Source organism: Aythya fuligula, chromosome 5 (genome assembly GCF_009819795.1).
Source record: "Aythya fuligula isolate bAytFul2 chromosome 5, bAytFul2.pri, whole genome shotgun sequence".
NCBI lineage: Eukaryota > Metazoa > Chordata > Aves > Anseriformes > Anatidae > Aythya > Aythya fuligula.
Genome location: NC_045563.1, coordinates 8,472,159 through 8,616,337, shown reverse-complemented (window position 1 = coordinate 8,616,337; position 144,179 = coordinate 8,472,159). Strand labels below are relative to the sequence as shown.

Sequence of the window (144,179 nt, the reverse complement as noted above, 5' to 3'; positions counted from 1 at the left end):
GTAGGGTCCAGGATGACTATCCCTGCCCGTGCTAGCCAAATTCTGCACATGTTCCCCAGTAAAATTCCCAAACGAGGTCAAGGCATTTAACTCATTATCATCACAGAGTTCCCCCCAGACCACAGGGTGTCCAGACAGATGACAAACACTATATCTAAGTAATATGGATCACCAAGATCCACTGCTGCAACACAGCTGCTTTGGATGGGAACATGGCACTTTTCCCAAGCCAGGGGTTACACAACCACTGCTTAGAAAGGAGGAAATCCACAGAACGTCTCCATGTGAAATCACAGCAGAAAATGAAGTACATTAAAACTGGGCTTAGGCAATGACACTCAGACTCCAGCATCTGGGATCATGGTGGCTGAAGCGACCACAGGCCACAGATTAAAATAGCTTTCTCTATGGGAGACTGGATGCTGGCAGCACCGTGGCCCCTAGCAGCACCAAATTAGTCCTGGGCTGACCCAGGCTGACAGCACTTCCTGCAACTTCTGGATTGTCTTTGGACGCCTCTGCCAAGTTGCAGCTTGTTCCAAGCCTGCTGAGTTCATGCGACCTGAAAACATGCAGCTGGCTAAAAGCTGGCAGCATCAAAGGCAGGAGCCCGGCTGTCCTTTTGCCAGCAAGCACGTGGGCAGCTACACAGGCCAGGCGTCGGGGATGGTGCAACCTTCACTCGGGTGAGCAGTCCCCATGCTTGTGGCAATGGCAGGGTCACACGGGGACAGAGGGGTGCTGTCCCCATCCCAGACAGCCCTGTGCAGGGTGGCTGTGAGTGCGGAGCAGCTTGCCTTGGAGCAAGCTCCAGCAGCAGCAGCTGGCAGGGGGGATTTGCCCTCTGTTGCTCAAGCTGCTGCTGTGTGGGGCTGAGTCACAGCACCCAGCACCATGGCTGGGCAAACCAGGCTCCCACAGGAGAGATGAGCTTGTGCCTCTTGGAAAAAGCACTGCCTGCCCTTCCCTGCTGCCCTTGGCCAAGCGTGTCCACGGGCACTGACCCCAGCTGGATACTCCCCGTCCCTTGTGCAAGCTCCCCCCAAGTTGGATGCAGATTCACTTAAAAATTGAAATGCCCTCTGCAACAAATGACAGATGCAGTTTGCAGATCAGGGAGGCCCTACAGGCACTGTATCCTGCCGTAGCACAGGATACATAAGGACACGAGCAAGTGCTGTGGTCCCCGATGGGACTCGCGAGGCAGCGGGTCATGGTGCTGGTGGAGCCAGCCAGCTGCCCGTGCCGGCAGTGCAGCACGCTTTACAGGTGTTTCCTCAGCAGCACGGCTGCTGGGCTGAGCTGGAGTTTTGAAGAAGAAAGCAAAGCCCTGGTGGAGTGTTTTTGTGCACGTGGAGGGTGTGCCGCGGAGCCAGAGTGTCTGGGACAGCTGCGGTCAGAGGAAGCCGCTGCGGCCGCTCGCGGAGGAGGAAGTCGGCGTCCCAAGGCTGGAGGCAGGGCGAGCGCTGATTTTTTCCCCCGGAGGTGGCGGGGGGGAGCTGGAGAAGGGAGCCCAGCCTAAGAAAAGTGCACGGAAGGAAGAGGCTCAGAGAGCGAGCTGCTGGTGCGACTGCAGCAGAGAGGGCTGGAGAGGAGCTTGTCCCCACGGCTTGTCCCAGCAGGGAGGAGGATGCAGGTTTTGCGGGATGTGGGAGAAAGGGCTGAGGTTTGGAGCTGGGGGGAGTGGAAGGAGCAAGGAAGATATGGCCGGGGGAGGTGGAGAAGTGCTTCCAAGTGGAAAAGGAGCCAGGAAACAGGGACTGGAACCAGAGGGTGAAAAGCGAGTGGAGGAGGAGAGAGGGAAGATGCCACCAGGGACCAAGTGTCATCGTGCAGTGCTGCCGCAAAGGCCCAGGCTGAGATGCGTGTGAGCTGGGAGGCATCCTGGAGCAGCCAAGGTGAATGAAAAACAAAATTTTGCCTTCGGGTATCTGCAGGAAACATGCAATCAGTCATACTTTGTATACCCATGGCTTCATTTCGCCATCATTTTTGTTTTGCTCAGTTAAAACCCTTAAGCTTTACCTGGCACCATACAGAACCAACAAAGGGGAGCCCAAAAGCAGGCAAGGGGCATTTATTTATTTTTTTTCTGGAAAATCCCCACGTGTCTGTACACAAGCAGAGAGCAGACTGAAGTCACGCAGCCAGCAGCAGGCCAGAAACCTCCAGCAGTACATGAGGCAGGTCACCTGCATGTGCTGTAGGCATGGTCTTGCTGCATGGAGAAGCTGTGCCAGAAAACATTGGGGTACGTGGTCCCCAGGGCAACAGCACCTAGCCAAGAAGCAAGGCCAGGGCAGGATTTCTAGGGCAGGAGGAGAGGTCTGATGTATTGCAGTCAGACAGTAAGGCTCCCCAAAGGGGTCGGAGTGGTGCTTGCTAGCTATGGGTTTTACTAGTCAGTTCTGCCAAACTAGACCCCAGTGCTTCCTGCCCAGCCCTGGACTGAAAATTGTGTCTGTTGTTGGGTCCTAATGCCTATATCTCTTTGAATGTACCCTAGAGATGTCCTAATCAACAGGAGATTGAATAAACTCCTTACCCAACGGCAGAGCAGCATTTAGGAACAGCCCACAGGGGAGCTGGCAGCATCCAGGGGCTTTGTTCTCCAGCATGTGACATCCCCTTGGTTTACTCTGGTTTGTCGTTGGCACTCATTGACACCAAGAGCCCTGCAAAAAGAATCTGATGCCCAGTAGGAGATGGCTGATGCTAAGGCTTGGTAGCATCAGGACAGATCTGCAGAGGCTTTGCATTTGGCTCAAAGTGAAGAGATTTCAGCGAAGAAATGTGTAAGAGAAGAATCCAGCCTTGTTGATGTGGTTCATAAATTGAGAGCTGCGGGCTGAGTTTCTCATGTTGGCATCTGATGTGTGCCCAGAGGTTTGAAAACAAGCAGAAAGACAGAGCCGAGCTGCCCAGGGCTTCATGTCTTGTGACAGAAGACTCCTGTGCCTAATAAATCATGAGATGTGGATATGGCTGGGTCATTTGAACATCTCCTGTAGACAGTCTTTATGCCGGCTGTGGTTCGGGTCATTTTGCAGTTTTCCCCTGCAAGCTAAGGAGGTTTCTCTCTTCTTAGTGTGGACACAAGTATTCACAAAGTTTTTCTGAGTTTAGGGTAACTGAGAGCCCTCCCGTTCTGCCAACTGTTCATTGAATATGGCCAAAATGATCAAAAGTTGATCTAGAGGGAAAAAAGGACAATATGAACACTCACAAATCCTGAACAGGAAAACTGCATGAAATAAAGCTACAGAATTGTAACTTTTTTTTTTTAATTAGATAGAGTTTTACTAGAGAGTGGTGTATATTGTGGCAATCACATACAGAATTTGTATGTATTACATACTTTTAAAATTATGTGGCAGTCTGTTGTGTGTTATTTTATGCCTGTCTGGGGTTTTTACCTTCAACAGCCCTGACAATTATGTCTGTATTACACTTGCTAAACCATCCTGCACCATCAGAACTGTGGCCTGTACAAAGAGAAAAGCTGAGATCTGCAAAGAACAGCTTGTCACGTGAGAAAACATGCACCTGCATTGCCCCAGCATATAGGAGAACAGATACTGATTTTTCACCCCAGCATTTTTCCTAAGAGCGTCTGTAATATCTGCTCTGAATACTGGCAGTCTGTGAGGGCAGACTCCCAGTGATATGGAGACACACCTTTGCACTGGGGTAGTTTGGAGTTGGTCATGCAAAGTGTCCAAAAGTGGCTTCCTGCGAATGAGGTCTTAATTCATCATTTCTGCTCCCCATGAGCTACAACTTAGGCATTTCTGGGTATCTGCTTGATTTTTAGATGTGACTTGGAGTATGTTAATATCAATTATGAGTACCAAGAGCTTTGCAGGTTCTGTTGATTTGGATGGAAAAACAAAGTAGATCCTTTTTCATCTCATGATTCAGACCCATAATTGGTGGTTTCAGTTCTGATGGCAAAATCACCATGGTAAAAGAGATTCAGGAATAGTAACTCTCTGTTCAGATTCCCAGCATGATCTTTATTGTTTGAGTTGTAGACCTGAAACTATTACAAAAGAGAGAGAGAGAGAGAGAGAGAGAGAGAGAGAGAGAGAGAGAGAGAGAGAGAGAGAGAGAGAGAGAGAGAGAAAGAAAGAAAGAAAGAAAGAAAGAAAGAAAGAAAGAAAGAAAGAAAGAAAGAAAGAAAGAAAGAAAGAAAGAAAGAAAGGAAGGAAGGAAGGAAGGAAGGAAGGAAGGAAGGAAGGAAGGAAGGAAGGAAGGAAGGAAGGAAGGAAGGAAGGAAGGAAGGAAGGAAGGAAGGAAGGAAGGAAGGAAGGAAGGAAGGAAGGAAGGAAGAAAAGATCTGTATCTTTTTTCTTAGCAGACAGGAAATTTCTAGAGCATGACACACAATTACCCTACAACATGTATTCCTTTCTATAGGTAAAGAATTTCACTAGAACTTTCCATTCCAGGATGAAATATTTTTCACATAACAAAATCTTGGCAAATATATATGTATATATACACATGCATGTATATATATATATAAAAATATATAAATACACATGCACACATATATACTTACATACAAAGACACATACATATTTTCATGAGTTGGCCATTTCTCACTGCCAGAGCCTTCTGTTAGTGCTGGGTGCAGGTGTTTGCCTGCTAAAAATAGTATATGCATGATGTTCAGGCAACAGTTCTTATCAGCCCTGCCTGCCCGTGGCTGCTTCCCCCCAAGAATTACCGAGCTTTTACAGCCTACCTGAGCAGCTGAAAATAAAGACACAATTATGAAAACTCAAGCTGGCCAGCTTGGTTTTAGGAACATTTCTCCCTGCTTTCAGTCTGAAATCAGCATTCCGTGAAGCAGGGAATTAAAATCTTACTGAGAATCTGGTAAAGGAAGAGGAATGCACTCAATACAGAGATCCAAAGGGAAATAAAGGTGTGTCTTGTGTTTCATCTCTTAGCATGAGATAAGAGCGTGGCCATGAAATACTTCAAATAGAGACACTATCAAAACCTGAACCATGTTTTCTCTTTCTGCAGCCTTTGTTCAGGGAATTTGCAAGGTCTGGAAATCAGAGTGATGCTGAATATATAGCAGGAGGGACTATCTGTATCTGAAGAGTCAATGCATGGGACCAGCAGTGCATACCTACATGTGCTGGAGACCTACAAATTTAAAAAATATTGACAGATTTTGTAAAGGTGCAATAGAGAACAGCAGAAACAAACAGTGAGCTACCCAAAGAGATTGGACTCAAGGGACTGAGGTGCAGGGCAGTGCAATGCCAGCAGCATTCTGGTGGCTTGAACCCACTGCAGCAAGCTCGGTTTGACCCTCACCCACCCTTACCAGTTGCACCTTGCCAGTGAGAGTGCTTACAAACTGGAACAAAGTGGGATGGGAGCTGGCAGCATTTGCCTCTTTGGTCTGGCTGGAAGCTTTGCTGCAGCCTCAACGCAAGTTACAGGGCTCAGCTCTGGGGTCACTGGATGAAATACCATGACCTGTAACAGGCAGGAGGTCAGCCTAGGTGACCTAACTGCCCCTTTTGGCCTTAGGCTCTATGAATACTCCCGCAAGACCAACTGCCTTAATCCCTTACCAAAGAGATGCGGGGATACTTATCTTCTCTCGTAAGACTTTCCATCTCCATTACGGTGCACACTCTTAAGCAGCTCACGTTCACCCATATGGTCAAGCACATACTTTGCATTTGTCTTCTGCTCCAGTGTTAATGATCCTACCAGATGCACTCACATATGACTGCAGGAAATTCACCCAGCATGTGCAGTCATTTCGGAATAGTGCATCATGTAAGAGATACCGGCTTTTGGGGGGTTAGCGAGGGAGCTCGTATTGACTCATTCCAGCAAATTTCAGAGAACACAAGACAAAAAGGTGAATTCTCCTCTTTCTGGCAAAGTTTTCTGCCACCTACAAAAATGTCTATTCAAACAAAGGATTTTCCCCCTCCTCAGATATCCTCAGACACTGAATTTGTACTATCTGATAACACACATTGCCATAGCAACAAACAGTGATGACCCAAACACAGGATTATGTGACTTCACTCAGAGTCGAGCAGAATATTAACAAGGATACTGATAGCTAATACTTTCCACTTCTGTGGCACCTCCCTGCAGAGGATTTCAGAGAGCTTTACGCACAGCATCCCCAATTTGCAGTTGGAGAAGTGAAGAAAAGAAGAAAGACCTATTCTGAGATCAAGGCAAGAGGCTGGGCTCAGAAGGGAGGAAGGAGAGTGACCAAGACCAGGTCTTCCGGACTGCAAGCAGCACGTGGAGCTGTTAAGGTCCTGATTTCCCCCATCCAAGAGAGCTGGTCTTTTTGGGATAACATGTCCACCTGGATGGTTCCTATCCCCTCACTATGTTCTCTCATTCTGGACAAATACAGAGGGTCTTCCGGGGTCAAAAATAGCATTTTTAGGTCCAAATGCCTTCTGTTAGCATGCAATAGGCCTGCGTAACCCCTCCCTATCTACCCACAGGCTGCTGAACCCATTGTGACCGGGCCCAAAGGCACGGAGGTTTCATTCATTCAAAGTGATTTATGTTAGCTGATGTGAAGGCAGAGCTGGTTTACAAATACGAGGTGCCTGGCCTCAGACCTGAAATACATGAAATGCAAATCCTGGAGATTAAACTTCAGTGAAGAGATGGTAAGCAAGAAACTGCATGAACAAGCACCATGCAATGCCCCGCTGGAGCTGAGGGAGAGGGGAGAAATCCCAGTGTCTGAACTTATATCTCACTGACGGCAAGTTGAAAAGACTGTTGCATCTTCAGAAAGTCAAGGAGTCTTTTAATTTCAAAAGAAATTTAATGAAAACGATAAAAGGAAACACATCCCTATCTCTCCTCGCTCAGATAATTGGGTGTAAATACCAGCTTCTTTTCATGCATCAAACCTTTTATCTGTAATTAGAATTGGCTTCACCCAGAGTCACTGGTATCCCATGCAAAGAGAGTTCTGATGGTGTAATAAAATGCCATGTGATTATTTATTTATTGCTACAATACATGTCAGAACACCTTCCAGAGATTTGTCTGGGTTTTGAGATGAAGCTCTGGAAGGCTGCTCTAAACTGAAGCCCAAGAACAGGTCCTTTGGCATGTCTCTGCAACACTGTGCTATCGTGGTTGTCTGCTCCCCGCGTTTGAAGAATGAGGGAATTTATTCAGCGGAGTATTTGGGCATGTGCTTACCTCCAAGAAGTGTAGAAAGTACCTTTAGAAACCAGAAAAAGTTAACCAAACACTCAAAGCATGCTGAAATGACTTTAGTTTCTGGTCTGCTGGGAGTTTCAGAAAACCAGTAAAGGTTTGAAAAAGCAGATCAAATAAAACAGTTCTTGCAGCTCTAATAACCCATTTCATGTGGGACTACTTGAAGACTTCTTTCACAGGAAAGCAAAAAAATAATTCTGGGGAAAAGGGGCCAGTGTCAAAGAGGTCTTTGGCAGTGCTCGTGGGCCAAGGAAACAGGGACAAGATGATGCCTTTGGCATAGCCCAGTCTGCACCTTCTCACCAGAAATAAACCTCCCATTGCCTTTTCTATTTTCTCCCTCGCATTTGATTTTTTTTTTTTTCTCTTTATATCTTAGGTTACTCTCCCAGTCTTTTAGAGGGAACTAATAATATTCTGTGACAAAAGACCTAGCTGGGGATAGGGAGGAATTTCTGAGCAGCAGACCTCACTGGGGATTTGAGGCAATCCCATATCCAGTTGCCATCCCCATTCAGGAAATGCTGTCTATGTGTAACAAAAAAAGGTGCAGTGCAAACCAGCTGAGCGTTAGAGTTCTAAGCAAGGTCATAAATTAACATCCACTATGAAAGAAAATACATGAACGCTGCTGTGGATGGTTATTGCACATCTCTACTGGAGAACAGCTGCAAAATCCCTGAACAGCTACTGGAGCCACAGTCTCCACTACCTAACTCAAAGACATTTTAGCTATGGCTTACATACCCTTTTGAGAATCAAGCTGAGCTTTGGGGAAAATAAATAAATAAATAATCAACAAAAGGAAACCAGATAAATAACCTTGCCCTGGAATTTGTGCTTGTGACTTAAGCAATCAGACTGTCAAAAGAGAATTTTTTAGTGGCTCACAATAAGAAGATATATTTGTAATTCTCAGAAGATGCAGCATCTTGATAGAATTTGCAGAACGTTTTATTGGTGATGGACAGCAAATTTCTTTTGTTATTCCTATGGCTGGAATGAAGCGGACACATTGCAGTGGACAATACATATCAGATCATATTTGTACCTGGGTACTGAGATGTATACAAATCTTTAAGTAAATTAAGGGACAAAAACATACTGTGCATCAATTTTTCTATTGCCTGCCACCCTCTTCCTATTAATGTTACCTTGAAAAAAAAAACAACAAACAAACAAACAAAAAAAAAAACAAAACACAAAACAGAAAATGTGTGGTGATTTTTTATCAGTTAATGAACTACCTAGGAAGAGTGGAGCAAAACTGGAGGGACAAAGAGCATCATGCAAATCAATTAAACCCAGTGGTTAGATGTGACTTGGAAGCCAAAGTCGGAGAGGTGGAAACCAAAAGCAAGCATCAGTGCATCCTGCTGAACTCTGGAGGAATCATCATAGCCTAAGCTGATGGTAATGGCCTTGCAAACTTCCCCTGCTATTAGTGGCCCTGCTATAAGTAAGAGGCCTGTCTGGAAGCCCACGTGTATCTCTGTGTCCGAAGAAGCCCTCTTGATTCCTGAAGTGACTTTGGCCACATCCTCTTGGCCCTCATTCAGAGCTGGTGGTGGTTACCCCACCGCATTAGGACCCTGCTGGCAGACCTGTCGCTCATTGTTTTCTTCAAATAAAAAGCAGGATGTGACGGGCTACACTTCGCCCCGAATTCTGTGGATAGGATGACTCAGAGACTGGGATAGTTCAAGGGGGGGAAATGAAACCAGGCCATTTGCTTGCCGGGAGAAGGAAGGTCTCTGCAATAAGGAAGCTGATGCAATTAGCCCTTGCAGTTTGGGGAGCCTGGGTAACCCACGCTGGGCATGGTGGTGGCAGCCAGGCACTTCTCCTCGCTGCGTCACCACTGACGTTCCTCGGTTAAGTCAAAGAAACACTGCTGGGGAAGTGAGTTTGATGCTTCCTGCAGGCAAGTATATATAGACCAGCCAGTGCCTCGTGCTGTGTCTAGGTCCCTCGCTGCACATGCATCAGCACGTCGGGGTGGAAGTTACACACAAGCACACGGGAGCTGTAATACAATGGACCTGTGTGACCCAGGGAGAGACCAGACCCTCAGATGTGTCCTTCCTCACCCTGTTGTGGTAGTGTCATGTGCATGTATTGCTTCTTCCCCCTCCTACAGAGCACGGCCACTTCCAAATCCAGGCACCTTCCAACCTCAAGGGCTCAGCTCCAGGCTGACCACCACGCATCAGGCTTCATTGCCATCACTTACATGATATGGTGTATCCCTTTTCCTGCGCCTTTGTGAGATGGAAGATAAAGCAACTTTGGAAACCTTAGACCATTTGGACCTAATGAAAAGGAAGTGATTTCTTTGCAAGTTACCTAAACCTTTAAGAAAAATTTGTAAGGAGGGAACTATGGGAAGAGGACGAGATTGGAAAAAAAAATATAATAATAAAAAAATATATATAAATTTCTAAAGAAAATTTTAAAAGGAGGAGGATAATCTCAAAATTCAGATTTTTTAAAATATTTTCATCATCTTCCTCAAACACTTGCATCCCCACTCCCCAGCCCACACCTCTACAAAGCACCTGTTTGTGTTTGGCTTAGCCAAAATTTTGGCAAATTCCACCTATCTTCACAAATAGCATCTGCCTCCCCAAAACTCCACGTCTGAATGAACTGGTCTGCACAGGAACACCATCCAGCTCCAGTACAAGTCAGCAGAAGGCTACATGCATTTCTCTTTCCTAAAGCGATTAATAAACCCTTATTTCTATCAAATCCTGCTGGGAATAGGGCCTAAGGGAAGGCTCAGATATGGGCCGGGCTGTAACATCGCTATTGCTCAGCAGGGAGGCTCGTCCCCAAGGTAACTCGCACTGGATGTTTGTTTGCCATAAAGGTAAACACTGCTATAGTAACCTGCCCTGTGCAGAACGGCCCATGCCAGCACATCTAATCATTTACTATACTCACAGAAGTAACTGCAGGGCAGATGTACCCAAACTGCCTAGAAATGACTCACTTTGGAGCAGCACATTGCTCAGCGCACGCTATTTTTCAAAACTCATCCCACTCCGTCTCCACCTCCTTCTCTGTACTCAGGCCCAGACAGCCCCAGCTGCTCTCCAGCTCCTCATCTGGATGGTTTCTCTTTTCCTTGTCTTTCCCATTATTTTCTGATCTAGCCCACAATTACTCCCAGTTTCATTCTTCTTGGTGTCTTCTGGTGAAGCAACCACCTTCTCCTCAGCCTCTAGAAAAGGCATCTGTGCCCACCCAGGACAAATATCCTCCAGCCCCTTTTCCCAAGGTCTCCCTGCCTCTATGCCAGCACAACGTCTGTCCCCTCCTCACAGCTCCTGGAAATCCTTGCCACAGGGTTCTGGAGAGGTCAGATGTTTTCATGGAGACAACACGAGACCACAGCAGGAGAAATTATGGAGGGCTACAGAGCTACAGGTCCCAGCCCAGAAATTAAGTGTGCCATACAGTCCTAGAGGCTAGCAGCACTTCATCAACCTGCACAACTGCCATACAGAAGCGCTACAACCAGTAGGTCATGGCCAAGAAAGAGGTTTCTAGGCAAGATGGATCTGATGACTGGAATGGTACAACCCTCAAGTTTTGAAGATCTTCTCCTTCGCATCTCCCCTCCTCCCCTTGCAGAGCCAGCTCTCAGCCCCAGAACTCAAGATGGGTGACCCCTCCTTCATGCCACCCATACCCAACCAACAAGGGAGAGAAAAAATGCTGAAGGAGAGGAATTCTCACAGCCACTTGGGATGGTTTGTCCTGCCATAGGTCTGGACCCAGTTTGCCCAGAGCTATCCTTTGTGGGCATGCTCTGCTGTCCCAAGCTCTGCCGTGAGCACTGGGCTGTCCTGTCCATGCTGCTGTTCCTGTACTCATGCTCCCTTAATTTAGGAAGTTGATGACATTTCCTCTCCCACTGACCTTTACTTCTGCTGAAAATTCTTGTTGTAACAGGTCAGGAAGACTGAGATCTTTCAGATTTTTTTTTCTTTTTTTTTTTTTTTTCAGGACCACTTTTGCTTTCATTCAGGCATCTCTCAAGAACAGTTAAGCACTCGGGAAAGCTGTAGGGTCTGTGAATGTACCCAGCAGTAGGCACTTGCCTTTGCTTTTACTGATCATCTGACACAGCCAAAGTCTGTATAGCTCTCAAGTCAGCTTTTAAGTCATTTATCCACACACATCTATAAACCCAGTCCTCAGCCATTCAAATTAGGAGTGCAGAAGAGGCATCCAATTCCCTCCCTCCCTCGTGCAGACAAAAAGTATCACTGCACCTCATAAATAAAATACATGTTCGAAGTTTTCCTTGCATCAGGCACAGTAAACAAACGTATTCAGCCCTGTTTGTGCGAGGAGACTTATGTACCAATCAGTGCCGCAGGAAATCATGTTTATACCTGCACAGAAGTTGCTCAAGAACAGAACGTCCTTGTGAAACTATTCCCTCTGTCCCCTCCTTCTCTCCCCCAACCTGATGACGGCCAAGGCCTGGGAGAGCTGAAGTTATTTGGCCATGGGGTTGGAACTATACAAGTGCCGCATGCCTGGATGCCACGGATCTGTTTGTTTAGTGGCTCTTTGCCCTCTTCTCATTCCTATTCCTTCCCGATTGTTCTTCTCCTCCCCTCACATTTTCTTAGTCCAAGATTGCAATGAGACACGTGTGTACCATCCTCTGGGAGGCCCCGAGGAGCAAAAAATGTCCTTTTTGGTGAGGACAGGGAGCAGCACAGAGGGACAAGGAAGGGGTGGAGGGGCTGGGCTCCTCTCCCACCCACCACCCACTTGGCAGGGCAGCTGAGCTGGTGGCAGCTGACAATTTGCTGCTGGCACAGGTCTCTAATAAATGCTGACAGAATCACAGAATTGCAGAATGGCTGAGGATGGAAGGGAGCTCTGGAGGTCATCTGGTCCCAATCCTGCTCAAGCAGGGCCACCTAGCACACGCTGTCCACGTGTACTTTCAGAAGGCTTTTGAATATCTCCGAGGAAGGATACTCCACAGCCTCTCTGGGCAACCTCTGTGCCAGTGCTCAAGGTAGAAGGAGAGAAACAGTAAAGGTAAAAGGAGACAGTAGCAAGGAGGGAAGCATGAGACTACTGGAGCCACAGCTGCTTCCCTTGGTGAGGACCAGCTGCAGGCAGTGGCCCTGGGCTCTGCTGGCATGGTGCAAGAGAAGGAGCCAGGGCTAGGGCTCTGCCTGCAGTGGAGGTTTAAGGGCAGCTCACACCTCCTTGTGTCAGAACCCATCCTTTCCCGACCTCTTAAATTCTCCTCTTCCAAAGTGCACATTACTGAAGGGCATTGTTGCACCTGGGTCGTGACATATTGTGTTTGGAAAGAGCCCAAAGGCAGGGATGGACATGACAGTGGGGCAGGCAAATACAAGACAAATGCTTTAGCCCTGCACCCCAAGGTGTGTCTCTGTACATCCTTAGTACAAAAATGGGAAGGAAACTGATTTGGGGGAAGTCTGTTATTTTGGGGAATAAGTGTAAACTATTGTCTCCTGTCTTCAGTTCCTGCCTTGCTTTTCTGCTTGGCTGCTGTGATCAGACATCTTGTAGGAGTGTGTAGAAAGGGTTGGAGAAAACACCAAGTGCAGCAATTGGCCCCTTAATGAAGTATCAGCATGAAAATCCTGGCCAAGCCATGTGTGTTTTTGTATACTGAACTCCAGCAGCCTGAAGGAGGACCACAGCTGGGGCCAGCTTACAAACTCAGAATGTCACTGACCACTAACAATGGCTGGAAAGAGCTGAAGACAGATGTGGCTGGCTAAAATTAGGGAAATATGACTTCTCTCTCTCATTCTCTTTACTAGGAAAGACAGCAGCCTCACTTTTTGGGTTTGCTCGTGATCTGAATTCTGGGGATCCGTGGTGGATCAAGGGGGAGAGCAGCAACATTTCTCCTCTGTGTCAGAGGGGTTGTTGGGCAACTGCTTTGCAACAAATCTTTTCAGAGCAAAGATGTCACAAGTCAGGACCTCTTCATAGCAAGGGTGACTTGTCTGTGGGTACAGAAGAGCTGGAGCCGAGCTGAGCTCTCAGCATGGCCAGCAGACCCCATGATGTGCCCCTGGCAAGAGGACACTTCACTCGAGAGGGGCAGGTGATCAAACACTGAAGAGTCCATGAAAATGAAGGGGATTCTTTCATTATTATTTACAAGAGACCAGCGATTATAATTGCTTCCTCTGTTCGCTTCATGACAGAGACCAAACATAGGGCACCAATTTATCACTTGCACAGAAACTGCAGTGTGAAGTGGGAGGACATCACCTTCCCCAGTGGGAACAGCATGAGCTGTCATGCTCTTTTATAAGCTGAAGCCACTTCATATCACAGCTGCTGAACCCTTCCTGTGGTTAGTGGCCAAGCTTGCAAAACTCAGAGTTATCACACCTTGAGTTATTAATTTGATCTTATATAAATGTATAAAAATAACACACCTGCGTAAATAAATAAATATATATTTATACACACGGCATGCAGGCAGGCTGTGCTGTATCTGTTATAGAGACTTCTTCTGAACCATAAGGCAGTTTGTCAGATAGGCTAATGGGTGCAACAAATCATTGCACATGTCTTTTACCAAATTCAGAACAGAATTAGAAAATCTTTGCTTGAGATGGGGCAAGAAAGGCCTTTTCTACCATTTACACAAGTTATGGAATTTCACTTCACCATTCCTGCACTGCCCTCATAATTTCTTGTTGATGCAAGGCATGCTTTTCAAATATTATCTGATCTGGGTTTACAGAATGCTGAATACAAGTGTTAGGGAGTCTGTTGCATCTCTTGGAAAGCTCCTGCAATGGTATGTTGCCTTCTGCAATTAAGAGAGAAGTTGCACCTACCTTACAAGCAGAACGTGTCTCCATGGAGCTGCTGGCCATCAGGTATGTCTTTTACTCTGTAAATATTTAATGTTTAAAAATTGGGCCAGGCAGATAAATGCCAATGCAAAGTGAGACTAATTGGTTCTATTAAAATCTGGAAGACCTGGGAAATCCAGCAGAAAGGTTACAGGTAAATTTTGAAAGAATCTACTCCACTTTTTGGAGAGTGAAGCAATTTGCTTTTTTCAGCATAGAACAGCTTTTCATTTTGATACTGTTATATCGTGTATCATATTGTAAGAAAATCTTCATGTAATACACTGGAAAATGGAAACATTGTAAAATATAAAATAATCAGATCAATAGACTGAATTAAAATAAAGCAAGCATAGGTCATCTTTGTTTGTTTGTTTTCTAAAGTTTTCCCTCGCAATAATTTGAAATTTGGGGTTTCCAGCCCCAGTCAGAACAAAGACAAACCCTGGAAATCTTCCTGAGAGATAACATCAGCATTAGGCAGGTACTTTCAAGATTCATTTTGCTGACACAGCTTGTGTGTGACACAGGACCAGATATGGAGGTCCTGTTGTTAGTGTATACAAATCCACACCTGGGGGCCCTGCCGATGCAGCCCTTCCACCAGAGCCTCTGCAGGAGGAACTCGTCCTGTCACTGCTTATCCATCCTGCTCTGGGTTAGCTTCATATCTCTGCAGTGGCTCCAAAATGTGCATTTATCTAAAATTAAATGTGAGCTTTGGAGTTTACTTGGCTTGTGAAATTAGGTCTTACCCATTTTCTTTTTTGTTTGTTTGTTTGTTTTTATATATCTATACACACGCATATCTATATAGATGTACATTCACCCATACACAGATACATATAATTTCACAGGCTGAACACAGACCTTTTCCAACATTTTCCAGGTGGCTTTCAGGCCCAACATCTGAGGTGTTTTTCTCTGTCTAAAGTACTAAGCCAATAAATATTGCCATTTCAAAAATAAACTTCCTCAAAATTGTCCCTTCTGCTCTGAAAGATCATCTTGTTCTTTAGGTGATTTATGAAATCAACCTGTAACTACACGTGCATTGTTCAGAGTGTTCAGCAAACAAGAGGTGAGTGTTTGGAATATTTCAGGACAGGAAGACACACAAAACATTAAAACAGTCTCCCGGTTCCAGAACAGACACTTGAAATCCAATGTCTTCTTTCCCGTTAATGCATCTTGTGTCATCATTAACTCTTCATATTGGCATAAATGAGCACTGGCATACCAGCTAGCAGAAGGGGTTTGTGGTGCAGAGACCACAAGTAATTCAAGCTGGGTACATCCTCCACTTTTATAAGCGGTGGGCCAAGCTCATTACATGCTTTTTGTTTGTTTGTTTGTGTTTGTTTGTTCTTTGTTTGTTTTTGCTTGAATGTTTACTTAATGCCCAGCCAAAATATCAGATCTTTCTAGACTTCCCATAGTAGGGCTGGTAATATAGGTAAAAATCCAGGTAAAAGCATGGTTAATATTAGGAAATTGGTGCACCATGACTGTGGAAATCACCTTTTGGTGGCAGGGTTGAGCTGGCTCCAGTTTAACCCCAGGGGTTCCCATGGATCTGCCACCCAAGGAAGGCATCCTGGCAGTACTTCTGTTTCAAGGAGCTGGGGCTGGAAACTCTCCAAAGAGAAGAGCAAAGAAATTGGCCTTAAAAGTCATGAGGCTTGAGTTATTATGGGAGTCCTGAAGGCCACCACCTGAGCGGACTGGGCCACATGCACTGCCTGAGCGAGGCTGGGCAAGAGCGTAAAGCAAGCACATCCTGCTGCAAGACCAGCCATGCAGGGAGAAAGTGAGCCAGATGTGGAGGAAAGAGTGAGAGGTAAAAGGAAGAACAGGTAATCAGGAGAGGAAATGCCATACAAGACTGAATCTGGATCATAGAGTATTAGGGTTGAAGCTAGGCAGGAAAAGGAATGTGCAGGAGTGCACCCATAACCTCAGGTGGGTTGAGACCACAGCAACCCAGGGGCATGGGCATGTTGTAGACCAGCAAGGTGTTCCCCTGGTCACCTTGCAAATAGGGAACTGCGAATGGATGGGCTGGGGGTCTCAGAAAAATGTCTTACTGTTGCTGGCTGCAGGCATGTGGTAATAACAGAGAAATCAGAAGTACGTGGGACAGGCAGAAAGCAATGAAGTGAAAAGAAAAAAACCCACAGCCCTTCTCCTGAATGAGGTGGAGTCGCTGGGAAGGACAGTGCATGGCCTGCAGCCATCTGCTGAGAAGGACAAAGAGGTTTTGGGACTGTGGCCCCATACTGGCTGTGCACAATGCTGCCGTGCCTACAGCATGAGACACCTACAAGCAGCAGGAAGCACTTTGGGAGCAAGTTGCAGCAGCAGCAGTGTTTGCTGCGAGCTGGTGCCAGCATCCTGCTGTGTGTGCGTGCCTCGTGCATGCCCCGTGCACTCCTGCTCCCTCCCATGCCTGATAACACAATTCCCACCACTGTGCCATCCTGCTGGGCATCACCAAGGTCTGGGGAGGCAAAGGGAGCCCCCTCTCCTGGGTAGAGGCTCATTAGTGGAGACCTTCGTCCTCCCCACCAAGCCAGTGCCCTCTGCTTCCTGCGCTGACCTACGGAGCTTTTGCACAACCAGGTATTGGTGTTCCTGCTGCCTTCGGTGGGCTTTTTTTGGCACACAGCCTGACCCTTTCTGCAGGGTGCTCCCCTTGTGTTCCCCCTGCATCCATAGGTAGAGAATCAAGGGATAATTTAGGTTTGGAGACCACTCCGTCCAACTCAAAGTGGGTCTGTTCAGATCAGCTTGCTTAGGGACTTTTCCAGTCCATTCTTGTACACTTCCAAGGACTGGAAATCCCTGAGCTTCTCCGGGCAACTTGCTCTGTATGGCCACCCTCATTGTAAACATACTTTGCTTTATATCGAACTGGAATTTTCCATGTTCCAACTTGAGACATTAGAGGTCACATACCTGCTTGCTCCATTTGTTTATGAGTTTGTCTAATCCCCTTGGCCCTGCAGACACTCTCTGCCTCCACATCCTCCTAAAGCAACAACCTCCCAAGCCCACTACCAGCTGTGCAAGGCAGGTCCTGGCTCACAGGCTAATCCTGGTGGTCTAGGACAAGAACAGCCCCAGGGTGGTGGCGTCAGGGAGATAGACAACAGATATTCTCTCTTCATACACCTTCACGCTCCGTTAAGACTCAGTTTTCCATAATAACGTCTTTTCCAGGTCGGGGCTCCAGGACTAACAGCTCCAGAAGCATTTGATTTGCCTGAAGAATATTGTAAAGCTTATTAATTTTGCTAGTGACTGATTTGCATAAATTTGTTCAGCCAGCACTACAATAGCTCTTTCTGGCCAAGACTGAATGAGTTACACATCCAGTATTATATATCTCACAAGTATTATATATGTATTATCTGCATGCACATAAATGCACACATACATTCATCACCGTGATACATCCTTTCGTGTCAGGTATGTGAATTATTTTGTTTATAAGAAACAGAGTTCCTTCCCCGTGCCAGGACTGAGAAGACCTGCGTTCCTTTCCTGGCTCTCCCTGGGATCCCATGTGATCCGGCCAAGTCATTTCATGTCTCCATGCCTCTACCTCCAGTCTGGAAAGCAGGAGCAGCCCTTCAGAGGTGGCAGCAGAGCATGGTTTGCTTTCATCGGGGCTGCAAAGTGCCCCAATATGCCAAGGGGGAAGCATGGGGATGTGTCACTGTTAGCAGAACAATGACAGATCTGACACCTGTAATACCATGGCGATGTGAGTATCCAGCAGAGCGGGGCTTTGTTAGAGATCCTGATTAATCAGTGATTAATATCACTGTCATTTCCTGCAAGCTTAGAATAACCTGTGCTCTGTTCTTATCTAAAGAAAAGGGAAAGACAGAGGGGAAAAAAATCACACTTGAACGTACTGGTAGATGCACTTTAGTCATGTCCAGAAACAAAGACAGGAGGCTCGTTTTTGAAAAAACAGCGGTTCCCAAACAGGCTTTATTCCTGTGACATTTACACTGCTCAGGTTCATGTACTTCACACTCAGCTCCAGTAACCCTCCCTGTTTCTCAAGTGGTGCTGGTGTAAAGTGTTAAACCCACTGAGCTCAGGGATGATAATTACACACTGCAGCTATTTTCATCTTTCTCTTGTGAACTTGCTGTTCGCCTCGGCCAACCCAGCCTGGCAAAATTCTCCTCTGGGCCACAGAGCACATGGGAAACCTCTGTTATGCCTTGTCCTAGTATCTGACACTGATTAAGCTGTTTCAACAAAAACACCTTTTTAACGGACATACATCCTTTAGAGGAAAATAAAATTATTAAATATGATAGGAATGTTTCTATTCCACTGGAACATCTGAAGCTAGCTTCACCATCAAAACCAACACATCACATAATTACACCCAAGACGCTGGCCAAGGTACATTTTCAGCACCTCATTTGCCCCCATTTTGTGTGACCCAGACAGAAGAATTTTGCCCTCAAATTCCTCTTACACACAAGTATAAAACGTATTTTCTTATTTAACAAAGCCTGGTTGTATATCATTGCTCTACAATGAATTTGATCTCTAGGATTTAACCACAAAGGCCCATTTAGAAACTATAAATGCAACATAGGGACAAAATCTCCCCTTTTACTAAAGTAAAACATAGAAACTATTCAATTATAACAAAATATAGGAGAGGGTGCTAGCAACATTTCTTCAGAAGAGGTGCAGATTTGACAGATAGATGCATCCACTTCAATCAAGGAGCTAAGAAAAGAATCCAGCCCAGTATCCGCAATAACCAAATGGAAGAAAGAGCTGGGGGCAAATTTCACTTATACCTAAGGCCTGTGAATTAAGTTGCATATGAAGATGTGTGTTCCTAAGAGGACACTTAAGCAAAGATAAGCAGTTGAGTACTCACAGCTTTGCTTGTGTCAATGTTATCAGTAGACATTCTTTTTCCATAACACTTCGAGTGATTTTTTAACATATAGATAATACATTCCTTAAACATAGCCTATATACATGCACTGTCAATGGCTATACCACTAATAATGAAATGTTGTGCACTTAAACAAAAAGATTACCCTTTGCTGGATTTGACTTTTATAATTATCTTTGATGAAGTCTCTTTAAACACGCTAAATCAAGTATTTCAGCAGTGGCTTCCTCCACCACTGCTGCAGTAGTCTGGCCTGGCTGCTGAGAAAGGTGATGTCTGAGTTTTGGTGGCAGGGAGGCGAGTTTCCTGCCAGAACACTTGCAGTTCTTAAAAAGGGCAGGGATGTGTGCTACAGGGGAAGAAACATTCAGTTTTAAAGAGGTTCAAGCTTTGTGTGCCCGTTAAAGCAGCCAGATCCTTATGGGTTCTCCAGCCAGGGAGGTCCCTGAGGAGGGAAATTCTCATGTCCTGCTTGCTCACATGGTTTTCTTCATGAGGACTCACTGTCAGCAATGGCCAAAGTTAAACTCTGTTTTCACTCCCAGTCCACTCTTTTTCCATCTTTCTCTTTGGCAAAATCTCCATCTCCCTCATCCTTGGAGCTCCACTGACAAAGTTTCCTTCCTCTTTTCACTTAAGATCCCATCTCTGCTGCTTTCTGTTCTGTGAATTCATCCTTCAAGCCCATCCCTGCTCCAGGTTTCCCCAAATCACATTAATTTCCCCCAGCGAATGTGAAAAATGCTGCCAGAGCCACCTCATCCCTGCAGCCCTCCTGGCCACCTTGTTTCAAAGGGTGACTGCGGGTGGGCTGGACAGGGAAGAGGGAGGTGGGGGGAAAGGGGGGGGACAACGGGAACATTACCCATGGGATTTGATGGCAGCGGGGACAATGACGGGAACATTGACTGCGGGACAGGGCGTGCTGAGCTACAAGGGGCTCCAACGGGCTACTGCCAGGGAGTGGGGAACGGCACGTTTCTGGACCCCAGACACAGCACCAGACATGTCAGTCTGCTGCTGGATCAGGGCACACAGCTCGTAACAGAGACGTGGTCTGACAGTCCTCTTCTTTAGCAAGGGGCTGCTGTTCCAAGTATTAAATCTCACTTGAATGTGATTTGAGCGTATTGCTCCTCTTCCCCCAGCTCAGCTGCATCTCCTACCTGCATCCAAGCACTGGTTCATATCGCTGGCTCTTTTCAGTGCCAGCTGAACAGCTCTTGCAAACAAGAGCTAAACACATATATATAACATGCTCAAATGATCTCAGATATCATTGTGACAAAACCTACAGCAGATTTGTTTATATTTTTATTTATACTTTTAATTTAATCATATTCTTTCTAGCATCTTAAAATTTAACCGAGAACTGCAGCAAGCCTTAGATGCATATTTAGAGGGATATTTCCTAGTCCAAGGAATTTAGGGAGAAAGTGTAGAAGAAAGGAAACACAAGCTGTAATGATAGAAATTTGAGAAATGGGAGAAATGCAGGCACTTATCGGGGTACCACAGGAAGTTATTCTGCATCGACTGCAAAAATGCATAGGCACCAGCCTGGGCCCCGACCATGCAAATATCCAACTTTCTTAAATATGCATGGAGTAAAGACAGGCTTGTGCAATGGTCAACAAATAAGGCAGAAGAAATGGAAATTCATTGCCCTATGGTAGCATGTCAGACTGCAGAAACTGACTTTGGGGGGTTATTACCTCAGGGCAGAAATGTGTAGATATTGCCAAATACTAATTTTAAAATTGCTTTACAGTGCTTAGAAAAAGTAAGAAATCTTATTCTCAGCCTTAAGCATTGCAGCAAATTCAGTCCAATGGAGTTAAACTGGCAATGTTTGCAATCCAGGATTTATATGTCAGTGCTTTATCAGATTTCCAGAGACGTATAATGTCTCTTTCTGCTGCCAATAAAACCAGATGCAGAAGTATCTCTGTGTGTTTATTTAGCACAAGGCTGTTAATGCCTGGGAGTAGCATACACTGGGGTGTGGCTTCCATGTCTTGCACACAGAAACCAGCGCTCGGAGGCCAGAATTAAAACAGATCCAAGCAGAAGTGCAACAGACTGACCTTGGAGCCAGCAGGGTGGGAAAAAAGCTTGTGAAAACCTAGACGCAGCAGCTAATTTTTACCCCTTGGAATTCAGAGGTGCTTGATATGTAGTATTAATATCAGCACAGAATCAGAGAATCACAGAATGGTTTGGGTTGGCAGGGACCTTAAAGCCAATCCAACTCCAACGCGCTGCCATGGGCAGGGATACCTCCCACTAAACCCAGTTACTCAAAGCCCCATCCAACCTAGGGGCTTGTTCTCTGCTTCCCATTTCCTTAAGGAAATGCATTCTCAGGCTGCAGGCAGTCCTTTTTGATCTCAGCTTTGCAGATGAGAAAGAAAATCCTGGGTTGGGCTTTTAGTGAAGAACTTTTTTTGCATAACTTCATCAAGACAAGATGCCTTTACGCATTAAAGTAAGAACTACATCTAAGGAGGAGATTGAATAAACTTCTACACAGTCCCTGCTTCAGGCATGAGCCCTGATTTTCTGGCAGGTTGGAGACACAGTCTTCTCCACTGGATCTTCATGGCTCAGCTTGCAGTGCAGCACTGTTTGTAAACCTGTCTGGCACCTGCAGCATTAACCTTGGTGCTGAGCCTTTGGTGGGAAATGTTCATATCAGTTGTGCCACCTCATCTCCCACCCTTGCAAAGGTCTTCATCAACAAAAGGCTATGTACCTTAGCTGTGTCATGCCACACAACCCTGGGAGCATGAAGGACCACAACAGAAGGGTTGTCACATTATCTAGCCCATTTAACCTGCTTGCGTTTTGCTCTGCTCCGGTGTTAGGAAGGCAGCTATGTGCTCAGGTAAGTCTTTGGCTGGGAGAAAAGTGTGATTGTCCCTGACCACAGCTGAAAAGCAGTTCCAGCCTTGATGAAGACTGAAACAGGTTAAAGACAGCATAAATCATTGCAAAGGTGAGAGTGAGAGGGCCTGGTCCAGAGTAGGGTGAAGGCAGAAGAGCAGCTGGCCAAGGGCAGTTCTAGGGAAAAAAAAAATAAAAATGTAAAAAACAGAAGTTTCTTTGCACAGAAAATGACTGTGTTCAATGAAGTCATCATAGTTTACTAAACCTGAAGTCATGTTTAAAACAAAAAAAAAAAAATCACTCTGCCTCTGAAGAAGCAACAGCAACCTCTGATAAGTGGGAAGGGAGGGAGAGTGTGTTACTTTCTCATGGCTCCTTGGCAAGCTCCAGCAGTGTTTGATTAACCGGGAGCAAGATTTATGTGCTATAAAGTGCTCTGGGGAGGTTGCTGATGCCAAAGCTCTGCACCTGGGTTTTGAAAGCATCTCTAAAGTGATGAGAATATCTGTATATTCTCATTTAAGAAAAGAACCCCCCTGAAAACCAGAAATGACTACTGCTTTTTGGCAGGAGAATAGGAGAGTGCGATTTCACCTAGGAGGGAGATTTGTAAAGATACCAATAACCACTAAATGTCCCAGCCCGACAGAAAATGGATGTGAGCTAGCATTTCATGGCCATCTACCCCTGGGGAGGAGTGTCCCGTTACCCCTGATTAGTTTGGATTCTTCCATACAAGGAAGATTAAAGAAATATCCCACTAAATAATTTCAGGATTGTTATTGTTTTTTGTTTGTTTGTTTTATTTTTAAATTACTGTGCTGAGTATAATCCCATGGAAGCTTGCTTCAGAAGACAAAGGAGCTTAATGTCTCTTAATGGTTAGCGGAGTCACATTCTTGTGCGACATCTGCCTCTAATATGATTACTTGAAAATGAGTACACCAGCGGGACTAGCAATGTAACCAGGAATGTTATCAGCCTCTCAGCAGACTTGGAAATTAATTTTCATCACGTATTGTTTGAAATTGTATTGTGCTGAGCGTCGAAATTGGCCTGTGTTGCAAATAATTATGCTGCACTGACGCTGTTTTCAACCCTTTCTAGAAGCCATCAACAATCTTCAGTATCTGGGCGTTGCGCAGCCTTTGTCTGGAAATCACATCCAGTCTGCACAACTTTTGCAGGCTCTAACCAAGAGGAAGCTTTTCAAGGGGACACATCAGCACCAATTCCTACCAAGAGAGATTTCTTTCAGAAATGTGCTGCTGCCTCCCACTAATTAATGCCACTCTTGGTTGAAGTCCTCATCCAATATGATTCCTGTTTCATGACTGAGTGCAATGGTCTGTGCTCTGCAAGGGCTGTGGTGACTTCAGACCACAGCTGAATGGGATAGCAAAGGAGAAGAGGTATCTGGACTTCAACAAATGGGAGAGAAACTGCAAAATGAAAGTTTTGATGGGGGGAAGCTGAGACAAACTGGATACTCTGGCTCATCTTGTCTTTCCCATCACTAAGGCCAAGACTTGGACAGCTTTTGGAAGCTGGTAGTCTTGCAAAGAAAAAGGAAAGGGGGGTGATGATACTTTTGACAGAAAAAAGGCAGAATGTCTTCTTCTCATGATTGGGTCTGTCTCTTGTGGGTAATGAGAGGGTTCAGATACATCATTGCTCTACTGCTCCTTGCAAAGGAACTGCAACAAACAGTAAAGCCCAGAAAGTGTCAGACAATGCATCTGAAGGTCCATGGGATTTCTTTGCCCTCCCAGGCACCTCTCTGCTCTCATGCCTCCATGCCTAGGGTTCAGTGGTGTGACCGTATGATGGGATGGGGCACAGCCACGTGCTCGCAGGGAAGGCAGGGCTCACGGCACAGTCCTCATGTGCTCTGGGAGTGAGGATGGCACCACGGAGGTGGCAGCTGAATGGCAGTGTACTAGTGGGGCAGGAAGAGGGTTTGGGTGTGAAAAGATACTTAGGAAGGAGTTGAGAGTGTTTGTGCTAGAAAACAAAATTTCCTTTTCAAAATCATTTGGGGTCTCACTTCTGACCTACACTGGGGGCCCTGAAATGCCCAAGGCAACTCCTACACCATGACAACAAGTCCTGAACAGCAACTAGCACAGTGTTTGTCTTCTAGCCATTTTGTGCTGCCATTGCTGTTGATCCCCTGGGCAGAGACAGACTTTCCCTCTGAGCAGTGCCTTCTGCACTTGCCACTGCTGTAATCATGCCAAGCCTTTCACCACACAAGGTACAAGCACAAAGTGTGCATTCAGTCTTTGAAACAAACCCAGTAGCTCAGGGGCTCCGTATGAACCAGACCATAGACCCCTGCAGTGGGACAGGAGCTCCCTGAAACAATACAAAGAAAAAAGCACTGTTTTGTCTGGCTTTGTATGAAGTCAAGAGCTATTTAGCTAACTCCCGCTTCACCCCTCCAATTACTCAACCTGGTTTGAATGTAGAGAGGACCTGAGGAAAAGAGAAGCTAAGATTCTGCATGCAAGCTGAAAAGACCCTCAATTCAAACCGACTAGTATCTGACTGACAAAATCAGAGTGGTGATATGGCTGGACTGTGAACCCCCACAGTGCTTGTCCTGTTTCTGGGTGTCCAGGCTCCCTGGGAGCCTGTTCATGTGAACAATGAGTACACAAATTCTTCAAATGCCAGGCACTTCCTGGCACTTAAATGTACTGGATGTCTTGTACTCACTGCTCCCTGCACAAAGATCACTGCTTGGTGATGCTTATGCCTTTGGTAATGTTGGCAGCCATCTCCAGATTTGATCTGAAGTACTCGTGGTCACCTCGCCTGTCGTCTGCAAGGTTCCCCAGAGAGATGTGTCACCAGAGTTCACAGGTAGGATGGAGGAGAAAGGCAAATCAGGTTTTCCTTCAATAGCTACAGACCTTTGCAAGTTCTTCTCATAGGGTCAAAGTTAAACTGACAGCAGTATAAGTGCAGGTAGGCCCCATGAAAACACTTTACAAAGGGGTTCTCCAGAAAAGAGCTTGCTCAGAAGTCTTCAGAAGCATCACCTGTCCTCTTTTGAAGGCTGAAGAAAGGCTGATTTCTGAATCTCGTCTTGCTGTAGGTAAACTCTGGACCATTCTGACAGATAGATGGTCCATCTCATTTTGAATGCAAAATAGTTCAATGTACATATAGAAAGACTTTTCTATGTTTGTATCTTATTAGCTACTAAGTGGGAATGATCCAATCCAATGCTGTCCCATAACCATGAAGTGTGATGGGTTAAAAGTACTTTAAGAGGAGATGGCTGATCTGGAGAAGAGACATTTCTGATGGTGAGTTGGTGGAGCCAAAGAGTTTGCCAGTAATGCAGTCTGGGCTTATGGTACTCCTCTTCTGTCTACATACTAGCCATAAAATTGCATCTACATCCATACTTACAGATATATACATAAATTAATCTCCTAATTGGCCTGTAAGTGGGGTGTTGCATCTCTCTAAAGATGAGTCACAGTGCTACTGAGGAATGCATGGATTTTATCTGGAAGCTTATTTGTAAAATGCTGACATTTGAGTTAAATTCATTTCTTACTTTTTCATCAGGTGGATCCTCAGCTGGGGGCAGATTGTAGTGGCACTGCTGATACCACTGGAGCTCCAACAGCACAGATCAGCTGAGTACCCAACTCACGAGGAATATGAACATCAATTTCTCTCTGTTTTCTTGTTTCTGTGTGAATACTGGTGTGATTCCTCTGATGAAGTGGCAAAGCCATCTTCCTGGATACCAGCTGGCGTGGTATAAGTAAGGCTGTACTGTGTGCTCCGTTGATGGTAATTTATGAAACTTTCACAAGAGTGGGTTTAAGTTGTGCTGGAGATCTTGATTTCTTGAAACTCAAATCAAATCTTTATGCATGCAGAGTAGGGAGGGTATAAATAATTCCCGTAGTGTTTTATAAACTATTCTAAGTAGCAAATATCATCTGTTAACTTTATTGGGATTGGTACATGCAGCTAAGGGAAACAAATGAACTGCTGCTGAATTAATTTGCAGCTCATCCAGAAACTTTTTTGCACTTTGTCTGGAAAGCTTCCAGGCAATGGAGCAGCTGGCATGCAAAAAGTGGGTGGCTTCATAGGAAAGGGGGTTGGTCTTTTTTTCTTTTTCTTTTTCTTTTTTTCTTTTTTTTCATTTTTATTTTGTTTTCCTTTTTTTCTCTTTCCTTCATAATTTGTTTACAAAAATATCCACCTATGGTCAGATTGAGCTCTTCCAACCCACCTGAAGTAACCCATTTTAAAGGGAACATGTTGAGTCAGACTGGTCTTTTTCTACCACTGGTGGAGCAAGCCAGGAGCCTCCAAAAAGAAGCAGAACTTTCTTTTCAATATCCTCCTCAGGATGTGATGCCCTCCTGGAGGAGTCCACCTCTCCTCTTTGCCACAGACAGAATCTAAGCAACTCCCTTATCTAAGCACTTTATTTTTTCCATGGTCCCTGGGAGAGCAGGAAGATTGCATGGCACTTTGCAGGGGGGGTGTTGGTGGCTGAAGGTCAAGTTGGAGTCAGTGCATCCCTCTCCCATGGGCTATTGGGCAGAGCTTTGCCAGGCTTCAAGCACACTCTGTTTAGGGGAAAGTTTTATAAATAAACTTCCCTCTTTTCTAAGAACCCAGTTAATTCCTTGTGCCACCTGATTCACTGTGTTTGGTCTTATTTCTGAGATAAATGGGCAGAATTTGCCTAGTGAAAGTGAGAAGACAGGCAGAGCACGTGAAGGCAACAGAGAGAAAAAAGAAAGGGGTTTTCTAAAACACTCCTCAAAAACACTTCTTCAAAAAATGCAGCTACCAAAATGGTTCCTTCATCTTTTCTATATAAGTTTGTTTACTTTTGCTGGCCCAGGTCAGGCCCCCCACTGTGCATGCTGCAGGATGTGGCCCTGCTTCCTTGGCCCTGAGCTGACGCTTGTTCCAGTGTTAATAACAACACTGCTAATAAGGATAATGACTGTAGCACTGTAAGAATATATCTGATGTTTTCACAAGTGATGTAACTTGTCTTGATATGGAGATACCACTCAAAACCCTTCAGCTATGTTTTTTATTACACTTCATTTTCTTTTATCCTTTTTTTTTTCTTCTTCTTTAAATACACTTCTGATTCTTGTATAAAACAGCTGACAGATATGGACAGGTTTGTACAAGCAATTATAATTTGGGGTGCAGAGACCGGTGTTCTATAAATGACATTTATTTTGAGGAAGGGAGGAAACACAATGGGAAAGAAATTGTTCTAACTTTTCAAACAACAACAGGTTTGAAGTCATTTCCTAGAAGAGAAAACAATTAAAAGCCAAATCATGCCGCTAAGTACAAAATAAATCCTTCATCAGCAATAAAAAATCAAACAAAGTATCTAGAAAACCCTGGGAGGTTAAACAGAGCAGTGCGGGGATGAACATGACACATGAGGGAAGAAGGCACACTTCCCATGCGTCATCTCCTCACGGTGCCAAGGTACACTGCAGCACTGCTGCTGAGAGTGCTCAGAAACGTGCTAGGTAAAACTGCGATCTCAGCTGCCGTGGCACAGAGCTGGAGCAGCTCAACTAACTTCATCCAGAGATGCTTCTCCAAATTTTCTTGTGCATGGGGATGGAGAGAGTTTGGTCTGTTATTTCTGCGTGTCTCTCCCCTTTCTTGCAGGAGCATGTGCTGCACTGCTGTAACAAATCACCTGCTGCCTCTAGGGAAGCAAGGGAAAAAACTGCACATGTGGATAATGCCTGTGCAGTTTTCTACCCGTTCATCACTTTTTGTGACTGCACGGATGCAAAGTTTAGTCAGGCTACTATATCTGAAATGTTTCTTCTGAGATCTTTTGCTTTCAAAAAGTGAAACAAAGCAAAATCCTTCCTCTTTCAGCTACAGAGAGGCATGCTCCTGAGGAGCTGCTGGAAGTGTAACACAGAGCCGGATCCCTTCCCACTTGAACCCTGGGCTGGTGCTGAAGTGGTGACTCTGGCACTAATGGGATGACTTCATGTTGTCTTGGAAGGAAGGAGAGCCTGCCCAAGACACAGCTGGTGCCTGCAGGAAGCACTCCAGAAAGCATGGGCACACCAAGAGGACAGGCATGGCCCCTATGGAGGGGGCTGGGGAGGCAAACCAGGCCTGGACACGTTGCCTCCATGCTAGGCAGGGCCTCACCAGGACCACGGGGGCTGGAGAGGGAACCCTACAGGCAACACAACAACTTCCCACCATGCCTGAGCAAAACAACCCCACGTTCAGCCCCCACATTCCTATGGAGAGGGGCATTTAACAGCTTTGCACGGCGCTGTGCCAGTTCACAAGGCCTAATTTTTCACCCGTTTCTCCACCAGCAGGAATCAGGCCCAGGGAACATTGGCAGAGCTGGTGGGCACGCGCCAGGGCCCCGCCAGCGCCACAGTGCCCCTCCCCGGCACCCGGAGAGCCCGTCCCTGCCAGAGCCAAGAGCGAATACCAGAAGCATGAATCCTGCCCTAACAGCTCCACATTTGCAGAGCTTAATTAAAATGATAAAACAGCTGCAAGGCCAGGCAGGCCCACTGGCACGCGGCCGGTAGCAGCGAAGGGGTGATGGGCTCAGATGGCTTCTCACCATCCGGGGGGGGTCCTGCGTGAGGCAGAGCGGGGTTCACCTGGTGCACAGGTCCCACACATGACCCAAGATCAGCTGAACAACTGCAGGGTTTTTTCCCCCGTGTCTGTAAATGTGTCTTTGCTGGGACACCCCCACGGCTCTTCCGGAGATCCACAGGGGTCGGCACCAAGGGACACTGCTGACGTTTTGATGTGGAGTGGCAGGGTCCCTCCCTGTCCAGCCCTCAGGGAAAGAGGACATTAATCAGTACAAGCAGAGGGATTTTGAAGACTGAGATTCAAGCCTTTTATTTCCGCATTGTTTTCCCTCTGTCTCACAACAGAGAGCCTTCTCCAACCACCTTGCACCCCTCTGGCTTCTGTTGACTGCTGCCCTTTCAACCTCACCTCTGCAGTCATTGCTTAACTCCATTCCTTGAGAGATTCAACCCACCTTCCCTTGGTTTAGAACATCAAGATCCACCTCCTCCTTTCCACTGAGCCCACCTGCTGACCATTCAGAGGTCCTACCATGACACACTGTGCCTCCCATCCTCAGGAGAGACCTCTTTCCTATCCATGGCCTCCACAGCAAGGAACAGCTCCTCTGGAGTTTGGTGTATCTCCTAAATTCCCATCTGGCTGCATGCATAAATACATGTATCCACATCAAAATAGCCCCAAGGACAAGAAACCTTTCACAGATCTGGTTCCACATCACCACCAGGCCAATGTGCTCCTCTTCCACCTTTCCCACAAGAGCTCCCCTCCCCTTTGTCCATCCACACTTTTGTGGGTTTAGGAGATTAGGAGACAAGGCTGTAGGAAGTACGTTCACTGGGCCAGAATATCTGCATGAGCCATCAGTGCCTCCTCTCCTTGCTTCCTGTCTATAGGAATAAAATTCAGGTGGTTTCCAAAGAGCTTAAATTCTTACCTACTTTGTGTCTGGATCCTTTGGTGTTCCTAGAACTTGGATATCTTAACAATATCTAGACAGTCATTTGAATGTCACAGGGACCACTAAAGCTTAAGACACAAAAATTTTTGTTTCCTGGAGCTGACTGGCTCTTACAGTGCCCTCCAATATTCTCAGTACTCTTCTTCCTCAGGAGCATAGCAGAGCTGTCCAAGGACAAATATTCTAATTATAGACAAAACAGAGAGCTCTTGGAGGCAGGTGTTGAATTCTAGCTTACAGCTCCAGTGTTTCCAGTGCCTCTTTCAAGGTTTCTAGGCAGCAGATGTAATCCCCTCTGCTTCCACCCTCTGTCCGCAGTCTCACGGTGCCCTGAGAGCATGTGGTGTGGTTGTCTCCTGATAAAATGGGAAACATTAGAATAGCACCTCTGCAACATGAGAGTGGGAATGGAGACACAGCAGGCATGCAGAGCACCCCAGGTTCACAGGACGGCATGGGTGCATGCCCCAGAATCAGCCCCTGACTGAACTAAGAATATTATTGCACAGCTTGGGCTGGGGAGAGCAAACAGGGGGTTGTTCTTTGCCCCTTCTGCTGTTAGAGGACATCCCTGAGGCACTGACCTCACTTTGCCACAGAAGAGGGGAAAGGCTGTGAATGTGTCCATGTGTATCCACGGACTGAGCATCTCAACATCCTCAAAAACTCCCTCCCATCACGTGAAGGTCAGCAGCATGTATATTAAGTTACACCCAGCACACTAAAACTGATCTTTTTTACTAGGTTGCTTAGCACCCAGCAGAGAAGTTCTCAACTAAACACAGAAAACATGCCTGAAGGAGAGTATGTTGAAATGCAAAGGGTAGGACACTTTCTTGAAAGATCATCCCCAAACCAAGAGCATGCACAGCAATGCTAACGTGTAGTACCTCTAGCAACAGCATCTGTTTAAATTATCTCGGTTTATACTGCATTTAGGCTGACTTTTGATGCTCAGTTGTCATCTAACTTTCAAATCCATCATGCCAACACAACAGGATCTACCTAGAGCACTGCTGCAAACAATCTCCCATCTTGTGCAGGTAAACTACCATTTCTTTGTGGCAGAAGAGAGAAAATAAAAAATGGGATCAAAGACAACCAACCTGTTTTCATGGAGCAGAGGACTATGGGAACTGTTGTCTCTGAAATAACTGTTCCTGTAAATAGGCACCAAGTGCAAGTCCCTATCATTTGTTGGTGACACTCTTTTGCCCTGTATTTCACTTAACCTTTTTCCATGGACAGGAATAATAGAACACCAGAACTGAGTGGCCAAAGGATCAGACAGGGAATGGGGCATCAGGACAGTCAGTCCCAGTTTTAATGCAAATCACGTCTCTGCCCCTCTGTTTATCCCTCCACACCCTCTGTCTGCCTTGTCTGTCCAGACTCCAAGTGCTTTGGGACAGACACCTTCTCTCAAAATGTGTTTGCAATAATTCCCCTTGGAGTGCACTGGAGAACATAATAATTGCTTAGTATACCATAAAAATATTTAGTAAATAACAGGCAATTGTGAGTCACTGCCCTGTAACTCCATGTCTGGTTCTTGGTATGTATTTTTATACACAGCTAAGGGATACAAGTACCTACACCCCATCTTCAAAAGAAGGAACCTAAGGGTCTTGACTCATGTGGAGTTAAAAATGCAACGGCTGAGGCAGGCAGACATCTGTTCAGCCTCCTCTGCTGTTGAGGTGGCTTGCCAGGATGGGGAACATGAAGAGAGCAGCTGGGAGCAGTCTCTGACTTTGTCTCATTTTATAGTGGCAGCCACAAGTCCCTTTGCTTGCATTGTCTCAAGGCTTTGTGTGACTTCTGAAGACTGCTTCATTTCTTGGCACTGAAGAATTTAATCGTCTCTTGGCATTAAAATGTTGTGTTTGTTTTGCCTCTGCTCTTCACTGGTCTCTGAGCAGGACTTTGTCTTGCTTCATGATTTAGAAAGGCCTGCTGAAGAACAGCTGTGAATCAGGTTTGGATTGCAATGCACTTGAGAAGGACCCAGGATGAGGGCAGCTTCATTTGTGAAAGCCTTGTAAGGGATGTGCTCCATTGCACTTTTCTTTCTATGCCTGCTGCTCAACTTTTCTTCATTCATTCAACTGCCTGCTTTATTTTATTTATTTATTTACAGGATCATCTAGCTCTGCAGTACCAAAGAGCTCACACAGTGACACCAGGTTTGTTGTTTCTGCCCAAACTATTACTGCCAAGGATGTCACTCCACAGCTCCCAGCCCTTCCACCTCTGCACTCCTCTGGCTGCTGATCAACCCTTCTGATAGCCCAGTGAAAATCCTCGTACAACCCTGACAAATGAACATCACAAGAAGTTGGATGAAGTGGGGGGATGTTGGAAAGATTGTGCATGTACAACTCAGCTGTGAGTTTGATGTTCCCAAGTGTTGTTTTCATACCTGATAATGTTGACCAGTCTCTTCCACTGGCTGGTTTGGTGGTGTAAGTAGAGTTGCTGTCAGGTGAGATGGCAGGAGGTGATGTAAAGACGTGAGTTTGGTTTCCTTTGGTGAACACAAAGGTCTGATGAGATAACCACAGTGGCCATATCAGCCAGATTTCTAACCACGTTAAGGCAATCAGGGGATCCTTTGAGTAGAAGAGATGAGGCACCAGCATGCTCTTTCTCTCATCAAAAAGCTCCTCATGTAGCCTCACAGCTAAGGTGGCAATTTAAATTATTTCCCAGCAATACTTTTGCCTGAGCAATTAAGGCAGCCCTCAGCTTTCTGTGTCCTCCACTAGGGGCTGCGTTGAAAGGAGGATGTCCATGCAGCTGTGCTGGTGGGAGGGGAGAAGTCACTCCCCCTGCTTAGAAATGCACAGAAACATATGATGCAGCTGGGTCCAGAAGAAGGCAAGCACTTCCCAGCTCAGACCTGTTCCTTGCCCTCTGAATATCCATGCCATGAAGCCTTTGAGCCAGGCCAACCTGAAAAGGCAAATTTGAAAGGGAGGAAAAGGCTCCTAGAAGTTAGCACCCACAACCTGGTTGTGACAGGGCTCTGCTTCTCTGTCACCCCCCCTTGCAAAAACCCTTTGCAGACAACACCAGAGCTGCAGGGCCAGCAGGTAGGTTTTATTCTAGCAGAAATGACCGGGCTGTTCATCCTGGCTCCCCATGCATCCCTGCTCCCACTTCTCCTTTAAAGGCATCACCCACGTGGCCCGGTCACAAACACGAATGAACAGCCCTGTGCTCACCCTCACATAGCAACTGCTGAGTAGTGACAGATTTTAAGGGAATTGGTGGTTATCTGATACATAGCTGAGCAGCCATGTTCAAGGCTATAACTGATCCTTGCTCTTTCTTTTCTTTGCCACAAGCCCACCTGCTGACTGTGGCTCTTTCCATCAGGTTGTCCTCTAAAAAGAAAAAGGAAAAAAAAAAAAAAAAAGAGGATTAATTTGACAGTGAAGTTCAAATTACATAGGAGTTATTTGACAGAGAGTAATATCTGTGGGCTGAGCTAAAGAACCAGCCTGGGAGTAAAAATCACACAGGGCTGCTTTCTTCGTGTTTAAATACTAGAGGCCAGACTCAGTGTAACAGATGATACAGAGGGCAGATTTGTATTTTTTATTTTCATTTTCAAGGGGTTCTGTCCTGCTGTGCCATGAGCTCCACACTAATACAACCTTACCTTAAACTGCTCCCTTTGGGTGAATTTAGGAGCTAGCAACTTACATGTTTATTCCAGCTGCAGGCAGATTTTGTTGCACTGTGCTTTTTATCTGAAAACTAAAATCACATTGCTACAAATAAATGACATTGGCATCACTGATGTTGCAGATTACTTGCAGCTTGAGAGGTACGTAAGGTTGAAAGCATACATCATTTATGAGCAGTTCGATGTGGTGGTAAAGACCTGGAAGAGAGTCATCAGACATGTCCTGAAGCTATGCTTGGTAATGTTGCTTAAATTATTCTTTCTACACAGATAAATCATTGCTTTCTTTTCTCCATTTCTTGCTTTTATGACTTTAGCATATGTTCATATTTTGCACTTTTATAATATCCCTCTTGTGTTTACAAAGGCACTTTGAGACAGAAAACAGCTTAGAAGTGAGGAAACCACCTTGATTTACCCATGCAGAGGTGAGGAAAAAGACCTAGGGTTGGCAGTGGGGAGGGAAAAGGTTGTCAGAGGCAGTGGAGAATACCAAGAAAATCCTCAAGGGTCCAACCCAGCACGCTTTGCTGAATTGCCACATGTATCTGCTGGTCACCTGCAAGCAATCCTCAGCTCCAGCATCAGCACGAAGGGAAATACTTTGCAGGAGAAGGATCATGAAAGCATGTCCTGGGAGCAATAATTACTGTTTTACTGCCAGTTCTGACAATTTCTGATGTCAGGGCAACTCAACCAAGAGAAAATCCTTGCTGGCAGACTTTGGCTTTTGTCACAGTCTTTGGCTTGGTCCTCACACTGCCACTCCGTGCCTCGGTTTCCCATCTGCAGAACTTCAATAAAGGAGTTCCTCTTTTTCCAGACTAGGTCTGAGCATCTCAGTTAATGCTCACAGGGGGCAATGAGCCTGGAATAATTGTATCCCTGGTGCATCACAAGGCTAGTGCTTTTAGAAGACAAAAATGCTTCCATTCCATGGCCTTTCTGACAAAATCACTGGCAAAAGATGTGTTTCGTGGGCAGCAGCTTGGAAACAGTAAGCCTGACCTCAGTCATGATTACACTGGTGCAGCTCCTATCACTGCAGATCACAGCAATCAGGAAGTAAATTAAACCCCTGTGTGCAGAAGGGGCTGCACATTCATGTCCCTAGAAGCTGGGGATATACTGATTTTCCAGCCTGGGTAATTTCCAGCTGAATAAATTACTAGTAAAATGAGAAGAAAGGAGGTTGCTCTTACTTGGTGCAATTACACAATAACACCGGGGCTCAGCTGGCAAACCAGTGTGAGAGAGGTGGTGTTACATAGAACACCACTCTGGGGGACTGGTCTCCAAATTTTGAGGATTATTGCAGGTCAGAGCTCCTTGGGAGACGGCAGAAAAGGGCTTGGCCTGAAAAACCCTGAAAAACACCCTGGGACTTCAAACCACCTACAGCCACATCTCACACCCACCGCAGCATCCCACGGCAGGATGTGCTGAGCTCAGCCGGGTTGTCACCTCCCTGCAACTGCATTTGCAAATATCTGTGCAAAGCTGTGTTGCCCCTGGAAAGGACAGAGTGACTGGGCAGGGTGTAGGGAGTGGAGCATCCCTGTGGCATCAAAATGCGCCCAGCATTAATAGTAATCATTCATTAGCCAGCATTTGCAAATTATTATTTTTTTTTTTCTAACCTTCCCTTGTTCTTCCTTTTTCTTCCCCCCAGTTTTATTAAAAAATGTGTGTATGTGTGGAGAAGGATATTTAACAGGATGTTGGAAAACAGAAGTAGAAATTTCAGGAAGGAAAAACAGCTGGAAGATTACAATTGATCTTTTAACTGAGGCAAAGAGGGAGAAATGAAGAGATGCTAAGTGATATTTTGGGACAGACAGGGAAGTGAAGATAGAAGCACTTGAAAAAATCACATGGTGAATTATACATATCTGATTTTATTTGAAAATAGTGGAACTTTCTTCAAGTTTTGGATAGTTTTATGTTAAATTTAGTACCTGAACTGGCTTGGTTTATCTTTTTTTTTTTTTTTGTTTCTAAATAAAATATGTTTCCGATCCATATGTCATGTTCCTCTGCTGTCACTGCAGCCATCTCAGCCTGCGTCAGAGTTGCCTTGCTATACAGCACACCTGCTCCGTGGCTTATGGCTCTTAATTGAATTTAATTCAGAGGTTTTGCTCTAACTTAGAGGTTGTTCTTGCTACAAATATTTCATAAAATATCCAACCACATCTTGAGGTGTTTTCAATAAATAATGTCTATAATTGTTCTAAATCTGATTTTTATTTTCTGCTTAGAATGCCCTTTTTCTCCTAAACTCTGTATTTCTAGGAAGTTTTGAGTATTTCTAAGTTTAATATTTCTTCAAAACAAACAAACAAACAAAAACTTCTTTCTCTGGCAGAAATTTGGTTTCACTTTGTTTTTCTTTGAGATCATTTTGTATTATTATATTTTATTCTTCCCTTTCAAGTCCCATAACAAGCTGCTATCCAGAAGTCACAGATGACAGCACTTGTCACCCTCTTTCTTCACTGTCTTAGCATTAAATGTCCAGTGAAAACTAAGCTCTGTCTTTTGCCTCTTCCTAGAGAGCAGAGGATAAATCGCCAGCTGGATCTCTCACTGCCCACTGTAAATTTAGTGCAGAAGATTGGCTAGAGTAAGTAGATGTAACCCTCAGATGGCTAAAATTGTATCAGATGATTTGTGACCTGAAGAGAAACAAGACAGGCAAACAGAGGATTGTAAGAAAAGTGAAGAGAAAATGCAGCCTCAGCTATCAGAAAATCTATGTGACATTGAGTGACAAGTTAGGAACAAAGGGACATGGAATGACAAGTAAAAGGGGAAAAATATGGAAGAAAACTATAATTCAAGCATTTTGATATTGATATCAATATTTTTAATGACTTTTTTCCAATACAAATTTCAGTCTTTCTCATGCATCTATCTTCTTCATATAGGGACTAATTTGTAATATCTGACATCTGACTATTATTGCCAAATAAATGCAACCCCTGTATCCAGCATAACAGTTCCAGTTAGCATGGATTCCTCTGCTTCTCTGTTCCAGTTTCAGCTGTTGCTGCCTGCCTTCACACATGCTGTATGCTTGCTGCTTTTCCTTGTCCGGATGGCTGCAGAGAAGACAGTCTGCCACCACAGAGTGGGCACGGCAGGGCTTCCCCATCTGTCTATAGAAGGACAACCAGTTTTTGCCTTGCTGCTGTTGCTCAGACTGCTGCATGACGGGAAACTCGACGTTGAAGATCCACTGATCCTTGCATGACCTTGGACAGCTGGCAGATCTGGATAGTGGTTGTACCTGGATGTAGGTGCCATGATAGATGGGGATGGAGCAGCCCTGGAAAGGTTTCCCTGCAACACGCAGCACAAACCTTAGCGAGGTGTCCATATCACGGGTACCCCACGGTCCATCTGGGCCTCAGCTGCTTAACTCTGGCTCTTTATTTTAGAGTCATCCCTCAGGACAGCCAAGGCATGCACTATCGTGTCAGTAAGCATGTCTGATGGAGCCCGTCAAGTGAACAAATAGCCTTTCAAGGCAAACCTCTCTTCTCCAAGGCAACTGTTACGGGTTTCCCACTGTTCCATTAATTCCCACTGCTGGGTTTCCCTAAGGTTGCTGTAGATTACCAGGAAGGTACATTATTTGAAAGGGTCACTGGTCTCAACATATACATCTATACACAAAATGGAAGACTAAGTAGAAACTAGACTTCTAGGTCCATAACGAAAACGTAAGCAAGGCAGATGTGACTTAATATTGTGCCAACAAAAAGGAAAATTCCCCATCAGCATTATGACTTGCCATCCTTCATAATACAATGAATTTGGAAGCTGAAAGAAAAATAGGGAGCTTTGGAAGTCTTTGATAGGTGTTACTGGAAGTGGTATAGCTGCAGTCAAACAAAAGATCCAGCATTATAGTGTATTTTGTCATTTTCCTGAAAGAGCCAAGACAAAGCTGTGATTTATTTTCATTTTTTGATTTTCCTTTGTTGTTGTTTTTTTTTTTTTTTTTTTTTTTTTTCTACTAGTTCTAGTGATATCTGAAGAAGATTGGGCACGTTGGGGTGTAAATGAATAAGCATAAGTTGAAAAGCAATCCTACTGCCAAACTGGCAGCCCCACTGCCTCAGGGAGACTAAAGGTGGGCAGGGATTAAGAAGAAAAGCATCCAGACTGGAGTCAGGCAGTATAAAGAGATGAAAATAAAATCCAGGTCTAAATGCACAGTCCCTCTGGCATACTTGATCAAATTGCCTGTTCTCTTACATTTGTAAGTGCTATAAGCCTGCCTGCCAGGAGGATCTTTATCTACCTCTTCTTCTCTTTGAAACTGATATAAAACCAAATACTGATGGCTTGGTAGCTTCTTCTGACATACCAACTGATCTGATCTGATTTGGTGCTAGCACTCGGTGTTGCCATGACTCTTCATTTTGCAAACCCTTTTCTTCTTTTCCCAAAGTCAAATATGGAAAAGCTGTGACAGCAGCATGGGCAAAAGGATATTGGAAATAATCCTCTTCATTCAGCCTGCATGCAAGATTTAGTGGTGCAGTAGCATTGCAAGGATGATTTCCATGCATCTGATAACACTGTGACACCCTATAATAAAACATATACCTTCTGTTTCATTTTATCCATTTAAGCCCTTTGAGCAACCAGCAGTTGTTGAGTTCCCCGCTCCTACTATTAATAGCCGGGGCAGACCACGTCTGCCTACTTAGATTTATTACATTTTAACTAATCTTGATTGAAGTCTTCGTATGTATAGGCTCCAGAGCAGTCAGTCACCAGGGTTACACACAACACACACACAGACACACACACACACGTACATGCAGAGATTTCCCTGAAATTAGCTCAGTAGATCTGAAGTGAAAGTCATTTAATGTGAGGAAAAAAAAAAAAAAAAGAACTAAATGAAAGTATCACCTCTTTCTCTTTCACCGTGATGGATGAATCCTGTACTTTTACCCATGTGAAAGTCCCACTGAAGTCTGTGGGGAAGTTCCCTTGAATAGGGAAACTTGTGCAAACCCACGTCTTGCCTCTGCCACCCATAATACTGGCAGAGAATTTCTCCCTGATACTGGTGTATTTTAGTTGAATAGTTTCAATAATAGGCTTTGTGTTAAGGGACTTGTCAGCGATGTAAAAATCCACTCAGGGGAAAATTCATGACACAGTTTCTCAGTGTGGTCTCTCACAAGTCCTGTGTATGCACCACACAGGGACAGACAATGTAAGGGGCATTGCTGTCCCCATGGCTGAGAGAAGTGGGTTTGGGGTCTGCCATGTCCTTGTGTCCCTGCTTCCTCCCACAGGACTGCACCGAAGAAGGGGGCCCAGCTAAAAAGGCACAGAGCACTTTGCTTTGAATGCAACATTGAAATGCCTGCAAGCCAAAATATTTCATTTAATTTAGGATCGTTGAATTTAGGAAACACTCCTAGTCTGGAGAAGAGGAGGCTCAGGGGAGATCTCAGTGCTCTCTACAATTGCCTGAAAGGAATGGCAGTTGAAAGGAAGGTGTGGGGAGCTGGGGGGTCGGCCTCTTCTCACAGGTAACTAGCGATAGGACTGGAGGGAATGGCCTCAAGTTGTGCCAGGGGAGGTTCAGGTCGGAAATGAGGAGACATTTCTGCTCAGAAAGAGCAGTCAGACATTGGGACAGGTTGTTCAGGGAGGTGGTGGAGTCACAATCCCTGGGGGTGTTCAAGGAAAGGTTGGACGTGGTGCTTAGGGACATGGGTTAGTGAGTGACATTGGTAGTAGGTGATCTCGGAGGGCTTTTCCAACCTTAATGATTCTATGATTCTACTGCAAGAACAAGATAAATCTCCTGGGGTTTTAAAGGTTCACATCAGAGGTCTTTTGGCTGGGGCTACTCAAAGCCTGCAGCTCCAGCAGGGCAGTGGGTTTGCCCTGGCTGAGGACACGCGGCAGTGGGCGTGACATGGTGTGCACCACAGGCAGGGCACAGCCGTGGTGTTGGCTGCACCAGGAGCCAGCACCGTGCAGGAGCTCTGAGGCCTCCAACACACGCTGAGCTTCCTGACCAGGTGTAGATCTCCTGCACCGTGTGTGCATGGCAGCTCCCAGGCATCCACAGCACGCTGAACACATTCAGCACGCACTGCACATGCAGCTTGATGGTGACTGAAGCCAGCCTGTAGGATTTGGAGATGTCGTCAGCAGGCTGCACATCCCTCTGTGAGAGTGCACGTGAGCTGCAGAGCCCTCATTTCTGGAGACCTTGGGAAGAAAGCTGGCCATCTCCATAACCCTGCATTCAAGGAGGGGCAGAGAGAGACTGATAAGAAACTGCTTTCTTGATAATCCTGCCAATATCCCAGGGGGAATGACAGCTACGGAGGGGCAGTCTGAGGCTAATGGGATATGGCTCAGCAGGGACATTTCCACCTATTAAAACCCCTCCAACTGTCTGTGCCCAGGACAGAGGTGAGAATTGTTTCCTTCTTTTCTCTTAAGAATGGAATAAAAGGGAGGTGATGAAGTCAGTGCTAGGTGTTGAAAGCTGATGTGGATACTGCTCAGACACTTGCAGGGATGTTTTCGAGAGTGACTGGGGTGATTCAGCGGTTTTGGTCAGGAATAAGAGTGGTGTGATTGGCTTGTGACAATGGCATACACCACACGTGGCTAAAGGGACATCGCGAACCCAACTGAATCATAAACACATCAGCTGTGGGGGATTTGTATCTAATGTCTTTCTTGGCACAAACAGGACCCCTCGTCCCCAGCTACTCAACCAGCGGTTCCCTGTCTGCTTTTGCCGTAAGATGTAATGCAGGATGATCAACAAACCTCCATCAAGGAAATCTAAAAACTTCTGTAAGCAATTTAATGAGAAGATGCTCTCTGAGCCCACACGTGGCAGAAGCTGAAACAAGAGATAAAACACGGGAGAGTGATGAACCCATCCATCACCAGCAATGTAATTGGGAAATTTCAGGTCTTCTGCCTCACACACCAATTGCAAAACTCTCTATCTTATCAGTTCTTCCAAACAGTGTCCAGATTTTCTCCGTAAATCATTTTTAATTTGCAGCCATCACTCTGTAGCTGTTAACGACGTTATTCACAAGGTACTGTTATAGTTACCGGCAGTTTGATATAAATGTATATACACCAGTGAAAAAATAATTGTGAGGCAGACCAAAGCACAGAGATTAAAATGCAGTTTTAAGAGTACTGAGGCACAAAGTGGTCAGAAAGGAGAAAGCCTTGCTGGGAGAAAAAAACCTCAGTGGTTGCTTCAGAGCATGCCACAGCTGTATTCCTTGCTGGAGATGCCGGTCTGGGAAGAGGCTGTGCTGGTTTTGGCCACCCAGAAAACCTTCCCCATTTCCCCAGGTGTGGATTTTCCTGAAATGAGCTTTCATGCCTACAGTGTGTCCCCAAAGCATCCCCTAGGAGGCTGCAGGGAAGGTGCAAGCCCAGGAGCGGTGGTGGCCAGGTCACAACGGGCTGCCTGGGCTCGGCACCCCCAGTCCCAGCCTGTTGGGACTCGCCGTCAGCTCTGAGCCCTCTGGTGAGGGCAAAAAGCCTCCCTGGAGGCACATTCCCAGGCTGACCCCGGTGCGGAGGCTGGGCCAGATTCTGCAAATGCTGTTGCAATCTGGGAGGAAGCCAGTCAACACCTAGCAGCAGGGTTTGCTCGAGCCACGAGCTTCTTTTTCGCTGCAGCGGCCAAAAAAAAAGTCTAATTGAAAATAAATCTAATCCCATTTCAAAGAAAATAAGGGGTTTAGCAGAGCATATCAATTTGGTAATAACAGCGCTCGTAAAGCTCGCCGCTCTCTGCTGGCCTCCAAAGCCTCGTGTAGTTACGAGCGATTATTTAGTGCATTTTGCTTTCCCCTGCAGGAAGCCAACTGGGAGCTGCTCCTTGGAAGAAGCTGATCTGAATCAAATAGAAACCCTCTCACTAAAATCTCTGCTGTGAGCCATCCCAGGAGAAAAGGGAGCACCTCAATCACCCACCCCGCTTCTCCTCCTGGGAACCATTTTGGAGGAAGCCTGCATCACGAAGCCACAGCACACCACCAGCCTGGGCCCTCTCCTTTTAAACGTCACCCTTTTCCCCAGGCTCTGCAGAGGGGCCGGGTGGGCTCAGCTGAGCCTGACACGACAGGAATTTCTTTAAAAAATGATCTGCATGCCTGCCTTGAGCTCCTTGTGCTCGTGCTCCCCCCACCCCAGAGGGGCAGGAGGGCTTTGCGAAGCTGCCGTGGTCCAGGCGGACAAGAAGCAGCTCCACAGGCGTGATTGATGGGTGCTCTGGTGGTGGGAGCGCCGAAAATAATCCCAACAAATGTTTCCCAGTAGCACCTGGCAGCCAACCAGAAGAGAGCACTAGCATTTCCTAAATACTGAAAAAATGACTGTCACCGCAGATGCCTCGCTAAATATAACCCCCGTGAGGTGGCAGCCTGTGAGAGGCTGAAAAGGGGCAGCTAGCCACGACGTATGCACCGTGCTGGTCCCATCTGAGCCCTGGGCTGTCATCCCCGGGCTGCAAGATCCCCAAGACTTTACTGCACAGGCTTCGAAGCCTCAGACGTGATGGAGAAGTCTCTCGAGGAGTAGGTGCCAATGAAATACTGCAAATTGAAAACAGGGAGATATCTGAGCAGAGCAGATTCTTTCTGTCTATAGGCAGGAAGCATGATTTTGGGTGTTATTCCATCTCTGGGGCTCACTGGGAGGGGCTTTACCCACACACCTGGGGCTATGGGGTGCATGGTCCTCTGGGGTGCCTTCTTAGTGGCTCTGCAGAGGGAGCCAGGCAAGTATCTTTGAGTGCTACCCAGCAGCCCCAAGAGCTGGGGCAACTTGGAATCACAGGGTTGTTTGGGCTGGAAGGCACCTTAAAGATCATCTAATCCCACCCCCGTGCTGAGGGAAGGGACGCCTCCCACCAGACCAGGTTGCCCAAAGCCCCATCCAACCTGCCCCTGGACACTTCCAGGGATGGGGCACCTACAACTTGCACACCTAAAATGTCACAGCTTTCACGGGTGGTTCACACAGCAAAGTGCAACCCAGCGGCAGGGCAGTGCAACACAGCATTCAATTTTTCATGGAGATGGGGGTTGTTCCTTGTAGCCCTCTCCCCTTTGGCCCCAGGTAATTCCCTCCAGAATTACTTTGCCAGCAGACTCCAGTGGTTCCTCGGGCGATGGCACTGGGAAGCATCAATCCTAAGAGCATTTGCTTTAGCAGCTTGCTGGGTCACTGTATGCATCCAGACGTGATTTTGATGCTTACACATGAGTATCATTTCCCTGAGGTGGCTTTTATAGGGCAGTAGGGCTGAAGGGAAGTCTTGTGTCACTCTTGAATCTGGCTGGTCTCCATGGTGCAGTCCATGGGCATCTGTCTGCTGGCCAAAGATGTTACACCAGCATTAGATCCCACTGCTGGAGCATTTGCTGGTGCAGCAATCTTTCATTGCCTTTATAAAGCCTGCCAAAATTTGAACTTCATAATGGACACCAACTTAATTTCAGCAATGCAGAAGGAGGAGCATCTGAGTGGGAGATTTATTTTCCTGCATTTGGCCTTGCCCTTCGATTCTGAGTTGCAAAAAGCTGCAAGCAACCTTTCCCCAGCTCTTATCCATGAACAGCCAACAAAATATAAAATAAAAAGCCCAGCCTGTGATATTACTGTAAACTCTGGGCTGTCTCCTGTCTATATGTTTGCATAGTGCCTGCTACAGCAAGCCCAGGGGTCCCAGAGGCTTATCATCAGACAGGTAGCTAACAAAGGAAAGCAGCTGTATGCTTCCATTTCAAATCCATCACACAACGTGCTGGCAGGCAGGGGAATTTCGGAAATCATTATCCAAAGCTGCCATCTTCGTCAGGAAGCCCCCCATATGCTCTCTGGAAGCTCTTGCTTGTGCATTTTTTTTAAAACAATTCAGGCTTTAGCCCATCAAGATGAATGATTAACTTCCGAACCAAGGAGTGCGGGGTTTCAGCCTTGCAGGTCCTCTCTCTAGCAGGAGGTGTCGTAGGAACGGTTCCTACAGCAGAGTAGGTAAACAAACGGATATAGAACAGAGTCCTCCATAGGACAGCTGGTGAGAAAAGCTGTAAGGGCAGTAGTGTCATTTAAACAAAAATATCTAATTTGGGATCTCCTGTACAGGACGCAGGCCCTTATGCATGGCCAGTGTTTGTCCACACCAGAATCTGTGGTTATAGGTGATCCATTTTTGCCTCCAGCCTTATCTGTACCATACATGGAGCATGTGAACATTTTCATGCAAAGCTTCAAAAGAAATGGGCAAAACCAATCCCAGCAAAAGGGATGGGCAGTTCCATCAGCACTGCGTGCATTTCTTGGTTTCCTTTTTTTTCCACGTGCTTCCCTCCAGCCTGGCTGTCTGTGTCCACCTGTTGCCCCTGCTCTTATGTTTCAATTGCAAGCACCGTGGGATAGGAAGCGTTATCCTCACTTGTGCAGGGCCTGAGCTGCTGGCCTTAATGCTCTGACGTGATTCCAATGGTCTCCTACAGCGCTGGTTATCTGGCAGCTGGAGAAGTATTCTTCAAACAGGTCTGCCTCCTTCTACCACCTGTGTTTGACTCTGAGACTTCATTGCAACAAATTTCACAACCCTCAGGTTTACCTGGGAGCCCACTCACACCAGCACACTTGAGGATGCTCTCAGGTGGTTTTGGAAGAGGAACCCAGCAGCAGGATGATGGCTTCTGAGAGGCATTAGAGGGCATGAAGGAAAGTCAGTTTACCAGAGGCTCCCTAATTCCTCCTACTCATCTCCTCCAGGAAGGCCCATTGCATATCTCCCATGCCATTCAGGTATCAGCAGAACTAACAGGCACCTTAGGAGCCATTAGGATTTTAATATTCATACCGCTTCCTAATTGTTCACTTCCCAGAGCCTTCTCTTCTTGCCAGGAGATGATAATGTTCCTTGCCCAGAGCCAGATTCCTCCAGCTCCCTGACTAATTTTCCTACAAATTTTGCAGCAAAAGCAGTTGGCTGGTAAACCTGCTCCACACTTAGATGGCACCTAGGGTGAAATTCATCTCCCTAGCTCCAGACACCTCCACTTAGCTGGTTACCATTTTGTCTGCTGTTGTCTCTTTAGAATCAATGGCTTCAAACAGGATTCATCTCATCCTGAAATTAATTACTACAATCAATTAGATGCATCCTTCTCTAAAATGGGTTACATGACTGTGAGGGAGCTTTGGTAAGACAGCAGCCGTGTGAAGGTCTAAAGCATCTACTCTTGTGCCCAGAACATTGTCCTCCAGTATTTAAAACTGGTTTAAAAAAGTGTGGAATTATGACAAATCTGCAGTGAAATAGTCATCAAAAACCCTGATTACTTTCTAACTGCTCCAAATGAACAGTTCCTATTACTTCTTAACCCCAACCATCCACTTGAACCACCAAATCCTAATGACAGACTCCAAGAAATTTATATGAAGCTTCGGTATCACCCTTCTGGATGTATGTGCACAGTTTGTTATCTTATATGCAATGAAGTGTACTTTTTTGCAACTGAATGGCAGGTTCAGGCACTGGAAACATCGTCTTTCCCATCCTGTAGCTGTGACATCCCTGTGCATGCCCTCTGCACACCGAGACAAACACAGCCAAAGAGAGCCCTAAAAGTTCTCCTGAGCCTCCGGGTGGGGAGGACAGAAAGGCCTTGGTCTTGAATCTTGCATTTTCAGTGTTCTCCCTGCCTGTAAAACCTTCATTTCTCTGCTTGGCCTTTCATTTAGCTGGACTTTGGCACATGTCAAGAGGCAGCCACCTAGTGAACTTCCTGGCTGAACAAGGGGATGCTAAACACCACCACTGCCTTTTGAAGGGAGCATTGCCACTCATTTTAGGTCTCTGAGCAGAAGTTACACCCCTGCCATGTGGTTGTTCAATGAACTTGAGGCTGTGAGCCTGCAGATACACACACGGGCATGCAGCTGGTTTGCAAACTATCAATTACTGCAGCAAATAAATAAATAAATAAATTTATATCTCTGAGACACCCAGCTGAAGAGGAAAAAAAGAGTAATAACAGCACAGAACTGGCAAGACAACTGTCCAGAGGTAATAAGTGAAGTTTTTAAGCTCGGTTTGAAGACTAGCTGCAACTTGCCGCACAGGAAAAAACAGAAGACAAAAGCACTATTATGCTTTCTTAAAAATGTAAGAGTACAGCACACACATTCCCTGACAAGGTCATTAAACACCGGTTCAGAGACCCATGGCAGCAGATGCCCGGGCCCTGGTACAATGGGTGTTTACTCTTCGATTCAGCCAGGTGCTGGTATGCACAGGGGTTGCTGTCGCCTGCAGAGCACCGCTTTTGGCCCGGCGTGGATCGCAACCGCTCGGTATTGTTGGTGCACAGAAATGCGGCTAAACCCACCCCTTCAGATATCTAATTTGTTTGGAATGACAGGCATGTCCTGACCTAAAATTAATTCTGCCAGGTGATATAACTTGTTTGAATTTGCAGGAATTTGCCATTTGGAGAAAGGAAAAAAGAGAAACTTTTAATTAGAGAAGGAGCTAAAGCAGCTAATTTGATCTTTCATTGGGGAAAAGAATTACAGGTTAAAAATGAAGATTATACACTGCGGGTGAAGAATGCTCCCTCCTTTCAGGTATGCTTTGATGAGGCTTCTTCCCCTGCAAAGAAATGCAGTGCACATTTCTCTCAAACCCCCTGTTCGTTGTCCTTTGGGCTCTGCCCATGGTGACCCCGTCATGGTGGGGATGTGTCAGGGGACCTCTGCTCCTCTGGTCGGCTCTCTGTTGTCCATCAGGTGGGAATACAAAGGTGGCCACTGTGGCCAAGGCACAGAGAGCAACCCCAACTCTCCAGGGCTTTGTGCCCCATGCCTTGCCCCTCTCCTTGCCAGGAAGGAAAGCAAAGACCCCCTGTCCTCTTCCCTGGGGCTGAGCAATCCCGCTCACCGTTGGTGTGCTATCTCACTAGGACCACATGGCACAACCCCGACAATGGTGCAGGAGGGAACTGTGTGAGCATGGTGCCACCATGCTCCGGGCTGCCCCCAGCATGGCCATGAGCACTGCCCCGGGGCATCCCTGGAAGAACATCAAGCTTTGCCATGTCCCCAGAGCCACCATGACCCCTGCAGAAACCCAGGAACAATTCCCACCACCTCCAGCACTGCAGGTCTTCAGCAGCACCGGGGCTGTGTCCTGGCAGTGAAGGCTTCCAGGCTTCCTCCTCCTGGGGGAGGCTGGGGTCTTCATCCTTCCCCAAACCTCCCTGGGGACATGCAGGATGCTGTCTGGGAGAGGTGCAGCCCTGACATCGGAGTATTTCAAACTCAGACAGGTTCAGACTTCCCCTTCCCAAAGCTGTGAGCAGAAGGTCTCAGTGCTTTCTAGAAGCAGGCTCCTCGGACAGAGCCACTTCCTGACGGAGCTCTTTGTCTTTTATCAGCAGGAGTGTAATCTGAAAAAGGCTAATTATTTACTGGAGGGTTATTATTATTATAAATTTTTTTAAATCTTTTCTCTTTTCTTATTAGTGTCCTTCCAGTTTATTACTCATTTGTGGCTTTTTTTTTTTCTCCAAGTTGTCTTTCAGGTGAGGCGCAGTGAAGTGGTGTTACATTCCATGCATGTAGGGGCTTAGCTGCAGTTTCATTGTGTATTCAACCCTATAATTAAGACTCAGATGGAAGACTTTATGCCTTTAAAGCAAAGAAATTCTAGGTTTCTTGGCAAAACATTTGGCTGAGTACATAGAGAGCACCTTAAGTACTTAAATGGTCTCTACGTGAGGAAACCTGATGCCAGAAATGATGTACCTTAAAGGCAGGCTGTTGGGAAAAAGCAAACAAACCAAAGCTAAAACGCTTGATGTCTCAAGGTGCATTCTTCCTGCGCATTATTTTTTTTCTTGGAAGATGCTCTGTGAGAGGGATTGTATTCTCAAAAATGTCTCGTTGCTGGCACTCGATTGCTGTTAATGTGAGCTGCATAAGGAGTGGGAGTCAGCAAAAACGACCCAGCTGGTTTTCAATAAATGATGAGGGGCTCGGCCGTTGCCTTTAAGCAAATCAATACAGCGCTGCTGCAGCCAGGGGAGTGCAATGGGAGGGAGCCAGCGTCTTTCTGAAGGAAAACCTCTGCAGGGAGGAGGAGCAGAGCGACGGCTGTGCCCCTGCCCAGGGAGGGTCAGGGCAGCCCAGGGAGGGTTGGGGCAGGAGGAGATGCTCTGCCCCTGCCAGTAGTGCTTTTCCATCCTCTCCTCTCCTCTCCTCTCCTCTCCTCTCCTCTCCTCTCCTCTCCTCTCCTCTCCTCTCCTCTCCTCTCCTCTCCTCTCCTCTCCTCTCCTCTCCTCTCCTCTCCTCTCCTCTCCTCTCCTCTCCTCTCCTCTCCTCTCCTCTCCTCTCCTCTCCTCTCCTCTCCTCTCCTCTCCTCTCCTCTCCTCTCCTCTCCTCTCCTCTCCTCTCCTCTCCTCTCCTCTTCTTCTGGAAATGGCAGGGAAGGAGGACAGACACAGTTGTTGGGCTCAGGACAAGCAACACAAGTCACAGCTCCCCACTTTTACAGGAGGACGCATTTGTGTTCAAATACCTGCGTGGCACAACATGGACCAGCAATCTCAATGACCACCACATCAGTCATAGAAGGCAAAAAGAGTATTAATGCTCACAATATTGATATATCGTTCAGGCAGCAGTCTTTCCAACAGCCAATCTCAAAATACCCCAAAGAGGGATCAATAACATTTTTTTTGTAGATGAAGAAACCACGTCACAGAGCCGTGACCTTGTCACCATCATACAGCTGGCTGGCGGCGGAGCCAGCAGCAGAATTAAATTCACAACCCGTGTTTTAATCAGCCTAAAACAAACTCAGCTTTGCCATTTTGGCTCTTCATAATGCCATTCTAAAGTCTGGCAGAGAAAGGCGCATGTATCCTTCACTCACCTCCCCTGGGTTTGGGGCCTATCGAGTGTAAATGCAACGGCAGAGCGAGAGCAATAAAGATTTCTATCAATGGGGGACCTCCCACTGCACAAGGAATGTATTTAGTTTGACCTTCAAAAGTAAGCAATTTGCCAAATGTCAGCCCGAGCCTTTTAGGGGTATCTGTGCTTCTTTCAAGGAGATGGTCTGCATATGAGAGCCAGAATCTTTTGGGATGTGAAAATTACAACAGTCTCTTGTTCTTTTTTTTTTTTTTTTTTTTTTTTTTGTTATTAGGCATCAGAGTAAATAAGCATAAGCCCTACATGGAGCATCTTGTTGGGGCATACACTGTATATGCTCCAGGGCGCAAATATTTTACACACCCTCCCCTTTGATTTTTTTTTAATGGAATATGCAAATCGTGCATGTTTCAGCTGGGATCGTCTGCCTTTGATCTGACTGCTTTCCATCCTGGAATTTCTTGCAGCGGGGAGACCGAACCCAGGCATGCAGTGAAAGGGAATTTCACCCCGCACTTTCCCTAAACCCGTCAGGGGCCCGGCAACCTCCCTGTGAGGACTTTGGCTGATGGCAGCACTTCTGGAATACAGTCCCTAGGAAGGAAGAGCTGGAGAGCGCCTGCCTGGGGCGTGCGAAGGATAGGCAGAACAGGTTGGGTGCCTCCCTGTGAGGATTCGCCCCTGAAGGGGATGGTTAGGTGAGAGAAAGTCAAAATCTCCTTTGAACCACGGTGCCCATCCTCAGCGTGAGAGGGTGGAGGCACCGATAGCCGTGATGGATGCATTGCATGCAGCAGCATCCCTGGCAGCACCTCCTGCCTCACCCAGCACCCCTTGGCCATGCAAGGACTCAAAAATAACCCTGAATGCAAACTGGGAGCACCTTTTGTGGGCACCTCAGATGTCCCGTTAAGGCCAGGAGATGCTCCATCCCCAAGGAAGTCACAGGAAAATGGCTTTAAAGAAATGCAGCAGGGGGGAAGTGGCAACGAGAGCCACCTGCAGCCAGCGAGGCTGGGGCAGGCACGGAGGAAGAGGTCAGCTGAAACAACAAGCGGTGCCTAGGCTACGCTGCCAAAACAGCTCACGCCGGGGCTTGAATTACCTCCGCCTTTGTGCAAACAGCCCGCATGGCTGCCGTGATCCGCTCCCTGTCTGCGATGAAGCAGATAGGGACGGGAGGAAAGCCGGGGGGGAGAGAAGGCAGCATATGGTGACACGCTTGGGTTCGTGGCATGAAACGGGCTCCTGCTCCCGCTGGAGCCTCTGGCTCCAGGGACAGCAAAAGACAAATTTGGGGGACCTGAGGAGTTTTTTTTTTTTTTTTTTTTTTGGCACATGGGGAAATGAGCTGTCTATCAGGCATGTATTGATGGGCAGGAACACAGCCTGTGTGCCAGGCTGTGCTGCAGCAAACCAAGCACGAGGGGAGTTTGCATATTCAGAGAGAACAATTTGAGCTGCCTGGAGAAAATCGTACCAACGCTAGGGAAAAGAGGCAGGCAGGGAGGGTGTCCTGGCAGAATCTGGAAAGTATTCCTGTTTATTTCTGCTCGCCTCTGGGGGAGAGGGCAGCACAATGAATCATTGCAGCCGCACAAAGAGCAGAACTCGGAGTTTACCTGAGTGAGAGGAAAGCTTCTCCAAGGCTCATAAATGCCTACTGACTTGTCCTCTTCCATTTGTGCACCTCTGCTTTTCCAGGAGCACAAGCAGAAAGAAAGCAACCCTGAAAGAAGACCATCAGCAGGGCCTTTGTTTTCTACCTGTTTTCTACTCTGTTTTTTCCTACAGGCCCCTTGCCCAGTGATGGAGCTGCTTGCCTCCAGCCATGGACTTGGTCCATCCACCACTGATGGAAGCCGGTGTACGTGGAGCCCCGGCAGACCCCGCTGTGCTCCTCGGTGCCTCTCCCCTGCACATTGCCCTTTGGGGCGAGCCCAGGACACTGCCAGGGGTCAGCTGGGGGGGAGCCAAGAGTTTGGCCGGCAGAGTTGTGGGGCTTATCAATGGGCTCTTGTTCGGCTCAGGATTCCTGAGCTCCTGAGTCACGTCTTTGCAGGTAACTATAAATCACGCTGCAGAGCCTTCTGCACAGCCCGGGGTTTTGCAACACTTGGCCCTCTGCAATTTTGCCTCCTCTGCAAATAGCAGGAGTGGCCATTTCTGCTCTGCCCGAGCCAGGCTGTCTGGTTACGGGCTCTGGGTTCACAGGGGGTTTGTTGGTCCCACTGGGCTAGTTCTGCCAAAAATATTGTATTTCATTAAATAGAAATATAGAAATACATTAAATGGTAGAAATGCTAGAAATACATTAAGATCCTCTGTGTTCCTGTTTCTCCTTATAAGGAATTGTTGCTACTGGGCTGAGAAAGTTGGCCAAAACATCCATAAAAACATCTGCAAACAGGCTCAGGAAAAGCATAGGGGTTGAATGCCTGGTCAGGTTGGCAGCTCCAGCCCAGGATCCCACTGCTGGGTGGCATTTCCCCACAGGTGAGCTCAGGGCCATTTCCCAGTGTTGCTGTGGCAGTCAGCAGCTGGGCAGAGGCAGGAGACATCAGATCATAGAATGGCTTGGGTTGGAAGGGACCCTAAAATCATCTAGTTCCACACCCCTGCCATCGACACATCTGGTGTCCACCTTCCTTCCCCACCCCAAATCTCATTCACCTCCACGGGTGACGGAGTCCCAGAGGACAGACCCTGCACCCACTTCATCCACTGCTGAAGAATTTCACTCCTTGCAGTTTCACGATGCAGCAGATTGTCTGGGTGCAGGATGCACCTGCATGGCCAGATGTGGGGCACGGGTTGGCTTGAGCTGATGGCTTAGGCACGCTGTGCCCATGGTGGCTCATTCCACAGGCTCCTTCCCTTTCTAGAAAATAGCTAAAATATTGGTGTGAAAAAAAAATGCAAAAAAAGCACATTATTGCATCAAGCCGTCAGCATGGCTGTCACGCCGTTGTCTCAAGTCCAGTCAGCTCTGCCCATGAAAGCAGCTGCTGAGGCTGTTCAGGGTTGGATTTTTGACTTTTCCACTTTTCGGGCTCACTCACCCTCTCGCTGGTGCCTTTCCCTCTCTTGGCGCTCACTTAATAATGCATGACCAGGAGCACGGTAGGGCAGCGCGTCTCCCCGGCCGGGCTCGGGTTACTGCCGCCCGGGAATTCGACAGATGGGAGCGCTGGGATTCTTTCCATGGCCCCCGGCCTCCCCGGGCTCTCAGGATAGCAGAAGATTATCAGGGGCACATCCCAGCACAGTCGCCAGCCCGGGAGAGGAGAACCTGCAGTGAGAGCTGGGGGGGTGGTAGGAGTCATTATTTTAATGAAACTATTGATGATGAGATGATAGGAAGGCAGGGCATTCATAATCGTGTGGCTAAGAGGATTGGTTTGGCTTCTTTAAACTGATTTCACTTTCATCATCATGGCCCAACTAATTACAGAGAAATGGAGTGGCTTCTCGTGAAGTGTATTCTATTTTCTGCAGTGCTACTGAGGGAAATGCAGCAAGAACTGCTAGGAACGTGGTCCCCTCGCCCCCATGTGATGCTTGTGTGTTCTCTCTCATATTTTTTCTGCTCCAAGGGAGTCAGAAGAAGATGTCAAAACAGGTGCTTCCTCTGACCCACCGCTGGGTCCAGCCAATGTACAAATACACTGGACCATTTTGCACAGCCTGAATGATGCTCAAACAAAGAAGCTGGGGCAGATTATGGTGCTCAGGGTCCTGAGCACCACAAAGGACAGCTCATTTGAACAGGTCTGTGTTCAGTGGCTGTTTTCTTCTTCTTAGGGCTCTGTATATTCTCTACACTGAGAAATGTGGATGAGAGCAACAGGGTCAGGAGACTCAGGGATTTCAGGCTCAGGTGTCAGCCCTCCTGGTGTGCATATAGGTGAAGCAGTCCCAAACAGTGGGCTGGGAGCCACGCTCACAGCTTCTTGTTCCAGCAAGGGCTGCCTGTGCTGTAGCAAAAGCGTTTGTTCATTTTGGGGTGTGAAATCTTGCCAAAGTCGAAGCTGGCTATACCTAACAGGTATGGCAGAGCAAGGTGGAGGAGTCTCACAGAAAATGGCATTGTTGTCAGAAATGATCGCCTAGAATATGAAAACATTGGTCTGGCCAAAATTGTGGAGTTTTGGGGACCACTTTCATGCCTCTACAGCTGCTTTGCATGGAGAATACATCAAATAGGAACCTAATAGCTAATGCCAGCTAACATCATCGTGCACACAGAAACCCACAGCAGTGCCCTGCACATCTGCCCCCAGAGATGGGGCGGCTCAGAAAGGGAGGTGGCTACATCATGGAGCATCAGGCAGGTGTCTTCATCCCTCGGTGAGGCCGCTCTGCAGGCTCTGTCAATCCCGGGTGACAAGATGCCTAGATGGAAGCCAGCATTTGCTGCCTGTCTCAGTTTGCCTGCTCCAGCAATGCATGGAAGCTTAAAGCACCATGAGACAGCTCCCGCACCAAAGTATGTCCCCACTTGGCTGACGCAATCCAGGCCAGAGACAAGGGGACTTAAGACAGCTCATGAAAAAAATGCCATTAGGCTCACCTTTAAACCTTGCCTTCAGGCTCTCAGGCTTAAAAATAACACCCACCGTTGGCCATGTATGTTTAGCTCACTGGGGGCTTTCTTTCCTGTAGGAATGCAAGGATTAGATGGTCTTCTCCGTTTGTGCGGTGACTCCACCAGCGCCCTGCAAAGCGATCATGTTCTCCTCTCCTAAAGCCTGGGCTGGATTGGCAGCAGCGGTGCAACAGCAGATGCATGAATGAGATTCCAGTGTGTGCGTCCTGTCCAGGCGGGAAGAAGGGGACAGCTCCGCAGGACAGGCTCCCTATGAGCAGGAGCAGGACCTTTGAGCTGTGGGGACCCCCCAAAAAAACAACCACCAAGTTCCTTGGCTGCTGTTAGCTCCTCCTGGTCTCTCTGGTGTACACCTCTGGGCCTGGAGAGATGTTGTTACCCAGGACTTTGAAAAGAAAGAAAGGATGTTTCCTGATCTCACTGGTACTTTTTTTTTTTTTTTTTTTTAAGAATTAAGCAGCTTTTTGGCCAAGCAAGAATTCGAGGGCAGTGGGTACAATAGGAACAAAAAAGAACTTTACTAAATCAAACCTAGGAACAAAAAAGAACTTTACTAAATCAAACCTAGAATTAGTATCTGCAGTCAATAAACCTGAAATGTAGGCTTTGCATCACTGCAGAAGACAGGCAGAAAGCCTCATGTCTCCACCCCTCAGGGGAAGGATGAGGGATGGAGCAGTCCTCCAGAGCAAGCCTGCTATACCCAGAGACTCTCTTACAGATAAAGGGAGACAAACCTTGTTCAGAAGGAATTTCCTTAGCAGGATCAGTGATGTTGGACTGGGTATTGCTGAGCGTTTGCTCTGCATTACAAGTCCTCTGCCCTGCTGCAGGAGCAGCCAGGCTGGCCCGACAGAGGGATGCAGCAGCAGACAGCACTGGGCTCCGGTCTGTGTGCCTCAGGATATGATTCACAGAGGCGCTGGGCTTCCCCAGAGGTGGGGAAGTGGTTTCAGCCCAGATAATGCAACACCTCCTCATCCGTCACAGCACCTCGGGACGTCTGAGAGCTGTGGTGCCTGCCAGAGGCTGTGGGGATTGCCATGACTTTCCCCTTCAGACAGCCTCCAGCTTTCCTGGTGCCTCCTCCTCTAGTCACTTCACCTGTTTCAGGGTGCATTGAGATAGGGGATCTTCCTCCAAAGCTGCTTCGGCTTTTTATGATCTTTACAGAGCAATTTGTTAAGTGTAGGACGTAGTACAGGACATCGGGGGCAGTGGTCCTTAAAATATTCCTATTAGAGAAGGAGCATTTGCAAAGGTGAACTTAAAGTAAGATGAACGTTTAGCTCAGATGCTAAATGTCATACTGAAAAAGTGTTTGGTGATGAAATAAAAGTGGGCAAACGCTCTTGTGATGGCTGGTTTAAGAAAGGGAATATTGCCTTTGGTCTAGCTGTAAAAATGTGGAGCAGCCAGAGACACATTGTGCTGCTGGGAGAGAAAAGCGGTGGGTGATCATTCACATCAATCTAGTAATCCTGGAAATAATTTGAACCAAAGTAGCAGAGGAAAACAGAGTCCAAAAAATAAAGGTAGCAATGAGCCTGTAGATATCTCTGATATTTATTGTCCCATATGAGCAGAAATACTGCAGTGATGGGGATCAGGAGATGAGAGAGCAGATTCCTTAGGGAAACAGAAATCAGTACCAATGTCTGAGTGTATCGCTAATGGGTTTTATTTCCATGCACCTCTCATCTCCTGGGTCTGAGCTGGCCAAATGACACATCATTTTCTTGCCTGCTGCTCTGCAGCACTGATGTCCAACCACCACAGCTCAGGTGCAAATGCCCGAGATGCTCACCAGAGCAGTTTCTCTCCGGGTGAGGCACTCTCTCTGCCTTGTGGGTTAGAAACTAGCCTGAAGAAATTATAGCAAAGCCTCCTGGTGATCCCGTTTGATTTAAGCAAATGAACTCTTAATTGGAGAAAAAAAAAGAAGTGCTTTTTTTTTTTTTTCTGATGAACTCTGATTTGCACTAGAGTTCTAGCCAGTGGTACGTATTGAAATGTCTCTGGGGAGATGCTGGGGTGGCACTGAGAAGCTGTTGGAGAACAAACTGGCTCTCTCAATGCAAATGAACCCTCAGAGATAGCTGGGAAGTCCTTTCTTGTGGCTTTTGCTAAACACCGTGGTGGAACAGGCCTTTATTTGCCCCTTTGTGCTGACTGTACACACTGCATGCATGCCCCAGGGTGGTGCTATGCCCTTTGTCCAGGCTGCAGGTTAGGCACTACAATTAAATGAACATAGAAGCAGTGAGCTTGCAAAAACAAGAGGTTCGGCTGCTGGCCAGGGATATCAGGCAAGGGGGCTGCAGGAACCCCTCCTGCTGTGGTGTCCCTGGGCATCCATGGTGGAGCTGGGACAAGCTGGTGGAGCAGAGGACATCCCCCTTGCTGGGAGCCTCCGCTCCCCTGTAGCATCCAACTGCAAATTGCAGCTGGGCAAAGAGACGCTGTTCCTCTGTACCCTTTTTGTCATATTTCCAGCACTGGTTCACATCCCGTTCCCTTTTCACTCCACCTTTGCACTCCCCCCTGCCCACCCCTCCAAGCCTGATGCAGTCAGGGTTCTCTGCCCCACCAGGGCAGATTTCCTGAGGAAATCTCTCAGCTCGAGCCCCTGAGCCAGCCCCTGGCAGGGAACAAGGTTGCACAGGGATGTTTATTTCCCCAGGGCAGCAGCGCTTGCGGCGCTGTTTTGCTCCTGCTTGTCCGTGCATTCCCGCCAGGGATAACAGTATTGTCTCAAGGAGCGGCAGGCGTAGGTACGGGATCAGGAAACTTGTTTGGTCATGCCAGGATCGCAGCAGGAGCTCTCTTATCTGCCCTTATCGCACAGTGCTGCAGCACAGCTCCCCTACCACGGCCCTACACAAGACCCCAAAAGCATGGGGTCAGAGGCTCAGGTGCAGCTGCGCTACACTGGCCACTCTCCCTGCAGTGCCGCCAGCCACACAAGGCTTCCTCAGGGACCCCAAAAAAGTGTGGAGGGAGGGGAGAGAGTGCGAAGGAAAACCTGCCCATCGGTGCATTTGTTCTGACTTTCTCCCTGGTTGACCCTGGCTGGGGCCAGCTTCTCCCTCTCAAGCAGCATTAGTGCAGCCAGCCACGTCGCAAACCCCAATAAAAAGGATTTTGGCTACCCATAAGCCTGTAAAGAGAGCATAGATGGCAGTCTGTTTTAGTCAATGGCATCTAGGAGAAAATAATTAGCCTAGACTTATTAGCCTAGACTTATTTGAATGAATTGCTGTGCAAGACAGAAGCACGCTGGGCTGGTTAATGCACACCCTGCTCAGCAGTTGCTCATCTCCTGGTGCTCCTGAATGGCCGGGGCTCGGATGCATCCCCTGCTCCAGAGGGGTTTCTTCAATACCAGGGAGATGTGAAAATGTATGCACTGCGACGTGCCCTGAGCCAGCCTGCTGCCCAAGTCTGTTAAATGTTAAAAAAATCTGGAGAGCCCAAAAATACAGACCTTGGAAAGCTTTGGGACAGGTCCCATTCTGGGCATACGGACCCTGGGCTGTTGCTGCCATAGCACCAGTGCTCTCTTCCTCACTTCAGTGCCCTGGGGGCTGCTCTGGCCAAGAGTATTTTTACCAATTCCCCCAAATCCAAGAACAAACAGAGCTTTTCCCTCAAACACTGCTGTGATTTATTGCAGAATAACGTACTGACAGGGGTGGAGGAATGGGACAGTGTGGGGGTCACTGTGTGCTGGGACAAGAGGCATCAGTGCAGAGCCAGGGCATTGACATGGCACAGATGCAAGGTGTAAGCTTCAGCACTGCAGGCTGCTGACTTTAGGGAATTATTTGGGCTGTAGGATTTAACCCAGTGCAATCAAAATATTGCAGAGAAAGGGGCAAAGACAATCATGGAAAAGCAAGCACTGCTTGCTTGGTTTTCCTCAGTGCAGGGTGAGGAGCTTGATTAGCCAAGCAGCATCTCACAGGCGTCACCCGCATGCAGGGCAGCACCGGCACCTACAGAGACTTCTTGTATATGATTTCATAATAAATCACAACAGATCTCACCCCGATGGAAACACTCTGTTTGTTTTTGGATTTAGGGGGAGGCATGCCGGGGGCTGGAGGGGCCGGGACTGAATGTGTTTGCACATTCCCTGCCCGTGTGGGATTGAACCCCTGTCAGCCTGGTGATGGATGCACTGCTGAGCCAGTGTATCTGATCACCACAATCATTAACCAAATTGTTCGAGGGTCAGGGGTCGGGGGGCCAAACACCGCTTCTGCTCCCGGTTTTACAACGTCCCTTTGTCGCATTGTGCATGAGCGTAAGCCCAGTGCCCACAGAGCTTGGCCAGCACGACCACGCCACTGGGGGACGCGGTGAGCAAATGACAAGAACAAGGATGGGGAAAGAAAAGGAAAAAAAAGCACAGACATGGACTTTTTTTCCCATGCAGATGTCTAAAAGTGTTAAAAAAAATAATCAGTTGCATGTTGGGATGCTCCTGTTCATCTTGAAAGGCAAACCACAGCAGAAAGGAAAGGATGTGTCCAACCCCTGGCTCTCACCGAGGGTCTTCTGCTTGCCATGCTGTTGAACCATGTTTGATGCATCACTGATGCATCTAAGAGGGGATTTAGGGACTTAAAAATTTGCCTGGGGGCATCAACACATGTTTTGTGGACTGCGATCCCTGAGGAGGTATCAGGCTGTCAAAAAGAAGGAAGGAGGAATCAGCTCATGTTGGGGCAGAGGGGAGGGAACAGGCTGCAACTGCAGCAGGAGGTTTGGATGGGGAGCAAAAGCTCTGGGATGAAATTCCCAAGCAGAGACGTGTACTGCCCAGCAGCTTTGGGAAAGGCACCGGAGGAAGCACAGGGAGAAAACGTGTGATACGAAGTATGTTCGCTTCAGTGACTGAAAATACTTCTGCTCATTCTTCAGTGTCACAAGAAGACATTTTTGACATAGCTTATTTAGACAGCTGCTTGCAAATATTCAGGTTGAGTCCTTTCCTGTCAGAAGAAGAACGTGAAAAAGAAAAAGAAAGTGCTGTTGTTTCAAAAAATCGAAACTTTCTGTGGGAACATATAGCTTTCAGCCAAAAGTCACTTTGCAAGAGGCTACACTGGCACTCTCCTGCCAAGGGCAAGATATTCTCTTGGCCTTTTCTAAGAGCCTGTATGACTTTTTTTTTTTTTTTTTTCTTTCCCAAAACAACTTGTCATTAATTTTTAATGCATATTCTATTACAAAGAGCACTGTGGTTTCAAAGGCACTGAGACTAGAATGAGGAACATTGATTTTACTGATGAAGAATGTTCTTCTGACTTCCAATATCCCCCTTGATCCTTTGGAAGGAGATTTCAAACTTTTTTTTTTTCTTCTTATTTATTTATTTACTTATTTATTTTCTATTTGGAACCAATATCTCAAACTCAGAGAAGTTTTGAAATCACATAAATCCCCCCTCAAAGGAAATCCTCATCCCATGCAGCTTTACTCATTTCCCCTGCAGACCTGAGTAATAAACGAAGGAGGAGGCTCTCTGCAGAGGGGACAGCAGCCCAGGAGCTGTGCAGGCCCTGCACGCAGTGCAGTTCAGATTAGAGGGGACCCAAATTCCTGGGCTGTTGAGCACTTCCTGAACACGTTCTTTCAACCTGCACAACCAAAATTTGAGGGCTGTGGACACAGTGGTCTCTCCCCATGGCTGTCTACAGCCCCAAATGTGAGCCCAGACTTTAGGAGCAAGCCTGGGGGCACCCAAGCAGGTGCTCTCAGAAGGTCTCAATGACTCTCCAGCAGGTATCTCGGCTGGACACAGACAGAAGGAAGAAGATGCACTAAAGAATGGCCTCATGCAGTAGATGCAGTAGATTTTTTTGGTAAATTTTCCTTCTTCTTGGATGAGATCCTGTGCGAAGAACCCTTTGAGTTGGTTTACTCGATGGAAGATTTACAGCTGGATGGTGTCCCAGTCCCGTTGCAGATGTGTGGACTCCAGACACTCTGCACCTGACTCCCCATTTGGGAAAACACCTTGAGGTCACTTGGGAAATTTGGCTTCTCAATGTTTCCAAATGGTGGCTGACTCAGGGGTGCACAGAAGCTGCTGCCATAAACTTGGTTTGCACACATCAACTCCGACACAAGAGCTGATTAATGCCTTCTAGGCCATTGCTGGAGTGTTTGCTGAATCACTGCGCTCCTCTGCCTTAAATGGTTCTCTTTTATTATTAATCAGTCATAAGGAAGACAAGTGTCTTGTGTTTGCAAGCCATGGGCTGCACTGAGGTATTCAATTAGCATTGCAAGAGGAGGCTGCATCACTTGGTCTCCTGCCCAGATCAAAAGCAACAAGTACCAAATATTCCTTCTCCTGAGGACTGAATGATTTACAGCAGGGTAGCAGGAAGGTGGGAGTAGTCCTGGGGTATGTGAGGACTTCACGTTTTGAAGGGGAATTTTGTTGATAACTAAACAGACCCCATGTTGGGGCTCCTTTTAGTGATATTATTGTGTAGATAGGTGGATGAAATGGCAAATTGCTCATCTCTGGAGTCAGCCAGCTGTAGGCAAATGATTCTTAAATTGTCATCTGAGATGCAACACTGCACAGAGGGCAAGAAAATGCTTACTTCCAGCCGAGCTAATAATTCCCAGCAAGGAATTTTTGTCTGGTGAACTTGAGCGAGGTCTTTGTGAGTGGTTTGTGAATTCCTTGGAATTATTGATGGCTTGGGGGTTTCTCTGCAGGCTGTGGGTGGGGTGTTTTTTGGGGGGTGGATTTTGCTCATGGTAGGAATTTCAGGTGATTTTTGATGGGAAATGCAAAGAAGTGGCATTTGTTTCTGCCAATGTGAGATTCTGTTCCTGCTTTGCCCTGGGAGGGAAGAAGAATGGTGACCATCTGTGTTGCAGGCTTCATGGAGAGGGAAGGTTGCACAGGAGGCTTTCTTTGGATGCTGAGCTAAAGAAAGTGCTGTGAAAAGGAAATCGCTTTCTCCAGTGAGCTGCTCTGGCGAAGTCCTACCTCCTGAGCTTCTTTACTCCAGACTTAGCCCTTGGAGACAGCTCCAGAGCAGTTGTTTTGCTGTGGTTTAAGCCCTACTAGTCAGCAAAGCACTGCAAAAAGCTTCTTTTCAGCCATAGCTCTCCCCTGTGCTCACAGCTGGGCATGGACTCAAGGTCACTGCTGAGTGAGGGTGGGCTGAGCACTTCCCCACATACTTTGGAGCCTAAAAAATAAGCCTGTCATGAATTGTCCAGATTTCAGATGTTGCCCCATTTTTTCCATGTGGGCTTTGTGGGTGTTTTTCTCCTTTTCCTTTTTAAGGGCGTCTAAAAAGCCACTGTGCTAAAGACGGGAGCCTGCATTTGAGTCAGTGTGCTCCTCCAGCACATGGCACACCTCGTGTCCCTGACTGCTCCTGGTAGTGCTACCACCAGAAGTGTCCCAGCTGGCCAGGGATGCAGGTCAGGAGGAATGCCAGCCCCCATCCCCATGGTGGACCAGGCCCTGAGCTCTTTCTCTGCCCCCATGCTGTGTTTTCATCACCTTTATCAAGACGTGCCATCTCTGAACACCATTTGGATATTTTTTTCAGGCTTCACGTCAATAGGAGGTTGTTTTTTCCATCTTCCTAATGTTTTCTGATGTTGAGTACCAGGGATATACTCTACCCAGCATGGATGTAAGAAGCACAGCAGTAATACAAGGAGGAGGAGGAAGGGTCACCTCAGAGGCAGTTTGTTAAGAAGCTGAGCCTCTCTTTAATTTCAATAAGGACTGAGAGATAACTTGATTATGCCATACACATTAGTGCTAATAGGATCTTTAACATTAGCAAAGGCATAAGTGGTCCGAGACCACTTAAGGGTCAAGCCTATTTGAACCAGAAGGAAAGAACAAACCTGAACAATGATGGCAACCAGTTATCATCGCAAAGAGGAGCAGGTACTCCATCTCCTCGTCTGCCAAACAATTTGATCCCTAGTGAAACAACCTCTGGAACTCAAATTATTGAGCTGAGTGATCGAATATCTGGGCTAATCCAGATTTAGCAATTCCTTCTGGCCATTAAAGTTATGACCCTCCTGGTTCTCACAGTCTGCCGGTGGGAAAGGGCTGAATTTGGTAAACTCAGACAAGAATGCGGTGTGCTATATTTATACAAATCAGCACAGCATTTGCCTTGTACGGAGCAGCCCTGTCCTGTGGGGCAGCAGTCACTCATCGAAGGGCAGCAGCAGGTCTGGGTTGGGCTGGAAGCCATCCACAGCCATCCCAGGGCAGCACCCACATTGCTGTGAGCAGCTCTGATGATGGTCTGCTTCATCCTACATTAATGTAGAAGTGGCTTTCTGAACATCCAGGGACCTGTGAGCTTTATCAGCCAACCGCCATAACAACAACAACAAAAAAATAATAAAATAATAAAAACAAACAAGCAAACAAATAAAAGAGGTTAAAATGCTACGAGAAATGTAAGCTTTGTAACTCCCCAGACTTTCCTTCCAGGGTTTGGATAGTGCAAGCCAGAGCACAATTTCCAGCTTTTGCCTTGGAGACAGTTTCACAGAACCCCCGGCCACCACCACTCTGTTCCCTCCTGCAGCGCTGTCAGGGAAGCAGAACCCCAAAGCTGACTTGGGCACTTGTTTCTTGCAGGGCTTGTGGTCTTAACCAGGGCTGCTATGAAAGGATTTTGAGCACGGACCCTTAGGTGGGGAGCAGCATGAAGCCCATCAGGAACAGCCAGAGCAGCAGCATCACTATGGCAATGGAGATAAGGAGCAGCCCTCACACCACAGCTGATGAGTGAAATGTTTTCTGGCCCTTTCAATACCTTGAAGTGTTTTCCTTCTTGACTCAAATTAGAAGTAGCACAACTTAAAAACAATTAATGTCCCCTTGGAAAAAAAATAAAAATAAAAAGTGATTTTTCCTTCTATTTTTAAGCCTCGCTTCACCACAATGGCTCCAATATTTCACTCCTGACTCAAAGGCGAAGGCAGAGTGAGCAGGATATGCTGTAGGGTATCTCTCTTGCCACACCATTCGTGTTATTCCTCAGTTCCTCTCCGCCGGGTTGATCTTGGCAGCAGATCACACGCCAGTGCAGCACAATGTAAACTGCAGCCATTGTTGCTCCGTCCCGCGCTCCTCATCGCTGCGACAACATTTCCCCAAACGCCTCCCGGTGAATTGTTGCCGTGCCCCGTCCTATTTCCCACCCCCCCAAGCCCATTAGGCTGTCACAGCTCAGCTATTCATCGAGCCCCCCTCGGAGGCACCGCAATACGGCAGTTTCCCTTTGTGGGCCGACATTAGCAGGGCTTTGACAAATGGCCTCAGTGCCAGCAGTTGCTGCAGGGCCACCCGAATGCTTCATGTCTTGTGTGGGCAGAAAAGGCTGGTGGGGAAGCGACCAAAATGGCTTCAAGCTGCCTTGTGCCCTCCTGTCACATGGTGAGGGCCTGGCGGCAGGCCCGGCCGAGGCCCCTGGGGAGGTGATCTCTATACATATAATGTATTGAATGTGTGTGTGGGCTCACTCCTTCGACAACACAGAGCCAAAGGATGTGCCAGCCATGCTGAACCTGAGCTAATCCACCTGGCTTCCTGTGGGTGGCTGCCACCATGGATAAGCAGAAGGATGCCCCAGCACATGCCAGCCTGGGCCAGAACACAGGCAGAGCCATCCCTGTCCCCACAGAAGTCCCCTGGCCATGCTCAGCCAGGCCGGGTCCTGGTGGTGGCGGAGGACGCTGCCCAAGATGGGCTGGGAGCGGTGATAAAAGTGACATCCGTGGGAGTTCGCCGCTGGCTTCAGTGAAAGGGGATCAAGCCTTCTGTCACTTGGCAACCCGCTTTATCGACATGAACTTGTATCTCTCTCTGGTGCTGTTTTTCCAAGGGCTATTCATGGTTCAAAGCCGTAGACAATGCCGCTCCTTTCTTCACTCACCGCCACCTAGTTATCTCTGGCAGAGTGTGACTCTGGAGAGAGGCAATTTGAGAGAGGAAATACACTGGTGATGGAAATAGTACGGAAGATACAACAAGGACTTGGCTTTCTTGTTTATATCTTACTCGAGATTATGTTTCCTGACTGCATCCCCAAATTCATTTGAATTGTTCTAAAATTCTTCTGAAAGGCACAACAACAAAAAATTACACACATTGCAGAAAATCATGAATGATTCTGGTGATTTCCAAGGTGTGAAAGCAGGAAAGGGGGTCAGCGCTTGGCCCTTGGCTAAAGTATGAAATGCAGGGAAAGTCCAGGAGTATGGGAGAAAGAGACACCTACGTGGGAAAACTTTTATCAGCATTCCAGCTCATAGCCATTGGAAAAAACATTTTGATCTCTGCAAACTCTGAATGTCATAAAAATGCAGTGTATGGACAGACAAATATTACTATGGGAAATACTACAGATAAGATTGTGGTAGGATGCACTTAGTAAGGAGAAGTGCAGGTGTGGGTGTGCTCCTCCTCCCTGGAAGTCCGCTGGGTCAGTTCACCTTTATGGCAAGGAAGTTTGGTCATCCTGGGCTTACCTGGTGTTTTCTAAGTAAATCTGATTGTCCAATTGACCCAATTTTCTGAAAAGTGTGCACATAGAGATCAAGTACTATACTTGTAATGAAAAAGAAAAAAAAGAGTATCAAAGAACAACAACAACAACAACAAAAAGAATAGAAATAAAACAACCGGAAAGTTACAAAAACAATAAACTTAGGAAACAAACAAATGAAACAAATAAGATTTTTCCCCAGTTGGCTGACCTGCAACTGTTCAGGACACTGACCACAAAGTGGCACTGGGATGCCAGCTTCTCCCCTCTGCAGGTCTGGGGCTGCACGGTAGAGATAGCACCTCTGAAGAGTGCTATCTCAGTTTGGGTATTCCACTGCTGGAATACCCAAACTGAAACTTTCTATCAACTTCGATACACCCCAGCTTGATCACAAAACATTTTCCTGTGTGATTTATGAGAAATAAACAGCTGCAGCTTAAATAAACGCTTGCAGGCCTCTGGCTATACTAACAGGAAAAAAAAAAAAAACAAAAAAACAACAACAACAAAAAAAACTGACAGCAAATATTAGCAACAGATTTTTAACAGGTGGGGGGAATTATCATATGTATCTCAGAAAAAACAAAGCAGGCACTCCTAAATCACCAGCGCTGACTTAAACACAAAATTTAAAATACATACAGTATGTGAGCAGCAAATGGTTTCTAATTGATGAAAGTTTGTAAACAAGCAGCAGCTTTCATCTGCAGCATCATGCACAATACGCGCTCTGTGCTGGGGGCTGGATCCTGCTGCTAAAGCCCAGGCCTGGGAATGGAGACATCTCCTTAACAAATCTCAAGGCAAAAGCATCCTGGAGCAAGGAAGAAAAGCAAACACGGACCCACACTTTGGAGGGTCTGAATGAGATATGAGAGCAGTGCCAAGCCAAGGAGCCAGGCACATGGGGATCCTGGGGTTTCCCACCAAGAGAACTAGAGCCATGTAGTCCAGAGGCAGCTTTGGAGCAGTTAACCTGCAGGGAGAGAGTGGCTTTGTAAAACCATCTTCAAGAGATGTCATTTGCCCTGAAGCAAGAAAGTTGATGGCCCTTTCCAGCTCCTGCGTGTGGGCATCTCATCATCCTTGTCTCTCTTCATCTCCTGCTTTGGGAGAAGACTTGCCTCAACATCCAGCCTCTATCAAGCACCGTGAAGAAGTATCTGAGGAGCAATCTGGGCAAGTGGGAGTAGCAGAAAGGAGGGAATGTGGCTGGAAACAAGCCTCTGAAAGATAGGCAGGGGCATGGTCAGGACAGAAAGGTCTGTTGCAGCAAAGCTTGCAAAGTTACTGCTCAACTTGTGATGCAAGAGCAGAGGAGATAGAGCATGTCCGGAAATGTCTCAGTAGTGCAGATACAATCAGGGCTGAAACACACAGACCATGCCAAGGAAGTAACCTTGAATGTCTGCTGGTATTTTTCTCTGGAAAGCAACAACAGGATATTACAAAGGGACCAAATTTTGGACATGCTTCTCAGTGCTTACCTAGGTTCACAAATTACTTGCCCTGGAATGGAGCACAAGAGGCAGAAATATGCCCTGTTCCAGATAAGGGATCCTTACGAGGTGGTGTCCTGTGGGGCTGTCACAGCTGCCTGGGCACCTGGACAATGGGATGGTGGCTCTCAGAGCACATTCTCAGCGTTTGCACTGCTCCCCTTGCACCCAGGTCTGTGGTGGCTGAGCGTGAAGAGCATCTCCCTGCTTGAGAGAGTGGCTGCGGTGGCAGAGCTGTGCACACATCGAGCACCTGCCACTTGCGAAAAGTAGCCTGTCCTCATTCAGTTTTTATTTCCAGAAGTTTTCATTGCTCTCTGCTCCAATACATAATTAATCACTCAGATAAGCTGAACCAAAAGCCAGGAAATCAAAGCAGCCCAAGTTTTGAAAACACTTTGCCCACAAACCCCAGTTTAGCACCATACCCTACAGCAGGAGAAACACAAACCCCAGCAGAATATAGCACCCCGCAGCTCCCAACCCAAGTACCCAAATTTAGGCATGTAGATGGAGCAGCTTAGCTCTGAGGATTGCTGGGACCCATATAGACCACCAGAGAGTCAATGGGAGCAGCAGGTGCTTGGAAACACTGCAAATCAAAGCGCTCATTTAGGGGACTAAATATAGAGGAAAATTTAAACACCCGGGCTGGAAAATGTTGGCCATGTCATCCCTCTGCTGCATTTCACCGCGGGACCCGCGCACGCAGGCTGCTCCCACGCGATGCCCCTAGAAGGTGCTGGGTCTCCATTCCCACTGCGGGGCTGCTCATTAGCAGGTTTTTATCCACGGTGACACAGTGCAAAGTAGGTTCTCCTCCTGGCTTTTCTAGAGGATATGGCTGCACTTGAGATAACCTCGCGGGTTTATCGGTACTGAAAGCAATGTCAGCGGGCTGTCAGAGCACCTCCCAGCCAAGCGTCCCTGGCGCCTCGGGGCTGCATGCAAACACTGTCCCTGTGCCACCACGTTTGCAGCCAGGAACCCTGCAGCTGCCCTCCGGGGTGCAGGAAGACCAGGCCCTCACCGTTCAATTCACCCAAACATTTCCAGCAAGGTCTTATTCCGCCTCCCATCAAAATGCTACTGCACCTCTCCGTTTGCCTTTTGGGGAGTGGGGGTTTGATGGTGCTGCAGCGGTTGAGCTCTTGGTGTCGTACAAAGAGGTCAGCCCTGCCCAGGGGTCTTTCAGCCAGGACATCACCTCGGCCAGAGCAAAGGCTGGCCGGCACATCTCCTGTGTAGTCTGGCTTAGTGTTTCTGCACGAAATGGCCCTTTCTCATGCCCCCTTATACCGCTTCATAAGTAATGCATGGAGGATTTGGGACTGTAGCCCAGCCACGTAGACATACATCAGCAAAGGGACCACCAAAGAGAGAAGAGCTAGATAAACCACATGGCAAAAGGAGAAATGGATGCAAACTGTCCCACGATTTTCTAATCCATGGCGAGGTCAGTTCTGGGACTGCTTCTAATGTGGGTACAAAAGGATGGATGATCCCCCCTCTCTCCAACAGCTATCACATACTACTTAAAAAGATTTATAGCATCGTGTTTCTGCCCAGGGTGGGGCATGTGGCAACAGCCACCCACCCCTTCTTCCTTCTCACTGAGATCATGCATTTCGCCTCTCCTAGAACAGCAAACCACAAAGGCAGTTGGTACAGCACGGTGCCATGTGAATGGGGACACTTTGGGCATGTGGTGGTAAATGTGGGGCTGTAGACACCCCACTTTTCAGGAGTGCTTTATTGGCTGTTTAAATGTTGAATGAATAAACCAATGCCATGCTCTGCCTTTCCAGTATGGAGATTTTCCTCTACTTCCACTGTCTCATTTCTGTGCTAATTCTGCCAGTGCAAAGGACTGTAGTGACTGGCCTCACGCAAATACTGCATCTTTGTTCAGCTGCTGGGAGCCTTTTTTGCTTTCCCACTCCATCACATGCGAGGAAGCTGGGGAAAGCTGTGCAGATGCAAGAAGCAGAGTGGAGACAAGAAAATGCAGATTGCTAGTAAGGGAAATCAACAAATTGCTGAGCTCTGAAAACATCATCTGCGTTGTCAGGGGAGGCCAAAAAGTAAATACCTGTGATTTTTAAGAAAAGTTTTGAATAACGTGGGGAACAGCACTGATCTGCTATGGCTGTTGCTGTTCAGTTTGGTCATCCCAACTCAAGTGGCAGAGCACAACTAAGAACAGAGCTTTCAGAGGACAGGAGGTTGGAGATGTGGAACAGCATCTCTGCATGTGGAGACCAAAAAGGCTGGGACTCTGAATCCCAAGACGTAGGAAGATAAGGGTGTCTGCATTGTAAACCCCAAATGTTGCGGAGACTGCGGGGAAGGGATCAACTGCTTGCTAGATTCACAGCACCTTAAAGGGGAACAAGTCCACAATAAGCAGAATTTGCTCCGAATTCACACTGCCACTGTGGAACACATTGCTGCCACAGGATGTTGTGGAGGCCTAGAGCATAGAAGGGATGAGATGATGCCATGGAGAAGAAATGACTATTAAACACCTCTGCCCCAGGAAGCCTCTAAATCACCGATTGCCAGAAACTGGTTGGGTATGAGAAAGACTCACATTGTATTTGCTGATTTTTTGTGCTTTCCCTAAGCATCTTCTGCTGGCCACTGCAGGAAACAGGACACTAGACTAGATGGACCTTTGATCTGAGCCTGTACAGCTGTTCATTGACTCTACTTCCACCCACACATAGTGTTCTGTTAATTAGTAGGTGGGGTTACACCCATCGTTATGCTTCCAGCCAGGTGGCCTAGCCTTCAAAGGGTCTTACACATGCCGCTGCCACAGCAGTTTCCAAACCTGCTCCACAGCTCCCTGCTCAGCCTTCTTTAATACACAGCCTATCGGCACAGCAAATCTGCCGCAGGGAGAAGTCCCCTCCAACCCGAGACTCCTTCAGATGGGTGGGAGAACAGATAGGGTAGCAGCTGAGACAGATCTACAAGTTAACAAGTCTCTCCCCACCCAACAGAGCAAATGGATTTGCATTGGGTTGGGTTTGTGGGTTTAGTTTTTTGGACAGAACGTTTGAAAGCAATATTCTCTCCAGAAAGCAGAGCACGACTCCCTGGCTCTGGTCTTGCATCCTTACAGGATTGTCACATTTATACCAGTCACCCTCCTGCCTTGTCCAGCACAGAGGGAAAGCTTAGTTTGGATTTCAGAAACACCGATATTCTTTGTATCTATTTGTGGTCATAAAGAACAATATAAATGGAATATCATTAATATGAACAAAAATATAAAGCCTCCTAGACACTATTTAAGGTTTCCATGACTTTTTTTTCCCCCACACAGGAACTTTTACAACAGTTTTTGTTTTGTTGTTCAGATCACACTAGGGAAGAAACAAGTTCCTCACTTGAATTTCTAGAGACCTGATAATTTTTCCTTCTGACTAGCTGACACGCATACTCCTTTCATGAAGATATTGCAAAGTATCTGTTGAGAAGGATGTGATACACTCCCCATAGTTATAGGACCAGGTTGTTCGTATGAACCATGGGTCGTTTGTTACTAGCTACAGGAGACATCAAACAGCATTGTTCAGTCTTTGGGAAATTACACACTCTGTGCAAACCGTGCTGATTCTCTGCAAACAACTGAGTCCTTCCCTCTTACCCCCAGATTTTACTGAGCACTGCAAGTGAAAAACTTACCCATTAGATCATGAAGTTAGCAATGCTTGTAGAAACAGATACCCTAGATAAGGATATTACTTACGTTATTTATGAGCATTTGATTGTAGGCAGATGTTTACAATCAAGTGTTTGAAGAGATTTTTTGCACTTAGTTTAAGTCCCTGTCGTGATGAAAACAATCACTTGTAAACAGACATCTGCATAGAGATGCTGTGTGTAAGCATGGGCGCTAGAAAAGGCATGAGCATAGAAAGTGTTTAGTCTTAACTCATTCTGAAGAGGACCTTTCGTTCCTTTACTGTTTTACATGTCTGTTCTTTATTCAAAGGCACGATAAATTAAATAACAAGAGGCTATATAGGAAGAGAGTGCTGTAAAGCACCAAACAGAATGAGTGCAAGATTCACAGAATTTTTCCAAACCAATATTCCTACTAGGAGTGATCCCAATGTCAACTTTACCACTGGCTTTGCTATTTTTCCTTTCTCAACCACCATCCTCCTCCCACACAGTAAATCCCACAAAGGTCACAGCTAGCATCCCCACATCAGGCAGTCCAGCTACCCAGGAGGGTTCACAGGTTGCTGCCATGCTACTGCACGTCTGAGAACTCTTCTACAGGCTCATCCTATCTCTGTTGCATCCCAAGGACAATAGTCCATTAGCACCCAAAACCAATGAGACAGACTGCACCTGTAACCTCATTGAATCAAACTCAATGCCCACACAAGTTAAGTCCACGCTGCCCCTAGCCCCTTATCCAGCACTACAACTAACACTCTCTGCAGCTTTCAAGGAAGCAACTAAAATGCCTTTCAGCTTCTAGGTTGTTCCTGAAAAGCATATGGGGGAAGCGCTGAGTTATTTTGCTATACAAGTTAACTTTCCATCCAAGCACAGTTTGATCCCAAGAGGACTAATTACACGGTCCAGCAAAGAAGAAAAAAAAACAGCCAAAAGGATCAAACTCACCAAGTGTTTCAGATTAGCATCAGAGAGCATTGAAAAAGCAAAGTTAGCCTGGAACTACTCGTAAGTTTAGAAAAAAAATCTCAAATGTGCCTATTTCTAAGTTGTTCTCATTACTTAGTTCTTGCAACACCCCTTTCAGGAGTAATGCAATGCTTAGCACACCTGAGAAGACCTGCACCAGCAAGAAGTTGAGATGCACAAGTTTAACACTTCATGTAAAAAGTCAAAAAGAAACAAAGTTACAGAGTAAGCGTGTATAAGGCATGGGGAGAAGGCATGCAATTAAAATTGCATGCATAGAAATAAAATCTGTAAAAAATCTTGGTAAACTCTACAAATCAGTTTACTTTTTGTTCATCCTCTTCATCATCTTATTTTATTCACCCCATGCTACATAGCTTGTGCTGGTCACCATATGAGGGTAGCATGAAATAACTCTTGGTTTCGGCAGGTAAACAAGTAATACTGATATTCATGCTAGTTTCACAAAGCCATGTGAGAGCAAGGGTCAGGATCTGGAATCTTCGTGAGGGCTGATACCAACCATCAGGGACACTCGGAGCCTTTGGTTAGAATGGTTGATGAGCCAACTGCAGGTCTGACATCAAACTGTCACCCAGTTACTTTATTTACCAATTCAATAATATATTAAAAAACAGAGCTAACATCTTCAGGATCAGTGAGCCAGCTCACTCCTGCACAACAGCCTTACTATACATATTTTGATCCATTATTTCTCCATTTCCATACAGCAGTAACACCCACCACATTTATCCACATTCACGTAAAGACCTCCCGACAAGAAGCATTCTCTCTATCTTCAGTACATGGCATCAAAGACTCCTCTCTGCAGGAGGTACTCACAAATACTGCAGCCTCAGCTAATCTTATAGAACAATGAATTTCATCGCTCCCACTATTGCTAGGGAGCTAATGACAATCACTAGTTTTTTTCCCCAAATCGATTTTAGAAAGTAATAGCTGAGAAAATGTTGGTTCCTTGCCTCATCTTTGGATTTCCACAGCCCCATGAGCCCTTCTTCAACAACAGGAGACGTGTTTGAATATTTGAAGCTTGGAAATCAAAAGGTAGTTCAAAAAGTAATGAAAGAATTTGATTTTGAGAACTGACTTTGTAGCCAGGAACTTAAAAACAGCTCTCAGAGCTTAGAGACAGTTCTCACTCATCAAGATAAAGACAAGCCAATGCCCTAAGGAAAAACCCTAGTGAAAATAATGAAATAGCTATGGTGACTGGAATTCTAGTCTCTAGGATGCTGTTTCTGAGGTTGGTAGCTGATAGAAAGAAAAAAAAAAAATCAGTATTTATATTCCATATCTCCTTGTACAAAAGTTCAGCTTTCATATAGGTTTTTGTCATAAAAGTCATTTAAGTCACCATAAGAAACAGACATAGACCTACTTAATTAAAATTGGAGCATGAGAAGACTAGAGCTTGAACAGTTACAGAACATAGAAAGGAGTTAGTTAAAAAAAATCCAAATCACTTTGGCAAGAGTGTTCCAAGCTGTTTCATGCTTGACAGCCCTCTTATCACCCAAGGAAGCAAACTGATACCACTAGACAAGCCTCTGCTCAGCAGCTGGGAGAGAGAGCCATTTCTAGAAAAGGCACATGGGCAATAGCTGCCAGCAAAACCAGCCGCTGTACTCTGCAAGGGGCAGCACAGAGAATCCCAGTTTAAGTAGTAGGAGGTATCTGTGCCTCTAGACCACCTCCTGCACAAAGGGCTACTTGTGTAGTAGTGGGCAAAGGACAACGCTGCCAAGTTGACTCAGGAAATACCAACACAAACAAAGGCCATAAGCGAAGGTTAGAGGAAGTACCAGGTATTAAATCAGGACTTTCACTCCTCATTCATTTTGCCTCATCAGATCAGAGCTTCAAGTAACCAAAGCAAACACAATGTGAAGTATCTTACACACAATGAGGGAATCATTTTATTAGATTATGGAAGACAGCAGCATTACAGTACAAAAAGTTACAAGAGTAGCAGAAAAAAAGTGTTTTTGGTTTAAATACTCAGGATTATACTGGGGAACATGAGAAGGATAGTACCCTTTTCTAAACTAACTCCTAAACCAGGTTATCAAAATAAGTTTTGAATATTCAGCACAAGTAAAAAAGTTACAACAAACATCATTATAAAATGCTTTAATAAATAGTTTCTTTTCTGAAAGTTTTTTTTTTTTTTTTAAGAACATGTCAAACAAAAATGTACTAAAACAGAAGATCCTGCAAAGCAAATCGTGTGTTCCTGTATAAAATAACTGATTTCAAAACATTCATGTTTACATTGTTCATGGGCCAGAGTTTACACTCAAACATCCGCTCCTCTCACTGGTAGGGTAACTAGGTGTATGTAGTGTTATGCTTCTTCAGTAATTAAAATAAATGTACAGTTTGCCCAGTAATAGCAATAATAAAGCCTAAAAAAAATGCACAAGTCTTCCATTACAAATAACCATTTCTAACGAGGTACTCCCATCTTCTGAGCTTGCCAGCCTTTTTTTTTTTTTTCTTTAGAGCAAAAGATGAATAAAGCACAACAGAAACAAGATTGAGGAAAATATTGTTCCCTTCATTAGGCCTGTATTTAAACGCAAAAAAGTAATACCACATGTAATTAACATATTCACAAAAGAAAAAACAATGCCTCACTATGTTGGTACTGTACAGTAGATGCACCCGTTAGTGTTCTTGAGATGGGCTGAACATGGGGATAAACAAACATTTCTGGATCTATTTACATGTAAGTGGTTATGTTCCTATGTAAATACAAATGACCAACAGATTCCTAACATTGATTGTATTAACATCATTTTCTAATCTGGACATAATACCAAAAAAAGTCTTATAAACTGCCATAAAACCTCCTTTTCTGTAACATAAATTAAAAGGAATGACATGTAAAAAAAAGACCAAAATATTTAAGTTATTAAATCAAATATACAGAGTGATTCATTTAATATGTACATATTTACAAAAAAAGCACTTTCACTATTAGAAAATAAACTGTGTCAGTTGGGGAACCTAGAGTTCTCACAATTTTACTATATTGATATGGCAGTCTTTGACAGTTGCTATAGAAAAAGTTTAATCTCAAGGCACTTGTCACATGCTTCAATACTGCAATTCTAAAGGAATTCAACAGAAATAAAAAGGCCACTTTTAAACCACAGTTGAAAGATCTCTATAATTTTTTTGTTCCTATTACAAAGTGTGTAAGGCAAATTTGGAAAAAATCTTACAGAAGCTACTAACGTAACAAGTGCAGTGAGCTGCCATTAATAGAGATTCAAAGTCAAGAAAGCAGTTTAAAGTTCACAATTTCCTCAACCAGGAGGTTTTAAAGCCACCATTAAATTAGAGCAAGTAATAAAAAGAAATACATTCTGTAAACAGTGTACAGTCTTTTGTAATAAACTTTACACATATTGAAAATACAACCTCTCCTCTGCCACACAGCGAGTGTATTATAAGTAAACTTTACAAAAATAGCAACTATCAAAGATTACTCATTTTTTCATCTGACAGTCATTGAATAATTTATACAAGGCTAAAGAAACAAAATAAATTTTATTTATTATTATTTTTATTTATTTTTTTTACGCAAAATAAAGAAACTATGAACATTTGACTCCAGATATTTTTAGTCCTTGATGCAAAGTGGAGATGTCAATTTTTCCCCTCCCCGGTAAGCGTAGGCGCAGTCTGCCTACATTCCAAATACAGATTAGTCTCTACTGCCTTCAAAGTTTGATGCATTCACATTTTTTACAGATCTGTTGTCCATTTTGCCTATTTGATGGGATTTCTTTACTGGACTGCTCTCTGATGTATCAGATGCCTTTGTTGGCAAAGGCTTTGCAAGTTTGTGAGAGAGGAATTTGTCCATTTCCTCATCTCTTTCCTCCTCTTCATCCTCCTCTTCCTCATACTCTACATACTCCTCTACTGCATCACAAGTTCTTTTTTGAGGAGATATGAAGTTTTTGCATTCATAACGAATGTCTTTGTTACTGTAAGATCTGTCTATAGGATTTCTTATGGGATTCAAAGGCGCCCACTGGTTATTGGCACCCTCTTCTCGGGGAGAACGACTTCTTTCTCTCTCTTTTCTTCTCTTCCGAGTCCACCACACACAGATGATTATACAGGTCAGCCATACAATGCTAAATACCGCACAAAGAATTGGAACCAAATAATCTAGAGGGCAAATAAAAAAAAGCAAAGTCTTGAGTTAATGGAACTAGTTATACAGCACTGAGCAACTGCAAGAGAAATATCCATACAAAGCTCTAGATTAGTCCTAGAAAGATTTTTTAGTAACTCTGTTAGGTCCTAGAAAGATTTTGAAGAAAGGAGGATGTCATTGCTGCACAACAGCATATATCTGAATACATTAGATTGTCAAGAAAGACTCTTTACAAAAATAGTGAAGTTAGACTTTGCCCTGCTTAATGATGGGGGAACACCTGAGATGTTTTTCCCCTCGAAAGGACAAGCTTCCTATATAAACAGCATCTTCATTCAAGTACCCAAGCCAAGTTGGCCCAGAAAACCTCAGTAATGACTCTGAAAAGAAACAAACTGTTTTTGTAGGAAGGAAGCAGAATGAAGAATATCATCCCTCTAATTTGCCCCTGAAACAGCATATTTCTGATGCAAATGCCAGTGCTAGGTATCCTATCAGTAGATTTCCTTACCATCAAGTCCTCCTGTATTCATGTGCTACCTAGCTCTTACCTGAATGTTTTTGTTTGTTTTTGTGTTTTTTTTTTTTTGTTTGTTTTTTTAAAATATTTAACCAAATCAGTCAGGCAGTCTTTAGGATGGTCCACCAGTTTTACTTCCCTGTAAAATTCTTACTTCAATTTCTCCTACAAATATGGTATATATCATAATGTTGTCACTAGATACGAGAACATTCACTGCTCAATGAGTAAGCAAAAGGAGTTGATGCAACTGCTTTTCCCCCAGTTCCCCTATCACAAATCCCATTAGTGTTGTCCAAGCCACACAGATGGATTATTCTTCTGGGAAACAATTTCTGAAGATCTGACAGTTATTTGTCTGTCTTTTTCAAGGGCTTTATTACTAGAACAGAATATCTTTTCTGCTAAGCAAGAATTCATGCATTGTAAGTAGTAAGAGACATCAGGTGCTTTACTTTTATAAAGACAGGATGGCTCAACAGCTCTGCAGACACACACAGTCCGAACTACAATTTTGGCCTCTAATCTAAATACAAGTTTTCTGCAGTTTTGAGACAGTTACTTACAGAATAACCTGCAAGTTGCTGTACAGGGGACTGCTTCAATGCCATGGTCATTCATTCCAACTTTAAAATGTCTTCTGAACATATTCTAGTGTGAAAGATGATGGTATGCATGATCTGACATGCTCAAACATTTCCTTCTTGTACAGGAAGATGAATAACCAGGAAAGGGGTTTGCCTCATGAGATTTAAAGTCATAGTTTAGCATGCTAGTGAAAGACTGTGCTCTTAACAATAACTGTTATTCTCTCTCCATTTTCCATAAGCAGTCTAAACCATGAATGTGGTGGTGGGAATAACTTAAGAAAAGGAGCTCTTCATACCAGCTTCAAGTAAAAAAAAAAAAAAGATTCTTATGCAAAGAATAGTCTCCATAAGATCCAAATGAAGATTTAAATATTTTTTTTTAAGCCAGAGGAAATTGATGAAGTATTTAAATAATCATCTCCATCTGGACACTTGAGCATCCCACAGAAATCAGTCTTAAAGATATAGGGCTTTGCACCAATGTTTTGTGGTAGGTTTACACCTGCCACACCTAATTAAAGGTGTCTAATTAGAGGGTAAAAATAAAACAAACCAAAGACCATGAGACCAGGCTATAGTTTACTTCTTCATGAGTCCAGCTAAAGAACTGGGGTCCGCTGGTCAATATAGAGCATCCACAGTGAAATGAGTCTAGAAACATCTTACAGCTAGTGCTTGAGAATAAAGTCAAAGACTTCGCACTTTCTCAGAGAATCTTTGGATTTCATTGATGCAGAAGTAAAACAATCCCAACTCTTTCCCCAGAATTTAATGCACAATCAGAACAGAGAAGCTGAAGTATTTCAGAATCACAGCTCAGTTATCATCTATGACATTTCTATTCATGACAAACAAAGCTAGTAGCCTCCCAGCCTCCCTCAGAAGAGCTAAGGAAATACTACATTTGCCAAGGCTTTAACAGATGAAAGGCATTCCCCTAAAGGGAAAACATAAAGGAAATGGAACCAGGCAATTTACTCATTGTTTTGACTATGGTTGGAAGATCTTCCAGAAGATTATCTGGGGAGGTCTAAGAAAGTTGGGAGGGTCTCCAACATTTGTAAGATTTCCACTCTGAAGCTCTTTAATCAAACTGCAGCCCACCAGGGGTCCTTCAGAAAACCTTCTCCTGCCTCCCCCAGACAGGAAAAGGACAAGGAACACAGGCACGCAAAACTTCAACTGTTCATTTTGGCACATCTCTTGGACAGACAATACTGAGAGATGAAGGTATCTCCAATCACACCATACCCTTGTTAAGGGGAAGGTATGTTACAGTTTAAACCAGCTGTGCACTACTGATAAACATGAAGGAGAACAAAGTTTTGTATTACCGTTGTCAAGTACTGAAAGATCCTAGACATCTAACTCCTGCTAAGGTAATACATAAGCACTTCAGAAGAGACTTGGTATCACACTATATCCACCCCTGTTCCCATGTTTTCAGTACCTCACATCTTCAGTTTCTATAGTGCAGCAGCACCGAGGTCTGAGGTTTGGTTAAGGTTAATGTAGGAAAATCAGAAAAGATATGAAAACAAGAACTCCTGATCTGGTGGAAGGTATGCTTAGGATAGAAAATGGGGTTAGAAATAGTGGCAATAGCAGGTAGGGACATAATCCATAACATGGTATCAAGTTTAACCTAGCACACAAGCACAGACTCTTGATCTTAAAGCCACTTTCCTCTTCAGTTAGCAATAGCAATTGAAGAAACAACCTGGTCTACCATTTTCCCACACAGAGACAAGACACTGACAGCAAGGAATAGAAAACACTTGAACACACACAGGATGAGTGCATTGGGAACCTTACCTGATGATGAATTCCCAACAACTATGGTCTCTACTTTAACTTCAGTTACTGCCAACATAACAGTGCTGTTCTGCCGTTTGGTGATGGCATTTACTATTGTATTAGCAGCATTCTGTATGAGACTATTGTCTTGTTCATCTCGATGTGGGACAAAAGACTAAAAGGCAGGGAAGGTGAAAAAACAATTACTGCAGTCACCTAGGCAAAACATTGCAATTTTTAAATTTAACTCTATCTTATTTGAGTTCTGTGGCTTGAGTTTACCTGACAGAAGTTAGAAACCTTTAAATATTCTGTAGCAATATCATGGATGCCTTTATTTGAACTGCAGATGCAGTGTCAGGCTTGGTTGGTAACATGCCTACTTGCTAATCCAGCATATCTCAAAATGCAGCTGACTTCCATGTCACTTACACCACTGAGCTAAACTTAGTTATACTTTGAAGCACTTCAAGACGTGTGGATTATCTAGATAGAAGCCTGGACTAATAACAGTCTGCTCTATTTATACCATACCGTTTACTTCTTGCATCATGGCTCAGCATGTTCTTTACAATACTGGCAGAGACAGTCCAGCTTCTGCCTTGACAAACACTTTAATATGAAAATTAATTCTTTATTTGGAAACTACTCAATAGAGAAGCATTGAGTGACTGAGCTATAAATGCCTCTAAAGCACATCTTTAGCTCAGTATGGCAACAATCACTCGCACCTACTTAACTTGCATCTTCTTCAACTTAACACTTATGCTTAGTGAACATCCTGAAGCAGTCATACTAGATGGCAAGTACCAACTTCTTTACACTGCAAAGATCAAATCCAACCACCTGCAACTATCTCCCCACTGAGAAGGTCAAAAGCCCAAGATTTGATAGAGCAGGTAGGCACCTGTTCACTAATTTAGGCTGAATTAGTCCTCAGAATGACTTTATCAGCAGATTGTGGTCACCTTCTGTCATTAATGAAGCTTGTAATCCAGATATCTAGCAGTATAGGAAATTCCATGAGATCACAAAATCACAGTACAGTCAGCCTAGGCCACAGATTGCAACATCTGTATTGAAGTGAAACAAGCTTAAACAACCTCTTCCCCTGCTCAAACTAATGACAACACATATACACACACACATCTCATACTTACAATAGCAACTTCCACCGCATTTTCTGTGGAGTATGACAGATCACATAATATTATCAAAGTTCTGTCCCTAGAAACAGTCCTAGTAGCTGGTAAATATCGAATTTCAGAACAGATATTTTCAGTTGTAGTGCCCTGTTAGAAGCAATGGAGATCACATGACTTTAGTTCAAGTCAAAATTAGCACAAAATAAACACCTCCACAGTTTCTGCGGTTACTGAGACCTGATGAAGGGGACAAATAAGGCAGGCAAGAAATGGCAGAAAAGTGAGGAACAGTTTTTGAATGAAGGGAAGAAGCTGAGCTTATATGACTATCCTAGTACAGTCTAAACCCAGCTTGTACTGTAAGAAGTAATTTATTTCTTTGAAATTAAAATATATATATATATTCAGTAAAAACCCTAACTTTACCTTGCCCTTTAGGCAAAGCAAAATTTATAACTGAAGTCTAAGAATAAAATTTGCAAGTTGATGACAGCAAGTTGTGTTATAAATATTTATCTTCTATTCCCCAACACAGAAGATATATTAAATATAGAAATGTATAAAACATATTCCCATACTTGATTAATAATTATTCTCACCTGGGGGACTTTGTTTCCATTAAAAATTAAAGTAATCCTAGCACAGTCATTGTCCAAGTATCCTGAATTAGGTAGACACTTGATATTGGCAGGCAGAGGTTCAGAGGCACTGCATTCTCCCCAGTCAGTACACGGTGGCTGAAAACATTTCATATACTTCTCCTGGCATTCTTGACCCATGGGACACTGGGTATTTGAATTATCCCAGTGTTTGTGTAACAGACAAGGTTTTTTCCCACACCACACCTAGAAATTCAGAACAAAAAAAGTACTGTTACAGTTAATTGGTCTTATGCATCAAAATCAAATAAGCTATTCACTAAGATGGTCATGATCTACTACTAATTGCAAAGTACTTATTTTGATATTGCTATAGTCTTAGTAGAAGATGGAGTTGCTCTTCCAGAAAGAGTGGATGTTTTGTATTGACTAAAGAGTAAACTGAGCAAAGATTACCCAAGATACTGGTGACACCGAGGGGCTTCCAGATTAATCCCACATAATTTCAAACCATATGGAAGTTCAGACTTTTTTTTTAAGCTAGTCATCTAGGCTTTTTATTTCTAGAATATAAAAACCTCACTAAGGTTTCATTTCCCTTCAATTTTTATACTAAGATCCTTGCTACAGAATGCTGAAGACATTAAGGAATGACAGATCAGTAATAACCACTGACATTTCGACCACTCTTCCAAGAAAATAGTATGCCAGCACCCCCAACTTACTGAGGGATAGCAAGCTTCCAAACACCACTCCACTTTATAATGCACCTTTGTGAAGCATATAAAATGCTATACAGCTATTCATTTATTAATGTATGGATTTCTTAAAGCACCATTAACAGCAAGAGAACATTCATTTCACTACACATGAAAGAACCAAACAATATGAGTAACTTGTAATCACTGCACCATTTATTTGCCTCAAAGCTGTGTGCTGCCACCCTATACGCATCCTTAAGTCTCCTTCCACAACAGGAAGCATATTTCTGCAGTTGTAGTTGCCATCACGTACTGTTCCCCTTTGAAGGCATCTCAAACTTCAAACTCACAACACCATAAAGACTAAAAATAGTATTTTTAAATTATTACATGCAAGATACAGTTATTTCCTAGCCTACAGGGCATACCTACCTAATAAAAAACCATGAAGGCTGAACAGATCAGCAAGATCCAGGCTTTTAAACTGGTGCTTCCAATGAAACACCTGGGAGACTGCCAGGTGAGGCAGTGTCATAAGTACTGTTAGTGCTCATCTCAAACCACCCACCTAGTCTTACAACTTGTAAGCAGCACCGATCTTGTTTTTCTCCAACTGTTATGTAAAGCTGCACAGGCACCACAAATCCACTGAGATATCACAGCATGGCTGAAAGGTCTGCAGCACATACACTAACGTGTTCTATCTGAATTTAGGCTAGTCATATGGCTTCTAAGTCACAACCACAAACATATAGTCCATAATAAATATACAAAGATTACAATTAGTCAATTCATAAGTCTACTGAAGGACAACACAAAGGCAAAGATTGCCCACTGAAGAAACTGTTTTTCTTCCTCCACATCCTTTACCTTGGAATTAAGGTTTCTTGGAATTAAGTCTAATACCATGTTTGCAAAGCTTTGGCAGAGATTATTTTTTTTCTAAAATCATTTCAAGGATCATTATTCCATTCCCATTAATATTTACTTTTCTGAAAAAAAAAAAAGTGCTTGTCTGCTTCTAGAGAGCTTGTTCTAGCAGGTAGAGGGTAGGACAATAGCTTATCATTGTAAAGCCAATCTCATTGGTGTTTTTACGGGAAGTCCTTGCAGACAGAAAAGGACATTCTGTGGGTGTGCTATGCAAGAGTCTTGATGGAAAAGAGAGACTAATTTGTGCATGAAGAAATACTAACTTGTACATGAAGTATGTTTCAGCCAGAAGGATTTAAGAAAGCAGGTCAAAATAACTACCTTGGTGCAGTCAATACGGCCATCCAAGCAGTGACAGTTGTTGCATTCTTGATCCCACCTGCTGCCATGAGGAAACGTCATTCCTTTAAGCCAGCAAGGCTTTCCAATTCCAATCACTACAGAAAGAAACAGGCACTTAACTCAGTCACTGAAACTATAAATATTTAAATAATAAAAAAAACTTGCTGCTTATTCAGACCATTGCATATAAACTCTATACTAACTACAGTTGTAAATTGTACCCAATTGTTTTTTGGGGGCAGAGGTTGATACGTAGATATAGAAATACCTTCTTGGCACCTAGGACCAACTCTTCCAGGGGGACAAGTGCATCGGTATCCATTGATTTCATCTATACAAGTGGCACCATATCCACAAGGGGAAGACTGGCATTCATCAATATCTAGAGAGAAAATAGGAAAACTCAACAGCAAGAACATAAAGCATTGTAATCAAACATTTACTGGGATGTAATCTGACAATACCTGCTTTTCTAACACGCAAGAGTTTGGCTTTAGAATTAATCATCTTAATTGGAATTATTCTTATAATTCCATCCTAATTGAAACTTTGGTAATCAAAGCAGCAATCTTATGCTGACTCATCTTACAGAGCAGAGGTGTTGGACAGCTGTAGGTGCTAATGTCTTCTCCACACACAGCTAATGTCAGAACAGGATGTGGGACTGTAGTCCTAGTGTCTGCCATTTAGACTTAGAAAATCACATGCTTTCAGGAGGTTATCATAGTGCAAGAAACAAACAATAAATTGGCTCAACAGTGTCCCCCCAAAAAATTACAAAGGAGTTTCTTACAGCAATACAATCTACCATGAAGAAGAAAAATATAGTTTGTTACAGACATTTGATACAACTTCCCAATAACTATGAAATAGCAAGTAGATTCATTTAGTACACAGATACTTAGCACAACAGCATCTCAAACAGCCTTCAAGGATTCACAGACTTACAGAAATCTAATGAAAAAAGGCAGAATCATAGAATTATGCAGGTTGGAAAAGAGCTTTAAGATCATCTAACCCAACTTTTAATCTAGTACTAAAGTCCACTACTCAATCATGCTGCTAAGTCCTAAGCCTACACATTTCCTGAAGATCTCCAGGGATGGTGACTCAACCATTTCCTTGGGCAGCATGTTCCAACACTGCACAACCCTTTCAGTAAAGGAATTTCTCTTCTCCTAATATCCAAACCTAACTTCCCCCGACACAATTTGAGGCCACTTCCCTTAATCTCATCACTTGATGCTTGGGAGAAGAGCCCGACCCCCACCTTACTATTGCCTCCTTTAAGTAACTGCATAGCACAATTTGCACCCACCCCCAACTCCTTTTCTCTAGGAGAAATAACCTCAGATCCCTCAGCCACTTCTCCTAGGACTTGTGAAGCAAGAAGCATTGCCCGTTCAGATGCACAAAGTATTTGTCATCCTGGATAAGTGAATAACACTAATTTATGCAAAAGTCTACCAATAGAAGTAAAAAAACCAACCTGCCAATTTGCAAGCTACAGCCAGCTGCTTCAGTTTTGACCTTAACTGTTCTCTCCCAAGACACATATCAAAAGTTTAATAGATTCATTTAGGCTGGAAAACACCCAACCATCAACTAACACTACAAGTCCACCACCAAACCACATCTCTAAGCACCATGCCCACGTGTCTCAAGTATCTCCATGGAAGGTGACTTCACTGCTTCCCTGGACAGCTAGTTCCAATGCCTAACCCCCTCTTGAAATCCCACAGAAAAATTATTTAAACACTAATTCTTAGCTGATACAGGCTATCAGCTCATCTTCTGTGTTTACAGGACTAGAGTTAGTCTCATTACCACCACAATTGCTTTCTGTTACCTGTATAGACAACAGAAACAACAACACATAAATGAACATGAGCCAAAGAGCTTTTGGTTCTATTCTAGCTCCCTTCAGAACCACTCCATGACAAAGTACCAGCAAAATTCAGAAGCATCTAAACTACAGCGTTTGATTACTCCTTCCTCCTCTATTCAAGCTATGTTAAAGACTATCTAAATGGCTGTTAATTCTTACTGTTATCAGCATCCCATAATAGGTATTTGTTAGAGCTACTTCCTTTGTTTACAACTTTCTAAACAAGGAAAAAGCAGTCAGCAACCCCATTACAAATACACAGCATTTGTCTTTGACTACAAGTAGTCCTCTCTGCATTTCACATCTGGAAAAAGGACAGTTCAACATCCCTGAGTGTCTGCATGTAATTATACATACATAATTATCTGCCCTCTCTGGTTCTACATCCAGAGATCGCTAACTACAGTAGATGTAATAGCCTCAAAGTCCAATCTACCCAAAGTAAAATTATATAAAAATAGAGTAAATATATTTAAATCAAAATAGTAGTATTCAGAAGTATTTAATTAAAAACACAAAAAGACATACACACATCCACAACATTTAAATGTAGTCTTCAAGTCCTTTGTTTCCTCCTGTTTTTCAGCCTCTAGTGAAAATTGCCATGTAACAGGTTAGTTTTATAGCTTTGAAAGAGCCTTTATCGTATTTCTTGCAAAATGCTGTGCTCCACTACCTGTATTCATGTGCTCCTCATATTTTGTTTTCATTTGAGATATCCAAGTGGATTTTAGTTTCTAATTTTTTAGTTTCTAATGTTAAATGGTACACTTAATGCGTTATCTTTAATGATGAATTGCTTATCAAGAAAAATACTAGATCATAATAAACTCCTATAAAACCAACACTCCAGACCCTTCAGAAATGCCTGACAAAAAGCAGCGACAAAGTACAATTTAAGCCAAGTCACTTTGGTTGCATTTAATGAAATAAAGAAAGGAACAGGAACTGCCATTGTTTGCAAGGCGAGTACCAGTGCCTGACTGACCCAGTTGACTTCTTTATTTGGAATTCAGCTGACCTAATGCAAAGAGGATTTAAGGGTTCTTTCTGATTTGTGTGCTGGAATGGTGCAACCTTTCAGGTCATTATTCATATAGGTACTTTACTTACTAATTCTGCAGTCAGGACCAGCAAATCCAGGTGCGCATTCGCATCGAAACCAATTCACACCATCAACACAGATACCTCCGTTGTAACTGTAAAAAAAAAAAACACATAACTACACCAGTTGTTCTCAGGCTACATTCACAAGTCTAAAGATGAACGAAAAACATAGGTTCCTCACACTGCCTGTTCAAATGCAAATTTCTATCGTCTTTATTCATGGGACTTTCTCACTATTCAAAGAATTACAAAGTCCCTAATTCATAATACTAGTCTAGACTCAAGCTATTGTTTCAGTGGTCTCTAATTAAAGCTTTAATTAAACCTGCTGCTGCTGTTCAGGGGAACAACTTATTTCATCATTTGAAAAAGCATACTGTTAGATAAAACTGCTTTGTAAGTTACCTGTTGAACCAACAACATCTACAAAAGCATGCATGGGGAAGAACATCAACAGATCTCAAGGAGATAAAGCAGCCCTAAAAAGCTAATACAGAGCCAGAACTTCTGGAATTTATTTGAAATGCAATAACCCCTACTGAATGCATCAGAGGTTGACAACAGGGAAAGATAAGGTAGATAGTTTGCTTAATCCACGTGTCAGTATTTTTCCTCTTAAGCCATAAACAAACTTCTATGTTTAACACTCCTAATATATCTCCCCCCCCAAAATTACTATTTTAAAAACTCATTTATACAGAGTATTTGATCTAACTGTAAGTTTTTTTTATATTTGTCTAAAACTATTTGCTGCAGATTAACAAGTTTTGATTATTTTTCAATTCTTATTCTAAAACTCAGTTGTAGATACTTGAGATGTTATCAAGTCTGATTCATTTCACACTATAGTAAGTCACCAGTCAGTTCTGGCATGAAAACTACACTGAAATACTTTGTTCATATATGAATCAGCTCAAGATCATTCTGTGGTCTTTGCTGTTGTGAAGAAATAGATAAGGCACAACTAAGAACTGTTTTAAGACTTACAAAGGCTGGCTTCAATTATTTTAGGGCAGAATTTGTTCTAATCTAGAATAGAAATCCATATTACTGTGCTGTCTTATTTTCACAATAGGTATAGAATTGTAATTCTCACACTTACCATGGATGAGGGTTGCAGTCATTGGTATCTATAAAAAAGAAAATAGACTAACATCAGACTAACATAACTGACATTTTCTAGCATACAATATTATAATTTAAAAGACAATGAAAGCAAAAAGTTCAAAAAGATTCCTTCTACACACACGCTTGCAAAAAAAGTTCAATTAGACCTAAGAGACTTAAGAAATACCTTACATTTTCATTTTAGTCATAAAGTCTTACAATTTCTGCATATTCAACACCATGGACTGGTAAGTAGAATGATGGCAACGTAACAGGAATAAAACACATTATTGCAGTAGTAGTTCCTAGCTCAAACAGCCTCTAAAAGCTTTTTAAAGGATTCTTATTACTTTAGCAATTCATACATATGTATGCAACAGTCAGATTTCTTAAGCAAATCTTTCACATTATAAATAATTCCGAATTATTTGTTAGCAGTTACACTGGTACTGTAACCTTTAAAACAGCTCATTAGGGCATACATCAGTACAACAGCAATTTCAGGGTAAACTTAAAGTGAAAACAGATCTCAGATGTAGACTTCTTCTGTTATGCCTTGAAACAAAAAAGAAGAGCTGCAAGCTTTGTTCCACCTAACTAATTCATTGTGTTGACAAGTCAAAGCAATTAATAACTATCCTCAAAGAAAGTAGCTGTATATGATGGAATATGCACCACCACCTTACTTTCCAGATACTTTTCATTATTAAATATACAGAGCAAAACAATCCCAGAGATAGTTGATCCCGAAGATTATTTTTCTCTAAGAGGCTGGATGTCATATTTTGGCAGAGAATAGTGGCAAAAAGAAACACGGCAAATTCTTCATTCATTAGTCAAGCATCATATTTACTGTGAGTGATTCAGATATTTTGGCAGCTAAACATAATAAACTTGCTTTGTTTCAGTTAACAACTCTGCTAGACACTCTGAGTATCACAGAGCAAAGAAGAAAAAGCCTTACTCTGTGTGCATGTACGTCCTTCCCATCCTTCTTTGCAGATGCAAGAAAAGGAGTCTCCGCTGCCAACACATGTTCCACCATTCATACAAGGGTTTGGAATACAACTGCTGTTTTTAGCTTTGAAAACAGAAAAGGTATCTACTTAGCACAACAAATATATCCGTCATCTGGATATATCGAGATCACTAACCTGAATAGCACTTATGTCAGCACTGCAAGACTTACAAGAAGGTGAAAAGATTCTAAGAAGAGCCACATGCACAGTCATCTCTTACCTACCTTCACAATCACAAATCAAATGCTTAATTGAATCAAGATAAATTATCTATTTTTCCCCCATGTAAGGTAAGCATTCCTCAAACACTGCTAAATTCCTACTCTGGTAGTATCCCACATCAGCTGGGATACACAGCCTGCACAGGATGTGAACACTGGTTGGTGCTTATGACTAGAAATTTTTCTAGAAAAGGGAATAAACTACCCTGAACTCAGTCATGATCCAACTGGAAAGGCATTGACAGTCAACTAGAATACAGCTTTCCCCATTTACGAAATGATTAAGTATTATTTAAGTTGTTCTCTGCTTCTGCCTTTGTCCATTGACAATTTAGAGCTTACCAATGTTGCAAGTGCTTCCAATCCATTCTGGAGGACACGAACAGCGGAATGTATCTCCATCGTCATAGCACGTTCCACCATTGCTACAAGTATTTGCATCACATTGGTACTCACCTACATGTTTACAATAAAAACAATTAAAAATAATCAAGTCCAGGCTAATGGAAATTAGAAGGCCAGGTATTTTTTACTCACAAGTTTACTTTTTTTTTTTTTAGAGAGACTTTACATTTAAATGCAACGGTACTAGAAATGCATAGTTCTACTTGCTGTATTAGAGTAAGCAAGCCAAAAATAGTGGAATCTAAGGGCCTCTCTTAAGACTATTCCACTACAGTTTGTGAAAGAATAGGTTCTTTAAAGATTCCATTTTGTTGCTGGGAAACTGGAAGAGGTAATGAAAATACGACTATTATTTCACTGAGATTGTTTTAAGTTTCAGGAACTCTAGTCTCATGCAAAGAAAGAAAACTAAAGATCAAAGAAAAGAACACTTACGTGAATGGCAAGTTTTGCCTTTCCAGTCATTCTTACATTCACAATAGAAGTCATTTACCAAATCAATGCATCGGCCACCATTATGACATGGGTTAGGAGAACAGTCATTGAAATCTAGAAAGAGTTATTCAAATTAGCTGATCTAGCCTAGCCAGGGCCATGACAAAGAACACAAAATGTTTCTTTATAAAGGAAATAATCTGCATAGCATTTATGAAAACAGCATTCCTAATTGTTAAGCAGTTATCTTTATATAAGCAAGGAAAATCTATTTTTAATAAACACGAATTACAAAACACTTTGACAACTTAAGACAAAAGTATCTTTTAGAAATCAGCAGTATGACTAAGTAGAGAGCCACCATAGTTTCTTTTTCCAGCAAATGTCTGCATTTTGAACTTCAGAACTTTCTACTATGCAACTTAAGAGTAGAAACCACAATATCCTGAAAAGAAGCCCTAACTCAGGCCATCCACAAGACAAGGCTCGCTTCTCCATGTGTACATGTATATACACACAAATATACAGAAGTTCTAGAGAGAATGCTTTCTACTCAAGACAAGTTTCAATACTTAAAACAATTATTCCAAAACAACCTTCAACTAAACCACACAAATTCTTGAAAGTGATAGCTATCAAAAGCTTCTCAGCCTTTATTTCACATCTGAATTGACAGACATCCTGTAGTAAGTCTCAACAAATCCTTGTCCTCGTGTTTTAGGAAGGAACTTCATTCAGAGTAGATATCACATTTAATAAAGAATCAGCTGCAGTTTCCTCTGAGTTAACAACCATAAACTTGATCTAGTACACTTCATTAGCCAAAGCCCAAGAAGTCTCAGCCAAGGTAACAAGAGTAAAGGCCTGCTCCCACTGAGCCCAGAATACAAAGCACTTAAGTTGCAATATTCATCGAGTAAAACTTCAGACTTCAGCAGTTCTTTTCTTACCAAAGGACTAGAATGTTAGATTTGTGATTCCTTCAGTAAGGTGGAAGCACGTTATAACTTACACAGGTTTAAAGCTAAAAAGCTTTCCAAGTTTGGAAACTGATGCATATTAATTGATTTGATAAAGGACAGACTTATGTACATTAAGTACACTAAGAGGCAAATATGCTTATAGCAATAAGAGGAATGAGTCTTTTTTAGCATGCTCTCTATTCACTTTTGCTTCTCCTCAGAAGAACTTTTTTTCTCCTGAGGTACGTCCCATGCTATAACCAAAGCATCAGATTATAGTTACATCAAAAGAACAGAATCTTTTAGAGCTGCTGCTATAAAATCTTGAAAATGCTTCACCAAACAACACTGAGTAGGCTGTTACCATAGAACAGAGAAACTACTGCAGGATTAGCTATATCCTAAATGTCACTAATTGTTACAACATAACTGTAGTATTTAGCAGGGGAATGCATAGCAATACTCACTTGTGTCACACAACTCTCCTTCCCAGCCACTTGAGCAGAAACACCTAAATGAATCAACTTCATCGATGCACGTCCCACCATTCTTGCAAGGTTTCCCAAGACAATCATTGATGTCTATGACAAAGAGTCAACAATTATTGCTCAAGACTTTCTTCATACACAAAAACAAACTAGGTTGAATGATTTCTAGGCATTTTCTAAGAAAAAAACGCTATTCTCCATTTTGACATGCACAAGAACAGCTCATAGCATCTGTTTTCAAGCCTGGTAAAAATTCTAGATGTGTTCTCTCTCTCACGTATCAAGACAAACCAGAGCATTAAGTTCCCCTGGAAAAAAAACGTTCAAAAATACCTAAGTAGTAGGTACAGACACATTCGCATTAAGACCAGTTTTCATTCACAGAGGAAAGCACAAACCACTACAAAAGACAGTTTTTTACCAGAAGAGATTGGACTTGAAGCAATACACTGGAAACAACACTCTGCAACTCTTAAAATCCTCACGTTTTACTTTATGTTGTAGAGCTTCAAAGCAAAAACAAACTTTAAGGAGGTTTAGATCAAAAACATATATTTTAAAAGAAACTCCCACTTACTTTCATGACAGTATATTCCAGTAAAACCTCTTTCACAGGCACAGGTAAAATTCCCTCCTGGCTGACTAATACACCGTCCATGAGGCCCACAAACATTAGATGAAATGAAACGGATTCCTTCTTGGGTAGTATTAGTGAAGACTTCTATTGTGCAGCTGTCTATTACTAAGAAAGAGAAGTACACCATCAGACCATAAGAATCCATATCACTTTAAGTTATCCAAAAATTAAGACCTTAAGACCAGTTAACTTTTAAAAACAATTATGTTACTTCTCTACCGCTTTATAACCGAGCACTGCTACAAGCACTTTCTTCTCACTATTTCACCAGGTCCATGTACAATAAAATAATTCTGCATTATGCTATTCTCAGAAATACTACTTTTCTATGTACCACCATTAAGACAAATTTCTGGACAGGAGCAGGTACCTTTACAAGAATTGTTCTTGCAGTGGTCCTTGAGATGAGAACAATTCTTTCCATCATAGTCATCAGGGCAGGCACAATAATAATCTCCTCCCAGATCATAGCATTTAGCCCCATTCTGGCAAGGGTTAGGTTCACAGAAGTCAATATCCATCTGTAAGAGAGACCAGTTAGCAGCAGCAGCTGCATTTCCCAGAAATAAACAGCTTTAAGTATGTTGCTGGAGACAGATGAAGTTGATTTACAGAGAACCTCAAGTTTATGGATTTTCTACACTGCATATACAGAAGGAAACTTCAGTTGTTTTTTTTTTTTTTTTTTCCAACTTTAATGAAGGGCTTTTACAAAGGGCTTCTGATTCTCCAATTAAAGATATCCCTTTGCATGAGGCTGAATAAGCATATTCACAATAACTTAGCAAAGAATGTGTCATTAAGAGATCGCAGTGTGACTACTCTAGATCATTATCCATCATTTCTCTGCCCTTCACACCCACATGCTATGTGCTGTAACTCAAGTTAGATAGCAGCTCACTTAACTTGCCTCTACAAGAGGCTTAAAATGCACAGCACCTTCCAAAAATGTATTCTCTAGAGCAATTCAGTTTCCCTCCCACCTTAACTAACACATAATTTGTTATTGAACCACACAACTTTGAAGAAACCTCTGGAGATAGCTACTCCCACCTCCTGTGCAAAAAGCCTCTTGTTAGACTAAGTTGGCCAGGGCCTTATCCTTACAAATATCTAGCATGCTGATTTGCACACAGAAATGCAAGGTGCATTTTGAACACTTCTTAGAATTTGCTTTTTGAACTTAACACTAAACCCAGTGTTCATAACATAACCTTTAACAGACTCATCCTTTTAGAAAAACAATTCTGCTTCTACATCTTAGACTGCCACAGAAGACCACCACTGGTCACACCCCAAACTAGCTTTTGAGGCTGCATTGATGACTGAGACTATATTGTTATATCAGTTTCTTTCCCCCAAACTGTTCTTACAGACTGCACTCCTGCCCTCGAGTCAGTCTTTTCCTCTTCACATCTTGTGAGAAAGGAAAACTCAATCTTACAGAAGTCTGATCAAGTCCCATAGCGTATTTGGCCACTCTCTTTCTTTTCAACTGCAGAGTTTTTTTTTTAAAAATTCAAACCTAAATAAAACAGAAGGAACCCCAGATGTCTAAGCATTAATTCAGCACAGCATGTACAATTCCAGCTGCCATTGAGAGATTTTCAGCCAGCTATTTAGCAGACTCATATAAAACATTTAAAGCAGACTATAAAAATAGGAGATCTGAGAATCTTTCTCAGACCTAACTATCATACATTTCCATTTGTTTCCTTCCATTAGTATAAATTTCCCCTTCCCAATGCAAGTCAGTAGCTGGTACTTTAGCATCTGGAATCAATGGTAGATATTTCCTGCAGCACACACGGCAAGAAGCCAACTCTTCCTCTATTATTTGAACAGATCTACTAAAACTTTAATTACATATTATGGTATGAACCAGCAAGAAGTAGAGCACCCAAGATACAATCCTTACGTAGAAAAGGCATGAGTTATTAGGTACTACACCAGTTTTATTAAACTGGTCAGTATCTGTAACCCTTTTTAATTTTGAATAAAAGGAAGACAGTACAGATACATTACAATAAACATTCTTCAGCATGTAGCAGAAATCACTCCAATGTCCTCCATTAAAAATTCTGGAAGAAATCCAACAAGCTTCTAATACAATGCTTTCAGTAGATTCTGTCTTCCAACTACGCTTATTTGTTTTTTTAGGAAAGCCAGAAAGTACATACTTGGGCAATATAATTTCATATTGAGAAAAAAAACTAGCATCCTCCCTAGGAAGAAGTAGATCTTCATTATCATTAAGTATTTTCATTAGGAGTTATCAACAGCATTCAGTATTTAAGATCTGAGTACTTAACGTGTAATAGCACTGCACATTCCCACAGCGATGTAGAACTGGAAGATCTGAGAGCCAATACTTATGTATCTACCTGCCTGTGGTTACTCCTGCCAACAGTAATAGGATCACTTGAAAAGTACATCAGCTTTATACTTCAGAGTTAGTAGGACAAAGGTCTAAACCATTTAATGTAACAAGAGGACACAGCTCCTGAAGATTTGAAAGTTTCTAAAAGCATTTCAAGCTTAAGGAATACTTACAGCTTTAAAACAAAGGAATACTTACAGTTTTAAAACATTTAGGAGATTCAACACCTATATGCACCAATTTAGTTTATCAAGCTGCACCTTCAAGTTTCATAAGCACTGTGACAGCACTGAACAAGTTTGCTTATTGAGAGTGTCAAGTATCACCTATATCACACAGTAACACCTTAGGCCTTGCATTACTCTTATTTAAACCTGGAGTTACGTTTCTTTCAATTCAATCCATGGAGACTACTGCAGTAGTGTCACCACTGGCCTCACCTCACAGAAGACTCCCGAGAAGCCCTGTGCACACAGGCAAGTGAACCCATTCACTAGGTCTTTGCAGCGGCCTCCGTTTTGGCATGGATTGCTTTCACACTCATTTGTTTCTGTCTCACAGTTTTTTCCTGTGAAACCACGAGGGCATAAGCAATGGTAACCATTCACTTCATCCTACAAGGAGGAGAAATGAACAAGAAGTGGGAAGACTTGTTTATTGATAAAACTTACACAGAAGAATTCAAGTTGTTTCCACATTCTGAATTTGTGAACAGCATTAACACCACAAAAATCATTTTGTTAAAATTTTGTGGACAGAGTCTGCAAGCTTTCAACGTATCTTACCTTGCAGCCTCATTTAGCCCATCTACAGTTGGAACTACAGAATAACTAGTCAGAACAAAATTTATTTTCAACATGGTATGTAATCAAAAGTTACCTTACAAGTCCCTCCATGTTGACATTGTCCATGACAGTCATTAATATCTATGGATAAAATAAGCAAGGTATTAGAATTTATAAGACTAAGCCCTAAAATAGAAGTCTAGAATAAAAAAGCAGAACAAATTATTTTCAAAAAATGTTTAAATGTAAAGCAAGGACGCTCGACATCTTAAGATAGTCTTATTTTAAAGAATTTAGAATTCTGTAATAGAAGTTAAATCAACCGGTATCAGCTAATCTCATATCTAAAGTTTCAGCTAAAAAGTATTCTAAAGTGAACATGATATTCAGAATCAGGGGTGAGTAGTCTTGCTCTAGGAAGACAATTAGAGTTACATAAATTTAGATTTGTTTAGAAAACACCTGTTACATTTCTAGATCTAATGGTACTTTCAATTTACTTCATTAGAAGTTAAGAAAATCCAGACAACGATTATTTTCCCCTTGTGTAAGTATCTATTCTATTATTATTAGGCCTCATTTAAAAAGAGAATGAAACATCCTATATACAACATAAATACTAAAGAAATACTAACTGATATGACAATTTACTCCTGTCCATCCTGGAATGCAGTCACAGTAATATCCACCAATGAGATTTTTGCAAGAGTAAGCATTAACACAGGGTTTTCCCTCACACTCATTAGCATCTGTGAAAGAAGATAAAAGAAAGAAGAGAATAAAGAACAAACCCAGAAACAGATTACCGCAGCACCAAGCAGTTTCCATGCAATCCAAGCATCAGCAGCTCATCTTAAATACGCTGATAGGGCACTAAAGCTATTTACATACCCTAGGTTTTTAATGCACGCTCATCTATAATAGCACATGCATGTTATCTTACTTTTCCCTTTGCCTAAACTCAAAAAAGTAACATGTTAGTCAGGGCAAATTCCATCCTTGCCTCCATAAGCTGGCATAAGCACTTTCTGCCACCATTAAGTAGGAGCTACCATCACCAATGCTGTATTTGGAGACAGAGAAGTTATTGGGCATTCTAGAACTATTATAAACAAGCTTAATCTGGGATTTTTATAGTTACAGGTTCACTTGAAACTTTTTTGTTGTTGTTGTTTGTTTTTAAAGACCTAAAGAAGATCTAAGATATCAATAACAGCACACATCTTCGGTGCTTATTTCAATAACAATCATATCAGAAACAGAGCTGCTCATTATTTAATACTCTTCAGTGGCCTTCAGTATAGAAGGTAGTTACTTACCTAGTTGACACGTCGCTCCAATCCACTGTTGTGGACATATACACTCAAATGCATTAATACCATCAATACAGGTCCCTCCTTGAGCACAAGGGTTAGATGCGCATTCATCAATATCTGTGAAGTCAGAGCATGCCTTCCATTACTTGGTTTAAAATTCGGCTTAACTTGGGTTTAAGTTATTTTGCAAGGGGAGTGGGGATGGTGTACAAAAGCTTGGGAAGAGACTAACAGCTCCGACCTAATTTTTTACTTGAACTTATCTTACTTTAAGAAGATGAGAATCTTTCATGTCCATGTTTATATATCATAAAATGAATCCATTTTATTTTGCTTTAGTCTAGCTAAACAATTAGAAGTTGTCCTAGAACCTTTGGCAACACAGCATTTCTCCACATACATCTAAAAAAATCTACAAGTCCGTAATATGATCTAGCAATGCTTTTGCTAACTTGCACTTCTAAACTGCAACAAATACATATTGATTTTAATAGTGCAGGCCACACAGTACTTTTAATCTTTACTGAGTCTCCCAATGCACAGCTGTTAAAAGCCAGGTGAGGCAAAAGGCTACCACCAAATTCCATACCTGCAGAGCACAATTACTAAGCAAGCTTCATCAGCCCTTCCAACCCAAGGGGTCAGCCACCAGTAAATGCATACCCACCAATAGCACATGTTGGTCCACTCCACCCCGATGGGCAGTGACACTTGAAGCCTGATGAAATTTCATGACAAATTCCACCATTAGCACAGGGATTAGATACACAAGCATGCTCCGCTGGGAAGAAAGGGAAAAAAAATATTGCTAAATACTCTTCCAATATCAAACAGGGAACTTACATGTTTCAAAAGTAAAGTTTGGAGCCTTCGTCTCCCACATACAGAAAGACTGACAGATTTACAGAATGAGACTTGAACATGATTTTACTGAGGGTACATCGTATTTTAAGACTTAGAAAGCCTAAGGGTAGACAGGTCACCCATACCTCTATATCAAGCAGCTGGAGAATTCCCCATTAATCTACTGCTTCCAGCCACATACTTCTTTCTTTCTCCAGAGTGCTTCAGCACCTTCTTTTTTTTTTTTTTTTTAAAAAGCTTCAGTGAGGCAAAACAGATATGTTGCATGCAAGTCTGAACAGTAGTTTAAGTATCAAAAGGTCTGTTTAGCTTCATTCTAATATCTTTCATTGGAAACTGCAAAGAAGAGAGCTACTTGCTCTCTGTAGGCCATGCTGCCTGCTGTTACTTCACGTAGGGCTGCCTAACACTTGCAGAAGCTGCAGCAAGTATCAATCGAGTTGAGAAAAGACAAGTATGCTATCACCTGATACTAATTCCTCTCAGAAGCCAAAGAAAAGCTTTTGGAAAGTAGAAAGTAATCCTTTTTTAGGTGAGACTTTCTTATTTTGATAGTAGTTATGTTTTAAGAAGGCCTTTTTTTTGGTGTATTATCTAACTCAAAATGAATTCATTTTGTCTTGGCTGTTACATACTAGTGCCTAAAACAACTCATAATCCAATCTACTGCTAATAATTAGTATAGAACTTGTGAAATGTATCCCCACTTTATCACCACCCCCTCATCCAGAGAGCCAAGTTTCTTCTCTACAGCTTTCAGGGCAAGCTAAGACAGTATTTCATCTATCTTAGCCAAAAATTTGCAGTGTGTTCCACCAGCTGAATCAAAATTCACATCTTGATAGCATCACAAATATCACATAGCAGTTTGAAGAAGTTCAAATAAGATCTATATCCTGAGAAATGTGAAAGCCTTCTGTGAATTTAGTGAATTTAAAACCCAAACAGGTTAAGTGGAAGAAAAATTGTGTTCTTCCCATCTACACTAGTAATTAACAATAAAATTCACATGAGAAAACTAATACCGCATTTTAAAAATAAAAAATAAAGGATTTAACAATCCATTGCAGCAAGAAAAATGTCACTGTAGAACATCCAACTGAATACTGCGAGTGGACAAAAAGACCACCCAAGATTTTTCATTCTTCTCCAAACATGAAACCTTTGAGTAAAATTAGAAATATAAAGTTACAGTATTGCACACTTGTCCCTTTATCCAATCAAATACAGAGAAATCAAAGAAAAGTCTCCAAATATCAGAACAGTCTACAGCACATAAAAATGTTGGGTTTTGCATGGAACACACACACAGGTGTGCATGAAAAAAGACAATGAGCTATCTTTGTAGCATCATGAGACAGGATGCAGTTTCACATTGGCAAAGTATCTGTTGGATTGTAGTCAAGAAGGCAGGCTTCATCAGAAGTACAGTTGAAATGTTTAAATTTGTTCTCCCACTTTGGCAGTGGATACAGGGAAGACACTTATCCATTCGTTTAGACTATGCTCAAGGTGACTCTACAGAAGGGCTCAAGCATATTTCCACAGTGGTTAACAACTGCATTGCTAATCCAAGTGTCAGAATTCTTTTAACATGGGACATGTAATATGAAGTTTCAGTTAATCAAAAATCACAGTCAACACATTCAGATAACTAAAAATTTGGCCAAAAACCCCACCAGACCATCGTTAAAACTGAAATGCCTATGACTACTACTTCCCTCAGTCTGCAACTTGTATAAGATGCAGGTTTGCAAGCAAGTCAAAAGACAAGAAAAATGTAGCAAGAAGGCAAGTGACAGAAAAAAAAAATACACGTCTAACCCATGTTCAGAAGACCACAGATCAATTTCATGTTTGGATTAAGTGAAGAAGCCAAGGGGAAGGAAACATTCTGGGTCTTTTTTAAATCCAACAGACACCATGGCAGAATTTGTCATTTCCAGCGGGCTTTTTTATTTTTGAATAGCCAGACAAAGACAAGATAGAGTTGGCATACAAGTTGCATGCCCTCATATTCCACATATCCCCCTTTGGAAATAAAGCTAATTTTTGGAAGAGACCTCAGTCTCTCCACTCCACAAAAAGCACAACAATGAACATAAAAGAATACCATCAGGCTGACTAGAGCATAGCTCTGAATAAAAACTGTTTCAGAACACGTGCAATATCCAGAATTACCAATTTCGCAGTTCTTTCCAGAGTAACCATCTGGGCAAGCACAGCGATATTCATCTGGTTCAGTATTCATGCAGGTTCCACCGTTCAGGCAGGGATGGTGATTTCCACAATAATTCAGATCTGGACAGAGAAAAGCATCAATTAATAGGGTGACATAGATCTCAATATTATCATTTTAGTCCCTAGTCAGGTGTACGGATGCCCTTCTAGCTTGAATATCATTCACCCATATCAGCCCCATATTCCATTAGCTAGGCTGTCAGTTCATCACTAACAGGGAAGGATGAGCAGAAGAGAACTGCATAAGTTAGAGGAGTCCAGATCATTCCAAGACTTTTGTCTTGAGCTTCCTATACTTACAACGCTTAGGTAACATCTGCCATAAAAGAATTAGGGACAGAAACACTCAGGTTGTGGCACACTAGCAGGAAAGAAATGGTTAATGAGTTATCAGTTAATCATGCAACTTTACTTTTTTTTTTTTTTTTTGTAAATTAATGTTAAGTACCTTTGTTACAGAGCAGGCCACCCCAGTTGGTTTCACAATTACACTGCCATGGTTCATTACAGCTCCCATGAGCACAGCCTGGGTAGCGGACACACTCATCACAGAACTGTCCTTGCCAACCATAATGACACCTAAGATGTAAGTTCACATGTTAAAAGTTAGCAACATGATGCTTAATTATCAGCATTACAGGTATTTAGAACGCTACACTTACCATCCTCAAAAACAAGATCAGCTGTTGAATGCACAACAGATCATTTAATTTCTGCCATTTAGAAGGTACGTACTAGTCCTGTTGAAAACCTTTACTGGAACTCATCTTGCTCAACCACATTACACACCATGGCAACAAACCACAGCAGGCACTATGCGTGCTGAGAGCTACACATAGATCTGTATGTCCTTTCACAGGAATCCCATGTTCTGCGTCATCTCACACTGGGATAGAACCAGTGATCAGCGTATAAAGAAGGATACAACTACTTCTCAAAAAGCAGACTGCAGGCTTACTGAACCGCATTAGATTATGTTGTCTGTAGCAGTGCCCAGAATTATGCTAACAAAGCAACTGTTTATACTACAGGGTAAGTATTAAAAGCCTAGGTCTTTTAAAAAAAATCAGGCTTTTTTTTTCCCCCCAAGTATGTTTCACACACATTCTAACCAAACAGAAATAGTAAGTTCACTCTGTTGGGTTAAAAGAAATATTTCTGCCTGTTCATAAAAAAGTATTTCTTATAAACAGTTCAAGAGCTATATTAGCAACAAAAAGATGCATAAAAACACTTTGAATGGGAGCTGGGCACACGCATGCCAGTGGAGATATGCCTGTCAGGGGAAAAGCATTAGAAACCTTTTTTCTTAAAAATAGCTCACCTATTACCACCATGCCTTGAGAACCATAAAAAGCAGACAAGTTCTTACGTCTTTTGGGAATAAGGAAGGAAAAGAGGAATAACTAAGTCTTGCTTCCTTGTGAATCATTCCACCATTTCAGTAAGCAGTATCAATCCCCAGAGGGATAGACCAGACTCTGCTGACAGCAGATTAAATTTCTGCTATTTACATAGGCAGAAGGAATCCCACTGCAGATCTTTGCAAGACAATTATTTTATTGCATAAACCTCTAGAACTACTTTGAATTCTCACTCCTGACATCTCCTCCTCATTCACAACCCCAGAGTTGCAGGATCCATACAGGACAGCCTCAATCATCCATGCAGTCCAGAGGCAGCTGATTGCCTCTTTACATTAAGCTGTCAGGAGAACATGCCTGGAAAACACACATACTTTAGAAGCGGTTTTCTTCTGTTGTATTAGCAGTAAGAGGAAACAAATACTGCTCCTGCTAAATTTGATCTCTTCCTTCCTTCTCAGGGACAGAAACGTCTTTTCAGGGGCTGGTAATAAACAATAAAAAAAAGCACTAACTCACTTTACTGGCCCCAGCCCAAATCTGCATCCATGCCAAACCTGGCACTACTGCCAGTGATTCACCATGACTATCCCAGCCTGAGCCAACTCCCCACCCACATGTAACAAGCATTTTCAAGGGCTGAAAGTCTGCATCACACAGCAGATAATCATAATAACTCCATTTGTTTTCTATACCCAATAGATAACATTTCTTTGTTTAACACTGCACTGAAGATTAGGAGCACAAAGAAAAATAGAGCCACCTTCTTCAAACTTGAGAGCATTTTAAACACCTCCTTGAATTTGCAGGTATGTTTGACTCAACATTAGAATTGGTTCATCAGGAAAGGATTGCTGCTTTTTCATGATATTCAACATGAAGAATATGAAGTTTGCTGTTGAAGTTACCACCGAGCCCGAGGGAAATCATTTCTACAGGCTGAAGGCAGTCCAATCAAAGGAACACAATGTTTACAAGTCAAAAGGTTACTATGTGGTAAGCTGATCAGCCTTCGGTTTACAAGGAAGAATAAATTAGGATTTCCTCTTGAACAGGAAGTCTGGTCGCATCCTACATTAGCAGGTGCTAGAACAGCTTTAATTTCACTTCCTTCTAATAAGATAACGTTTAATAAACCTCATCTCACTCAAAGCAAGATGGGATCAATAAAACAAAACCAATACAGAAGTGGGCACACTGCAATATGAGATAAAGATCAAAGTCAAAACACAGCAGAGAAATAGAAGCACAAAAGGTACAGATGTAAAAGTAACAATATCTATCAAAAAACAGAATTCCTTGTCAAGTAATGACCACTTGTATTAAAAAAAAAAAAAAAAAAAGGAAACTACTAGCACAGCTAATGGCAGGCTGAAGTTACCTCTTCCGCAGCCATCCACCGGTCCCTCTCCCATCCCCTACCCCTGTTGAGAGTAACTTGTTGTAAGCTTATGCAATCCTATATTTTACACGTCTGAATAGATAATAAAGCCAAATTTAGAGAACTTAAAGATCCCCATTGTACAACGGACAAAGAAAATCCTTACTGGAATCAAGATTCTACTTCCTTCGTCCTTCCCCTCTGCTGACTTCATCTGCTCCAACTCCTCTCCACAACCAAACACAAAACAAAATCAGAGACTGCTTACTTAATCTTAGCCTTTGCTGGCCATTAGCAGTACAAAAGCAGCTACCATAAATAGACTGCTACAGTTTAGTTACTTCCTGATGGAAGGCTGAAGCACAGGCATCTGCTCCCAGACCAAAGCCTTCCTTCAGGTCAGGATTAGCACGGAGTGCAACAGGAATAAGAGAAGAGTTGCTAGTCATCTTGAAACTGAGAACTTGCAGAAAAGATCCTGATAATTCTACAAATGTGCTTCATGGCTTCCATTTTCCTTAAATGAATGTCTGGTGGCAACAGAAAACAAGAATTTAAGTACAAGGCTGGGGACAGGGAGGTGGCAGAAGCTAACATTAGCAAGGCTTTGAGATAACATTTCAGTCTTCAGATTAGACGAACTGCAACTGCACAGGAAAAAGCAGTTTTTCTTGACAATTAGATAAAGCCACAGTAATTCAACTCATAGTATATGCTTAGTTAAAAATAAGCAAGTGGGGCTTCAAATAGCTAAATTCCAGGATGAAGAAGGATCTTCTACAGTGCTTGTAAAGCAGTAAAAATTTATTATCAAGAAATCCCACAAAAACACCTGTCACTATGCACAGTTCAATGATGTGTACTCATAGGCTAAGAAAAATATATATTTTTTTTCCCTGGGGCTGTTAAGAAGCGAAACTGGTAAAATAGTAATCCCATAAAATAGGAATTGTCCTTACAGAAATACGCTTGTTCTATGTTCTTCTAAAACACTTATAATTAAGGAAAGAACTGATACTGGTCCTTCTCTGAAGACATCTGTGTTAATTATACAGTGAGAGCTAGAGCATTGAAATTGAGCATTTCTGAATCAGATGCCACAAGGTGTTCAAAAGATTCCATATTGCTGTATGCAAGCCAGCATTAACAGTATTTATGAGCAACCTGGTCTAATCAGACCTACTTTGGGCAGAAGGTGGGATTAGAGGACTCCAGAGGTTCTTTCTGCTCTCCACAGTTCCATGATAATCCTCCAAGGGCAGTTACAGAAGTGATATGGAAAGGTGAAGCGATGTACCCAGACCTTGCAAGTCCAAAAAACAGTCCCTCAGCACCTTGTATGATTCAACTCTTTATCCAAAAAGAAGTCTGTTAAGTACCAAGAAGCCACAGTGCTCTCAACAGCCAACTTTATTTGTTCAGCTGTTTTACACCACCTTGGTGCATGGCCTGTTCTCCTAGTTCAATCATTTCTATTATTTGAGAGTCTTGAACTTCCTGCATGATGTTCACTTGAAAAATTGCATATCCAAGGTTTCATTCAATCACTAACCTACTCCAGTTAACCTTTTAAAAAAAGCTTGTGATACTTAAGAGGATACCTAAATAAATTCTGTTCTACATCTAGCTACGGGGAGCTTAGTTGGCAACTGATGTGTAAGTAGACCTACACCACCAACAGCACAAAAAGAAATCAAAACTACTTCTGAAGTCTAGGTCAAAGTACATAGCCCAAAAATAATAATAAATCCTCGGGAGGATATCCACAAAGTGGTACAAGCCTTTAATTACCATCTTACCGGTATCTTGCATATCCTATAAACATAGGAGGAAAAATCATTGTGACGTGATTTACACGTGTTATTTTTTTTTTAAAGCAGGCTTTTTGCAGGGAGCTTCTCCCACACAGATTTTAGAATCTGTGGCCAAAAACTGAACACAGGAAAATGAAGCAAAACAGTGACATTAAGAACAGAAGCAAAACGCATCATTTGGGGTGGGGGAAAAATAACCCTCTTAAATGGAAAACCACTGAATTTTCTGATGACGTGAACAGGATGGTGTTGCATAGGCCAGAACAATAGCTTTATATTAGTTATTTACTTAAAATAACTATAAGAAAGTCTGTTTAATGCTTCAAGAGACCGTTGCATAGCATGGAGCAATATGGTCTGTTAGATGATCCTACAACTATGAGCATCCAGATTCGGTATTATAGCTAGTACGGTACTCACTAGGATTTGGTAACATCACAGAAATGCATTCTCCCCCTTTCCTACTTTTGAAATAGACATGATAGCAGTTCTGTGACTCAGAAAAGATGCTCATTAGTATACTCAAATCCTTCAGTTACCCAAAAGCTCGACTACTTTTACTCTCATTCCCAGAGCTCTTATTGGATGAAAAATGCAAACCTTACAAACTTGTTTCTCCTATAATAAAACCACTGAAAGCTAACATTCTTGCTCCAATACCTTACTTAGTTTTGTGAAGATGATGGAGAGGATGGTTCAACATTGTTTACCCGGAACACATGGGGAAGGCTGCTCAGTCAACTTGCAGTAAGTGGATCTAAGGGTGTGTCTACATTTGTGCTAGTTCCTATCACGAACATACTTTTCAGTGAACTGCCTGATCATTCCTGTTGATGGTGTGTTGGTTCACATCAGAGCTGTTTTGGAACAAAGGAACTGGATTCCTTTCAGGTTAAGCTAAGGTAACGTAAGACAGAGTATGCCAGGAGCACACCTCATGTCTTCCAGCTGCAAACATGCATTCAGTCCACTGGAACAGAGTAGAGTTAGCCTAAAAGCAAAACTGATGTGGTTTTAGCATGGATATCAGGTTCTCAACAATAAAGCTTTTAATCTACTGTTCTAATTTGTCTGCACCACCTACTACCAGATAGGTTAAGATTGTACATGTTCATATTCCCTGCTCTCACTTGCGTTCTACTGGCAAGTAGTACCCAGAATATATTCTGTGCCTTTCTATCCACTACCCATTTAATGCACAGTGCAGAATGTGCCTCAGTTCCTTGACCAATTAAGACAAAAATTAATTCCATACTTTGTTTCTAACTTAATATGCCTTTTTTTTTTTTTTTTTTTTTTTAAATATTTGCCAGCACCCCCAGGAAGCTTACCACTAGGACACGAGATGTGTAGTACAATCATACTGGTTATGGTAACAGGCATTTATATGATGAGAGCAGCAACAGTAATAATTTCGCAAACCCTTTGAAACTGGAAACCAAGATAAAGTATCTTGGTGTGAAAGAGGAGATGGGAGCAGATGTTCAGGTACCAAGCCCACTCCTGCAGGAACAAGCAACAGCCACCAGCACTTTAAGGATCACAGTCAGTCCAACACTGCAGAAACTGAAAAGGTCAGACGGTGTGGCAGCTAATGCACGGCTCACACAAGACTTCTAGCTCAGCTTAGGAGATTTCTCACCAATGAATATCATGTTGTGGAGCCACTGTGGAAGGAAGCCACGTTGTTTCAGATTTGCTCTTGACAAGTCCTGGTTATTCAGGAATTCATCATCTGTGAGCATTTTCTAGGTGTTTGGAAGTGGTAGAATTTTGAATCTGAGCTAACTAGCATTGAAGTTCATGCTCTTACTTCCTCCCCACCTTTAGAAGCAGGTTTTTTTTTTTTTTTTTTTTTTTTTTTTTTTAAGTCCTGTAAGATCTCTTGCTAGCTCTCCACAGAGTGCTTCAATAATGACCTGCTTCAAACTGCCTCACCAGACCTCTGTAACCAAGCATGAATTTACTAGAATCCATTTTTTCTTTCTGTAGCTTAAGCAGAGCTCCCCAGTACCAATGCTAACAGCATCATCCATCCAACTGTTATGAAAACACAAGCAAGAGATTAGTGATATCAGTTGGCCTCCTACTCAAAAGGAAGGGAAGACTGTGAAAGCCTCAAACAATTAACAAAGGATCTCCAGAACACTATTATTCCCAACACCTCAGGTAGTAGTAGCTCATTTCGCAACTCGGGATTTTGTCCCTGCATGTCTTGAAGGAAAACACCGAAAGATAGTTGAGCCTGTTCTGGCCCTTACAGCAACAGATTAAGTGCACACAAACACTTGGGATGAGGTCCACAGCACCTGCAGGCACCTCTGGACACAGTAACCCAAAGTTGAAGGACTAAAGTTGAATACAAGACTACAGAAGGCATGGTGTGAGCTGGGACAGCAAGTTTGAGAAGTCTTACATTTGCCCTACTGAAACAAGTACATGATTCCATATAAACTAATAAATCACACCAGCATTGTAAAGCCAAATTTTTACCACAATTAGTTCAAAAGCAATTCTACAGTAAGCCTGAAGTACAGAAGTTAATTAATTAATTTGCTTCAGAAGTTGTACACATCGTCTGCTGGCTTTGCTCAGCTTGCATGAATTCATGTTAGAGGACTATCAACAACCTCAGTTCTCGTTCATTTCAGTTAGCCTACATATTCTGAAGAAGCTTTTGCATCACAGTTGCATGGAAAAAATCCAGGACATAACCTAGGGCCTACCATAGTTCCAGAGATGCAGCTGAGCACAAGCAGAGCAGTATTTGAGATCTGACCCCTTTTTGCTTCAAAAAGACATTTGAGCATTCAAAGACAAAAAGGAAAAGGAGAGAGGCATCAGAAAACACACGATCCCAGCAGGAATACGACAACGTAGACCAGACATGAGGCATAACTGAACGTCTGCCAAGCCCATACCACTCTAGATCACAAGGAAGTAAAAGATTAAGCTGTTAAGCAGCCTACTGACAGTTTAAGAGTGGTACCAGTCAGCAGTTTTAATCAAGGAAAGAGATTGTCAATTTGTGGTTTCTCTATGTTCACTTTGGTAATTTCCTAACATGATTGAGCCTAACCCAGTTATAAGTCATTAGATAACTACATTCTTCTTTACCTAGTTTAATGCAGCACCTAAAATGATGCAAAAACATACTTAAAGCATCAATTCTTACAGCTTGGCAGTGTTGCTTCAGCAGTCTTTCCTAGTGCTTTCGTTTGATGAAGTCAATCAACCAACAAGACCATTTGGCCTCCCACTGCAGGCCAGAAAGTTCACAGCTGTCAAATATGGAACATGGATATTGATAAAGTTCATGTTTTTTTTGTTTTAAAATGACTGTTTTCCTATGTTTGAAAGATTCACTTAAGTTACTTTCCTCAAGGATGTCGTTTTGTTCGCTTTTCATCAAGTTACTTCCGAGCTGCCTTCAGAATAACCCAAAGCCTATCACCTAGACTCAGTGATACCACAAAACAATTTCCTACACTAAGTTGTAATAAGGTCTGCTATTTTTAATTTATTTGATGAAAATGCAAAGAAATAGCCAACTTCACCATAACCTCTTCAAAACAATGGGTACCTGAACTTGTTCAACTGATGAGATCCAGTTTCAGCTAATTGCCTATCAGCTATTAGCAGTCTGCAGTCATTTAGCTATATTAAATATTTGTTTTTGCTAGAACATTTAATCCAAGAACAGCTCTAAATTACTTTGGAAAAATCAAAGCACAGAGGGTAGAGCCTGGCTACGAGAGTTAGGCTGATGCCTCAGAGCCACTGCTTAAGTTATTTGCATGTTCATACAAGATGAAGATGGAAATCGTTTTCCAACTCTATTTATAAATGCCATTGCACACTCTGGCAACAAAGGAGCTATTGGCACCAGTAGATTTCCATACATCTCACACCCATGTTTTTCTCACATTTTCATTTTCCTTCTGAATTAAAAAAAGGACATTGTTTTCACCTGTTAAATGACAGTGGCAACTGTCCAAAAACCAGGAAGGAGCAATCTAGATTATGATTCAATAGCACCAAACTTTTTTTTTTTTTTAAATAACAGCTTCCTTTGTACTGCTGAAGATAAAGGTCACGTCTCTAAGCCTTACTTATTTTTAGTTCAGAATCATTTTTTCGATAGAAAGTATTATCCATTTGGGTTAGAAGTTCCACTTTTAACATAGCCTAGTAACCACTACAAAATGCAAACTAGAGATATCTGTGGGACAGAGCTCCAGCAAACAAATCACTTTTAAAGAGAGATGAGTCTTCTGCAATAGTGGAAATACAGTGGCCATATATAGAAAAATCAGTATTCTCCTTCAACATGCTGACCACCAGTCTATTGCTTCAGCAGACCTGTGTTAAGAAGCAAGGAAAGTAAACAGCATACAACCCATCTGGACCAGTAAGTCCCTTATTCTTCCCCCCAGTACTTTTTTCAGATAAAATCCATCCAACGAAGTAGTGAGATTTTTGGTCAAAGTCCTTCTGCAGAAGCTTCTATAAGCTTTGGTCATCTGGGCTGATTAGAAGAAGCACCTAGACTTACACCACTAGATGCTTTTTCATGTATGTCAGTGAGACTCTGTAACAGAAGGCTTTGCTCATGAGACTCCTTATTCAGACACCTTAAAAAAAGGTATCACAAGAACCCAGATTTCATCTTCAAGGGCTTTTTATTCCACTCTTGAAACCTTCCTCCACCTTTCCAACTTCTGTCCTTCCTGATACATGCGGTACCACTGAGAGAAATGAAAGTTCACAATGAAATTGCACTCCAAACCACAACTTTTTACATTTAAGATGGTTCATCTTCATTCAAAGGCTGTTTGCATTTCAGAAGCAAACATTCACAGGCTCCTAAGACTCAGAGAGGCACAGGGCTCCCAAAAACCCTACATAAAGCAGAGTTCAGCATAGATTCAAGGTTCCTGGAAAGCTCAAAAAAAAGGAATACTTAAGTAAAGATCACCAAGAGGTAGAGGGACTCATAATACTTAAAACCACAAGCAAAATTTTTAACACGGAGAGATTCTAAATACCATTAAAAATACTCTTACAAAAACACAACCATAATTTAGATAAATATCTGCCTTGAATAATCTTTTTAAAGGAGATTTCTTAGCTCTTCAGAAGTAAAACACCATATGCACAACACCAATGTACTTCACATACTGGTATTAGCACAGAATTTGCAGTCAGGTTCAAGACCTACAACACAATCTTCCACAAACCAGCAGCATCTGACTGAAATTTCAGGGCAGTATAAAACCACTCCAATGCAATGATTTAGAATTGTTATCTGCCATACCCTACTGTCAGAAACTTCCAGTTCTCCAGCAGAATGGGACTTGTTCTCATCAGCTGTCACAGCTCAAACACCAGCACTTCAAACCCTGCAAACAAAGCTAGGCTACACCTGCATCCAACTTCTGCCACTTCCCTGATGGCCACTGTTTGCTAGGAGGAGGATCAATCAGCATCGCCTTAAACTATCAGAGCTTGACTCAATGATATTTGTCAGCTCTCAGGGGTTCTGACAGACATTAGTTTTATATCATCCCAAGCAAAGACTCGATATAACTTTACCTCTGGTCAGTTTTAAGCTAAGAACTAACAAAGAATCACCAATTTGCAAGCAGACCAGTCTCATTTCTTCAATACGCAGCATAAAAATAGCACCTGTTTCTCCATGACCTACTGCATTAGATGCAACTTCAACAATGAAACAATCAGCGCTTCTCTGCTATCATAGTCTACTTAATCACAAAGTTGCACAAACATTTCAGACACCATTCTCTCATATCCAGGGACCAAGAACATTCAATTAGAGTATTAAGTTTAGGTTGACGCTTCAGTTGCTACTATAACATTACTACCCAACAAAGCTTCTTTGAGAAAAAGTCTATTATATTTTGGTGATGATGTACACATTGAGTGTTCTAGTACTGGGAGCATTTCGTAGTTGTAATAGCCATTCTTAAAGAGCAAGTCACCCTTTTAAAAGGAAAAGAAACCTTATATCAAGATCTAAGTTCCTAAGGATTTTGAAAAAAGGATGGTTCTCATTTGATAAATGCAGGAAGCATATCTGTTCAAGTCCTATAAGCACAGAAATAGAACAGCATTGCAGAACAGTATCTTACATGTGATGTCTACTTCATATCTAGTAGCATCCATGCTTTTGTACAGACCCTTCAATTTTAAAGTAAGCCCTTTAAGAGTAGCAGCGTACACAGAAAAAAATAGAAATATCAGTACTTGGAAGTAAAATATTCAAGCATGCAGACTTACTTGCATTCCCCAGGTGTACTGCAACCCCCATGGAGCAAATTACATCCTTGTTTACATACAGCTGCAAACAAAAAAAAGTTTTAGTCTTCAGTTAGTCTGGGTAGCCAGATATCCCCTGGTATAGCAGCAATCCAGAACTGTTCAGCTAGGGCTTTTGTGGTGTAACTTACTTGTTGCTTATGCAAAGCATTTTTTCCCTAGGCATGTTCCAATACACCAACCTTCAGGCTAGCTATTTCATATAACACCACCACAGCAGCTTTGTGAAAAATAACTCAGGGTATCTCACTGAAAAAGTTGCTACCGAATTAAATAGGTTTGCAACAAGAGCATCAGAATTGACATTTATCAAATAGTTTTTTGTTTTTGTTTTTTTTTTTTTTTTTTTTAAATCAATTTAATATTATGCTAGAAATCCCAAGCTTCAGAACACATACATGTGTCTTGACTAAATCCTAAAGATGGTCTCCCCCTCATTAACAGCTTTTTACTAGAGAGGAAAAGAAACAAAACAAAAACAAGAAGCCCTCAACAGAAAGGTAAGTATGACAAGTAATTTTAGCACTAATTACTCACTGAGAGACTACAGACAAAACAAAAATTTGATAGAAGATTAGTGGTCCATTAAGATTATTACACTTGAATTTCTGTTCATATTAAGAGCTATCAAAAAGCTTTCAGCTGTGCATATATTAAATTTTAAACTTTTTCATTTGTGAAGATGTTACGGGAATTTTTACAAGACTAAAAGTCTACAGTATTACTGTTACCATCATTGTTTAAAAAACCTCATGTTTACAAACAGTACATTTTGCTTTGTTACAAGCATGGTACATTTTGTTTTTAAGAAACATCACCTCTGAAGAGAGTTGGTTAGCATAAGGTTGTTTCAGTGTTTTGAATTCTAAATACGTTGTGTACCCCCAACAGCACACACTGCAAACACTGTACCCTGCCCTGGGCTTCACTACTCAAAGGATGAGTTTTTCCTATTTTAACACCATCTTTCAAACTGATTTCAAGAGGAAGTAACAAGAAAAAGTTATGCTTTGAAAAAGACTTGTATTCAAAGGACAACATCTGTATGTGTTAAAATTAATATGCAACAGCACTGATACTACATGTATCAACTACTGCAAGGGTTTCTATTATATTAACAATACAACTAATCTAAAACGAAGTAAAAAAAAATACTACCTTGTTTACATTCTTCTCCCATCCAACCTTCCATGCAGGCTTTGTTTCCATTTTGATCACATGTGTAGTGACCGACAAAATCATCTCTAGGGCCACAAAATTTATTGCACAGAGCACTGTAGTAATTTTCATCACACTTCACTCTTATTTGAACTTCAAAATGGGCAACAGGACCATTAAACTGTAGTGTCTTCCACCGATCTTCTGGGTTGATCATCCCAGCATGCGCCACTCGTTCTATTAACAAGTCTTCACCTATTTTTAATTTTTTTTTTTTTTTTAAAAAAAGATAAATTCAACAAGTGATGATTTTGATAGCATACAAATGTGTAAATTCAAATCCAAAGTACTCAACTGGTTAAGAGAAAGCCTAGTAAAGAAAAATGTTAAGTGATAAAGATCTACTGTGTAACTGAGTTTTCCTTTGCCTTGCAAAGTTCATTACAGGAAGGCCAATTTTAAAAAAGTGTCCCAAAGGAAATATTAAAAAAACTGGAACATAATCCATAGGAAATAACTTATTTTTCAAGGCAGCCAAACATACCACACCCACATACTGACAACCAACAGCTTTATCTTGATCTGAGACTCTTTTTGCCTCCTTTCTGTTCCTCTTAAATCACAAAATCTGCATAATCTAGTAGCTGAGATAATACTGTAAACGTTCTCTGGTGCCAGAGTAGTTTTTTTAAAAAAAATAGTATACTGTTAATTTAATGTAAAATTAAGCCTACCAGAGCATTTCATTGACTATTACATACATCAACCAGCTTGTTCCCATTTCATCATTTTCTATAAAGAAGGCAAAACATCTTTAACAAGCATTTCATAGAATACTTTGTCTAGCTACTACGTGGCTTTTTTGAAGAAACATACACGTGAACCAAGGACTACCAAGGGACCGTTCTCTTTGTATCCTGCTTATCCTTATCCCCTGTGGAACTACAGATAATTATGACCACTGCTGCAATACACTCTCACAAGCATCCTGCCCTGCCCACACAGACAGCAGCAGCACTGCTACCGCCAGCCTGTTAGCTGAGACCACACATGCACAAAGTATTTAGCAGTTGCATGGGACAAATGGATTCTAAAATGTAAGATTATGGAACCACCAACCCCAAATATTGTCATTTTTACGAATATCAACTTTGTATTTATGTATTTTAATCTTGATACAATGGCTTCAGTACTAGGAGATGAGGCAGTTGCGTGAGTAAATATTGAGAGTAAGCAAAGACAGCAAGTGACCTCAGTGATGAGAGATCTCATTTGGAAGCTCTCAAGCCACTATTTGAGTCTGGTAACATCCTACTATTTTTTCTAGGTGACCACAAGCTGCAGCTGAAAACTCCAAGCACTATTCAGGGCAAGAAAGGGACACAAAGTCCACTAGTGTACATGAATTTCATACCCATTTATGAAGTTACTATAATATTGCTAGTTCAGCACTTTGGTGTCCATTTTCTTTAACGGATGAAGATTCTTTAAAAAACACACTAAAAGAAACAGAGAACCAAGAACTGTACATGCAGAAAGACTAATGATAGTGAGATAGGGTCTCAACTTCAGATTATTAATGATATAAAACAGGCCAAGGAGATAGCAAGCAATATTGAACTCTCATATTCATCTAGTGCATTCTACATACTTACTGCTCAGTAACACATCAGGCATAGAAAACAATGCCAAGAAAGTGACTTTCTCACCTGGGAAGCTACTGAGAGCACAGAAGTATCCTGTACATCTGCCACCAAAGCTGTACTTAGAGAACTCAACTAACAATTTTTCAGTCATTCCACCGTTAAACCAAAGGTAATGAAGTAGTGGGCTCTGCTTTTGTTACCTTGACATCTTTTTTCAAGCTTGCTGCTACCATAAAAATCTTTCCTCTTAAAGAATACTGAAGTAAAAGGTAAAAGCTATGTTTTAATTAAGCACTGAAAGGTTCTCCAATTAAGCCAAAGCATCTCTCTGCTTTAATATTACAAGTGGTAAAAGCCATCTATAGGCTATAATTCATGCTTGCCTAGACTAGTCTGCATAAAACATTTTATGGCTAGACAAACACATTGAAGTCTGTTTTTAACTCTTTGACTCTCAAATTCCTATATGCAAAGTCCTCTGTCACCCAGCAGCACAAAGTCAGTGGCAGACTGAACAAGCTTGCAAGCCAGAGAAAGCTGCTTGCAACTGAGCAGGGTATCTAAAATACCACCAACCACCTTTAAAAGCTTCATGATTACGTTCAATATCCTTTCATAATATGATTCTTCTTTAATGACTATTGATCTAAAAGCCTTGACAAAAAGTGCTGAGTCACTGGATGGTCAAGGAATTCGACTAAAGAGCAAGTATGCATTATAAACCTATTTTCCAGCTATCAGCAACACAGGCTCATTGAAATGACTGCAACAGCCACAGCCATACACCCCAAAAAGGGTTTTATCAAAGTGCATCAGATGGACTGAAAAACACATCCTGCAATTACAGGAGTGACTAATAAAAATCTTATCAAACATCTTTAAGTTAAAGAAGATTCATCAAACCCAGTTAAACTGGAATAAGCATTACAGCTATTGGCAAATACACCTATGCAGAACATTCATCTTAATACCTGGGGTAAAGAAATGGGGAAATGAAATAGGCAAAATTATTTTTTTTAATAAAAACATTAAGCTCCACCTTCACAAACTCCTCTGAAGAGAACATAGTCTCGATAGCTTTTCCTTTGGTTTGTATCAGTAAAAGAGCTCAATGGCCTAAATAAGCAAGTGAAATAATTCACCGAATAAAAGGTACCAGGAAAAACAGCTCCAAGCCATCTAGTTTTAATACTAGATTCGTAAGTAATATAGTAAAATTTGAGAATAAAGAGATTCTGCTTTACTTCAGACTTCATAGTGAATCCAAGTAGTGTGAAACATGTTTATCAGGGTTTCTCCTTCCTCCCCCACAATGCCAAAGTGATTCTGAAGATATTCTCTCCTACATGTCACTACTGTGGTGAGGCAGGTTTGCTCCCTGCATCTGGTTTACCATTAAAACTCACCTTACAACACAACCCCACAGTACTTTTAGCCCTCACTAAGGCAATAAGCCACATAACTGAATCCAGTTACTGGTCAAAGAACTGATATAACCTCCCCTTCATACTCCTCAGAAACAAGAGGATTCTTTTCCTTGATGAAAGAAGTTTCCTGCACACTTCTCTAGAAAATCAGACGGCAGCACAAGGACTTGCACAAAAGGAGGTGATGGCTCAAAGTTCCCACTTTAATTAACATTCACAAAGCATCTGATTTTTGGAAGTGGAACTCTTATCTTAAGAGTATTTAATTGCACCCTTGCTATCAGGAGCCATGAGTACACTTAATTAAGAAATTCACTCATCAACACGCTGACTTTTAGCAGAGGTCAGACATTCCCAACAAGGCACTTACAGGGCAATACAAGAGGCAGTGTTGGTAGCTGTTTGCAAAGGGACGAACACAGTAGCATATGTACTTTGTGCCTAAATGAACAGGAGGTACCATCTTAGGAGGTACAGTCTTCGGCATCTTTCAAGCAAAGGTTTTAAAGCTGTAAGGACAGATCAGTTTCCTACAGACTAAGATGAAAGAGGAAGGCAATCTGCATCCCAGCAGCAGACAAGCACTCGAATGGAAAGTTACTTCACGTGTGAAGATGCCAGCTTGCTTCATACCAGCAGCACTGGGTTAAGCATTGCCCAGACCTCTGCTGTACAACTAGACAGCTGCCAAATCAGTGACTTACCTGGAAAGTAGCGAGAACTGCTGTGACAGAGGACAGAAAACAGGCCCTTCACAGTGATTCTGTATCTAAGCCAGTTTCCTCTCCCCCTCCTTCACCCTCACAAAGCAAACAAGTGGTAACACTACACTGCCACAAGCTTCACTCCCAGTCCATAGCTTGGTGGTGTCCTGCTAATACTGCTGCACAGAGGAGGAAGGAAGCACAGGAAAAGTTTGGGAATCTATGTTTTAAAGCCCCTCTTACAGTCTGCACTTTAAGGTAAGTACCAGGGGATAAATATACCCTGACCGAGTTGTTGAGATGCATGCTTCACAGATCTACTATACGCTACTATAATACTACTATAAGCAATCCTGCATTTGATGTTTGCAAGGAAGAATACAGGATACCGGTACATATAGAGGGGAAAAAGAACTATTCTAAAACCTTTTTTTGTAATAATACCTTATCAAAAGTTCAAATGGGAACAGAGGACTTGCAATCAACTTTCAGCCTTGCTCATCCCCTTAAAGGGAAGTAAAACCTGACTTTGGCACCATCAATCAGTTCAGAGAGAGACTGGAACTTTAAGCTTTCTCACACTGGCAACAGAAGACATAAAACCTGAGCCTGAGGTTTACTCAGTGTTCAGTACACATCAGGGAATTCAGCTTTCCACAGATATTCCTCCCCTCTCCCCCCAGGATGCAGACATTGTCCCTTTTTTCACTGGAGGAGATGTTGTGTTCCTCTTTTAATCCCTTAGGTGTGCATTCTTACTGATCTGTCCCGTTTGGCAGCATACAGAAACACAAGGAGCAGTCCCTGCATCTTGTCAGATTCACAGGGGAAAACCTACTGGAGCATCGCCTGCCAAGACTGCTCTTGGAGAGAGAAAGAAAAAGCCAACAGATCTCTTTCATGAGACTGGTAAACAGACTACTGAAACATTTAACCTCAAGACATGTGTTTAGCTAGTCCTCTGTCAAATTATAGGCTAAAAAAGCACAACAAAATTCACATGACAAGCCTCTCTCAGTTTCAGATGTAATGCAAGTTAACAGCACCTCTCTGGCAGCCTACATTAAAGGGAACTTCACCTTTCACTGGCAGTTTCTCAGGAGACCTAGACTGTAATTTGAGACACTTGGACTTCTGTAGTTCATTGAAACCATTCTTTAAAGGAGATGGTCCACTGGAACTCCTAAAGACATTATACATTAGGTTGTTTTGAAGTTCGGGAAAAAGCTGACATCAGTGGAAGTACACAGCTTTGTTAAAGCACGTTAAAGAAATCTGAAAGGCATAAAAAGGAAAAACAACACAAGCCTAAAGTAATTATCCCCTTATCAAGAATATTTTAAAAGTTTCTCTTAAAACTGGGGTTTGAAAGCTACAGATTCGCTAGAGGATTCTGCAGATTCAAGGACAAACATAAAAAGTTTGGAGACAGTTCATTATTAAGTTTATTAAAAAGAAATCAGCTTTTAAATGCATTCATTTCATGCTTTGCAGGATAGGGTCCTCACACTCACTCCTTTCTACACAATTTCCTGAATTGATAAGCCACCTAGAAATAGGGGGAGAGCAAATACTCAATACTCACTGTACTAGCTGCCCCTAGGTAAACTATTCCCAAGCTGGAAGCTATCTGAATAAAGGAACTTCATGTAGTACTTCTTCAAAAAAACATCCAAATAAGATGACTCCAATCTGTTCCTACGTAGGATATCTAAACTTATTCAAGACTTAGGCTTACTCTGCTCAGCACACAAGATCTCATTTAAATACCATGTCCAGCTTGGTAAACTGCCATTCAGCAGGCTGTGGACCAACTGAAGGGTTGCAGCAACATGAATTACCAGAGATCTAAAGAAAACATACCTATTAGAAAAGGCTGAAGCTGTTAGACAGGACAAAAATTACTTAATTTTAACAGAGGGAAGACTGAGGAACAAACTACAAACTCAATTACTTCATCACTAGACACAGACTATGTTAGGAAAACCTAAGTTAAGAAAGTCTGCCAGGAAAACGCAAGTGGAACTGGTCCCAATCTTCAAGAGGGCCTTCAAACTCTAACATAGCCTCAGTATTATTTTAGCTTTGCCTTTGTGTGCACTTGGTGCATCTTGCTTTATAAGGACGGTCAGTGAAGCAGCAGAGAATAGAACCTATAGTTAGGAAATGACGACAATCTGGGGCACAAATCTTCGCTATCTCAATGCCTGAACACTTATCTTTCTCTGTAACAGTCCCAGACAAGATTAAATAGTCCATTATCAGCAACAAGTTTGATGTTCACTTAGCACTTGCAGCTACACATTTTTTATTTTGAGAGACAAGTTCATAAAACATTACCAAAGATCAGAGAGCTCTACTTCAGCAACAACATAGCAACCAACACCTCCAAATTATTTCTGAAGTATTTAAACACTAAGCTTCTTTTCCCTTCAGATTAATAGCCATGCTCTGATAACAAGGATTAGTATTTACAGACAAGAAACAAGGTAACTTCCAGTACTAGGAAAGAAACAACTGGAGAATGAATCATACCATCATGACTTGGAATACTGTCAATGATATCCAGCTTTTTTAATTTACAGGCAGCAAGAATGCTTTATTTGCTTGCCTGATCATGGAAGTTACCACAGAAGACAGTGAAGGGTGAACACAGGAGCATTTAAAAGTGAAAATCTACAGCACAGATCATTTTCCTTAAGGGAAAAAAAATGGCTTACCATAATTTTTAAACTTTCTGAAACTGGAAGGATTATGCATTACAATCTTCACTTGCTATGGTCCTTTCTCTCTCTTATCACTAGTATTTTTTTGGTAATTCCTAATACAGTCCCCTCTCTGCTGGGATTTGTACATACCCTTTACTTAGACTGCATCCTCCCATTGCTTTGGAAGGATGGCTAATTGCAACAGCATACCATGCTCCCCTCTCCCCACACGATCTGTGCACATACAGCACAAAGTAAGTGAAACCTGACAGTTTTACATAAATACTCACCACCTTTTGTATCATTATCCCAATCCCATGCTTCTAATACTAATGTGAACGATCTCTGCAAAGAAAAAAAAGAAGACACCAGTTAGATAAAAAGCACTGTTACAGGCCACACAAACAGTGATTTGGAATAAGCAGATATTGCTGCAATGAAGCCAACAGAAAGCAGTTTAAATTTTCACCACTTTACTGTCATGTGAAAGCCCTTGAAGGCATCTTCTCAAAAGCATGAAATATAACAGCATTAAAAACTGTGGGGCAAAGCAGGCTAACAGCAAAACAACAACATCTTCCCCCACACACCAAGGACTGAATTATTATTTTTCTCCTCCCACTATATTTATTTCTCAGCTTTCTTAGCCACAGAAATCCTTCTCAGAAGCAGCTCTAAAAGGTTTCAACAAAGTGAAGGGTCCTGAACTTTGGGAAATTGATAGGATATTTAAGACAAGTGAATGAAGATTGAAAATAAGATCAGGGTCATCTTTTTAGAAAGTGCCCAAAACACAAGTCTATAGAACAAGTCAGTTTAGATATATTTTTTTCTAGGAAAAAAAATCCACACTTCATCCATTAAAAATTTAGGCTTATTTCTCATGAAAGGGGAGCTGTGAAGAATGGACCTGAAAAAGACACAGCAGAAACATGATTTTTAGAGAAAGCATGTTTGGTAGTAGATTTTCCTCAGAGGAAAAAATAAAAGCATCGTTTCAGACAAATTGAAAACTATTTCAAAAGAAACACAAGCTTTACTTCACTAAAGCAAGACTTCAGTAGTTTCCTTTGGTTTTATGACCAAATATGTAGGATAGATGTTGACATTTAAATACTAAGGTTACTTAGGGGAAAAATGCAAATACAGCTTTATGCATAGATGTGATGTTTACCTGTTTTAAGTTTAACAAAAGCAGCTGTCAAACATCTTGACTTTGATAGTTTCCAACCCATCCAAGTTAAAATAAAGTTTCTCACATACATTCAAAACCAGTAACAAAAACAGTTATTGCACCACTATCCTAAAACCCTCTTATATACATCTTTGTGCTTAGAGGCAAGCCACACCAAAAAACTGAAACTCATTAAATACAGCAGAGCGAAAATTTCGTGTGTGCTGAATTCACAGGCTAACAACAACCTATGAATTCACATGAACCTGGGGATTTTCAGTTGAGGCATGAAGAACACCCTCTTAGGAAGAGGATAATGTAAGAATTCATCTATATTTCATAGCTATTTCAGACTCCTACATCAAGAGACGAACATTTTTACTGTGATAGTTCATTAAGTGCTTAGCACACCCACACTTCCCACCAAGGAAGGTTGATTATAACACTGAAATCTCCCTATTTTACAACCCAAAAAAATCCATGCAGCAGCATTATTAGGGCTCTTTGCTAGACATCCCTCATGACTACAGCAAAGGACCAGTCTACTCAGTGAAGTCCTTAATAGGGTGCCTATTCTATCACTTAGTTGCATTAATATATACATGTAAACCACAAACTATGCCTTTGGAAAAAAGTTTCTTCTGAACTTTCAGCTTCAGACATTAGGAAAAAGTGATTTACCGTGACTGGAATGCAAGGAAAATAAAACTTCAGTGTTAAATAGTTATATTACGCTCAAAGAAGCTCAGCAGTGACTACACTGGACAGAGGCATTCTTGTCCTCTTCCAAAGGCAGTTCTGGCTCAAAGGATAAAGATCAATTGATAAGAAGCCACTAGTTTTGAGGGATGACAATATGTACAATTCCCTATTATTATTTATTAGGGAAAGCAAACAGTAGTGCAGCATTTCCTCCAACTCCCCACTTTATAACCCCACCTGAACATTCAGGGAGGCAAGACAGGATCCTACTGTAGTCTGAAAATGCTACTTGGCACCCTTGTAAACTGTTACCTGAGAAATAAATGTAAAGTGAATAATATCAGAAAGTAAGTACTGTACAGTAGTGGCCCTAATGTTTTTTTTTGGCAGTTCTAAGTCTGCTTATTTTGGGGATGAAATAAGTATAACCTAGGCAGAATTCTGCAAGTGGCCGCATGATACCAAGTTCTTTACCCACCTCCCCTGCTTTTAACAACTGATTTTGTAACCCATCCCTCATTTTTCTTGTGCTCCACTGATTTCTATCAGAAGTACAAAACAGTGCTCAAGTGCTTCCAGATGTCCACTTATTTATTTTATCTAAGGGCTGGTCTTTCCTACTGCAAATTAGCCATTGCATCTAACTGCCCACACAGGCTAAGGCAGCAACACACTGTAGTCTTGGTCAGCTATGCCTTCCCATTGTTCCACTTGAAAGCAGATCTGGATCTCTACCTAGGATGCTAGGAAGTTTTTGTGGGAAAGGGAGCTGCACGCAGCACACTGTTTCAACATGCATGCACTGAAAGGTGTGAATCAATGGGCATCCTGCTGATTAAAAGATGCTTAAAATAAGGAGCCCTATAGCTCCGGTGGCAAATCTGACCAAACAAGCTAGCATACACTCTAGAGCTGAAAGCATTCCTGCAACACCTTATAGAAACATACTACATTACAAAGAGTTATGACTAACCCACAACCCTTCTTCTAACATGCAGAAGAATGGGGTTTCTGGCCACACAACCAGACCCCAGAGCCTGTGCTGCTGCCTGGCAGGACATGGACAGCACCCTGCAAGCCACGGGTCCAACAGGCCAAATTCAATCATTTGCTTTTCCCCTCCTAACTAAGGGCAATCAAGAGCTATACAGCCATCTACAAAAAGCCTAAAGGGAGCACATGCAATAGAGACTCAGAACATTAAACCCTTTTGCTTACTGGCACCACATATCCCTGCTTTCCTCACATCTACATCTGGGCTCAAAAGCTCAAAATGGCATCAGGTGGCCATTTACACATGGACAAACACATGGGGTGCAATGTTTTAGGAGGTCTTACAAGCGTGACTACAAGCTAGAGATGTTATTCAAGTCACAGTAAATGGAACTGATAGACGAATGCTCATTTACTTGAAAAACCCATGTCAGCTCCGACAGCTCACTTGTGCAACTTCCTGCTTTCTGTGATGCTCACACTTACACACTTCCAGAAGGGCCTGACAGACCTAAGAACAGATCCAGAAAAGAAGCTGATTAAAGGGCTGCTCTTCCTCTAATAGACCAAACCAACTTGTGATGCCTTCCTCACATCCTGCTAGGCAGTAGCTTTAAGGAACTCCTCTGCCATAGGGTGATGAGTGGTCATATTCCAGTTTATGGCCCCTCAACACAGGAAACAGATCCCTAACCTTCCAGTTCAAAAAACCTCCTCTTCCCCACTAAAGCATCAAGTCTCACATTAGATCTGCTTTAATTCTTTCAAATTTTCCACTTTGTTTTAAAAGCACCAAAAGCATAAAGATGCATCCATGTTACTACCTTCATTATATGCTGCACCGAGAGCTTTCCAATTACAGCTCAACTATCAAAACCATTACTGAAAACTAATACCCACGTACTCATCCATGCTGTAACCCTACCTGACTGCCAAAGTAAGAGCTACAGGCTGATTAAGGCTAATGGATATAAGTGCCAAATAGTACTTTCAGCTTAAATAGACATACTCAGTTTATAAGAGCTCTACCATTGGCTTGCATTAGGCATATCTCTACCTAGTGGATGGTCAGTCAGCACAAGATGCAAACACCTTTCCTGTAGCACAAACCAACTTTCCTTTCAAATTGTGCTTTCAGAAACCAGTTAAAGAATTTGCATTAATTAGCTCTTCACCAGAGTGTAAGGTCTACCCATACTTAATCTAAATACCTGACATCATCGAGCTCTTCAGAGTATCATTAGAAACATGCTAGCTTAAAAGTTAAAGACTGTGTGGAGAACTTACCTAATTATACAAGTGTTTGCGTTCCTTCACAAATTAATCAAAAAGCTTGTTTACTAGTGAGCATCCTAAGAATGCCCCAAACTCGTATTTTATAGCATTTCATGGGTATATTATATACACACATACCACCACACCAGCTTATTTTGTGACTTGCACACTACTCAGACTTGAAGCTTATGACTAACACCTCACTAACAGGACATGCACATTCCAGTCTGTTCTTACATATGAAAAAACTTTATAAGAAGTAGTATTTGTTCATTTCAACTAGTATCTTCTAAATATTTTGCTAATACTTTAGAAGTGGCCATGGCACAGATTGGAGGGGGGTGGGGAAGGCAAGGGGAGAGCACATACTGCACTGAAAGCAGTTCACCTCCTTTAATTAAAGGCAATACAGCATTTGTGCTTACCAGAAACCACAACATACTAAAGGCTACTGCTCAGAGAAGAACATCAGCACAGTTCTGCAGAAAAATCACAGCTTAGCAGAAGAACCGTTTCACAGGAGATACCTAAACAGATATGCTAACCTGTTGGGAAAGATACAACTTAAGCCTGTTTAACCATCTTGGCAATGCTGCTTCAGTTGTGTTTTTCCTAGGACCAGTGTTGACAAAAAACAACTTCAAAGCATTATTCCACTGCTTACACTAAACAAAACACTCCCGTTACTATCCCAACGACCTCCTCTCTGGGAGGGGGGGGGGACAAGACCTGTAATATTGGTTTGGCAGTGTCTTTTCATGAACTATTACTATTACCTTGACTTCTGCAAATCAACACTCAAGAGGTGTTTTTGGAAAAACAGCCTTGTCAGATTTTTAATCCCAGGTAGGATGACCAACCTCCTGACTGCACTTTCAGTTGGGTACAGAATTTATATTCTACAACACAAAACCTCCCCAAAACTCACAAAATGCTTAGAAAATGTTATGGTTGAGCTGAAAATGAGTATTTGTCATTTTCTGCATTGATTTTTACAAGAAGCTATTGTGTATTAAAATATTTATTCTAAGAATGATTCCTCAATTTCACCTGAAATTTTCTAATAGGTGCATGTTGACTGGAGTTTCTACAGATAGGCAAAAACCCCAGAAGAAGCCAGAAAGCTGCTACAGATTAGAAAAAAGCACAGCTCCTAAACAAACCCAGGGCCCACACTACCATCCCATTCTGCTGAGTACTACACTGTGAACACAGGATCTCATCACCAGTCAGGGCCTTTTCCGTTCAAGCCTCACTCAAGAACAAACAACTTAACAGATTTAATGCAAAAATAGATCAAGCAAGAGCCTCATATCTCTACTCACTCCAGAAGTTAAAAAAGTTAGACCATTAGTTAAGTCATCACCCATATCTCTTGCAACCAAGTCCCTAACGTCAATCAGCACAGCCAACTCTCAGATTCTTTTCTTAACTCCTAGAAAAACAAGGCAAATAGAGGTCCAGGGATTTTTTTCTTCTTCTTTTTCTCCCTGCTCTTTCAAGAGCCTGTCCCCCTCCTCCAAGCAGCCTGCTTGCCTGGAAAAAGCTGACTTAAAGGCACACATGTTCCATTTCCTTCCCCAGGAGCTCTGCAAGTCTTTACAACTTCCTCATGCACAAGACAGAGCTGCAGAGGAAGGAAGAAGTGAAGAACGCTTCAGTGAAGGTCCAAGGCTGATATCTCTGCCACAGGTTTAAGGGCAGACAGACAGAACAAGAATGCAGGTTGATCTTGACATTATGAAGACCTCTACAGAAGGAGCAGGTGTTCCTCACTCACCCAGGTTGTGTTTCTGAGGGGAGGGAGAGGGAAGGCAGAAGGGGGCTGCTTTTCAAAACTTCAAGGAAATTTCAGCCCTGCTTGCATGCAAGAACTTGTCTGCTGCAAGCAAAGGCTATTCCAGCATGTAAAATTATAAAAGCACCCCTCCTATAAGCCCTCATTTTTCATTTGAGAAGTACCATTGGCATGGTGAGTCCTAAACAAAAGCCTTCCCTTTGGAAACCAGGGCCAAACAATCCCATTTTGTCAGGAGCGTTGCGCGGAAGGCTGGGCTGGAGTACTGCAAACATGGGCAGCACAGAACAGAAGCAGTTGAGCAACTTTAAGCCTCCTATTTGAGAGCAATTACTGAAGTTATACTCCTCTTGGCCAAGTCACAAAAGCAGGATGATGTTTACAAGCTTTGGAGCCTGACTGCTCTTTGAGGGGAGCAGTTTATGGGTTGCCCCACCTCACAGTCTTTAGGAAGTCTGCAAAATGTGGGGAGGTGGGGAAGGGTGAGAGGGGGTGTATTTTCTGCCATGGTTAACAGCCTGACATCTCCACCTACATGTGCTTAAACACCTCATTCCTCTCCTCCCCCAAACCAGCAAAGTCAAAACTGGAGGGGTGTGTACACGTGTGTGTGCATATGGGGGTGGCAGGGAGAAATCAAGATGTCTAGACTATTAAGACATTTCATTGGAAAAGGAGCACAAATAAAAACAACAACAGGTGAGTAAGTTAGAAATGGTCTCAGAGTTAATACTTAACACCCAGGTAGGGACTCACCACCTTCAGCTGAAGAAAATTACCCAGCAACTGGGTGGAAGAATCCTACCACCAACCAGCTGTATGCATCTATATGAATGCAAAGATATAAACAACTTCAAGGAGGAACTCAAAGGGATATTATAACATCTATTTGGCAGCACGCAGGGCTTTGTGAAACAGAAGAATAGCGTGCTTCTCTCCCAAGTATATCAAACTACCAGATCATGATGTACATTACCAGATGATACGTCTATAGGAAAATCTTCAAGTGAAGGTTTGGAGGTACTTGGATCCTGCTGCAGTGGCAGAACACAACCTCAGAGACAGTCTTGATATATCACAGGACAGCAAATTGTTCATCTGTGCAGAAAAACTACCAGAAAAACCTACAAGGTTCTGGTAACTTAGTACCTTTGGCAGAAACTCAAAGAACATCTCAGCTGATTTAACTTTGTGACAAGTCTCAGACACAGTATTTGTTCCCATCACCTTAGTACTGAACTTAAACCCTGAACTTCCATAGCACCCTCCACCAGAGAACTGCTGCAGACAGAGCATCCTTCTCCTCCACTAAGTAGGAAGCATGCACCTCGTTTTTACAGTGCCAGAAGCAAGTCACTAGCTTCTTATTTAGAAAAGCTGCAGGAGATCTGTCCAGCCAGTAGTCCTGCAAAGATTTGCATGAAGAAAAGCTGCTAGCTACTACTCTTACCTTCACAGGACACTGCAGAGGTTCTAGAAGAGCCCATTCCTATTCTAAACCAGTGCCTTTCACCATTGCATGCATAGCAGTAATGCTAGTCTTGCAGAATAGAAGCTATAAAAAGCATGGACAGGAGTTGCTATCTGTTATTCATGCCCACCCTAGTCCATCCTTCATTCCCTGAATCCATCATATACAAGTCTCCTGGAGTACAGCAGAGATTAAGTTCCACCTCTGAAATCTAAGCAGTCATTTGCAGTCACTTAAATTTGAACAAATGCCACATGATTAGCTTCCAAACCATTTATTTCCCTTATAGTTTCAGAATTAAGTAAAAATAAATCAGCGAATACTTAACGACTCAAGCACAAATGGTCCTGCAATACCTTGCTATTGCCAAGGTTTTCCAGAAAAAAATGCATATTAATTTTTAATGCCAATCCAATCCCACTGATTGGTTTTGCTGAAACACTTCTATCTTACTGCAAGTGCCTTCTGCCTGTGTCACCTCTAGACACCTCCTGTATATAAGCCTTTGTATTTGTTTATAAAACTAAATGCATCAAGAGTAACATAGAAAAAGCATAGAAAAAACAATTTAATCTTAGGTGAATGATCAGTAACTCCCATGCAAGCAATGACAGTGTTAGTCAGAACTCCTCAGCCTGGAAGAAAAGAGGACTGAAGTATGTAGCTCTGTAGACTTCTGCTACAAAAGGCCCAGGATTTGGTTAGCAATAGACTGTCCATTTTCTTGTCAATGATGAGACAACAAGACCTGCAGGTCCAGTTAAGCTAACATAAGCCATGCTCAGGAACAGAGAAGTGAGACAAGATGGCACTTCATGCAAAGCCTGGCAATGTTACATAGGTTGCCTAGGGATGAAGCAGGTGAAAGCTTTGTGGGTCCAAGGAGAAACTGCCACAAGCACTTCAGAGAGACCAGTCACAACTAGTCAACGATTCCTGTTTGGAAAAAAAAAAAAAAAAAAGGCTTAATAGAATTTAAAGAAAATTTTATCTATCTTTGCACTGTCCTTATCTTACAAAAGTATTTGCTTACATTCCCTGAAATCTAGTTTCAACCAGTAGATGTGTTGTTCCAAAACAAGTATTCCACTTTTTCTGATGGCTGACATTAAAGCAAGAGACTATTAAAGAAGCCTTTACAATGTAAAATTGTGCAGGCCTGCCTAAGTCAGTGTCTATCCTAAGGTAATCAAAATCATGACCAAGGAATAGTTGAGGAAAAAATGACAGGAAAAAAACAGAAAACAGTTCTGAATTAGATTTACAATTACACCTCAAAACTCCTCTTTGAAAGCTATAACATCTGAGAGGTAGTAATTAAAAAATCTAATTAAGATTCTCCTTTCTGCAATACTGAAATGCCACATCAAATTAGGACTATTCCAGAAGTCAAACCATGTACACAGCACATCCGTAACAAGCTGTATGACATGTTGCAACATACACTGAAATGCTACTCAGAAAAAATGATGCGCTGAGCTACAGCTACTAACAGGGAGATAGCAATATCTGGAAAACTTTTCCTGGGGAAAAAAGTAATCTAGATAGTCTTTTAAGAACAATTAAGTGCAGCCTGGGTGGTACAAAGCAGAACATACTATCATCCAACACAAGGTAAAAGAAATGCACAAACGAAACAAGCACTTATTAACTAGCTGACAATTGACAAGTGTCAAGTGAAATACTAAGCTTACTGACTTCATAGCAGTTTTTGACATAAAACTGTCAACATATAGGATAAAAACCCTGTTTTAACTATGGAAGACCCAGGATATTTCTGGGGGAAGGCCACGGTGAGAAACACAAAAACCTTCACGCAGAAGCATACCTTCGATAATTAGGCAATCAATCTTCAAACTTCAAGTATTGTATTTGCACCGGTCAGAAACAATTCCCTCCTGGTTTCCATGTAACACAGGCGAAGGCTTGTGCCATTTCTAGTCACTAACTCCACAGTGACTGAAGCAGCAAGTGCCACCTACATTACAAGCTGGGCCTACCAGTCTCTCAACAACCACTCTAAGCAATAACACTGCCTTCAAAACCACCACCTGTATTTGAGGTAGGGGCACAGAAGAAAGGGTGAAGATTAAGTTCGTGTGACTGGCAAGAGAGCTGTGAAGGCAAAAGCACCTGTGACAGTCTAGAAATACCAGCTAACTAGAGAAAACAATTAGAACTTTAAAGCTGGAAAGGAAAAAAAGTCAGAGACCTGCTGCAGAAGTTTCCCTAACGAGGTGGTTCCCTCTGATGCGTCTGCAAGGCCCTCTGGACCTGCCCCAGCAGCATCAGTCACTGTAAGCTCAGTCCAAGGCTGGGACTTCAGAGCCATAACTTGAGCCAAAAGTAAGAAAATTTTCAGTGACCTGAGGAAACACATAAGTCAAGCAGAACAGAGGGTGGGGAAGTAGGAATTAGGGCATCCCAGGCCTGTCAGAGCCTTACCTGTAGAGATCTTATTTCACAATTTGATTTAAACCTTTGCACACTGCCCAGTAATGAAAAAATACCCTGAACAACAATATTTTGATCAGTACCCACAGGAAGTCTCCAGAGACTTCCAGAACTCAACACCATTCAGTAGCTCAGTAAAACTGCTTTTCTTCCACATGAAGGAAGCCCACCCCACCACATGCTTTCCAATCTGCAACAAAAGCTTAACAGATTTTTTGCTTTCATCTATTATCACCTCCAAAGAGGTGATCCTAAGACCCACTGGAGAGTGGACTTGTGTCCAACAAAAAGCTTCGGGGATGGGAAAAAAGAAGTCTCAAAAAGAGACAATTTCTCCCAATTGTTCACTCTTCTGCAGATGCCATAGCACTGCAAAGCTTTGCTTGTGAATAGCAGCTGTGGAAGCACAATCTACACTACCAAGAAGCACATGTACAAAGTAAAATTCTCCTCAAAACAATGTAGTATTAAAACCATCCCACTGTTGTTTAGCTTTAATTCTGATGATCTGTTGAAACAATGATGAGCACAGGGCACGAAGGAGCTAATGCAACCAGTAACTGCATACCAGGGCTCAGCAGAGGCATTAGCCACCCTTACTACTGCCATTCTGCCAGTTAATTTACTTAACACACTTAACCTTTGGGGAATCTGATTAAAAGTCAACCAATATATGTGCACAATTTGCATTGGCACCTGCCTCTCAAACAAGAGAGCCCAGTGTAAACTCCCCAGATTTCATGTCTTTGTGATGCTCTAGACAGCAGGAAAAAAAACACAAGGAAAATGAAACGTACTCCACTGGGAATCAACCCAGCAAACCTGCTAGAACCTCAAGCCATAGCCTTCCCTTCCATCCTACTTAAGGAGAACACAAGGTGTTTATTTTCAATTGAGATTAGAAACAGTTTATATCAGAAATTATACACCAAAGAGAATGTTTCACAGCAAATGTTTCTCCACTAGTACCTGAATTTAGTGGACAAAAAAAATAAGTCTTTGACTTGGCAGAAAACACTGTTTTAGAAATAGGGTCACAGGACTATGTTCCAATATACATTTGCCTTTTATGTAAAAACTATTTTTTAAATACTTTCAAACGTCACAGCTATTAAGATATAGCCCTCTGTACCACAGCCAAAGCCAGCACTGGGAGTTTCCAGAAATTCACTGAGTTAATCCAATAGCAAAGAACAGAAGGAAGTATTGATGAAATTAGAGAATGGAGAAAAAAGCCTTTTAGAAAGAGACGTGCGCAAACACAACACACTGCAGTCAGGTATCCTCTTAACAGCATTTTATTAGATTTAAGTTGAGGCTTTCAGCCTCACTACCACCTTTGAAGGTGGCAAACTTGATATTAACCAAGTATCCATGACCTACTCCTTCCTTAAAGTTCTGGAAGAAGTCCAAGATAAATTAAGCCCCATTATATGTACACTTTCTTGTTGCATTAATGAAAACGTACCTAGATTGTCTCTTTTGAAGTGTATGCATCAACTATGAAGACCCATTAATGTCTGGTGCAAGCCTTGTTTTATGCTAATATTTAGAATTCAAGAGATGAACTAGTAATTAATACTGCTCTTCCCCTCCCCTCTGCACTCCATGTGGCATGGATATTAGTGTCCTCTGGGCACTTCAAGCCATACATCATTACAATTTCAACTTGAAGTCAAGAGGGAATTAAACTAACTATGTAATAACATACTTTAATTATTGTTCTAAACACAGAACACCTGCATGCACTCTTTTGTATTGCAAATACACATACTAAGAAGGTAGGCAAATACAGGAAAGATAGATATGCCCCCAAGTTCTACGTATGCAAAGTTCCTAGGAATAAAGAGTATTTTAATCTTAACCCTTTTAAATAACATTAGCTGCTGGTAGCACTGCAGTCTTCTTCATTTATGAAAAGGCAAGTGCCCACAAAACCAATTCAAGCTAATGAGACAGGATGTCTTGCCCTAGGAAGAGGAGAGGCCCATGCTCAACCTCTGCTCCATTCCTAAGGGAGCACAGAGATTAGGGCACCGTTGTGTTTTTTTTTTTTTTTTTTTTTTTTAAAAAAAAAAGTTCTCTTCAACTCCTACCAATCTTACCCAACCAAATCCCATTAATTCTAGAGCTAGCTGTGCAGTACCAGCCACGTTTGAAAGACACATGGACAAAGGCTTAGCTGGCCCCCAGTGATGGCAACAAGTGACTGACCAAGCATTCATACAACTCCAAACAAGATGCATGATTGTCCTCCAACAGTATTTGCTCTGAGTTCAGATCTAGCCATAGGCCTCTTCACTGAAAGGAAGAAACATCCAGGTTTTATTGTGTAGCTGACACAGCAATACATCAGGTCACTTTGAACTTCCATTTGATTGTAGAGTTCCTCACTGACAGTTTCAGGAATTCTGGCAGATGGCATAACATGCTTGTGCTTTCCTTCATTTCAGCCTCAAACTGAACACCAGCTCAAATTTGAATTTCTATGCATGCTAAGAAAGCTGGCTGAGAACATGAAACACCTTGATTTCAACACCATAGGTAGCTGCTCACCTTGCCTTACATCCTTCTCAATTATTTGCACCAGGACACTGCATACATAACCAAAGCTCTATCCATATCCCACTGTTCTCCATATGAAAGTAGTCTGACCAGACAAGTAAGAGTTCCCACTACAAGAGGGCACAAATTCTTTCAGAGATCAACCCACAGGATTTGAAGGAAGGATTAAACAGGGATTCTTCACTCAGACACGCACACGTAGTTACGCATGCACAGGAACACTAGTGTCTAGTTTATAAACATGTTCCTGAAACAAACGCTTGGTTCACATTCCAGTAGCAGCACTGAATCTTATGAACACTATTTTGTAGCTACAGTAAATCTTAATCACACTCTCAGCACCAACCACACTATGCTGTATTTAGATACTATTAAAAACCATCTGCTTACAGCAGCAAATAGATAGAGCATACAACAGCATAGTAAGTCTACAATTCAAGGTACTTATTTGAATATATAGCATCCTGAAGTCCATCAACCCCACTAACAAAAAAGCACCAGAACTCCAAATATCTTATCATATTTTTCAAGTTAAGGTATAGTGGAGTAGATTTGATATAGCTTTGTTATTACAGATCACCAAAAACACAAATTGGCAGTCCTTTGGAAGGAGAGCTTTGAGCACATGGAACTCATGAAAGCAGGCACTTGTCAATTAAGAGTGCTTCCCCATTTTTTTCCTTCTCCCCTCCCCAACACAGATCTGGAAGCTATGAAAGGGAAATCATCTCAGCAAGTCCTCAAATTCATTTCATTGTTGACCCCTAATTACTTCTCTGGGGTAGCAATGTTACAGCTTTCTTCGTAAGGATGAATATCCACAGAAAAAAGAACAAGGCAACATAAAGACAATCAAAATTAAAAGAACTATTTAAATATAATATTAAGTTTATTTTGCTAGTCCAAACCAGGATTCCTAACTCAAGAATGCATACAAATGAATAATTCTCAGTTTCTTTAGCAGTTTCACTTGTCACCAGTTCCTCTGCCATTCTGTCCAAATCCCTTGGCAAGCCAAAGTTTTGCAGACTTCCATGTCTTGAAAGTCCATCCCAAGGTCTTGGGGACATACATACTATCGCTGATAGCAGGCTGCCACAAGTCAGACAGTCTCCTGCCAGTTAAAGCTTATTTTATTTACCTTCCAGTTGCAGCAATCTGGGAGCAGATATGAACAGCTACTGATATTCACCATCATGTTCTTCTCTTAAAGCCTGGTGACAGTAATATTCCAACAGTCCACAGCTATGTAAGTCCTGTGTACTTTTTCCTAAGTGCTGTGTACTTAGGAAAAAGAGGTATTTGAATTCTGGGAATTACCTCTTAAGAGCTGCCACCAGCTACATTTGAGCAACCATTTTACCTTTTATCTTGGAAAGCAAGAGGAGATGTTAAGTAACTAAAAGCTACACAACCCTGAAGTTTGTCATTAAGCTGTGGTGACATCAGAACACACCTGAGGAGCACTAAGTCACTGAAAGCCAACATTCAGCATGCAAGTCTGAACATTACAGTTTCTCTACTTATTAGAAAGTGGGGAAGCGAAAGAGAAATTGCTGGTCTCTGTGGATCAACCAGGGAAACAATATTCAGTTCAAAGGTCTTAAATACAACACTACAACACTTTGGGCCTAATTGTAAATATATGGTTTAAACAACAACTTATAAACAGAAGAGATGCTATCCACTTCTTGTGTAGAACAAGAGTCACTAGCAGAGGCTTGTAGATGGCTATACTTGGTCTTAGCAGCCCAAGCGAACATGGTCTGATTTGGAGACTTTGCTGATTGCATGCAGCCAGTTACAGTAAACTCCATGACATATGATAAGGAAAATCATGTTTTTAAACATAAAAAATTAGAACTATCAAAACCACAACAAAGTTTTTGTGCAAGGTGCAATAGCAAGGAACTGCCACTGAAATCTCTAAAGCAGTAGCACAGGTTACCAAAATGGTACTATTCAAATTGTCTTTAGCCATTGGAAAGAACAGCAAATGGTACCCAAAATTGCACACTGTTAACTTCTACTTCAGTCTTTATTAGAATACATCAATAATTAAGCTTCTTATGTATTTAACTTACTGCCTGCCTAAAGCACATGCCAGTCAAGCCTTCCAAGCATCAACAAGCTCTGTAATTAGAATTTAAGTTCTCCAGCTAGCAGCTAGGACTTTTAACTTTTAAAATGTAGGCTGTTTTAAGATAAGACATTTCAACTTTACAGAATTATAAACAGAATTACACATACTCAGAAAAAAAAGACCAAAATGATTACACTTTGTGTTTTAAGTTAACAGCCAGCTCATCCAGTATTTCATTACAATTTGCATGTACTGCTTAAGGAGTACCAAAAGCTAGCATTTTCTACTAATTGTATGATACTGCATCAATATTAATACTGCCTACTCATCGAAAACCTGGAAATGTTAAGTTTATCCAATTTTAACTTTAGATGCTTCTTTACTTAAGCTGGTATGTTCAGAGTACTAGAAAGCACACAGACTAGAGAACTAGTGGACCATCTGGAAGTAGAAGCAGCACTGCAAGAAGCATTTAAGTGTAGTAATAATCAAATAATAATGTACTGAACAAAAAACATCAGAAGACATCCTGCTGGGAACAAGATATATACAATCAGGACTTTCAAGCCCGAAGCAGGATGTAAACAGATTGCAGTTTATGTACTAATACTCCAGTCTTATCTCAGATTTAAAAAAACTTCAGAGAACGAGCACCTGTGCATCTGTCCAAGGGGCATATAATTGGTTACTCAAGGACTATTAGGCTGTTCCTTAGCAACCTCTGCAAGCTCTAATCAAGTAAGACTAAGATTGTCATTTAGCCTTCAAATGCCATGCCCCATTAGATGCCATTCCATCTAATATAGCATTTTAACTACTGCTGAGGAGCACACAGTGATTTGAACTACAGATAAAATCCACGTTATGTTTTTCAGCTGAGAGTTACCAGGAAATCTTCATTTAAAATATGCTTTTTAACTTAGTATCCAAAACAGCAATCGATAAAATACATCATCAATTTTCATCCTCTCTATACGCAGTAATAGCTAACTACAATTCTCAAAAATCACCTTGGAGATAAAGTTTAGTAAATGAGCGCAAGCTATAGCTCAACTACCAAGCAGTGTTTTATAATGATAAACCATTCCCCGAATATAATTACAAGGGAAGAGTTTAATATCTAAAGCAGCAGTAGACACATTTCAGGTAAATAGTGAGCATTTATCTCTCAGAGAGAGGTGGTATTTAAGTCTTTGGAGATGCAGAAATGCATCTATTGTGCTGCACACAAAGGATTTCTCCAAACATCACTGAACAGAACTCTAGCTACCAGACCCAGAGGAATCTGAGTAACTGGGAAAATAAGAGTAACTTAACTGTTCAGTCCTGGACCAGCTTCATTGTACTTCCTTATCCACACACATACTATAGTTTCCACTCAAGATTACTTGTAAAGTTTTATATACAATTTTTCCTTAGATAGTAAGCAAAGGCACCCAGTATCCATGACTGATCCAGTAAGAGCCACTCCTCCCTGGCTCAAGGTGATGCACCAGAGAGCCACTGTAAACCCTACAGCCATGTGTGTTCCTTCAGCTCTCCCTGGGTGTACAGCAGAGGAAGGCAGTGGCTCCAGTGCACCATACTGGTGGAAGTTCAGCAGATGCCCAACACAGCTAGCACAGATGGACCTAGTCATCCACACAGGTTCACTCCCCAGCCTTGGGGACAGCAAGGGAGGGTGATGGGGTGCTCAGATTACACGGCAACCCGCCACTCGCATGACAGCAAAACACACCGTACAAGAGCCACCAACATGACAGCACTGCTGATGATCACCTCCAGCCAAAGGCTGACCAAGTTTAGATACCTACTGACCCAGAGCCGGAGCAGCTTTCTGGCATGAAGCCCAACAAAGGCGTATCAGAGTGCTGCAGAGGAAGAGAATGGCAGCGTTACTGCCAGGAGCCACAGCAACCACCTTTGAGTATCTGGATAAACACGAAGAGGCCAGAAGCAGTGTCAGTATACCCTTATTCCTCACTCTTTGGGCTAGCTCCTCTCCTTTCAAAGCACTTTTCACAGCTTCTTCCAGCTCAGAGGATTACTAGCAGCTGGAAGCAGAGTGGCCCACAGGACAGAAAATCGATGTGCTAGCAGGAGAGCAGCACACCCTGCCCTTCTCAGCCTCCTCTCTAGGTCGAGCAGCCCCGAACCACAGAAAGCAACGCAAATAGGACCCACACAGAGTTGACAAAACATCAGCCTTGTTTTCAGAAGAGAAGGGAGGGAAGCTTCTGGGCACAGAGTAATCTAAACCTTCTGCAGATGACTAAGTGCATGATGTGATTATAGCTGCTTTATGAACTTAATAGTTTCTAAAGTATGTTCATTGCATGTATTTCAGAGCCCACACTCGCACAAACCATCACATAGAGGAAAAACAAGTGAAGGAGTCAGACTACACAGAGAGGGTGAGTTGCATTCATCTCACCTACGCAGCGACTGTGGTGTTGCTCAAAAAGAGGGGCCAGAGAGCCACCAGCCTTCAGGGACACCACCAAGTGAGACAACTCATCCACCTTACATCTGTCTTTAACACAATCCCTCCCATTCAAGAAAGACTTTGAGGCAAGTCATTAATAACTAACAGATTAAAAATGCACTAGGCCATTTTTGGCACTTTTTACATCCAGAAGATGTAGGTGTTTCACATTTACGGTTTGACAGAAGCTTAATTTTTCACTGCTGCTGTGCTGGCAGCCACTGAACTCTAGCAGCATTATCTCAAATTGAGCTGGACTCGTGCAGGGAATACAGGCAGTAGCATCAGACCCAGAAGTTAGGTTTTTACAAAACAATGCTTCTAGACACCTAAACCAACAGATTTCCTTGAACTTCACTGGATCTCTCAGAAAGTCTACAATATGATGGGGCTGCAGCTCAAATAGGCCCAATATCACAAGTCCGATATAAACACACTAACTACAGTTTCACCCCCAGCCACTTATGTTAAAGACAAACCAGATCACTGAAGACTAAAGCTACAAATACTCGTGTCTATAGCAGACCTTTCATATAGTCTTTTTTTTTTTTTTTTTTTTTTTAGAAAACAGGAGTTGGAACATCTTCAAACAGCCCAAAGCCAGAGCTACAAAGCCCCCATCATGTTGTGGTGAATTAAACACACACCGTTTCTACCTCACCCTCTTCTCCACCTCGCATCCTCTAGCAAGGGGTAATCCTGACTCCTTTAACACCTATTCCATTTTCAGTGGAAGCTGTAATGCCCACATGGGCCGTGTGCTGGGGAGAGCAGCGTTTCACCCAGAGGCTGGTCAGAGCACCTTCCGGAATGAAGATCAGAGAGCTGACAAGAGGTGTCTAAGCACAGCTCTCAGCGTCTGGGAGGGAAGGTTATTTGTCTGCAAGTTTTGAATTCAGCCTCAGTGTTCCTTATAAATAAGCAAGTGTTTATCTAAGGAAGCTTTCAATGGGTATAAATAGAAGTGTTCTTTTTTCTATCTGGCCATCTCTGTGACATTCAAAAAAAAAAAAAAACCCAGAACTTTAAGGCATACAGGCTTAAGCAGTTACCAGAATATCACCCTCCAGGGCACATTTATTTCAAAGACATAAGAAATTCTAGATTCAGTAACATCAATGCATGAAAGATTAAGAGTGCAAAGAACATTTCTGCTTAAAAGTAGAAGACAGATTTTCTATAGTTACATGAAACTTAAGTCTTTAGGCTTTCTATTCTGGGCAAGCTGCAAATAGTTGCTGGCACACGCAGCACGCCAATAATAAATCCCTTTTTCAAAGAGTGGTTCTGAAGTGCTCACCATTAAGGCACTGATTCTTTTTTAGAGGTGACACCTGCAGCTGCTATTGAAGTCAACTGGAGTTGTCACTACTCAGCATTGCTACAGCCAGTCTCTAAAACACCGCCCAATTATATCTTCATTTAAGACAGAGCACTGCAAAACCTGCAAGCTACTCTTTGCATTGGCATAGCCCAAACCTGAAGGCATATTGTTATATAATAAATCATCCCCTCATTATACTTTTATTTCCAATCAAAAAAGCTTAAGTCAAATACAGTACTGAGCAGCTGAAAGCATATGATTCCCTGACCTGCTTCAAGACTGAGGAAATAAATACGGATTCAGAAAGTCTGCATTTTCTGATCCACAGCATTATTTGTCCCTGGGTCACACAAGGCAGGTAATGGCTTCGCACACACAAGCACTGCAGGTGCTTCTGTTAGCACAAGGAACAGTTTGCCACGCCAGTTACTACAGCAGTCCCAGAACCTATCGACAAGCCAATCTGGCAGTGAGTAACCAAGCAGCAAGTTCAGGGAGGGAAAAAAAAAGGGGGGTAGATATAAAAAAAAATAAATTTGTGCTATCAGCACAGACTTCCATTTAGGAAAAGAGCTAGGCTACTGGCAAATAAGACATTAATAATTCATGTAATTCGTCAATACATATAGCTTTCTACTACATTATTTTTCCATGCTGACTTCCTCTGTTAATGAGGGGTTATAATGCACTTGCATCCCACATCATTATACCAGATGGATTTTACATTTTGGCACAAGGTGATGCTCTCACTTTTATTCCCTGCCCTCAATTCTTGCTTGGGACTGTGCTTGCATGTGCTTATTAAAAAAAAAAAAAGTTTCAACAGAGCAAAGAGCAATTATTTAGAGGCAAAGGCTGCTGAGTATCACTTGATACTATATTTGTGAAATGCTGATCATTTTCATGAAGTGTGTTACGTTTCTTTGGTGCAACTTCATCTAAGTACCTTTCTGAATTGCAAATGGTCTAATTTTAACCCGCCTAATTTGAGCACATCTGTCACGATGGGTCATCATTCAAGGCGACAGAGTGCACATCTACCCTACCAGGGAGCATGGAGTAACCTAATCCAGGATGTTTTCATTACGAAGCCTCAAGATCCTGATCTTGGGTAGTGATGTCTCTGTTAAGACAGAAGGTAGACCAAGTGTAACACTACCAGCCAAACAGAAACATACAAGCACATTTCCTACAGTCAGACTACCTAGCTCCCTGCAGGCATCAAGGATCTAGATAACATGCTTCAAGGCTAAATGCCTCCCAGGGCCTCACTACTTCCAAAATATACACAAGTTTTCAAATTAGGAATGACAGTACTTGATGCAGAAGATCATACTCAAGTAGACACCATCTAAAAATGCCAAACAGAGCACTGGACCCATTAAGCAATAAAAGCTGCAAGGTCAAATATTCTTGCTTGGGTTTTGGCAGGGGAGGGGGAACGGTTGCTTTCTAAGAAATCCAACATTTACTGCTGCAGCCAAGTTATCCTTTCAGCAGCTTTACATATTCAATGGCTCGTACTCCAGTTTATGTTTCAGCTCAAGACTGAACACTTCCAAGCATTTGGATGAGACTCACATGTGGACTGCATGTGGATGAAATCCATGCAGACTGGATATTAAATTTAAACACTTTTGTGTATTTTTAACTACCTGAAAGTTAACAGTGCTTTAGAAATGTACAGCTAAGTGTTAATAATCACACTCTAAGTAGGAAAAAATTAATATCAGCACTTACAAAAACAAAAAATGAACTGCCTAAATTCCAGTAGGGAAGGCAGAGTTACTAGAGCAAGTTGTGAGGACCCCCTGAACCTCCAGTACCCCTTCCTCAGATAGGTAAAGGGTCTTAACTAAGTACCTGTTGAGCGTCAAGAAGAAATAAAACTGCTGTTTTTTTTCCAGATACTTATCTGCAAGTCCCTGAACTCTGAAGTTCACCTGTGGAGTTCAGGCAGAGAACAGAGTACTTGTGCACTGACTGTCAGTCACACCAGACTAGTAAGAACAGGGGGGCTGAGGGGAGATAATTATGCATATTGTTGTACATGATTTCAACATCCACGACTAGTCAGAACAATTCTTCTATATGACTAATTAACTGAAGTAATGAATGCCATACCAGTATTTATGGTGCAGGAAAAGCTGTGAATTCCCTGAGGGAACGAACAGGGTGGAGAAAAAAAACCACACACACACACAACTCCATTTCATGCCATCTTGAAAAGATGTATTAAAAATGGTTCCACATAAGGCACCCAACACAATGCCTACACCTTTAAAACATCGTCTTCAGGAGCTGTCTAATCTCATTTATTTAGCCAAAATTTAAATTTTGGTAATATCCTGTAACTGATAACTACTGCTATGTTAGGTGTTTCTAATTTGGTCAAAAGGAAGCACTTGAAGGTGCAGTGTCCAAACAAATGGTGCCTGAATTTCTTGCCATAAAAAATGCTTTATAACGAACCTAAGCTGTGTAAGCGATCTGAATTTATTTTTCAAAGCTATTTGAACCCTTCTGTCTTCTTTCTTTTAAAATTACACACACTTTAATTGCATCATTTGTTTGTTAACAATCTCAAAAGAGCATTAAGCTGCAAGTTTTACAGCAGGAGGCAAAGAAAAAAATGTGAGGTAGGTGGGTGAAGACGACAGCTGTATTGTTCTAGCTGTTCCTCAACCTCTCCCACTGCCAGATTTCTGTGGATGATGTATCCCAAGGTAGCAATTTTAAGAACTTTTTGGCAATATCCCAAGCTCCTCTTGCAAATCAGAGATCAGACTAATGATATTAAAAAGAGACAGGAAATAGGAATAAGCTGGATAACCTTCTCTGTATCAAACCGGAGAAGTCACTGAACTCTGGTACTGCAGCTTTACAGAAAAAAAACACTTGTCTTTTAGAGTAAAATGCTTTACATTTTTCCCATGTGTAATAGAAAAAAAAAGCAGATATTTAAGATAGCCAATGCATTACAGATACGGTTAGTTTAGGATGATGTCCTATCAAACAGACATCCCTCAAGTGATTTGCACATTACTATATGAGCATCCTTAAGTGAAGGAGCTACCACCCAGGCGAGTTTCATAAGAAGTTCACATATACTAATGCTGCTTTTCATTGGGGCAGGATTCTTCAGTATTAGAAAAAAATACGTTAAGTCCTTTGGCTACTGTGCACCAAAGCTAATTTGTTTCATAAGAGAAGAACACACTTCTATGAAAAGACTACATCCATGCTGCTGTCTTATTTGGTTACAAAGAGATAATTTTGAAATTGCCCCAGTAATTGAAATATAACCCAGGAACCCCATCTACTTAAAAAAAACAAGTTGTTAAACTAACATTACTGTTAAGCCTCTTCTTGTAGACTCTGTATGGCTTATGTACAATTGTGACAAAGATGCTGCATTCCCCATCAGACTGAACATCCACAATTCAAGAAACTACAACCTATAGGAGGGACTTCTTTCCCTAAGTGCCTCTGCAGAGCGCGATACACGGACTGCTTTTAAAAGTACAGCTACTCCACAGCTTATTTTTAGAATCAAGGGTGGGCAGGGAGAGTATTCAGTAAACCTTCCAGAAATCAGCCAGCCACCCACTAGACTGCAGTGGCACTGTTTAAATAAATTACAGGCTGGTTTGCAACAGCTGCAAAGACACGGCAGAACAACAGTCAGAGACTTCAACTCCTGTAAAACGCTGGGGGCAATAATACCAGAAACAACGGCAGGCATGGTATTGTAAGCTAGAGACACTGTGGTAATCTACCTGCAAGAGGGAGGTCAAACAGGCCTTTCTTAGGACTCGATGAGCACAGAACAACAATATCCGGCAGCTGCAAGGTAGGAATGTGCTTATTCCAACAGAGTAAAAAACAAAGACGGCTGGGCTTAGGGACCTGCACTGTAAGGATTATCCAACTCTCCTCCTGTTTCAAGTAGCAATGCTAGAAACCAGCGAATTATAAGTGTGACTTCAGCTGCCTCTACTTCCTCGTGCAGATAACATGTAAAGTTTGAGGTGCTAATGTTACTGAAATCTCCTACTTAAAAGAGGAGTTTATGATTTCACCAAGCCCATATTACACGGTCAACAAAGGAGAAAGAATTTTAATTTTCCCTTTGATCTTATAACTTAAGAGCAGAGTTCCAAACACCCTGTTTTCTTTATGGTATTGACTATACCTGTTAACAGCAACCTTTCTTATTTCAACAGGCCTCTGGACAAACAAAGGCAATGAAAACACTCCAACTTGGCAATGAGAACACAGAGCATCTGTGCAGAGAAATTAATAGTTTGTGCAAATTTATTCGCCACCTAATTTGAGCAAAACCCCAACCTCTGCATGGTGTGGTTAATGTGAGGTGTGTGAGCATCAGGACAGAGGGTCCCTGGTAGCACAGCAAGTTTTAAGTGTCTGTAGTGAAGCGGTTTCCTTTCCAAAATGAAACAAGCAAGCATTTTCCCCACCTGGACAGTTCCTAGCAGCAATTTCCAAGATAACAAAGCTCCTGCAGCCTGCCCACCTCCACAGATCGCTGCAGGCCACCCCGTTTATTAGCCACCAGGTGCTCAATGCAACCTGTGGGTACCAGGGCCAGCATAAATCACCCTGATAACCCTGATATCACCGTGATAACTTATCTCCCTGCCCAGCTGGGGCACCTGGCCATCCATCCCCACACCTCAGCACTCCACCACCTGCCTGCTCAGAATGGCTACGGGCAGCAGCTGTGCTGCCCCGGGGGCCACCTACGAGCCTGGGGGGGGGTGCCCTACAAGCCCTAGGGGGTGTCCCTAAACACCCGAGGCAGGGGGGCACACAGCCAGGACCTGAGGGGTCCCCCCATGCCATGCCCACGCGTGGGGACGCAGGGGGCTGAGCCCCGTGAGGAAATGGCGGGCGGGGAGCGCACCGGGACCCCCCTCAGCGCTGAGGAGGGGGGCGGCTCTCACCCTCCCCTCCTTCCCCAGCGCTCCGTACGGCGGCTGCCAGCCCCCATCCCTGAGGGGACAGCCGCTGTGTGTCCCCCCCCCATACACACATACACCCCACACACCCCGGGGCGGCGCCTCCCGCCCCTCCCAGCCCCGCTCCAACGGCCGCCGCGGGGGCGGGCGCGGCTCCAGCAGCACGGCCGCGAGCAGCGGCAGCAGCACCAGCAGCAGCAGCGCGCGCAGTACCAGCAGCAGCAGTGCCAGCAGTGCGCGCAGTACCAGCAGCAGCAGTGCCAGCAGTACCAGCATTGCCCCGGGAGGGGCGGCCGCTCGCGCGCCCTTCGCGAGCCGCGGCACGCGCCCCGCGCCCCCACCTGCGCCGCCCTCCGGCGCCCCCTGCCGGGGGCAGCCCCGCGCTCCGACCCGCCGGGATCGTTACCATGATTATCGTATTATTTTTAATTAATTTTTTCGTGCTGTCCGCCCCCACCACCACCACCGCGCTTTCTCGGGGATCCCGTCAAGCGGGACACGCGGTGCCCGCTCCCCACCCTCTCTGCCTCGGGTATGGAGCGCGTCCCGCAACCTGCCGCCCCCGAGCCGCACAGCAATAATAATAATAATAATAAAAAAATAAATTAATAATAATTAAAGCAGAGGTGGGAGAGGCGGCGACCTACCGGCCACGCGAACTGGAAGGGGATAACGATCCTGCCCGTCTCGGGGGTCCTGCCTTGATGGGAGTACTTGTTGCCGTTCAAATAAAAAATATTTCCACCGAGCACGGGGGTAGATCCGAATCCGTAGTTGCAGGGTCCGACGGGGGTGATCTTGGCCTGGTATTCCTTGAGGCAGACCTTCACGTAAGTGTCGCACTCGTCCCGGGCGCAGCCCTGGTTCTGGGGGCTCTTCTCGCCGTCGCAGCACTCCCCGTTGAGCAACTCTCCGTTTACATTCCGCACCGAGTTAAGCTGCAGCTCGAAATAGCCCGTGCAACGGGACACCTAAAAATAAAAACCGAAAAAAAAATATAATAATAATAATTAAAAATAAATAAATAAAAAATAAGGGAGGGGGAAGACGGGCACCTGGAGGGAAGGGAATAAAAAAAAAAAAAAAAAAAAAAAAAAAAAGGGGGTGCAACAGCTCTGCGAGCAGCACCGCGGAGCAGGACGAGAAGGGGGCGCGGAGCCCACACACCCCCCCCCACCCCTCCCCAGCACCCCCGTACCTGCAGGCAGGCGGCGAGGAGCAGCGCCAGGCCGAGAGCAGGGGCCGGGGGCCGGCGGCCGGCGCCCCCCATGCCTGCAGCTCCGCGGGGCCGCCTCAGAGGAGCCCGCCGAGCCCACCGGCCACGGAGCCGGACCCGCACCCGGACCGGCGGCCGCTCGCGGCATGGGCGGCGGGGGAGCCGCCCGCAGCGCGCCGGGGGGCGCAGGGCATGGGCTGCCGGCGGGGCCGCCCGGAGCGCTCCGCTGCCTCCTCCTCCTCCTCCTCCTCGTCTTCTTCTTCTTCTGCCGCCGCTGCTCCGCTCGCCCTCTGTGCGCCTCGGCTCCGCGGACACCCAACAAGTAGGTGCCGGAGTGACAGCTTCATTACCCATTCGCCGCCGCGGCCGCCGCCTTCATATTAATGAGGGGGACGGGCCCGGCCCCGCGGCCGGCGGGTGGGGCCAGCGCCGCTCCCCGGGCGGCTCTTAAAGGGCGGTGGGGGGCAGCCGCCCCTCCCTATAACGCCGTGCCCTATAACGCTGTGCCCTATAGCGCCGTGCTCTGCCCCGCCGCCAGCGGGGGCTGCACGCGTGTGTGCGCACCCACGGGGGGTGTGTGTAGCCATGGGGGGGTCATTTGTGGGGTATATGCAGTTATAGGGGGGTATGCATAGGGTATGTGCACCCCCAGCCCTGTGGGAGCGTGCACACGCAGGCAGCGAGGAGGTGTGTGCAATGGGTGATCGGGGTGGGAGCACGATGTAGGGGTATGCACGATGCGGGGTCACCCGTGGGATGCTGCGTGCCCACAGCCACGTGTAGGAGTGCTTGGTGCATGGGGGTGCCGTGGTGGAGGAGCTCACGGGGTGGGATTGCCTACAGCTGTGGAGGAGTGCATGGGGTGGGAGCACCTGTGGCTGCACGGAGGAGCAGGCACAGCCACAGAGGAGCACATGTGGTGCCTGCACCCACAGCTGTGGAGGGGTGCATGTGCCCGCGCTCGTGTAGAAACCCAAAGGGTGTGCAGGAGCACTTGTAGAGCCCCCTGTGACATGTGCAGTACGCAGAGCAGATGGCCAAGTGGTGGGATCATGTCCTCCTCCTCCTCCAGTGGTGGCTCGAGCAGCTAGGAGAGTAAGCGAGCAGAGATTTCTCCTTTAGTTTAAGCACCCTGTGATTTTGATCCCTGCTGACAACTATGAAAGCTATACATCCAGACAACTGCATGCTATGGATACGCTATCAAAGCCCAGATCCCCATTTAGGACCTCGGGTTTTTCTTCTGTTCCTCTCCCTCCCCCCCTCTCCCTGTTCCAACTCCTTAGCACCGATCATCCACTGGGGCGGACAATCGGAGAACAAACAGCTCAGAAATCAAAGGGCTGTCATGTTCCCCTGCGCGGAAAACCTTTCACGGAGCCTCCCCCTGCCTTTTCAGCGCCCCGGCTGCCCCCCGTCCCTCCAGCAGCCAGCCGGCACGCTGCTCCTCTGCTATTCATGGCCAGCGTGCAGCTGCAGCTACTCTCCTAGGCTGACACAGCAGCAGCTGCTATGTGTGTGCCAGCTGGCTAGCCGCTCGCCGAAATCCTCTTGTCCGCCCCGCTCCCCTTGCTTTCCTGCTTCCCCACCTACGGACCTGCGTCTCCTTTCCCACCCACGTCTCCGCTCGCCACAAGCTGCTGCAGTTTCCTATCACCCCCCTGTCCTGAGCCTACCCCCTGGCCATCCTTACTCACCTCGCTTGCTCTCCGGGAAGCATCCTCTACTTTCCCTCTTATCCCTCCTGAACTCAAACAGGAGCTCTCTGAAGTGGAGCGGCAAACATTGCTTCTAATTATTTTGTGTGTCCTCTCTTTGAAACTGTGCCTGCCAACACAACTGCTTTCAAGCATTTTTATGGTTAAGATCACCTCTGGGATAACCACCTTTGGAAGAGGGCAAGGGGAGCTGAGGGAGGGCCAGCGTGCTGGTTTGATGGGATATGTTAAAGTTGCTTCGTTTTGCTAATCAGAAACTCTGCTGGGCCCTTACCATGCCCAGCTGCACCGTTTACTGGCTTGCAAATGGACAGGCAAATGCTATTTAGTTTTAATTACTTCTTCTGGTGGCTGAAGGGAAGGAGTTTCTTAGACTCGCTTTCTGCCTAATGATTATTTTGTGATGGATGGCAGCCAAAATATTTTGCAAGACAGGTATTTTGTTTGCATGTATCATCATAAACAAACATAAAACCTCATAATCTGCGTTCAGCATTATGTGGTCAATATGCCTCTGGAGGAAGACATATTTTTATCACCAAGCTAAGCAAATGTAATACAGAAGAAAGATGATCCAGGAGTTAGAGCATATGCTCAGGCTCTACGGAGCCAAGCTCGGTTACCTGCTGTATCACAGAATTTCTTTGTTACCTCGAGCACACTGCATGGTCTTTTTGTCCTTTGGTTGTGCCTTTGTAAATATTCTATGGTTCTCAAAAACTGCGGTGCCATTTTTTATTATTTATTTTTTTTCTTGCAAGAACCTGACTTCAGAGGAGCAGAGAGGAGGGTGCAGCGATTTCCAGGCACTCTTTCTGCTTAGGGAAACATTCATTTCATCCTCCTTGCTGCTGCAGCCCCATTTTCAGCCTGAACTCCTTAGCTCTCTGCTGGGGTTATCATTATGTCTTGAGTACCATGTACTTCAGCAGGTATACAAAGCTTTTTCATTACAGTTATGCGCAGATAGCGATGGTTTTAAGGAAATGCAGCAAAAACATTTCTTAATATGAGAACTTTGAGCTCGTAGATGAGGCCAGCTGCCAGATCAGGAGGTGAGCTCTGAGCGGGGCTGGGAGTCGTCCCCTGTAGCGGGGTATCCCCTATAGCGGGGCATCCCCTGCCACCTGGCTCCTGCCCACTGCTCCATACAGGTCAATGCATTTCAAGGCTCTTTTCTTTCCCCCCCTCCCCACCAAAACAAGGGTTACTGAGATCCAGCTCAAAAACTATCCGTATCCTCCCACTGCTCTTCCCTCGCCTCCTCCTTCTGCCGCTCCTTCTCCTTTCTCCTGCAACCCCTGCTGATGGTCGCCAGTGGGAATTAGGGGCTGTGCACAGGGGAGGAGCGGAGAAAGGGCCGAGGAAACCGGTGCCTGACTTTAACGGGGGCTTGAGCCTGCTGTCAGCTGTTACTCATCCTGCACAGGGGACACGACTGGAGAACATCGGTCCCTCTGGCAGGGGAGGGACGCGCTCGCCGCCGGTCCCGGGCAGGGTGGAGTTCCTGCATCCCGCACCTCCTCGTTCCCAGCCCTCTGGGCCAGCATTTTTGCTTTTGCGCTCTCCCTGCACGCCTGCGTTAAGTTTGTGCCTCTATGCAAATCCTTTGCAAGTATGCTCATTAAATCATTTGCATAAAATATCCCTGGAGGATCACGGCAGCTAGGAAGAGGCAGGGTTTCTCCACTTGCCTTAGAGACTTTCAGAGGTGTGGGGACGTAGTTTGTCAGCACACATGTGGATATGGATATAGACGTATATATCACATTTACCCAGGCCAGAATGTGTCCGCTTGGGAAAGTTAAAGGCAAGAAGATCGTTTTGGATGTTCTCCATCTGAAACTTGGCAGGGTAGGAGTTAATCCTCCCTTTCTGGCCAGAAAGGCTACAGCTGCCTGTCCTGAGAGCAAGGCATTGCAGGACAGAACCAGCTGTGAAGAATTAATTTCTCTTCCTTCTTCCTCTATGAGATGCTGGTGTGGGCTGGGGCTAATAACACAAGTGGAGAAGGCTCCTCTGGAAGAGAGCTAGAGGGTAACCAGAGGAGAAGGATTTTTCTTTCTCTCTTCTTTGTAGAACTTGGCTGGAGTAAGGTATTTTGAGCTTTGCTGTGGACTTGGCAGGGCAAAGACATGTCTTCTCCTTTGACCGATTAGGGTCCTGATGGATTTGGATGGTTCAAGTGATGTGTTTAACAAGCGTGTACATGCATACGCGTGCTCTTCATGGAAGCAAGCAGATGAACTGCAAGGATGTTGTTTTAAGATGTCTTCCAACAGAGACCTGGGGGCGGTTTCCCTTCATGAGGATTGAGCTGTTAGTACAGTCCAAGAGAAGATGAGGTGGAGAAGGTATAAGGTGCTGCTTGCATCTGTCTTCCTTCTGGCCTCCTGCTAGGAAAGTCAAGCTATGCCTGATGGAACTTGCACCAGGAAAGGAGCAGAGATCTTGGCGCTACCTCCTCCTGTGCCAGTGGTTGCCCAGCTCTGAGCTGGCTCTGCTCTTTGGGGGCTCCAGTGCAGGAAGAAGGTGGCTTCCTAATGCTTCAGCTTTGCTGCCTGGATTGTTTTCTGCTTTTGGGGCCTGGTCTTCTGCTAGCAGAAGCATGTGCTGCATCTAGCTGGAGGAGCCAATTGGTTTTGGTTTGTAGAGCTTGGTTTGAAAGGCTGACAATATTAATAAAATGAGGGAAATGTAGCAAACAGAGTCTTTCTGAGTTCCTTCCATGTGCCAAAGCTTTGCTAACCCCCTTTAAGATTTGTGTGGTTGTGGGTGTGTTAATGGGTCATAGGGAGGAAAAAAAAAAAAAAAAAACAACACAGAAAAGCCACCTCAGCTGATCTGCCTTCTGTAGCTCAATGCACCCCATTAGAACTGAGGTTCTTGCTCTCCTAGTGGCCTAGTGGCTCTCCTTTGTGGATTTTCAGGAAAACCATTAGTTTTGAGAAGGCTTCTCAAGTGACTGAATGGTGCTGTATCCACTCTCCAAAGGCTACCCTTCACTCTTAAAGTTCATTGTAGTCATCCTCAAAAAAAAAATAATAAAAAAGCAAGAAATCTCTACCTGTGACTTTCCTGGTACATGAATCACAGAAAATAAGGTCAGAAGGGATATCCAGAGATTATCTAGTT

General features: G+C 43.4%; 1 protein-coding gene across 1 annotated transcript; it reads right to left on the bottom strand.

Annotated features, from left to right (window-relative positions):
- Positions 1–71,496: 71,496 nt before the first annotated feature.
- JAG2 (jagged canonical Notch ligand 2) lies at positions 71,497–139,680 on the bottom strand. The gene is made up of 26 exons (XM_032188785.1): positions 139,309–139,680; positions 138,758–139,081; positions 115,095–115,149; positions 108,320–108,574; positions 107,123–107,183; positions 96,712–96,842; positions 96,204–96,323; positions 93,826–93,939; positions 93,162–93,275; positions 92,478–92,591; positions 91,937–91,983; positions 91,498–91,671; positions 89,048–89,198; positions 88,618–88,782; positions 88,020–88,133; positions 86,591–86,704; positions 86,093–86,206; positions 85,475–85,591; positions 84,506–84,533; positions 83,410–83,495; positions 80,677–80,790; positions 80,388–80,503; positions 78,433–78,678; positions 77,849–77,980; positions 76,707–76,863; positions 71,497–73,792 (listed from the first exon to the last, which is right to left on the bottom strand). Exons 1-26 carry the CDS (start codon positions 139,678–139,680, stop codon positions 73,320–73,322), a joined length of 4,008 nt encoding a protein of 1,335 aa, XP_032044676.1. The 3' UTR covers positions 71,497–73,319.
- Positions 139,681–144,179: the final 4,499 nt, after the last annotated feature.

Coding starts and splice junctions, on each gene's coding strand:
- JAG2 (XM_032188785.1), bottom strand. CDS start 139,680: ATGGGTAATGAAGCTGTCACTCCGGCACCTACTTGTTGGGTGTCCGCG. Junction 96,843..107,122: donor AGTACACCTGGGGAATGCAA/GTAAGTCTGCAT, acceptor CTTACATCTTAG/GTGTCATTATGGTTGGCAAG. Junction 80,504..80,676: donor TGGTCCTAGGTGCCAAGAAG/GTATTTCTATAT, acceptor TTCTTTCTGTAG/TGATTGGAATTGGAAAGCCT.